The sequence below is a fragment of the Oncorhynchus gorbuscha genome, linkage group LG20 (genome assembly GCF_021184085.1).
Source record: "Oncorhynchus gorbuscha isolate QuinsamMale2020 ecotype Even-year linkage group LG20, OgorEven_v1.0, whole genome shotgun sequence".
In the NCBI taxonomy this organism is placed as follows: Eukaryota; Metazoa; Chordata; class Actinopteri; order Salmoniformes; family Salmonidae; genus Oncorhynchus; species Oncorhynchus gorbuscha.
This window is the reverse complement of record NC_060192.1, coordinates 45,449,436-45,581,935: the sequence shown is the minus strand read 5'-3', so window position 1 is coordinate 45,581,935 and position 132,500 is coordinate 45,449,436. Positions and strand designations below refer to the sequence as shown.

Below are 132,500 nucleotides of genomic sequence, written 5' to 3'. Positions count from 1 at the left end.
CCCAACCAAATCATGAGAAAACAAAAAGATAATTACTTGACACATTGGAAAGAATTAACCAAAAAATCAGCACTCTGCCCACAAAATGAGGTGGAAACTGAGCTGCACCTCCTAACCTCCTGCCAAATATGTATGACCATATTAGAGAGACATATTTTCCTCAGATTACACAGACCCACAAACAGTTTGATAACCTCCCATATCTACTGGGTGAAATACCACAGTGTGCCGTCACAGCAGCAAGATTTGTGACCTGTTGTCACAAGAAAAGGGCAACCAGTGAAGAACAAACACCATTGTAAATACAACCCATATTTATGTTTATTTATTTTCCCTTTTGTACTTTAACTATTTGCACATCATTACAACACTGTATACAGACATAATATAACATTTGAAATATCTTTATTCTTTTGGAACTTTTGTGAGTTTAATGTTTACTGTTCATATTTTTATACTTCTGTATATTATCTAAATGTTGCTTTGGCAATGTAAACATATGTTTCCCCTGACAATAAATGCTTTTACATGTTAAATTGAATTGGGGGGGGGGGGTGAAATTAGGAATAACACAAAGGTCCTATGTGGCTCAGTCAGTAGAGCATGGAGCTTATCCATCAAGGGTTGCGGGTTCAACTCCCGCTGGGGTTACCATTTGTAAAATGTATACACGCATGACTGTTAATCGCTTTGGATAAAAGCATCTGACACACACGGGTAGGGTTGGATAGTGGGCCCTCTTGGCCCAAAGACTATTTACCATTGAGGCCTTTCACCATTTTGAAGTAGTCAACTGGATCACAGAAATATTGCAGCTATTCAATACAACTTCAGGAATGACAGGGTGCTTCAAATAGGATGGACAGACACACGGGCGGATGGACAGACAGGCAGGCGGATGGACAGACAGGCAGGCGGATGGACAGACAGGCAGGCGGATGGACAGACACACGGGCGGATGGACAGACACACGGGCGGATGGACAGACACACGGGCGGATGGACAGACACACGGGCGGATGGACAGACAGGCAGGCGGATGGACAGACACACGGGCGGATGGACAGACACACGGGCGGATGGACAGACACACGGGCGGATGGACAGACACACGGGCGGATGGACAGACAGGCAGGCGGGCAAGCAGGTACCATTAGTATCGACTCTCTGTGGCCTGGCAGTAAGCTGTCTGACATGGTACCATTAGTATAGACTCTCTGTGGCCTGTCTGACATGGTAGCATTAGTATAGACTCTCTGTGGCCTGTCTGACATGGTACCATTAGTATAGACTCTCTGTGGCCTGTCTGACATGGTACCATTAGTATAGACTCTCTGTGGCCTGTCTGACATGGTACCATTAGTATAGACTCTCTGTGGCCTGGCTGACATGGTACCATTAGTATAGACTCTCTGTGGCCTGGCTGACATGGTACCATTAGTATAGACTCTCTGTGGCCTGTCTGACATGGTACCATTAGTATAGACTCTCTGTGGCCTGTCTGACATGGTACCATTAGTATAGACTCTCTGTGGCCTGGACTGACATGGTACCATTAGTATAGACTCTCTGTGGCCTGTCTGACATGGTACCATTAGTATAGACTCTCTGTGGCCTGTCTGACATGGTACCATTAGTTTAGACTCTCTGTGGCCTGGCAGTAAGCTGTCTGACATGGTACCATTAGTATAGACTCTCTGTGGCCTGCCTGACATGGTACATGGTACCATTAGTATAGCCTGGCAGTAAGCTGTGAAAGGTGGAGGAGTTACCTGTGAAAGGAACAAAGGCGTGTCTCATGCTGACGGAGAAGGCCACGGCCCCTTCAGGAGGAGGAGCTGGAGGTCTGATCAGCCTGGAACGGCCCCGACTGAGAAGGAAGAACATCATGAGCTTATTCTGTGGATTGTTTTAAGCACCCAGGCCTACAGTCGGGAGGCCTGGAATATGAGCAGCAGCAAATACCAAACAGGTGATTGTTGAGCTGCGGCTGTTAGTGAGCATACAAATACACTTGTGGGTAAACAGTTTGGCTAGGCCTACTGAAAAGAGGAGAATCTCATCTGTCCGTAGCTACCAAAGCTATTTCTCAACTCCCAAAATTTTGTAAACAGCACCATTTTAGCCTACAGCCGGAATGTCTTGTATTGAGCCTGAATGGACATATCATTGGGTGAGTCAATGAGTGGACATATCATTGGGTGAGTCAATGAGTGGACATATCATTGGGTGAGTCAGTGAGTGGACATATCATTGGGTGAGTCAATGAGTGGACATATCATTGGGTGAGTCAGTGAGTGGACATATCATTGGGTGAGTCAATGAGTGGACATATCATTGGGTGAGTCACATATCATTGGGTGAGTCAGTGAGTGGACATATCATTGGGTGAGTCAGTGAGTGGACATATCATTGGGTGAGTCAATGAGTGGACATATCATTGGGTGAGTCAGTGAGTGGACATATCATTGGGTGAGTCAGTGAGTGGACATATCATTGGGTGAGTCAGTGAGTGGACATATCATTGGGTGAGTCAGTGAGTGGACATATCATTGGGTGAGTCAATGAGTGGACATATCATTGGGTGAGTCAGTGAGTGGACATATCATTGGGTGAGTCAGTGAGTGGACACCCAAAAGTACTCGTTACATTTTGAATGCTTTGGACAGGAAAATGGGCCAATTTGCGCACTTGGTTATCCCTACTGCCTCTGATCTGTCAGACTCAATAAACAGAAATGCAGCTTTTGTAAATGATGTCTGAGTGTTGGAGTGTGTCCCTGGCAATCTGTAGTGATGTCTGAGTGTAAGAGTGTGCCCCCTGGCTATCCGTGATGATGTCTGAGTGTAGGAGTGTTCCCCATGGCTATCTGTAATGATGTCTGAGTGTTGGAGTGTGTCCCTGGCTATCTGTAATGATGTCTGAGTGTTGGAGTGTGTCCCTGGCTATCTGTAATGATGTCTGAGTGTTGGAGTGTTCCCCTGGCTATCTGTAATGATGTCTGAGTGTTGGAGTGTGTCCCTGGCTATCTGTAATGATGTCTGAGTGTTGGAGTGTGTCCCTGCTGTCTATCTGTAATAATGTCTGAGTGTTGGAGTGTGTCCCTGGCTATCTGTAATGATGTCTGAGTGTTGGAGTGTGTCCCTGGCTATCTGTAATGATGTCTGAGTGTTGGAGTGTGTCCAACGCTATCTGTAATGATGTCTGAGTGTTGGAGTGTGTCCCTGGCTATCTGTAATGATGTCTGAGAACATTCGTGTGTCCATTTGAGTGTGCCCTGGCTATCTGTAACGATGTCTGAGTGTTGGAGTGTACCCCTGGCTATCTGTACCTCTGTATTTTAAAACAAGAAAATGGTGCTGTCTGCTTTGCTTAATTTAAGGAATTTGAAATGATTTATATATTTGATAAATTACATTTACTTTTAATAGTTAAATATATTTAGAACCAAATACTTTCTGACTTTTCCTGAAGTAGTATTTTACTGGGTGACTTTTACTTGAGTAACTTTCTATGAAGATATCTTTACTTTTACTACAGTATGACTATTGGGTACTGGTTATTCCCACCCAGTCCGGCATCCATCTTGTCAAGGTTAGGATTAGTAGTTACAGATAGTTTAACAGTATAATAAATAAATAAATAGTTATTCCCACCCAGTCCGGCAGCCATCTTGTCAAGGTTAGTAGTTATAAATTGCTATTCCCACCCAGTCCGGCAGCCATCTTGTCAAGGTTAGTAGTTATAAATTGCTATTCCCACCCAGTCCGGCAGCCATCTTGTCAAGGTTAGTAGTTATAAATTGCTATTCCCACCAAGTCCGGCATCCATCTTGTCAAGGTTAGGATTAGTAGTTACAGATAGTTTAACAGTATAATAAATAGTTATTCCCACCCAGTCCGGCGGCCATCTTGTCAAGGGTTAGTAGTTATAAATTGCTATTCCCACCAAGTCCGGCGGCCATCTTGTCAAGGTTAGGATTAGTAGTTATAAATAGTTATTCCAACCCTGTCCGGCGTCCATCTTGTGAGGTTAGGTTATCCTCCCCACAGAGGCCATCTGGATCTCAAAGTCCTTGCAGCCATCTTGCCTGTGCACAGACACGTTAAATGATAGTTATAACATTACATATTCCACCAAGTCATCTCCAGATAGCTAGGTGGACCAGTCTTGTACATTCATCTCCAGATAGCTAGGTGGATTAGTAGTTTCATCAGATAGTTTGGACAGTATAATTCAACAGATAGATTACCTGTCCAGTGTGTGTGTGTTTACCTGTAGCAGTGTGTGTTACCTGTAGCAGTGTGTGTGTGTTTGTTACCTGTCTTGTCAGCAGGTGTAAGTGTATTTGTTACCTGTCCGGCAGTCTTGTCAAGTGTTTGTTACCTAAATTGCCTAGCAGTTCCTGTAGCAGTGTGTGTTTGTTACCTGTAGCAGTGTGTGTGTGTTACCTGTAGCAGTGTTGTCCTGTTAGCAGTGTTGTGGATTAGTAGTGTACAGATAGTTTAACAGTATAGTAAATAGTTATTCCCACCTGTAGCAGTCCGTGTGTGCTACCTGTAGCATCTTGTGTGCAAGCAGTGTAGCAGTGTTGAGTGTAGCAGTGTGTGACCTGTAGCAGCGTGTGTGTGTTTGATGTAAACAGTGTAATGTGTTTGTTACCTGTAGCAGTGTGTGTGTTTGTTAAGGTGTGTGTTTGGATGTTGCAGTGTGTCCCACCAAGTGTGTGTTTGTTACCTGTAGCAGTGTGTGTTTAACAGTTACCTGTAGCAGTTGTTACCATCAGTGTGTCAGCAGTGTGTAGGGTTACCTGTAGTGTGTGTTGTAACAGTAAATAGTTATTCCAGTGTGTGTGTTACCTGTAGCAGGTCCTGTAGCAGTGTAAATGTAGTGTTACCATAGCTGTGTGATACCTGTAGCAGCGTGGTGTGTCCTCCTGTGTGTTACCTGTAGCCACCTGTAGAGTGCCATAGCTGGTGTCTCAAAGTGTGTGTGTGTTACCTTCGTGTGTGTTACCTGTACAGTGTGTCTGGATGTTTGTGTTACCTGTAGCAGTGTGACCTGTGAGCTCACTGTGCAGTGTGCAGCAGTGTGTGTTACACGCAGTGTGTGTTACAGACACCTGTAGCAGTGTGTGATACCTGTTAGCAGTGTTACAGACAGTGTGTGTGTGTTACCTGTAATGATCAGTGTGTGTCTACATGTACATTGTAGTCAGTGTGTGTTTACCTGTAGCAGTGTGTGTTTACATCTCCAGATAGCTGTAGCAGTGTGGACCAGCAGTCATAGTCAGTACAGTGTGTGTGTTACCTGTCACCTCCAGATAGCTAGCAGTGGACCAGTCATAGTCAGTACATTCATCTCCAGATAGCTAGTGTGGACCAGTCAGTAGTCAGTACATTCAGTGTGTGTGTATTTTACCAGATAGCTAGGTGGACCAGTCAGTGTGTGTGTGTTACCTGTCAGGACATTCATCTCCAGATAGCAGTAGGTGTGTTACCTGTAGCATAGTGTGTTTGTACATGTCAGCTCCAGATAGCCTAGCAGTGTGACCTGTCAGTGTCAGTACATTACCTGTAGCATCCTGTAGCAGATAGCAGTGTGTGTTACCTGTAGGTGTGTTACCTGTAGCAGTGTGTGTTACCTGTAGCAGTGTGTTACCTGTCAGTGTGTTACCTGTAGCAGTGTGTTACCTGTAGCAGTGTGTTATCTCCAGATAGCAGTGTGTTTACCTGTAGCAGTGTGTGTTACCTGTAGCAGTGTGTTTGACCTGTCATAGTTCAACTCAGTGTGTGTTACATTCATCTGTGTTACCTGATAGCAGTGTGTGTTTACCTGTAGCAGTGTGTGTTACCTGTAGCAGTGTGTTACCTTAAGTGTCCTGATAGCAGGTGTGACCAGTCAGTGTGTCACCTGTAGCAGTTCATCAGTCCTGATAGCAGTGTGTGTGTTACCTGTCAGTGTGTCAGTACCTTCATCTCCAGATAGCTAGGTGGACCAGTCATAGTCAGTGTGTGTACATGTCATCTGTGTTACCAGATAGCAGTGTGTGTTACCAGTCATAGTGTACCTTTTAAAACAGTGTGTCATTACTGTACAGATGTAGATTACCTGTAGCAGTGTGTGTGTGTGTTACCTGTAGTGTGTTTTGTTAGTAGCAGTGTGTTTATTACCTGTAGCAGTGTGTTTTTACCTGTAGCAGTGTGTGTGTGTGTTACCTGTAGCAGTGTGTGTTACCTGTTTGTGTTACCTGTAGCAGTGTGTGTTTGTTACCTGTAGCAGTGTGTGTGTGTTGTGTTACCTGTAGCAGTGTGTTACCTGTGTGTTTGTTACCTGTAGCAGTGTGTTACCTGTGTGTTACCTGTAGCAGTGTGTGTGTGTGTTACCTGTAGCAGTGTGTGTTTGTTACCTGTAGCAGTGTGTGTTTGTTACCTGTAGCAGTGTGTGTGTGTTACCTGTAGCAGTGTGTGTTACCTGTAGCAGTGTGTGTTACCTGTAGCAGTGTGTGTGTGTTTGTTACCTGTAGCAGTGTGTGTTTTGTTACCTGTAGCAGTGTGTGTGTGTTTGTTACCTGTAGCAGTGTGTGTGTGTTACCTGTAGCAGTGTGTGTGTGTTACCTGTAGCAGTGTGTGTTGTTACCTGTAGCAGTGTGTGTTACCTGTAGCAGTGTGTGTTACCTGTAGCAGTGTGTGTTTCCTGTAGCAGTGTGTGTTACCTGTAGCAGTGTGTGTTGTGTTACCTGTAGCAGTGTGTGTGTGTGTGTTACCTGTAGCAGTGTGTTACCTGTGTTACCTGTAGCAGTGTGTGTGTGTACCTGTAGCAGTGTGTGTTACCTGTAGCAGTGTGTGTTACCTGTGCAGTGTACCTGTAGCAGTGTGTGAGTGTTACCTGTAGCAGTGTGTGTGTGTGTTTGTTACCTGTAGCAGTGTGTTTGTTACCTGTAGCAGTGTGTGTGTGTGTTACCTGTAGCAGTGTGTGTTTGTACCTGTAGCAGTGTGTTTTGTTACCTGTAGCAGTGTGTTTGTTTACCTGTGTGTTACCTGTAGCAGTGTGTACCTGTAGCAGTGTGTTACCTGTAGCAGTGTGTGTTACCTGTAGCAGTGTGTGTTACCTGTAGCAGTGTGTGTTACCTGTAGCAGTGTGTTACCTGTAGCAGTGTGTTTGTTACCTGTAGCAGTGTGTGTTACCTGTAGCAGTGTGTGTTACCTGTAGCAGTGTGTGTGTGTTACCTGTAGCAGTGTGTGTGTGTTACCTGTAGCAGTGTGTGTGTGTTACCTGTAGCAGTGTGTGTGTGTTACCTGTAGCAGTGTGTGTGTGTGTTACCTGTAGCAGTGTGTGTGTGTTACCTGTAGCAGTGTGTGTGTGTTACCTGTAGCAGTGTGTGTGTGTTACCTGTAGCAGTGTGTGTGTTAGCAGTGTGTTACCTGTAGCAGTGTGTTACCTGTAGCAGTGTGTGTTACCTGTAGCAGTGTGTGTTACCTGTAGCAGTGTGTTACCTGTAGCAGTGTGTTTGTTACCTGTAGCAGAGTGTGTTACCTGTAGCAGTGTGTTTGTTACCTGTAGCAGAGTGTGTTACCTGTAGCAGAGTGTGTTACCTGTAGCAGTGTGTTACCTGTAGCAGTGTGTGTCTGGGAGACAGGATGTATTCTATCCATAACCAGCAGGGGGTGATGTCGTTTCTCTCTCTGCAGGGGAAACACCACCGTTGTCAAGGCGTTGGTGATCCTCCTCCACTCCAGAATCACCCCCGGCAACGGGTGGAGGGAACTGAGCTTCTCCAGGATGTCCTGATGATGTCACCTTTTATTCACATATGATGTCACAGAGCAGGACCAATAACTTCACTGTCTGTCTGTCTGTCTGTCTGTCTGTCTGTCTGTCTGTCTGTCTGTCTGTCTGTCTGTCTGTCTGTCTGTCTGTCTGTCTGTCTGTCTGTCTGTCTGTCTGTCTGTCTGTCTGTCTGTCTGTCTGTCTGTCTGTCTGTCTGTCTGTCTGTCTGTCTGTCTGTCTGTGTTACCTTGGTGGTACTGAACGGTTTCCCCAACCCGGCGCGTCCTGTTCCTCTCCTGCTGTACCCCAGGGTCTTCTTACCCCTCCCCCCACTCAAATCACAGCTGGGAGGCAGGCGCAGCTCACGGAACAACACCTGACACACAGAGACACACACACAGTGTGTGTTTGTAGCAGTACCCAGAGACAGAAACACCCACACACAGAGACAGACACCCACACACAGAGACAGACACCCACACACAGAGACAGACACCCACACACAGAGACAGACACCCACACACACACACCCACACACAGAGACAGACACCCACACACACACACCCACACACAGAGACAGACACCCACACACACACACCCACACACAGAGACAGACACACACACACCCACAACAGAGTAGGAGGAACAGACAGACAAACAGACATGATGATGCAGAACCTTAGAACAATACTTCTCTCCCCTTGAGATGTTGTGGTAACCTTGGCGATACCCTGAACACCTAGTGTAGACCATGATGATACCCTGAACACCTAGTGTAGACCATGATGATACCCTGAACACCTAGTGTAGACCATGATGATACCCTGAACACCTAGTGTAGACCATGATGATACCCTGAACACCTAGTGTAGACCATGATGATACCCTGAACACCTAGTGTAGACCATGATGATACCCTGAACACCTAGTGTAGACCATGATGATACCCTGAACACCTAGTGTAGACCATGATGATACCCTGAACACCTAGTGTAGACCATGGTGATACCCTGAACACCTAGTGTAGACCATGGTGATACCCTGAACACCTAGTGTAGACCATGATGATACCCTGAACACCTAGTGTAGACCATGGTGATACCCTGAACACCTAGTTTAGACCTTGGTGATACCCTGAACACCTAGTTTAGACCTTGGTGATACCCTGAACACCTAGTCAAGACCATGATGATACCTGAACACCAAACCATGGTGATACCCTGAAATATCTGGTGGTCTGGAGGTAGATTTTGGGATACCCTGAACACCTACTGTAGACCTCCCTACCTGTGCCACATCCTCGGTGCTAGTCAGAGAGAAGTTGTGTCCAGCAAGGCTGTAGGCCTGTGTCTCCAGAGCTGACAGCTTGGCCTGCATCACCCTGTTTCTGCCAAAACCATTGATACCTCCCTAGCTGTAGACCATGAATCCCATGAACAGCTCTAGTGCAGCCCATGGCACACCTGGGACACCATCTCCACACTGGGAACACATCTACACCTAGTGTACACCAGATGACACCCTGACACCTAGTCAAAACCAGATGATACCCTGAACACCTAGTGTAGACCATGAGATGATGCCCTGAACACCTAGAGAGACCTTGGCGATACCCTGAACACCTAGTGAGACCATGATGATACCCTGAACACCTAGTGTAGACCATGATGATACCCTGAACACCTAGTGTAGACCATGAGATACCCTGAACACCTAGTGTAGACCATGAGATACCCTGAACACCTAGTGTAGACCATGATGATACCTGAACACCTAGTGTAGACCATGGTGATACCCTGAACACCTAGTGTAGACCATGGTGATACCCTGAACACCTAGTGTAGACCATGGAGATACCCTGAACACCTAGTTTAGACCTTGGAGACCCTGAACACCTAGTGTAGACCATGATGATAGAGACCTAGAGAACCATGAGATACCCTGAACACCTAGTGAGACCAGATGATACCCTGAACACCTAGTGAGAGACCATGAGATACCCTGAACACCTAGTAGAGATGACCATGTGATACCCTGAACACCTAGTGTAGACCATGAGATACCCTGAAACCCCTGAGAGACCATGGTGATACCCTGAACAGAGTGTAGACCATGAGAGACCCTGAACAGGGGAACACCTAGTTTAGAGGAGACCATGATGATACCCTGAACACCTAGAGGAGACCATGGAGATACCCTGAACACCTAGTGTAGACCATGGTGATACCCTGAACACCTAGTGTAGACCTTGAGAGACCCTGAACACCTAGTGTAGACCATGATGATACCCTGAACACAGAGAGAGATGAGAGAGAGAAGACCTAGAGCAGACCATGGTGATAGAACACCTAGTGAGACCAGAGAGAAGACAGAGACACCTAGTGTAGACCATGATGACACCCTGAGAGACCTAGAGTAGACCATGGTGATACCCTGAACACCTAGTGAGACCAGAGAGACAGAGACACCTAGTGTAGACCATGATGATAGAACACCTAGTGAGACCAGGAGAGAGAGAGAGAGAGAGAGATGGTGATACCCTGAACAGAGAGAGACCAAGAGAGAGAGAGAGATAAAGAGACCTTGAGAGAGAACACCTAGTGAGAGAGATACCCTGAATACCTAGTTTAGACCTTGGTGAGAGAACAGAGAGAGACCATGGTGATACCCTGAGACACCTAGTTTAGACCTTGAGAGAGAACACCTAGAGAGAGAAAGACCCTGAGACCTAGAGAGACCATGATGATAGTTAGAAAGAAATATCTGGTGGTCTGGAGGTGATTGGTGAGACCATGGTGATACCTGAACACTAGTGTAGACCATGGATACCCTGAACACCTAGTGTAGACCATGATGATACCTGAACACCTAGTGTAGACCAATGATACCCTGAACACCTGAACACCCTGAGTGGACCTCTGGAGGTGATTTTTTTAGACCTTGGTGATACCCTGAACCCTAGTGTAGACCCCCTGAGAGAGAGAGAGAGAAAGACAGAGAGAGAGAGAGTCCAGAGAGAGAAAGACTGAGTCTCCAGAGCTGAGAGAGGCCTGCATCAGAGAGCCTGTCACATTCCTCCCAGCTGAAGCCAATCCCATTCAGCTCCAGCAGCGCCAGGCACACCTGGGAACGCATCTCCACACTGCGGAACACATCTACATACACACAGATGACAGACACCCCAGAGAGAGAGGACAAGAGAGAGAGAGAGAGAGAGAGACAGAGAGAGAGAGAGAGAGAGAGACAGAGAGAGAGAGAGAGAGGAGACAGAGAGAGAGAGAGAGAGAGAGAGAGAGAGAGAGAGAGAGAGAGAGAGAGAGAGAGAGAGAGAGAGAGAGAGGGAGAGGAGAGAGAGAGAGAGAGAGAGAGAGAGAGAGAGAGAGAGAGAGAGAGAGAGAGAGAGAGAGAGAGAGAGAGAGAGAGAGAGAGACAGAGAGAGAGAGAGAGAGAAGACAGAGAGACAGAGAGACAGAGAGAGAGAGAGAGAGAGAGACAGAGAGAGAGAGAGAGAGAGAGAGAGACAGAGAGACAGAGAGATAGAGACAGAGAGATAGAGACAGAGAGAGAGAGAGAGAGAGAGAGAGAGAGAGAGAGACAGAGAGGAGACAGAGAGGAGACAGAGAGGAGACAAAGAGGAGACAGAGAGGAGACAGAGGGACAGAACAGAAACAGAATGATCAAAAACTGAGACATAAGGTAGAAGTCCAGCTGTCAGATGTGTTCCTTACCTATCAGTCCATCTTTCTCCAGCAGGGTAGTGAGGTGACCCATGGTGCTGTGTATTAGCACGCTGTCTATGGCTGCTCGTAGGCGAGGGGAGTGTGTGTGTCCATCCAGCAGCGGTAGTTCTGAGGGACAGTAGCAGGTGACCATGTTGGTTAGAGTTCTCTCCTCACTACCCGGGTCCAACAGCCAAGACGCCACCTAAACTCACACAGACACACACAGATACACAGATAGACAGACACACGCACACAGATAGACAGACACACAAAGACAGACGATAGACACAGATAGACACACACACAGTTAGATAAAACTCCACCTACACAGCTTGTATATAAATGTCTGTGTGTGTGTGTGTATCTGTACCTTCATGTCTTCACAGGGTCCTTCCAAGGAGATACCATAGCTCAGCACCAGTGTCTTGTATACCTGGATGATGTCATAAGTCATGACCACACCCCCTGCCCCGTCGGCCAATGACTTACTCAGACAGGCTCTCATCTGCTCCACCCTCTCTCCAACTGGCAAATCAGCAGCCAGCGGGGGCGGGGCCAGACTGGAGCTCATCTCTGTGGGACAGTAATTCCATGTTCATGACATGTCAGATTGAAAACACAACCTGTAGATGGTTTCAACTACCTCAGAACACCAGTACAGCTTCACGTGGCTTCAACTATCTCAGAACACCAGTACAGCTTCACATGGCTTCAACTACCTCACATGGCTTCAACTATCTCACATGGCTTCAACTACCTCAGATGCTGTCACAGTTACCAGCCCTTTCAAGCTTAACATCCTTATCATTTATCGCCGCTCCAGGTTCCAGGTTATAATAATAATAATAATATATGCCATCGGAGAGTTCATCATTCTCATGAGCTTGATGCCTTGATAAGCTCCTTTCCTGAGGACGGCTCACCTCTCACAGTTCTGGGCGACTTTAACCTCCCCACGTCTACCTTTGACTCATTCCTCTCTGCCTCCTTCTTTCCACTCCTCTCCTCTTTTGACCTCACCCTCTCACCTTCCCCCTACTCACAAGGCAGGCAATACGCTCGACCTCATCTTTACTAGATGCTGTTCTTCCACTAACCTCATTGCAACTCCTCCAAGTCTCCGACCACTACCTTGTATCCTTTTCCCTCTCGCTCTCATCCAACACCTCCCAAACTGCCCCTACTCGGATGGTATCGCGCCGTCCCAACCTTCGCTCTCTCCCCCCGCTACTCTCTCCTCTTCCATCCTATCATCTCTTCCCTCTGCTCAAACCTTCTCCAACCTATCTCCTGATTCTGCCTCCTCAACCCTCCTCTCCTCCCTCTCTGCATCCTTTGACTCTCTATGTCCCCTATCCTCCAGGCCGGCTCGGTCCTCCCCTCCCGCTCCGTGGCTCGATGACTCATTGCGAGCTCACAGAACAGGGCTCCGGGCAGCCGAGCGGAAATGGAGGAAAACTCGCCTCCTGCGGACCTGGCATCCTTTCACTCCCTCCTCTCTACATTTTCCTCCTCTGTCTCTGCTGCTAAAGCCACTTTCTACCACTCTAAATTCCAAGCATCTGCCTCTAACCCTAGGAAGCTCTTTGCCACCTTCTCCTCCCTCCTGAATCCTCCTCCCCCCCCCCCCTCCCTCTCTGCAGATGACTTCGTCAACCATTTTGAAAAGAAGGTCGACGACATCCGATCCTCGTTTGCTAAGTCAAAACGACACCGCTGGTTCTGCTCACACTGCCCTACCCTGTGCTCTGACCTCTTTCTCCCCTCTCTCTCCAGATGAAATCTCGCGTCTTGTGACGGCCGGCCGCCCAACAACCTGACCGCTTGACCCTATCCCCTCCTCTCTTCTCCAGACCATTTCCGGAGACCTTCTCCCTTACCTCACCTCGCTCATCAACTCATCCCTGACCGCTGGCTACGTCCCTTCCGTCTTCAAGAGAGCGAGAGTTGCACCCCTTCTGAAAAAACCTACACTCGATCCCTCCGATGTCAACAATTACAGACCAGTATCCCTTCTTTCTTTTCTCTCCAAAACTCTTGAATCTGTCTCCTCACCACGCGCTCTCACCACTGGTGTCCCCCAGGGCTCTGTTCTAGGCCCTCTCCTATTCTCGCTATACACCAAGTCACTTGGCTCTGTCATAACCTCACATGGTCTCTCCTATCATTGCTATGCAGACGACACACAATTAATCTTCTCCTTTCCCCCTTCTAATGACCAGGTGGCGAATCGCATCTCTGCATGTCTGGCAGACATATCAGTGTGGATGACGGATCACCACCTCAAGCTGAACCTCGGCAAGACGGAGCTGCTCTTCCTCCCGGGGAAGGACTGCCCGTTCCATGATCTCGCCATCACGGTTGACAACTCCATTGTGTCCTCCTCCCAGAGCGCCAAGAACCTTGGCGTGATCCTGGACAACACCCTGTCGTTCTCAACCAACATCAAGGCTGTGGCCCGTTCCTGTAGGTTCATGCTCTACAACATCCGCAGAGTACGAACCTGCCTCACACAGGAAGCGGAGCAGGTCCTAATCCAGGCACTTGTCATCTCCCGTCTGGATTACTGCAACTCGCTGTTGGCTGGGCTCCTGCCTGTGCCATTAATCCCCTTCAACTCATCCAGAACGCCGCAGCCCGTCTGGTGTTCAACCTTCCCAAGTTCTCTCACGTCACCCCGCTCCTCCGTTCTCTCCACTGGCTTCCAGTTGAAGCTCGCATCCGCTACAAGACCATGGTGCTTGCCTACGGAGCTGTGAGGGGAACGGCACCTCAGTACCTCCAGGCTCTGATCAGGCCCTACACCCAAACAAGGGCACTGCGTTCATCCACCTCTGGCCTGCTCGCCTCCCTACCACTGAGGAAGTACAGCTCCCGCTCAGCCCAGTCAAAACTGTTCGCTGCCCTGGCCCCCAATGGTGGAACAAACTCCCTCACGACGCCAGGACAGCGGAGTCAATCACCACCTTCCGGAGACACCTGAAACCCCACCTCTTTAAGGAATACCTAGGATAGGATAAGTAATCCCTCTCACCCCCCTTTAAGATTTAGATGCACTATTGTATAGTGACTGTTCCACTGGCTGTCATAAGGTGAATGCACCAATTTGTAAGTCCTCTGGATAAGAGCGTCTGCTAAATGACTTAAATGTAATGTAAATGTAACTACCTCACGGCTTCAACTACCTCAGATGGCTTCAACTACCTCACATGGCTTCAACTACCTCACATGGCTTCAACTACCTCAGATGGCTTCAACTACCTCACATGGTTTCAACTACCTCAGATGGTTTCAACTACCTCAGATGGTTTCAACTACCTCAGATGGCTTCAACTACCTCAGATGGCTTCAACTACCTCACATGGCTTCAACTATGACGGCCTAGGAACAGTGGGTTAACTGCCTGTTCAGGGGCAGAACGACAGATTTGTACCTTGTCAGCTCGGGGGTTTGAACTTGCAACCTTTCGGTTACTAGTCCAACGCTCTAACCACTAGGCTACCCTGCCACCCCCGAGCTGCTGCACCACCTACACCACCCGTTGTTACAGGAAGGCCATAAAGATCATCAAGGACATCAACCACCCGAACCACTGCCTGTTCACCCCGCTATCATCCAGAAGGCGAGGTCAGTACAGGTGCATCAAAGCTGGGACCGAGAGACTGAAAAACAGCTTCTATCTCAAGGCCATCAGACTGTTAAATAGCCACCACTAACATTGAGTGGCTGCTGCTGTCATTGACACTGACCCAACTCCAGCCATTTTAATAATGGGAATTGATGGGAAATGATGTAAATATATCACTAGCCACTTTAAACAATGCTACCTTATATAATGTTACTTACCCTACATTATTCATCTCATATACATATGTATATACTGTACACAACATCGCTGCATCCTTATGTAACACATGTATCCTTTAACTATGCCACTTTGTTTACTTTGTCTACATACTCATCTCATATGTATATACTGTACTCGATACCATCTACTGTATGCTGCTCTGTACCATCACTCATTCATATATCCTTATGTACATGTTCCTTATCCCCTTACACTGTGTATAAGACAGTAGTTTTGGAATTGTTAGTTAGATTACTTGTTGGTTATCACTGCATTGTCGGAACTAGAAGCACAAGCATTTCGCACACTCGCATTAACATCTGCTAACCATGTGTATGTGACAAATAAAATTTGATTTGATTTGATTTGTATGTGCATGCGTGTGTGTGTGTGTGTGTGTGTACCGGTACTCTGCTGCTGTAGTAGTGATATGTAGTAACAGTCTGTTCCTCCCCAGCAGACAGCCAGTCCTGTTAACACCACACCTCCTGAGGAACACCGGGAAGACCTACCACATCATAGAAACATGAATAACTAACTCAGTCATAGAAACAGCAATATCTCTCAATAAGCTTATGTAGTCGGGTGTGTGTGTCAGGCCTGGAATTACATGCACACCAACATCCTGTTATAGGTTTACATGCACACCAACATCCTGTTATAGCTTTACATGCACACCAACATCCTGTTATAGGTTTACATGCACACCAACATCCTGTTATAGCTTTACATGCACACCAACATCCTGTTATAGCTTTACATGCACACCAACATCCTGTTATAGCTTTACATGCACACTAACATCCTGTTATAGCTTTACATGCACACCAACATCCTGTTATAGGTTTACATGCACACCAACATCCTGTTGTAGCTTTACATGCACACCAACATCCTGTTATAGGTTTAAATGCACACCAACATCCTGTTATAACTTTACATGCACACCAACATCCTGTTATAGGTTTAAATGCACACCAACATCCTGTTATAGCTTTACATGCACACCAACATCCTGTTATAGCTTTACATGCACACCAACATACTGTTATAGCTTTACATGCACACCAACATCCTGTTATAGGTTTAAATGCACACCAACATCCTGTTACAGGTTTACATGCACACCAACATCCTGTTATAGCTTTACATGCACACCAACATCCTGTTACAGGTTTACATGCACACCAACATCCTGTAAGAGCGTCTGCTAAATGACTTAAATGTAAATGTAAATGTTATAGATTTACATGCACACCAACATCCTGTTATAGCTTTACATGCACACCAACATCCTGTTATAGCTTTACATGCACACCAACATCCTGTTATAGCTTTACATGCACACCAACATCCTGTTATAGCTTTAAATGCACACCAACATCCTGTTATAGCTTTACATGCACACCAACATCCTGTTATAGCTTTACATGCACACCAACATCCTGTTATAGCTTTACATGCACACCAACATCCTGTTATAGGATAAAATGCAATAGCATTTGAAAACAGTGGAAAGATTGGTCCTGTGCAAAATGTCATCAGTTTGACCGGTTTTAAGGAAATGAAAAGCTGAGAAAATTATGAAACACGTTTCTGATAAGACTTCAGTTTGTTTTGCGTGCATATTTTTCCTCATCAATCTACACACAATACCCCATAATGACAAACGCGTAAACAGGTTTTTAGAATTTTTTGTAAATGTATCAAATAAAAATAACCCAATGGTCACTCTGACAGAGCTCCAGAGTTCCTCTGTTGAGATGGGAGAACCTTCCAGAAGGACAACCATTTCTGCAGCACTCCACCAATCAGGCCTTTATGGTAGAGTGGCCAGAAGGAAGCCACTCCTCAGTAAAAGACATGACGGCCCGCTTGGAGTATGGCAAAAGGCACCTAAAGACTCAGAAAATGAGAAACAAGATTCTCTGGTCTGATGAAACCAAGATTGAACTCTTTGGCCTGACTGCCAAGCGTCATATCTGGAGGAAACCTTGCACCATCCCTACGGTGAAGCATGGTGTTGGCAGCATCCTACTGTGGGGATGTTTTTCAGCAGCAGGGACTGGGAGACTAGTCAGGATCAAGGGAAAGATGAACGGAGCAAAGTACAGAGAGATCCTTGATGAAAACCTGCTCAAGAACGCTCAGGACCTCAGACTGGGGCGAAGGTTCACCTTCCAACAGGACAACGACCCTAAGCACACAGCCAACAGGTGTGCCAAGCTTGTAGAGTTATATCCAAGAAGACTCGAGGCTGCCAAAGGTGCTTCGAAAAAGTACTGAGTAAAGGGTCTGAATACTTATGTAAATGTGATATTTCAGTTTTTTTTATTTTATACATTTTGGCCTGAATACTTATATAAATGTGATGTGTTTTTTAATATAAATTTGCAAACATTTAAAAAAAAAAACAGTTTTTGCTTTTTCATTATGGGGTATTATGTGTAGATTTATGAGGGGGAAAACGGTTTAATCAATTTTAGAATAAGGCTGCAACCTAAACCTAAATGTGGTAAAAGTGAAGGGGTCTGAATACTTTAGGAAGGCCCTGTATATGCCGCAACATGTGTGAGGTTATAGACCTATAGTCAGTGTCCCTGTTTTAGTTACTATTCCATTAGTCAGTGTCCCTGTTTTAGTTACTATTCCATTAGTCAGTGTCCCTGTTTTAGTTACTATTCCATTAGTCAGTGCCCTGTTTTAGTTACTATTCCATTAGTCAGTGTCCCTGTTTTAGTTACTATTCCATTAGTCAGTGTCCCTGTTTTAGTTACTATTCCATTAGTCAGTGTCCCTGTTTTAGTTACTATTCCATTAGCCAGTGTCCCTGTTTTAGTTACTATTCCATTAGTCAGTGTCCCTGTTTTAGTTACTATTCCATTAGTCAGTGTCCCTGTTTTAGTTACTATTCCATTAGTCAGTGTCCCTGTTTTAGTTACTATTCCATTAGCCAGTGTCCCTGTTTTAGTTACTATTCCATTAGTCAGTGTCCCTGTTTTAGTTACTATTCCATTAGTCAGTGTCCCTGTTTTAGTTACTATTCCATTAGTCAGTGTCCCTGTTTTAGTTACTATTCCATTAGTCAGTGTCCCTGTTTTAGTTACTATTCCATTAGCCAGTGTCCCTGTTTTAGTTACTATTCCATTAGTCAGTGTCCCTGTTTTAGTTACTATTCCATTAGTCAGTGTCCCTGTTTTAGTTACTATTCCATTAGTCAGTGTCCCTGTTTTAGTTACTATTCCATTAGTCAGTGTACCTGTTTTAGTTACTATTCCATTAGCCAGTGTCCCTGTTTTAGTTACTATTCCATTAGTCAGTGCCCCTGTTTTAGTTACTATTCCATTAGTCAGTGTCCCTGTTTTAGTTACTATTCCATTAGTCAGTGTCCCTGTTTTAGTTACTATTCCATTAGTCAGTGTCCCTGTTTTAGTTACTATTCCATTAGCCAGTGTCCCTGTTTTAGTTACTATTCCATTAGTCAGTGTCCCTGTTTTAGTTACTATTCCATTAGTCAGTGTCCCTGTTTTAGTTACTATTCCATTAGTCAGTGTCCCCATTTTAGTTACTATTCCATTAGTCAGTGTCCCTGTTTTAGATACTATTCCATTAGCCAGTGTCCCTGTTTTAGTTACTATTCCATTAGCCAGTGTCCCTGTTTTAGTTACTATTCCATTAGTCAGTGTCCCTGTTTTAGTTACTATTCCATTAGTCAGTGTCCCTGTTTAGTTACTATTCCATTAGTCAGTGTCCCCGTTTTAGTTACTATTCCATTAGTCAGTGTCCCTGTTTTAGTTACTATTCCATTAGTCAGTGTCCCTGTTTTAGTTACTATTCCATTAGTCAGTGTCCCTGTTTTAGTTACTATTCCATTAGTCAGTGTCCCTGTTTTAATTACTATTCCATTAGTCAGTGTCCCTGTTTTAGTTACTATTCCATTAGTCAGTGTCCCTGTTTTAGTTACTATTCCATTAGTCAGTGGCCCTGTTTTAGTTACTATTCCATTAGTCAGTGTCCCTGTTTTAGTTACTATTCCATTAGTCAGTGTCCCTGTTTTAGTTACTATTCCATTAGTCAGTGTCCCTGTTTTAGTTACTATTCCATTAGTCAGTGTCCCTGTTTTAGTTACTATTCCATTAGTCAGTGTCCCTGTTTTAGTTACTATTCCATTAGACAGTGTCCCTGTTTTAGTTACTATTCCACTTAACCCATATGAGGATACATGCTGCTTATTCATGGGTACAGGCATACTTGTCAGCTGGATATCAAAGGTGCATGTAAACAGCTTATCCCAAAAAGACCTGAGCTTCTATCCGGAATACTGTGTGCATGTAAACGTGGTCACTGACAGGAGTTAAGAAATAAATAGTACAAGAATGGAAAGCTGGGATTCTCCTATTGTCAATAGAATGGAAAGCTGGGATTCTCCTATTGTCAATAGAATGGAAAGCTGGGATTCTCCTATTGTCAATAGAATGGAAAGCTGGGATTCTCCTATTGTCAATAGAATGGAAAGCTGGGATTCTCCTATTGTCAATAGAATGGAAAGCTGGGATTCTCCTATTGTCAATAGAATGGAAAGCTGGGATTCTCCTATTTTCAATAGAATGGAAAGCTGGGATTCTCCTATTGTCAATAGAATGGAAAGCTGGGATTCTCCTATTTTCAATAGAATGGAAAGCTGGGATCCTCTTCTTTCAATAGAGGCCATTAAAGCTGTGTTTTTTCCACGGGGCATTTAGAATTGTTGGCAATGACTGGGCTTATCAGAACACGTTTCTCTCCAAGCATCAACCAGCTGTAGGAAGAGTTCATCACCAGCTGTTCATCACCAGCTGTAGGAAGAGTTCATCACCAGCTGTAGGGAGAGTTCATCACCAGCTGTAGGGAGAGTTCATCACCAGCTGTAGGGAGAGTTCATCACCAGCTGTAGGGAGAGTTCATCACCAGCTGTAGGGAGAGTTCATCACCAGCTGTAGGGAGAGTTCATCATCAGCTGTAGGGAGAGTTCATCACCAGCTGTAGGGAGAGTTCATCACCAGCTGTAGGAAGAGTTCATCACCAGCTGTAGGGAGAGTTCATCACCAGCTGTAGAGAGAGTTCATCACCAGCTGTAGGGAGAGTTCATCACCAGCTGTAGAGAGAGTTCATCACCAGCTGTAGGAAGAGTTCATCACCAGCTGTAGGAAGAGTTCATCACCAGCTGTAGGAAGAGTTCGTCACCAGCTGTAGGGAGAGCTCATCACCAGCTGTAGGAAGAGTTCATCACCAGCTGTAGGGAGAGTTCATCACCAGCTGTAGAGAGAGTTCATCACCAGCTGTAGGGAGAGTTCATCACCAGCTGTAGGGAGAGTTCATCACCAGATGTAGGGAGAGTTCATCACCAGCTGTAGGGAGAGTTCATCACCAGCTGTAGGGAGAGTTCATCACCAGCTGTAGGGAGAGTTCATCACCAGCTGTAGGGAGAGTTCATCACCAGCTGTAGAGAGAGTTCATCACCAGCTGTAGGAAGAGTTCATCACCAGCTGTAGGGAGAGTTCATCACCAGCTGTAGGGAGAGTTCATCACCAGCTGTAGGGAGAGTTCATCACCAGCTGTAGGGAGAGTTCATCACCAGCTGTAGGAGTTGCTCTCACTGATATCCCGCCAAACGAGGCTATTTGTGTGCAATAAATAAACAACCATAAAGAAACAACAAAATGCTCATCCAGAGGCGGCACTCCTAGTGGCCGGGGACTTTAAACTTACAAACTTACATCCAAACCATAGAAGAAAAAAACTCTAGAGACACATTCAAAGCTCTCCCCCGCCCTCCATTTGGCAAATCTGACCAGAATTCTATGCTCCTGATTCCTGATTACAAGCAAAAACTAAAGCAGAAAGTACCAGTGACTCTCAATCCAGAAGTGGTCAGATGGCGCAGATGCTACACTGCAGGACTGTTTTGCAGCACAGACTGGAATATGTTCCAGGATTCATCCAATGGCATTGAGGAATACACCACCTCAGTCACCGGCTTCATCAATAAGTGTATCGACGACGTCGTCCCCACAGTGACCGTACGTACATTTCCCAAACAGAAGCCATGGATTACAGGCAACATCTGCACCAGGCTTAAGGCTAGAGCTGCCGCTTTCAAGGAGAGGGACAGTAATCTGGAATCTTATGTGAAATCCTGCTACTCCTCAGACAGGAAAAGCTTCAATTCAGGTCTAAGACTGAATCCTACCGGCTCTGACGCTCGCTTGAAAACTATTACAGACTTAAAAGGGAAACCCAGCCGCGAGCTGCCCAGTGACGCGAGCCTACCAGACGAGATAAATAGCTATGCATCGTCACTTTACAAATGACCTCGACTAAGCTGTACCCCCCCTCATCGTACCCCCTGTATTTAGCCTTGTTACTGTTATGTACATTTCTTGTGTTACCGTTTGATCAAATAATTACTTTAAAAAAAAAATTTTACTTTCATTTATTTAGTAAATATTTAGTAAATATTTTCTTAACTCTATTTCTTGAACTGCGTTGTTGGTTAAGGGCTTGTAAGTATTTCACTGTATTCTGTTGTATTCGGCCTATGTGACAAATACAGTTTGATTTGATTTGACACAGCAAATGAACAACTTCAGAAAGGAATCTGGTTTGCTAGAAATAATAGTCTCCATAATCACTGGGGCACATTGGACGCAAGGCATTACAGCCACTCAATAGGGCCTCCGCAAGGAAATTGTAGCCCTGGTGTGATTGTGTCTATGCGTGCGTAGTTACCTCTCATCTGCCTCCCTCCAATCCCTCTGTCTCCTCCTTGTTCTTTCGTTTGACAGACAGGAACGAGGGAATACCTCTCCTTCCTCCTCCACTCCTCTATAAAGGTGTAGAACAGTGTTCTGTCGCTCGCCACGTCTATGATGGCCAGCCCACCGCTAGGGCTGCTGGGAGAGAGAGATGCATCCTGGGAGAGCTGGAGGGTGAAGCCCTCGTCAGTCAGAGATGAGGGGGGGGAGAGGACAGGAGGAGAGTCTTGCAACGTTTTGGGTTGAGGGGGAGGTTTGGTGTCTGTTTTGGGGGGAGGTTTGGTATCTATTTTGGGGGGCGGTTTAGGGTCTGTTTTGTGATCTGGTTTCAGGAACTGGGGACCAACAGAGACTGCTGGTTGATCAGGGAGGTGGGAGGAGTGAGCTGATTGGTGGATAGGTCGAGGGGTGGGGGTTGATTGGTTGAGAGGATGGGAAATATGAGTTGGTTGGTTGTGAGGTCTGGTGGTGAGAGGTGAATGGTGGATAGTCCTAGTGGTGTAAGGTGATTGGTTGATAGTCCTCATAATGTGAGGTGATTGGACAGAGGAGATGGTCAGTTTAACAGTTTCTTGAGTTGGGGGGATGAGGTCCCCATGAGCCCCACCTGATCTCCCCTCTTCGCTCTCTCCCAGTTGTCCCCCTGTCTCCCCCCATCTCACGTTGTTCTCTCCTGTCTCCCCTCGTCTCTCCCCCTCTTTCTCCCTCAGGGCTTGCCTCATCTCCCCCCATCTCACACTGGTCTCTCCTGTCTCTCGGTCCTCCTCAGTACGTACCAGTGCTGTCAGACCAGTCAAACTGTCCTTTGTCTCTCTGTCCTCCTCAGCACTTACCAGTGCTGTTAGATCAGTCAGACCAGTCAAACTGTCCTCTGTCTCTCTGTCCTCCTCAGCACGTACCAGTGCTGTTAGATCAGTCAGACCAGTCAAACTGTCCTCTGAGTCTTGGTTGTCAACAGCAGTGTGTATGAGTGTGTGAGCAGGTGGCAGCAGAGGGTGTTGGGAGGGCTGGTCAGACATACTAGGCCAACGATCAAAGATGTCCTGGAGTCCAGGGCTGCAGAGGAGGGAGGGTTCAGTCTCTCTCCTCTTCTCTCTCTCCTCCTCTCGCTCTCTCCCTCCATCTCTCCGTGATGCAGGTCTTTTCAACAGCCTGCTCTCACACACTGCAACACCTCTCACATCTCTCTCCTTCTCAACCCCTCCATCTCCTCCTTTTTCTCCCCTTTCCTCTCCCACTACATTTCTCATCCCCTCTCTCCTCTTCTCTCCCCGTCTCTCTGACCAGGAAGGTTCCACCTCTTCTCCACCAGTGTTCTGTGTCAGTCTGTCTGTCTGGTTATGGTTGTCTTTGGATTCATATAACAGACCACTGTGATTGTGTTGAGGTCGCTCCGTCAAACACTGGTCATGTGTGTATTTTCCCCGACCGTGATCGTCTGTCTGACCATTGCTGTGGTTGGGTTGAGGTCCTTGTTGCTCTGTTTCCCCATGGTCAGGTTGGGGTCTGTCGGTCTGACCGTAGTCTTGTTCGTGTTGAAGTCCCTCCGTGTGTCTCAGCAGGCTCCGCCTCTCTAGGAAGTGCTCTCCAACCAGCAGAGAGTCGCCCCACTCTGATAGGTTGAAGGACGACTCGCCCCATTGGACGGCCTCCTGTTCCTCTGCCTCCTGATTGGCTATGAGCCCGCTGCGTTGCCGCTGCTGGTTGGACAGGAGACTGGTCTCCATGACAACAGTCCCCTCCTTCTCTTCCTCTGATTGGTGAGAGTCGTGGCTAAACCCAGCCAATAAAGAGCTGTCGTACAGGCTGTCGAATAGGAAGCTGCTACTGCCGTTTAGACTGTTCTCATTGGTCACTGAGGAGCGATGTGCGTTAGGGGGTGGGAAGGGTTCATCATCGACATCATTATCGCCTGCCAAGATCTGTGGGAGGAAGAGTACACCACCATCATCCTTACCATCATCATCACCACCATCATCATCACCATCATCCAAACCATCATCATCATCATCATCATCACTACCATCATCACCACCACCACCATCATCCTTACCATCATCATCACTACCATCACCACCATCACTATCTTCTCCATCATCACCTCCACCATCCCCATCATCATCATCATTATAAACACTCCATCATCATAAACACCATCATCTCCATCATAAACACCATCTCCATCATAAACACCATCTCCATCATAAACATCTCCATCATAAACACCATCTCCATCATAAACACCATCATCATCATAAACACCATCTCCATCATAAACACCATCATCATCATAAACATCATCTCCATCATAAACACCATCATCATCATAAACACCATCTCCATCATAAACACCATCATCATCATAAACATCATCTCCATCATAAACACCATCATCATCATAAACACCATCATCATCATAAACACCATCTCCATCATAAACACCATCATCATCATAAACACCATCATCATCATAAACACCATCATTATAAACACCATCATCATTATAAACACCATCATCATCATAAACACCATCTCCATCATAAACACCATCATCATCATAAACACCATTTCCATCATAATCTCCATCATAAACACCATAATCATAAACACCATCTCCATCATAAACACCATCTCCATCATAAACACCATCTCCATCATAAACACCATCATCATAAACACCATCTCCATCATAAACACCATCATCATAAACACCATCATCATCATCTCCATCATAAACACCATCATCATCATAAACACCATCATCATCATAAACACCATCATCATAAACACCATCTCCATCATAAACACCATCTCCATCATAAACACCATCTCCATCATAAACATCATCATAAACACCATCATCATCATAAACACCATCATCATTATAAACACCATCTCCATCATAAACACCATCTCCATCATAAACACCATCTCCATCAAACACCATCTCCATCATAAACATCATCTCCATCATAAACACCATCTCCATCATAAACACCATCTCCATCATAAACACCATCTCCATCATAAACACCATCTCCATCCTAAACACCATCATCATCATAAACACCATCATCATCATAAACACCATCTCCATCATAAACACCATCTCCATCATAAACACCATCATCATAAACACCATCATCATGAACACCATCATCATCATAAACACCATCATCATCATAAACACCATCATCATCATAAACACCATCATCATCATAAACACCATCTCCATTATAAACATCATCTCCATCATGAACACCATCTCCATCATAAACACCATCTCCATCATAAACACCATCATCATCATAAACACCATCATCATAAACACCATTTCCATCACAATCTCCATCATAAACACCATAATCATAAACACCATCTCCATCATAAACACCATCATCATAAAACACCATCATCATCATAAACACCATCTCCATTATAAACATCATCTCCATCATGAACACCATCTCCATCATAAACACCATCATCATAAAACACCATCTCCATCATAAACACCATCATCATCATAAACACCATCATCATAAACACCATTTCCATCATAATCTCCATCATAAACACCATAATCATAAACACCATCTCCATCATAAACACCATCTCCATCATAAACACCATCATCATCATAAACACCATCATCATAAACACCATCTCCATCATAAACACCATCATCATAAACACCATCTCCATCATAAACACCATCATCATAAACACCATCATCATTATAAACACCATCATCATCATCATCATCTCCATCATAAACACCATCATCATCATAAACACCATCTCCATCATAAACACCATCATCATTATAAACACCATCATCATAAACACCATCTCCATCATAAACACCATCTCCATCATAAACACCATCTCCATCATAAACATCATCATAAACACCATCATCATCATAAACACCATCTCCATCATAAACACCATCTCCATCATAAACACCATCATCATCATCATCATCTCCATCATAAACACCATCATCATCATAAACACCATCTCCATCATAAACACCATCATCATTATAAACACCATCATCATAAACACCATCTCCATCATAAACACCATCTCCATCATAAACACCATCTCCATCATAAACACCATCTCCATCATAAACACCATCTCCATCATAAACATCATCATAAACACCATCATCATCATAAACACCATCATCATTATAAACACCATCTCCATCATAAACACCATCATCATCATAAACACCATCTCCATCATAAACACCATCATCATCAAACACCATCTCCATCATAAACATCATCTCCATCATAAACACCATCATCATTATAAACACCATCATCATCATAAACACCATCTCCATCATAAACACCATCTCCATCATAAACACCATCTCCATCATAAACACCATCTCCATCATAAACACCATCATCATCATAAACACCATCATCATCAAAAACACCATCTCCATCATAAACACCATCATCATCATAGACACCATCATCATAAACACCATTTCCATCATAATCTCCATCATAAACACCATCTCCATCATAAACACCATCATCATGAACACCATCATCATCATAAACACCATCATCATCATAAACACCATCATCATCATAAACACCATCATCATCATAAACACCATCTCCATTATAAACATCATCTCCATCATAAACACCATCTCCATCATAAACACCATCATCATAAAACACCATCTCCATCATAAACACCATCTCCATCATAAACACCATCATTAACACCATCTCCATCATAAACACCATCTCCACCATAAACACCATCTCCATCATAAACACCATCATCATAAACACCATCTCCACCATCTCCATCATAAACACCATCTCCATCATAAACACCATCTCCATCATAAACACCATCATGAACACCATCATCATCATAAACACCATCTCCATTATAAACATCATCTCCATCATAAACACCATCATCATCATAAACACCATCTCCATCATAAATACCATCTCCATCATAAATACCATCTCCATCATAAATACCATCTCCATCAGAAACACCATCATCATCATAAACACCATCATCATCATAAACACCATCATTATAAACACCATCATCATTATAAACACCATCTCCATCATAAACACCATCTCCATCATAAACACCATCTCCATCATAAACACCATCATCATCATCATAAACACCATCATCATCATAAATACCATCTTCATCATAAATACCATCTTCATCATAAACACCATCATCATCATCATAAACACCATCATCATCATCATCATCATCATCATCATCATAAATACCATCTTATAATATAATAATAATATATGCCATTTAGCAGACGCTTTTCATCATAAATACCATCTTCATCATGAACACCATCATCATCATCAACACCATCATCATCATCAACACCATCTCCATCATAAACACCATCATCATCATAAATACCATCATCATAAATACCATCATCATCATCATAAACACCATCATCACAAACACCATCTCCATCATAAACACCATCATCGTAAACACCATCTCCATCATAAACACCATCTCCATCATAAACACCATCTCCATCATAAACACCATCTCCATCATAAACACCATCTCCATCATAAATCACCATCTCCATCATAAACACCATCATCATCATAAACACCATCATCATCAAAAACACCATCTCCATCATAAACACCATCATCATCATCATAAACACCATCATCATAAACACCATTTCCATCATAATCTCCATCATAAACACCATCTCCATCATAAACACCATCTCCATCATAAACACCATCATCATGAACACCATCATCATCATAAACACCATCATCATCATCATAAACACCATCTCAATCATAAACACCATCTCCATCATAAACACCATCTCCATTATAAACATCATCTCCATCATGAACACCATCTCCATCATAAACACCATCTCCATCATAAACACCATCTCCATCATAAACACCATCATCATAAAACACCATCTCCATCATAAACACCATCTCCATCATAAACACCATCATTAACACCATCTCCATCATAAACACCATCTCCATCATAAACACCATCTCCATCATAAACACCATCTCCATCATAAACACCATCTCCATCATAAACACCATCTCCATCATAAACACCATCTCCACCATAAACACCATCTCCACCATAAACACCATCTCCATCATAAACACCATCATCAAACACCATCATCATAAACACCATCTCCACCATCTCCATCATAAACACCATCATCATAAACACCATCATCATAAACACCATCATCATCATAAACACCATCTCCATCATAAACACCATCTCCATCATAAACACCATCATGAACACCATCATCATCATAAACACCATCATCATCATAAACACCATCTCCATTATAAACATCATCTCCATCATAAACACCATCTCCATCATAAATACCATCTCCATCATAAATACCATCTCCATCATAAATACCATCTCCATCATAAATACCATCTCCATCATAAATACCATCTCCATCATAAACACCATCTCCATAATAAACACCATCATCAAACACCATCATCATAAACACCATCTCCACCATCTCCATCATAAACACCATCATCATAAACACCATCATCATAAACACCATCATCATCATAAACACCATCTCCATCATAAACACCATCTCCATCATAAACACCATCTCCATCATAAACACCATCATGAACACCATCATCATCATAAACACCATCTCCATTATAAACATCATCTCCATCATGAACACCATCTCCATCATAAACACCATCTCCATCATAAACACCATCATCATAAAACACCATCTCCATCATAAACACCATCTCCATCATAAACACCATCATTAACACCATCTCCATCATAAACACCATCTCCATCATAAACACCATCATCATAAACACCATCTCCATCATAAACACCATCTCCATCATAAACACCATCTCAACCATAAACACCATCTCCATCATAAACACCATCATCAAACACCATCATCATAAACACCATCTCCACCATCTCCATCATAAACACCATCATCATAAACACCATCATCATAAACACCATCATCATCATAAACACCATCTCCATCATAAACACCATCTCCATCATAAACACCATCATGAACACCATCATCATCATAAACACCATCTCCATTATAAACATCATCTCCATCATAAACACCATCTCCATCATAAATACCATCTCCATCATAAATACCATCTCCATAATAAATACCATCTCCATCATAAATACCATCTCCATCATAAATACCATCTCCATCATAAACATCATCTCCATCAGAAACACCATCATCATCATAAACACCATCATTATAAACACCATCATCATTATAAACACCATCTCCATCATAAACACCATCTCCATCATAAACACCATCATCATCATCATAAACACCATCATCATCATAAATACCATCTTCATCATAAACACCATCATCATCATCATAAACACCATCATCATCATCATAAACACCATCATCGTCATCATCATCATCATAAATACCATCTTATAATATAATAATAATATATGCCATTTAGCAGACGCTTTTCATCATGAATACCATCTTCATCATGAACACCATCATCATCATCAACAGCATCTCCATTATAAACATCATCATCATCATAAACACCATCATCATCATAAATACCATCATCATAAATACCATCATCATCATCATAAACACCATCATCACAAACACCATCTCCATCATAAACACCATCTCCATCATAAACACCATCATCATCATAAACACCATCTCCATCATAATCACCATCATCATCATAATCACCATCTCCATCATAAACACCATCTCCATTATAAACATCATCATCATAAACACCATCATCATCATCATCATCATAAACACCATCTCCATCATAAACACCATCATCATCATCATAAACACCATCTCCATCATAAACACCATTTCCATCATAATCTCCATCATAAACACCATCATCATCATAAACACCATCATTAACACCATCTCAATCATAAACACCATCTCCATCATAAACACCATCTCCATCATAAACACCATCTCCATCATAAACACCATCTCCATCATAAACACCATCTCCATCATAAACACCATCATCATCATCATCATCATAAACACCATCATCATCATAAACACCATCTTCATCATAAATACCATCTTCATCATAAACACCATCATCATCATTATAAACACCATCATCATCATAAACACCATCATCATCATAAACACCATCATCATCATCATAAACACCATCTCCATCATAAACACCATTTCCATCATAATCTCCATCATAAACACCATCATCATCATAAACACCATCATTAACACCATCTCAATCATAAACACCATCTCCATCATAAACACCATCTCCATCATAAACACCATCTCCATCATAAACACCATCTCCATCATAAACACCATCATCCATCATAAACACCATCATCATAAACATCTCATCATCCATCATAAACACCATCACCATAAACACCATCTCCATCATAAACACCATCTCCATCATCACATCATAAAACACCATCATGAACACCATCATCATCATAAACACCATCTCCATTATAAACATCATCTCCATCATAAACACCATCTCCATCATAAATACCATCTCCATCATAAATACCATCTCCATCATAAATACCATCTCCATCATAAATACCATCTCCATCATAAATACCATCTCCATCATAAATACCATCTCCATCATAAATACCATCTCCATCATAAACATCATCTCCATCAGAAACACCATCATCATCATAAACACCATCATTATAAACACCATCATCATTATAAACACCATCTCCATCATAAACACCATCTCCATCATAAACACCATCATCAAACACCATCACCATAAACACCATCTCCATCATAAACACCATCACCATAAACACCATCTCCATCATAAACACCATCTCCATCATAAACACCATCATGAACACCATCATCATCATAAACACCATCTCCATTATAAACATCATCTCCATCATAAACACCATCTCCATCATAAATACCATCTCCATCATAAATACCATCTCCATCATAAATACCATCTCCATCATAAATACCATCTCCATCAGAAACACCATCATCATCATAAACACCATCATTATAAACACCATCTCCATCATAAACACCATCATCATTATAAACACCATCTCCATCATAAACACCATCTCCATCATAAACACCATCTCCATCATAAACACCATCATCATCATCATAAACACCATCATCATCATAAATACCATCTTCATCATAAACACCATCATCATCATCATAAACACCATCATCATCATCATAAACACCATCATCATCATCATAAACACCATCATCATCATCATAAACACCATCATCATCATCATCATCATCATAAATACCATCTTATAATATAATAATAATATATGCCATTTAGCAGACGCTTTTCATCATGAATACCATCTTCATCATGAACACCATCATCATCATCAACAGCATCTCCATTATAAACATCATCATCATCATAAACACCATCATCATCATAAATACCATCATAATATAATAATAATATATGCCATTTAGCAGACGCTTTTATCCAAAGCGACTTACAGTCATGTGTGCATACATTCTACGTATGGGTGGTCCCGGGAATCGAACCCACTACGCTGGCGTTACAAAGCGCCATGCTCTACCAACTGAGCTACAGAAGGACCACCATAAATACCATCATCATCATCATAAACACCATCATCACAAACACCATCTCCATCATAAACACCATCTCCATCATAAACACCATCATCATCATAAACACCATCTCCATCATAATCACCATCATCATCATAATCACCATCTCCATCATAAACACCATCTCCATTATAAACATCATCATCATAAACACCATCATCATCATCATCATCATAAACACCATCTCCATCATAAACACCATCATCATCATCATAAACACCATCTCCATCATAAACACCATTTCCATCATAATCTCCATCATAAACACCATCATCATCATAAACACCATCATTAACACCATCTCAATCATAAACACCATCTCCATCATAAACACCATCTCCATCATAAACACCATCTCCATCATAAACACCATCTCCATCATAAACACCATCATCATCATCATCATAAACACCATCATCATCATAAACACCATCTTCATCATAAATACCATCTTCATCATAAACACCATCATCATCATTATAAACACCATCATCATCATAAACACCATCATCATCATAAACACCATCATCATCATCATAAACACCATCTCCATCATAAACACCATTTCCATCATAATCTCCATCATAATCTCCATCATAAACACCATCATTAACACCATCTCAATCATAAACACCCTCTCCATCATAAACACCATCTCCATCATAAACACCATCTCCATCATAAACACCATCTCCATCATAAATACCATCTCCATCATAAACACCATCTCCATCATAAACACCATCATCATAAACACCATCTCCATTATAAACACCATCTCCATCATAAACACCATCATCATAAACACCATCTCCATCATAAACACCATCATCAAACACCATCACCATAAACACCATCTCCATCATAAACACCATCATCATAAACACCATCATCATCATAAACACCATCATTATAAACACCATCATCATTATAAACACCATGTCCATCATTATAAACACCATCTCCATCATAAACACCATCTCCATCATAAATACCATCTTCATCATAAACACCATCTCCATCATTAACACCATCATCATCATAAACACCATCATCATCATCATAAACACCATCATCATCATAAATACCATCTCCATCATAAATACCATCTCCATCATAAACACCATCTCCATTATAAACACCATCTCCATCATAAACACCATCTCCATCATAAACACCATCTCCATTATAAACACCATCTCCATCATAAACACCATCTCCATCATAAACACCATCTCCATCATAAACACCATCATCATCATCATCAAAACACCATCTCCATTATAAACACCATCTCCATCATAAACACCATCATCATAAACACCATCTCCATTATAAACACCATCTCCATCATTAACACCATCATCATCATAAACACCATCTCCATCATAAACACCATCTCCATCATAAACACCATCATGAACACCATCATCATCATAAACACCATCATCATCATAAACACCATCATTATAAACACCATCATCATTATAAACACCATGTCCATCATTATAAACACCATCTCCATCATAAACACCATCTCCATCATAAACACCATCATCATAAACACCATCTCCATTATAAACATCATCATCATAAACACCATCATCATCATCATCATCATAAACACCATCTCCATCATAAACACCATCATCATCATCATAAACACCATCTCCATCATAAACACCATTTCCATCATAATCTCCATCATAAACACCATCATCATCATAAACACCATCATTAACACCATCTCAATCATAAACACCATCTCCATCATAAACACCATCTCCATCATAAACACCATCTCCATCATAAACACCATCTCCATCATAAACACCATCTCCATCATAAACACCATCATCATCATCATCATCATAAACACCATCATCATCATAAACACCATCTTCATCATAAATACCATCTTCATCATAAACACCATCATCATCATTATAAACACCATCATCATCATAAACACCATCATCATCATAAACACCATCATCATCATAAACACCATCATCATCATCATAAACACCATCTCCATCATAAACACCATTTCCATCATAATCTCCATCATAAACACCATCATCATCATAAACACCATCATTAACACCATCTCAATCATAAACACCATCTCCATCATAAACACCATCTCCATCATAAACACCATCTCCATCATAAACACCATCTCCATCATAAACACCATCTCCATCATAAATACCATCTCCATCATAAACACCATCTCCATCATAAACACCATCATCATAAACACCATCTCCATTATAAACACCATCTCCATCATAAACACCATCTCCATCATAAACACCATCATCAAACACCATCACCATAAACACCATCTCCATCATAAACACCATCACCATAAACACCATCTCCATCATAAACACCATCTCCATCATAAACACCATCATGAACACCATCATCATCATAAACACCATCTCCATTATAAACATCATCTCCATCATAAACACCATCTCCATCATAAATACCATCTCCATCATAAATACCATCTCCATCATAAATACCATCTCCATCATAAATACCATCTCCATCATAAATACCATCTCCATCATAAACATCATCTCCATCAGAAACACCATCATCATCATAAACACCATCATTATAAACACCATCATCATTATAAACACCATCTCCATCATAAACACCATCATCAAACACCATCACCATAAACACCATCTCCATCATAAACACCATCACCATAAACACCATCTCCATCATAAACACCATCTCCATCATAAACACCATCATGAACACCATCATCATCATAAACACCATCTCCATTATAAACATCATCTCCATCATAAACACCATCTCCATCATAAATACCATCTCCATCATAAATACCATCTCCATCATAAATACCATCTCCATCATAAATACCATCTCCATCATAAATACCATCTCCATCAGAAACACCATCATCATCATAAACACCATCATTATAAACACCATCATCATTATAAACACCATCATCATTATAAACACCATCTCCATCATAAACACCATCTCCATCATAAACACCATCTCCATCATAAACACCATCATCATCATCATAAACACCATCATCATCATAAATACCATCTTCATCATAAACACCATCATCATCATCATAAACACCATCATCATCATCATAAACACCATCATCATCATCATAAACACCATCATCATCATCATCATCATCATAAATACCATCTTATAATATAATAATAATATATGCCATTTAGCAGACGCTTTTCATCATGAATACCATCTTCATCATGAACACCATCATCATCATCAACAGCATCTCCATTATAAACATCATCATCATCATAAACACCATCATCATCATAAATACCATCATCATAAATACCATCATCATCATCATAAACACCATCATCACAAACACCATCTCCATCATAAACACCATCTCCATCATAAACACCATCATCATCATAAACACCATCTCCATCATAATCACCATCATCATCATAATCACCATCTCCATCATAAACACCATCTCCATTATAAACATCATCATCATAAACACCATCATCATCATCATCATCATAAACACCATCTCCATCATAAACACCATCATCATCATCATAAACACCATCTCCATCATAAACACCATTTCCATCATAATCTCCATCATAAACACCATCATCATCATAAACACCATCATTAACACCATCTCAATCATAAACACCATCTCCATCATAAACACCATCTCCATCATAAACACCATCTCCATCATAAACACCATCTCCATCATAAACACCATCATCATCATCATCATCATAAACACCATCATCATCATAAACACCATCTTCATCATAAATACCATCTTCATCATAAATACCATCTTCATCATAAACACCATCATCATCATTATAAACACCATCATCATCATAAACACCATCATCATCATAAACACCATCATCATCATCATAAACACCATCTCCATCATAAACACCATTTCCATCATAATCTCCATCATAAACACCATCATTAACACCATCTCAATCATAAACACCCTCTCCATCATAAACACCATCTCCATCATAAACACCATCTCCATCATAAACACCATCTCCATCATAAAACACCATCTCCATCATAAACACCATCTCCATCATAAACACCATCATCATAAACACCATCTCCATTATAAACACCATCTCCATCATAAACACCATCTCCATCATAAACACCATCATCAAACACCATCATCATAAACACCATCTCCATCATAAACACCATCATCATAAACACCATCATCATCATAAACACCATCATTATAAACACCATCATCATTATAAACACCATGTCCATCATTATAAACACCATCTCCATCATAAACACCATCTCCATCATAAACACCATCTCCATTATAAACACCATCTCCATCATAAACACCATCTCCATCATAAACACCATCTCCATCATAAACACCATCTCCATCATAAACACCATCCATCATAAACACCATCTCCATCATAAACACCATCTCCATTATAAACACCATCTCCATCATAAACACCATCATCATAAACACCATCTCCATTATAAACACCATCTCCATCATTAAACATCATCATCATAAACACCATCTCCATCATAAACACCATCTCATCATAAACACCATCATGAACACCATCATCATCATAAACACCATCATCATCATAAACACCATCATCATTATAAACACCATCATCATTATAAACACCATGTCCATCATTATAAACACCATCTCCATCATAAACACCATCTCCATCATAAACACCATCTCCATCATAAACACCATCTCCATCATAAACACCATCTCCATCATAAACACCATCTCCATCATAAATACCATCTCCATCATAAACACCATCATCATCATAAACATCATCTCCATCATAAACACCATCATCATTATAAACACCATCTCCATCATAAACACCATATCCATCATAAACACCATCTCCATCATAAACACCATCATCATCATCATCATCATCATAAACACCATCATCATCATAAATACCATCTTCATCATAAATACCATCTTCATCATAAACACCATCATCATCATCATAAACACCATCTCCATCATAAACACCATCATCATCATAATAAATACCATCTCCATTATAAACATCACCATCATCATCATAAATACCATCTCCATTATAAACATCACCATCATCATCATAAATACATCTCCATCATAAACACCATCATCATCATAAATACCATCTCCATTATAAACATCACCATCATCATAAACACCATCATCATCATAAACACCATCATCATAAACATCATCATAAATACCATCATCATAAACACCATCATCATCATAAATACCATCATCATAAACACCATCATCATCATAAACACCATCTCCATTATAAACATCATCATTATTATAAACACCATCTCCATCATAAACACCATCATCATAAATACCATCATCATAAACACCATCATCATCATAAATACCATCATCATAAACACCATCATCATAAACACCATCATCATAAACACCATCTCCATTATAAACATCATCATTATTATAAACACCATCTCCATCATAAACACCATCATCATAAATACCATCATCATAAACACCATCATCATCATCATAAACACCATCATCATCATCATAAACACCATCTCCATCATAAACACCATCATCATAAACACCATCATCATAAATACCATCATCAAAACACCATCTCCATCATAAACACCATCATCATCATAAACACCATCTCCATCATAAACACCATCTCCATCATAAATACCATCATCATAAACACCATCATCATCATCATCAAAACACCATCTCCATCATAAACACCATCATCATCATCATCATAAACACCATCACCATCCATCATCATAAACACCATCTCCATCATAAACACCATCTCCATTATAAACACCATCATCATTATAAACACCATCTCTATCATAAACACCATCTCCATCATAAACACCATCTCCATCATAAACACCATCTACATCCTAAACACCATCATCATCCTAAACACCATCATCATCATAAACACCATCTCCATCATAAACACCATCTCCATCATAAACACCATCATCATAAACACCATCATCATGAACACCATCATCATCATAAACACCATCATCATCATAAACACCATCTCCATTATAAACATCATCTCCATTATGAACACCATCTCCATCATAAACACCATCATCATAAAACACCATCTCCATCATAAACACCATCATCATCATAAACACCATCATCATCATAAACACCATCATCATAAACACCATCTCCATCATAAACACCATCATCATCATCATCATCATCTCCATCATAAACACCATCATCATCATAAACACCATCTCCATCATAAACACCATCATCATTATAAACACCATCATCATCATAAACACCATCTCCATCATAAACACCATCTCCATCATAAACACCATCTCCATCATAAACACCATCTCCATCATAAACACCACCTCCATCATAAACACCATCTCCATCATAAACATCATCATAAACACCATCATCATCATAAACACCATCTCCATCATAAACACCATCATCATCATAAACACCATCATCATCATAAACACCATCTCCATCATAAACACCATCTCCATCATAAACACCATCTCCATCATAATCACCATCTCCATCATAAATACCATCATCATAAACACCATCATCATCATCATCATAAACACCATCTCCATCATAAACACCATCATCATCATCATCATAAACACCTCCATCATCATAAACACCATCTCCATCATAAACACCATCTCCATTATAAACACCATCATCATTATAAACACCATCTCTATCATAAACACCATCTCCATCATAAACACCATCTCCATCATAAACACCATCTACATCCTAAACACCATCATCATCCTAAACACCATCATCATCATAAACACCATCTCCATCATAAACACCATCTCCATCATAAACACCATCATCATAAACACCATCATCATGAACACCATCATCATCATAAACACCATCTCCATTATAAACATCATCTCCATTATAAACATCATCTCCATTATGAACACCATTTCCATCATAATCTCCATCATAAACACCATAATCATAAACACCATCTCCATCATAAACACCATCATCATCATAAACACCATCATCATAAACACCATCTCCATCATAAACACCATCATCATCATCATCATCATCTCCATCATAAACACCATCATCATCAAAACACCATCTCCATCATAAACACCATCATCATTATAAACACCATCATCATCATAAACACCATCTCCATCATAAACACCATCTCCATCATAAACACCATCTCCATCATAAACATCTCCAAAAACACCAAACACCTCCATCATAAACACCATCTCCATCATAAACATCATCATCATCATCATCATAAACACCATCTCCATCATAAACACCATCATCATCATAAACACCATCATCATCATAAACACCATCTCCATCATAAACACCATCCTCATCAAACACCATCTCCATCATAAACACCATCTCCATCATAAACACCATCTCATAAACATCATAAAAACAATCATCATCATAAACACCATCATCATCAAAAACACCATCTCCATCATAAACACCATCATCATCATAGACACCATCATCATAAACACCATTTCCATCATAATATCCATCATAAACACCATCTCCATCATAAACACCATCTCCATCATAAACACCATCATCATGAACACCATCATCATCATAAACACCATCATCATCATAAACACCATCATCATCATAAACACCATCATGAACACCATCATCATCATAAACACCATCTCCATTATAAACATCATCTCCATCATGAACACCATCTCCATCATAAACACCATCTCCATCATAAACACCATCTCCATCATAAAACACCATCTCCATCATAAACACCATCTCCATCATAAACACCATCATTAACACCATCTCCATCATAAACACCATCTCCATCATAAACACCATCTCCATCATAAACACCATCATCATAAACACCATCTCCATCATAAACACCATCTCCACCATAAACACCATCTCCATCATAAACACCATCTCCACCATCTCCATCATAAACACCATCATGAACACCATCATCATCATAAACACCATCTCCATTATAAACATCATCTCCATCATAAACACCATCATCATCATAAACACCATCTCCATCATAAATACCATCTCCATCATAAATACCATCTCCATCATAAATACCATCTCCATCATAAATACCATCTCCATCATAAATACCATCTCCATCATAAATACCATCTCCATCATAAATACCATCTCCATCATAAACATCATCTCCATCAAAACACCATCATCATCATAAATACCATCTTCATCATAAAAATACCATCTTCATCATAAACACCATCATCATCATAAACACCATCATCATCATCATAAACACCATCATCATCATCATCATCATCATAAATACCATCTTATAATATAATAATAATATATGCCATTTATCAGAAACATCATAAACACCATCTCCATCATAAACACCATCATCATCATCTCCATCACCATCTCCATTATAAACATCATCATCATCATAAACACCATCATCATCATAAAAACACCATCATCATAAATACCATCATCATCATCATAAACACCATCATCACAAACACCATCTCCATCATAAACACCATCATCATAAACACCATCTCCATCATAAACACCATCTCCATCATAAACACCATCTCATCTCCATCATAAACACCATCTCCATCATAAACACCATCTCCATCATAAACACCATCATCATCATAAACACCATCATCATCAAAAACACCATCTCCATCATAAACACCATCATCATCATCATAAACACCATCATCATAAACACCATTTCCATCATAATCTCCATCATAAACACCATCTCCATCATAAACACCATCTCCATCATAAACACCATCATCATGAACACCATCATCATGAACACCATCATCATCATAAACACCATCATTATCATAAACACCATCATGAACACCATCATCATCATAAACACCATCTCCATTATAAACACCATCTCCATCATGAACACCATCTCCATCATAAACACCATCTCCATCATAAACACCATCATCATAAAACACCATCTCCATCATAAACACCATCATTAACACCATCTCCATCATAAACACCATCATCATAAAACACCATCTCCATCATAAACACCATCATCATAAACACCATCTCCATCATAAACACCATCTCCATCATAAACACCATCATCAAACACCATCATCATAAACACCATCTCCACCATCTCCATCATAAACACCATCATCATAAACACCATCATATCATAAACACCATCTCCATCATAAACACCATCTCCATCATAAACACCATCTCCATCATAAACACCATCTCATAAACATCATAAAAACACCATCTCCATCATAAATACCATCTCCATCATAAAATACCATCTCCATCATAAATACCATCTCCATCATAAATACCATCTCCATCATAAATACCATCTCCATCATAAATACCATCTCCATCATAAATACCATCTCCATCATAAACATCATCTCCATCAAAACACCATCATTCATAAACACCATCATCATTATAAACACCATCTCCATCATAAACACCATCTCCATCATAAACACCATCTCCATCATAAACACCATCATCATCATCATAAACACCATCATCATCATAAACACCATCTTCATCATAAATACCATCTTCATCATAAACACCATCATCATCATCATAAACACCATCATCATCATCATCAAATAAAAACACCATCACCATCTTATAATATAATAATAATAATATATGCCATTTAGCAGACGCTTTTCATCATAAATACCATCTTCATCATGAACACCATCATCATCATCAACACCATCTCCATTATAAACATCATCATCATCATAAACACCATCATCATCATAAATACCATCATCATAAATACCATCATCATCATCATAAACACCATCATCACAAACACCATCTCCATCATAAACACCATCATCGTAAACACCATCTCCATCATAAACACCATCTCCATCATAAACACCATCTCCATCATAAACACCATCTCCATCATAAACACCATCTCCATCATAAACACCATCATCATCATAAACACCATCATCATCAAAACACCATCTCCATCATAAACACCATCATCATCATCATAAACACCATCATCATAAACACCATTTCCATCATAATCTCCATCATAAACACCATCTCCATCATAAACACCATCTCCATCATAAACACCATCATCATGAACACCATCATCATCATAAACACCATCATTATCATAAACACCATCATCATCATAAACACCATCATCATCATAAACACCATCTCCATTATAAACATCATCTCCATCATAAACACCATCTCCATCATAAACACCATCTCCATCATAAACACCATCATCATAAAACACCATCATCATAAACACCATCATCCATCATAACACATCTCCATCATAAACACCATCATCATAAACACCATCTCCATCATAAACACCATCATCATAAACACCATCTCCATCATAAACACCATCTCCATCATAAACACCATCTCCACCACAAACACCATCTCCATCATAAACACCATCATCAAACATCATCATAAACACCATCTCCACCATCTCCATCATAAACACCATCATCATAAACACCATCATCATCATAAACACCATCTCCATCATAAACACCATCTCCATCATAAACACCATCTCCATCATAAACACCATCATGAACACCATCATCATCATAAACACCATCATCATCATAAACACCATCTCCATCATAAAATACCATCTCCATCATAAATACCATCTCCATCATAAATACCATCTCCATCATAAATACCATCTCCATCATAAATACCATCTCATCATAAATACCATCATCAAAATACCATCTCCATCATAAATACCATCTCTATCATAAACATCATCTCCATCATAAACACCATCATCATCATAAACACCATCATTATAAACACCATCATCATTATAAACACCATCTCCATCAAAACACCATCTCCATCATAAACACCATCTCCATCATAAACACCATCATCATCATCATAAACACCATCATCATCATAAATACCATCTTCATCATAAATACCATCTTCATCATAAACACCATCATCATCATCATAAACACCATCATCATCATCATCATCATAAATACCATCTTATAATATAATAATAATATATGCCATTTATCAGACACTCATCATAAATACCATCTTCATCATAAATACCATCTTCATCATAAACACCATCATCATCATCATAAACACATCATAAACATCATCAATCATCATCATCATCATCAAAATACCATCTTATAATATAATAATAATATATGCCATTTAGCAGACGCTTTTCATCATAAATACCATCTTCATCATGAACACCATCATCATCATCAACAGCATCTCCATTATAAACATCATCATCATCATAAACACCATCATCATCATAAAAATACCATCATCACCATAAATACCATCATCATCATCTCCATCATAAACACCATCATCATAAACACCATCTCCATCATAAACACCATCATCGTAAACACCATCTCCATCATAAACACCATCATCATCATAAACACCATCTCCATCATAATCACCATCATCATCATAATCACCATCATAAACACCATCTCCATTATAAACATCATCATCATAAACACCATCTCCATCATAAACACCATCTCAATCATAAACACCATCTCCATCATAAACACCATCTCCATCATAAACACCATCTCCATCATAAACACCATCATCATCATCATCATCATAAACACCATCATCATCATAAACACCATCATAAACACCATCTCCATTATAAACATCATCATTATAAACACCATCTCCATCATAAACACCATCTCCATCATAAACACCATCTCCATCATAAACACCATCATCATCATCATAAACACCATCATCATCATAAATACCATCTTCATCATAAATACCATCTTCATCATAAACACCATCATCATCATCATAAACACCATCATCATCATCATCATAAATACCATCTTATAATATAATAATAATATATGCCATTTAAACAGATCTCATCATAAATACCATCTTCATCATCTCCATCAACACCATCATCATCATCAACACCATCTCCATCATAAACATCATCATCATCATAAACACCATCATCATCATCATAAATACCATCATCATAAACACCATACCATCATCATCATCATAAACACCATCATCATAAACACCATCTCCATCATAAACACCATCATCCATCATAAACACCATCTCCATCATAAACACCATCTCCATCATAAACACCATCTCCATCATAAACACCATCTCCATCATAAACACCATCTCCATCATAAACACCATCATCATCATAAACACCATCATCATCATAAACACCATCATCATCATAAACACCATCATCATCAAAACACCATCATCATAAACACCATCTCCATCATAAAACACCATTTCCATCATAAACACCATCTCCATCATAAACACCATCTCCATCATAAACACCATCATCATCATAAACACCATCATCATCATAAACACCATCATCATCATCATCATAAACACCATCATCATCATAAACACCATCTCCATTATAAACATCATCTCCATCAAACACCATCTCCATCATAAACACCATCTCATCATCATAAACACCATCATCATCATAAACACCATCTCCATCATAAACACCATCATCACCATCTCATCATAAACACCATCTCCATCATAAACACCATCTCCATCATAAACACCATCATCATAAACACCATCTCCATCATAAACACCATCTCCATCATAAACACCATCTCCATCATAAACACCATCTCCATCATAAACACCATCATCATAAACACCATCATCAAAACACCATCTCCATCATAAACACCATCTCCATCCATCTCCATCATAAACACCATCATCATAAACACCATCATCATAAACACCATCATAAACACCATCTCCATCATAAACACCATCTCCATCATAAAACACCATCTCCATCATAAACATCATCATCATAAACACCATCATCATCATAAACACCATCTCCATCATCAATAAATCATAAATACCATCTCCATCATAAATACCATCTCCATCATAAATACCATCTCCATCAATACCATCTCCATCATAAATACCATCTCCATCATAAATACCATCTCCATCATAAATACCATCTCCATCATAAATACCATCTCTATCATAAACATCATCATCAAACACCATCATCATCATAAACATCATTATAAACACCATCATCATTATAAACACCATCTCCATCATAAACACCATCTCCATCATAAACACCATCTCCATCATAAACACCATCATCATCATCATAAACACCATCATCATCATAAATACCATCTTCATCATAAATACCATCTTCATCATAAACACCATCATCATCATCATAAACACCATCATCATCATCATCATCATCATAAATACCATCTTATAATATAATAATAATATATGCCATTTAGCAGACGCTTTTCATCATAAATACCATCTTCATCATGAACACCATCATCATCATCAACAGCATCTCCATTATAAACATCATCATCATCATAAACACCATCATCATCATAAATACCATCATCATAAATACCATCATCATCATCATAAACACCATCATCACAAACACCATCTCCATCATAAACACCATCATCATAAAACACCATCATCATAAATCATAAACCATCTCCATCATAAACACCATCATCATCATCAAACACCATCTCCATAAACACCATCTCCATAAACACCATCATCATATCATCAAAAACACCATCATCCATCCATCATAAATACATCATCATCATCATAAACAAACAAACCATCTCCATCATAAACACCATCATCATAAAACACCATCTCCATCATCATCATCAAAACACCATCTCCATCATAAAACACACCATCATCATAAACCATCATCATAAACATCATCATAAACACCATCATCATCATCTCATCATCATAAAAACACCATCATCATAAACACCATCTCCATCATCATCTCCATCTCCATCATAAACACCATCTCCATCATAAACACCATCATCATCATCATCATCATAAACATCATCATCATAAACACCATCATCATCATAAACACCATCTTCATCATAAACACCATCTTCATCATAAACACCATCATCATCATAAACACCATCATCATAAACACCATCATCATAAACACCATCATCATCATAAACACCATCATTAAAACACCATCACCAAAAACACCATCTCCATCATAAACACCATCTCCATCATAAACACCATCTCCATCATAAACACCATCATCATCATCATCATCATAAACACCATCATCATCATAAACACCATCTTCATCATAAATACCATCTTCATCATAAACACCATCATCATCATTATAAACACCATCATCATCATAAACACCATCATCATCATAAACACCATCTCCATCATAAACACCATCTCCATCATAAACACCATCTCCATCATAAACACCATCATGAACACCATCATCATCATAAACACCATCATCATCATAAACACCATCTCCATTATAAACATCATCTTCATCATAAACACCATCTTCATCATAAACACCATCTCCATCATAAATACCATCTCCATCATAAATACCATCTCCATCATAAATACCATCTCCATCATAAATACCATCTCCATCATAAATACCATCTCCATCATAAATACCATCTCCATCATAAATACCATCTCCATCATAAATACCATCTCCATCATAAACATCATCTCCATCAGAAACACCATCATCATCATAAACACCATCATTATAAACACCATCATCATTATAAACACCATCTCCATCATAAACACCATCTCCATCATAAACACCATTTCCATCATAATCTCCATCATAAACACCATCATCATCATAAACACCATCATTAACACCATCTCAATCATAAACACCATCTCCATCATAAACACCATCTCCATCATAAACACCATCTCCATCATAAATACCATCTCCATCATAAACACCATCTCCATCATAAACACCATCATCATAAACACCATCATCATAAACACCATCTCCATCATAAACACCATCATCATAAACACCATCTCCATCATAAACACCATCATCAAACACCATCACCATAAACACCATCTCCATCATAAACACCATCATCATCATAAACACCATCTCCATCATTAACACCATCATCATCATAAACACCATCTCCATCATAAACACCATCTCCATCATAAACACCATCATCATGAACACCATCATCATCATAAACACCATCATTATCATAAACACCATCATCATCATAAACACCATCATCATCATAAACACCATCTCCATTATAAACATCATCTCCATCATGAACACCATCTCCATCATAAACACCATCTCCATCATAAACACCATCATCATAAAACACCATCTCCATCATAAACACCATCATTAACACCATCTCCATCATAAACACCATCATCATAAACACCATCTCCATCATAAACACCATCTCCATCATAAACACCATCTCCACCATAAACACCATCTCCATCATAAACACCATCATCAAACACCATCATCATAAACACCATCTCCACCATCTCCATCATAAACACCATCATCATAAACACCATCATCATCATAAACACCATCTCCATCATAAACACCATCTCCATCATAAACACCATCTCCATCATAAACACCATCATGAACACCATCATCATCATAAACACCATCATCATCATAAACACCATCTCCATCATAAATACCATCTCCATCATAAATACCATCTCCATCATAACTACCATCTCCATCATAAATACCATCTCCATCATAAATACCATCTCCATCATAAATACCATCTCCATCATAAACATCATCTCCATCAGAAACACCATCATCATCATAAACACCATCATTATAAACACCATCATCATTATAAACACCATCTCCATCATAAACACCATCTCCATCATAAACACCATCTCCATCATAAACACCATCATCATCATCATAAACACCATCATCATCATAAATACCATCTTCATCATAAATACCATCTTCATCATAAACACCATCATCATCATCATAAACACCATCATCATCATCATCATAAATACCATCTTATAATATAATAATAATATATGCCATTTAGCAGACGCTTTTCATCATAAATACCATCTTCATCATGAACACCATCATCATCATCAACAGCATCTCCATTATAAACATCATCATCATCAACACCATCATCATCATAAATACCATCATCATAAATACCATCATCATCATCATAAACACCATCATCACAAACACCATCTCCATCATAAACACCATCATCGTAAACACCATCTCCATCATAAACACCATCATAAACACCATCTCCATTATAAACATCATCATCATAAACACCATCTCCATCATAAACACCATCATCATCATCATAAACACCATCTCCATCATAAACACCATTTCCACCATAAACACCATCATCATCATAAACACCATCATTAACACCATCTCAATCATAAACACCATCTCCATCATAAACACCATCTCCATCATAAACACCATCATCATCATCATCATCATAAACACCATCATCATCATAAACACCATCTTCATCATAAATACCATCTTCATCATAAACACCATCATCATCATTATAAACACCATCATCATCATAAACACCATCATCATCATAAACACCATCTCCATCATAAACACCATCTCCATCATAAACACCATCTCCATCATAAACACCATCATGAACACCATCATCATCATAAACACCATCATCATCATAAACACCATCTCCATTATAAACATCATCTTCATCATAAACACCATCTCCATCATAAATACCATCTCCATCATAAATACCATCTCCATCATAAATACCATCTCCATCATAAATACCATCTCCATCATAAATACCATCTCCATCATAAACATCATCTCCATCAGAAACACCATCATCATCATAAACACCATCATTATAAACACCATCATCATTATAAACACCATCTCCATCATAAACACCATTTCCATCATAATCTCCATCATAAACACCATCATCATCATAAACACCATCATTAACACCATCTCAATCATAAACACCATCTCCATCATAAACACCATCTCCATCATAAACACCATCTCCATCATAAATACCATCTCCATCATAAACACCATCTCCATCATAAACACCATCATCATAAACACCATCATCATAAACACCATCTCCATCATAAACACCATCATCATAAACACCATCTCCATCATAAACACCATCATCATAAACACCATCATCATAAACACCATCATCATCATAAACACCATCTCCATCATTAACACCATCATCATCATAAACACCATCTCCATCATAAACACCATCTCCATCATAAACACCATCATGAACACCATCATCATCATAAACACCATCATCATCATAAACACCATCATCATCATAAACACCATCATTATAAACACCATCATCATTATAAACACCATCTCCATCATAAACACCATCTCCATCATAAACACCATCTCCATTATAAACATCATCTCCATCATAAACACCATCTCCATCATAAACACCATCTCCATTATAAACATCATCTCCATCATAAACACCATCTCCATCATAAACACCATCTCCATCATAAACACCATCTCCATCATAAACACCATCTCCATCATAAACACCATCTCCATCATAAATACCATCTCCATCATAAACATCATCTCCATCATAAACACCATCATCATCATAAACATCATCTCCATCATAAACACCATCATCATTATAAACACCATCTCCATCATAAACACCATCTCCATCATAAACACCATATCCATCATAAACACCATCTCCATCATAAACACCATCATCATCATCATAAACACCATCATCATCATCATAAATACCATCTTCATCATAAATACCATCTTCATCATAAACACCATCATCATCATCATAAACACCATCTCCATCATAAACACCATCATCATCATCATAAATACCATCTCCATTATAAACATCACCATCATCATCATAAATACCATCTCCATTATAAACATCACCATCATCATCATAAATACCATCTCCATCATAAACACCATCATCATCATAAATACCATCTCCATTATAAACATCACCATCATCATAAACACCATCATCATCATAAACACCATCATCATAAACACCATCATCATCATAAACACCATCATCATCATAAATACCATCATCATAAACACCATCATCATCATAAATACCATCATCATAAACACCATCATCATAAACACCATCATCATCATAAACACCATCTCCATTATAAACATCATCATTATTATAAACACCATCTCCATCATAAACACCATCATCATAAATACCATCATCATAAACACCATCATCATCATCATAAACACCATCTCCATCATAAACACCATCATCATAAACACCATCATCATCATAAACACCATCATCATAAACACCATCATCATCATCATAAACACCATCTCCATCATAAACACCATCATCATAAACACCATCATCATAAACACCATCTCCATCATAAACACCATCATCATCATAAACACCATCTCCATCATAATCACCATCTCCATCATAAATACCATCATCATAAACACCATCATCATCATCATCATAAACACCATCTCCATCATAAACACCATCATCATCATCATCATAAACACCTCCATCATCATAAACACCATCTCCATCATAAACACCATCTCCATTATAAACACCATCATCATTATACACACCATCTCCATCATAAACACCATCATCATAAACACCATCTCCATCATAAACACCATCGTTATAAACACCATCTCCATCATAAACACCATCATCATCATAAACACCATCTCCATCATAAACACCATCATCATCATAAACACCATCTCCATCATAAACACCATCATCATAAACACCATCTCCATCATAAACACCATCATCATAAACACCATCTCCATCATAAACACCATCATCATCATAAACACCATCTCCATCATAAACACCATCATCATCATCATCATCATAAACACCTCCATCATCATAAACACCATCATCATCATAAACACCATCTCCATCATAAACACCATCATCATCATCATCATAAACACCATCTCCATCATAAACACCATTTCCATCATAAACACCATCATCATCATAAACACCATCATTAACACCATCTCAATCATAAACACCATCTCCATCATAAACACCATCTCCATCATAAACACCATCTCCATCATAAACACCATCTCCATCATAAACACCATCTCCATCATAAACACCATCATCATCATCATCATCATAAACACCATCATCATCATAAACACCATCTTCATCATAAATACCATCTTCATCATAAACACCATCATCATCATTATAAACACCATCATCATCATAAACACCATCATCATCATAAACACCATCATAAACACCATCTCCATCATAAACACCATTTCCATCATAATCTCCATCATAAACACCATCATCATCATAAACACCATCATTAACACCATCTCAATCATAAACACCATCTCCATCATAAACACCATCTCCATCATAAACACCATCTCCATCATAAATACCATCTCCATCATAAACACCATCTCCATCATAAAGACCATCATCATAAACACCATCATCATAAACACCATCTCCATCATAAACACCATCATCATAAACACCATCTCCATCATAAACACCATCATCAAACACCATCACCATAAACACCATCTCCATCATAAACACCATCATCATAAACACCATCATCATCATAAACACCATCTCCATCATTAACACCATCATCATCATAAACACCATCTCCATCATAAACACCATCTCCATCATAAACACCATCATGAACACCATCATCATCATAAACACCATCATCATCATAAACACCATCATCATCATAAACACCATCATTATAAACACCATCATCATTATAAACACCATCTCCATCATAAACACCATCTCCATCATAAACACCATCTCCATTATAAACATCATCTCCATCATAAACACCATCTCCATCATAAACACCATCTCCATTATAAACATCATCTCCATCATAAACACCATCTCCATCATAAACACCATCTCCATCATAAACACCATCTCCACCATAAACACCATCTCCATCATAAACACCATCTCCATCATAAACACCATCTCCATCATAAATACCATCTCCATCATAAACATCATCTCCATCATAAACACCATCATCATCATAAACATCATCTCCATCATAAACACCATCATCATTATAAACACCATCTCCATCATAAACACCATCTCCATCATAAACACCATATCCATCATAAACACCATCTCCATCATAAACATCATCTCCATCATAAACACCATCATCATCATCATAAACACCATCATCATCATCATAAATACCATCTTCATCATAAATACCATCTTCATCATAAACACCATCATCATCATCATAAACACCATCTCCATCATAAACACCATCATCATCATCATAAATACCATCTCCATTATAAACATCACCATCATCATCATAAATACCATCTCCATTATAAACATCACCATCATCATCATAAATACCATCTCCATCATAAACACCATCATCATCATAAATACCATCTCCATTATAAACATCACCATCATCATAAACACCATCATCATCATAAACACCATCATCATAAACACCATCATCATCATAAATACCATCATCATAAACACCATCATCATCATAAATACCATCATCATAAACACCATCATCATAAACACCATCATCATCATAAACACCATCTCCATTATAAACATCATCATTATTATAAACACCATCTCCATCATAAACACCATCATCATAAATACCATCATCATAAACACCATCATCATCATCATAAACACCATCTCAATCATAAACACCATCTCCATCATAAACACCATCTCCATCATAAACACCATCTCCATCATAAACACCATCTCCATCATAAATACCATCTCCATCATAAACATCATCTCCATCATAAACACCATCATCATCATAAACATCATCTCCATCATAAACACCATCATCATTATAAACACCATCTCCATCATAAACACCATCTCCATCATAAACACCATATCCATCATAAACACCATCTCCATCATAAACATCATCTCCATCATAAACACCATCATCATCATCATAAACACCATCATCATCATCATAAATACCATCTTCATCATAAATACCATCTTCATCATAAACACCATCATCATCATCATAAACACCATCTCCATCATAAACACCATCATCATCATCATAAATACCATCTCCATTATAAACATCACCATCATCATCATAAATACCATCTCCATTATAAACATCACCATCATCATCATAAATACCATCTCCATTATAAACATCACCATCATCATAAACACCATCATCATCATAAACACCATCATCATAAACACCATCATCATCATAAATACCATCATCATAAACACCATCATCATAAACACCATCATCATCATAAACACCATCTCCATTATAAACATCATCATTATTATAAACACCATCTCCATCATAAACACCATCATCATAAATACCATCATCATAAACACCATCATCATCATCATCATAAACACCATCTCCATCATAAATACCATCATCATAAACACCATCATCATCATAAACACCATCATCATCATAAACACCATCATCATAAATACCATCATCATAAACACCATCATCATCATCAACACCATCTCCATCATAAACACCATCATCATAAACACCATCATCATAAACACCATCTCCATCATAAACACCATCATCATCATAAACACCATCTCCATCATAATCACCATCTCCATCATAAATACCATCATCATAAACACCATCATCATCATCATCATAAACACCATCTCCATCATAAACACCATCATCATCATCATCATAAACACCTCCATCATCATAAACACCATCTCCATCATAAACATCATCTCCATCATAAACACCATCATCATCATAAACACCATCATTATAAACACCATCATCATTATAAACACCATCATCATTATAAACACCATCTCCATCATAAACACCATCATCATAAACACCATCTCCATCATAAACACCATCGTCATAAACACCATCTCCATCATAAACACCATCATCATAAACACCATCTCCATCATAAACACCATCATCATCATAAACACCATCTCCATCATAAACACCATCATCATAAACACCATGTCCATCATAAACACCATCATCATAAACACCATCTCCATCATAAACACCATCATCATCATAAACACCATCTCCATCATAAACACCATCATCATCATCATCATCATAAACACCTCCATCATCATAAACACCATCATCATCATAAACACCATCACCATTATAAACACCATCATCATCATCATAAACACCATCATCATCATCATAAACACCTCCATAATCATAAACACCATCTCCATCATAAACACCATCTCCATTATAAACACCATCTCCATTATAAACACGATCTCCATCATAAACACCATCATCATAAACACCATCTCCATCATAATCACCATCTCCATCATAATCACCATCATCAAACACCATCATCATAAACACCATCTCCATCATAAACACCATCATCATAAACACCATCATCATCATAAACACCATCTCCATCATTAACACCATCATCATCATAAACACCATCTCCATCATAAACACCATCATGAACACCATCATCATCATAAACACCATCTCCATTATAAAAATCATCTCCATCATAAACACCATCTCCATCATAAACACCATCATGAACACCATCATCATCATAAACACCATCTCCATTATAAAAATCATCTCCATCATAAACACCATCTCCATCATAAACATCATCTCCATCATAAACACCATCTCCATCATAAACATCATCTCCATCATAAACACCATCATCATCATAAACACCATCATTATAAACACCATCATCATAAACACCATCATCATAAACACCATCTCCATCATAAACACCATCATCATAAACACCATCATCATCATCATAAACACCATCATCATAAACACCATAATCATCATAAACACCATCATCATTATAAACACCATCTCCATCATAAACACCATCATCACTATAATCATCGTAAACACCATCATCATCATAAACACCATCATCATAAACACCATCATCATCATCATCACCACCATCATCACCACCACCATCATCATCACCACCATCATCATCATCATCAATGTGGTGGCTGTGGTTGAGTGAGTGTGTGTGTGTGTACCTGGTTGTCGAGGATCTGTTCCATCTGGCTGTCAGTCAGAGAGAAGTTGTACCTGGGCGCAGCGTCGTCATGGAAACCATAGGTATGGGGGTTGCCATGGATACTGTTGACTGTTGAGGGGTTCGGTGGGTTAACGTCGGTGGATTTCCCCTCTCCACCATTCTCCCTCCCTCTCTCCTCCTCTCCACCCTTCTCCCTCCTTCCTCTCTCCTCTCCACCTTTCTCCCTCCCTCTCTCCTCCTCTCCACCCTTCTCCCTCCTTCCTCTCTCATGCTGTGAGTTAGCACACTCTCTCTCCCTCCCCTCTCTCTGGTCTTGTAGTAGAATCATTCTCTCAGTCTGAGTGTCCAACTCCAAACTATCCCCAAACCTTCCCTCCTCCTCGTAGAGTTCAGGAGACCCACACCTATCCTGCTCTTCCACCCTCCGGCGTTTGACTACAAAAGAGAGAGAAAGAGCTGGGGTTTGGGCAGAGGAGAGGAAGAGGGGAGGAGGGACAGGGGAGAGGAGGCAGGGAGGAGGAGGGACAGGGGAGAAGAGGCAGGGAGGAGAGGGGACAGGGGAGAGGAGGCAGGGAGGAGGGGGGACAGGAAAGAGGAGGCAGGGAGGAGGAGGGACAGGGGAGAGGAGGCAGGGAGGAGGAGGGACAGGGGAGAGGAGGCAGGGAGGAGGGACAGTGGAGAAGAGGCAGGGAGGAGGGGGACAGGGGAGAGGAGGCAGGGAGGAGGGGGACAGGGGAGAGGAGGCAGGGAGGAGGGGGGACAGGGGAGAGGAGGCAGGGAGGAGGGGGGGGACAGGGGAGAGGAGGCAGGGAGGAGGGGGACAGGGGAGAGGAGGCAGGGAGGAGGGGGACAGGGGAGAGGAGGCAGGGAGGAGGAGGGACAGGGGAGAGGAGGCAGGGAGGAGGGGGGACAGGGACCTCTGGTGGTGCCTTGCTCTGGAGGAGAGGTGCAGTCTTTGGGGTAGAAACCGAGATCGGGGCAGGGACTGGTAGTGTTTTAGGAGGAAGTTTAAACAACATTCCTCTCCTCCTCTCCTCACTCTCTCTTTTCTCTACGCTCTTCTCCTCCCTTTCTCCCATCTTCTTCTCCTCCTCCTCCTCTCTCTTCTCCTCCCTTTCTCCCATCTTCTTCTCCTCCTCCCTCTTCTCCTCCTCCTCTCGCTTCTCCTCCTCTCTCTCTCCCCTCTTTTCATCCTCCCTCTTCTCCTCCTCCTCCTCTCTCTCTCCCCTCTCCTCCTCCTCTCTCTCTCCCCTCTTTTCATCCTCCCTCCTCTCCTCCCTCCTCTCCTCCTCCTCCCTCTTCTCCTCCTCCTCCCTCCTCTCTGAGTGTATAGAGCGCAGTACTTTCCTCAGAGCTGTGGACGGCTGTCTTCTACATGCCTGTGCAGGAGATCTCCCTGCCATGCCCAGTCCGTCCCTCTTTACTGTCCCCCCAGAAACACTGGTCAGAGGTTCCTCCACTCGGGAGGTGGGGGCTCTGAAACGGGGAGGGCGAGAGTGGAAGGGGTGGTTGGAGGGATTGAGAGGGGGGTGAGGGCTACTGACTAGTTCAGCTAAGTCCTGGGTGTTTATACCTCTCCTGTCACAGACAGGAAGGTTAGGGTCTTCCTCGCTTCCTCCCTCTTCCCTCTCTCCCACCTCCACTCCTCTCTCCTTTCTCTCTCCCACCCCTACTCCTCTCTCTTCCCTCTCTCCCACCTCTACTCCTCTCTCTTCCCTCTCTCCCACCTCCACTCCTCCTCTCTCCTTTCTCTCTCCCACCTCTACTCCTCTCTCTTCCCTCTCTCCCACCTCCACTCCTCTCTCTTCCCTCTCTCCCACCTCTACTCCTCTCTCTTCCCTCTCTCCCACCTCTACTCCTCTCTCTTCCCTCTCTCCCACCTCCACTCCCTCGTTCTTCTCTCTCCCTCTCTGCTCCTCCCCTGTCCTCTCTCCCTCGTTCTTCTCTCTCCCTCTCTGCTCCTTCCCTGTCCTCTCTCTCTCGTTCTTCTCTCTCCCTCTCTGCTCCTCCCCTGTCCTCTCTCCCTCGTTCTTCTCTCTCCCCTCTACCTCTTTCTGTTCAACCACGTTTCTCCCTCCGTCTTCCATCTCTTTCTTCTCATTTAACCTCATCTCTTTATCTCTCCAGGATTTGGACCGGTCCCGCTGTGTCTCAGGTGAGTCGTTGTCATGGTCGTTGTTAGGGCGTGTTTCCGTGGGCAGTGTCGCTGGGTCCCAGGTCACCCCCAATAGAGCGAGGTCTTGCTGGAGGAGGAGCCTGGCCTCAGACACGATTTCAATGGCTGCCTCGTGTTCTGTCAGAGCACGCCCCCCACTCACCCAGACACACCGTAAGCTCCGCCTCTCTGCTGCCTCCCCCTCGGTCTCATCCATCGCACGACGAGAACTGGAGAGGAAGAGATCATAATCATCATCACCACCACCACCAGCCCTTTACAACACACTCTCCTCCCTCCTCCTAACCTCTTAAAGGGGACAGCCTTGCGTAGGGCCTTCTCCACCTCAGTGACCTTTGCCCTGGCCAGCTGGGCCACCGTAGCGAGGCCCTGGTCGTAGAGTGTTCGTGCCCTTGTTGCGCTCAGCAGTGAGACCCTGACCAGGTCGACCAGTTCCCTCTGGACCCCAAAGCTCAGCCTGGTCTGGTACTGGGACAGGAGTAACTCCAAGCTGTGCCATCCCAGCCGCCGGCAGAACACCGTTACCATGCCTACGGGACAGGAAACCACACCGTTACTATGGTTACAGCATGGTCTGGGACATGCGGGGACAGAACTAACTAACAGAACACTGTTACCTAGGGGAGGAAAAATACTACTGTGTTACCTGGGCAGGGCTGTGTGTGTTTACCTGCATACGTGGAGGCAGACTGCTGTAGAGACTGTAGCTGTCCGCGGCTACAGTTGTACTTGGTTGCCACGGTACCCAGAGGAACCTCATTGACAAGGTCCTGAAGGACCAGAGTAGTGAAGAACCTGAAGATAAGAATTTGTTCTTATTTAAAAACATTTTTTTTTTTTTTAAACGTACCAGACCCATATGAATTGGGTGCGTAACCCATTAGGGTGTCCAACCACGGTGATCAGAATGACAGAAATCACATCTAGATTATGGTAATTCACATTAACAGAACAGTACATTATGGTAATTCACATTAACAGAACAGTACATTATGGTAATTCACATTAACAGAACAGTACAATATGGTAATTCACATTAACAGAACAGTACAATATGGTAATTCACATTAACAGAACAGTACATTATGGTAATTCACATTAACAGAACAGTACAATATGGTCATTCATATTAACACAACATTTAGATGATGGTCATTCAGAGTAACAGAACATTTACAATATGTAAATTCAATTTTAAAAAGCAATGAACGTTTATCTTAAAATGTTGATAAACTATTATTTCTTCACATTATAAGCACAGCAATGCACACAAGGTAGTAGGGCTATGACAAGGCAGTAGGGCTATAACAAGGCAGTAGGACTATGACAAGGCAGTAGGACTATAACAAGGCAGTAGGGCTATGACAAGGTAGTAGGGCTATGACAAGGCAGTAGGGCTATGACAAGGCAGTAGGGCTATAACAAGGCAGTAGGGCTATGACAAGGTAGTAGGGCTATGACAAGGCAGTAGGGCTATGACAAGGTAGTAGGGCTATGACAAGGCAGTAGGGCTATAACAAGGTAGTAGGGCTATGACAAGGCAGTAGGGCTATAACAAGGCAGTAGGGCTATGACAAGGCAGTAGGGCTATGACAAGGCAGTAGGGCTATGACAAGGCAGTAGGGCTATGACAAGGCAGTAGGGCTATAACAAGGTAGTAGGGCTATGACAAGGCAGTAGGGCTATAACAAGGCAGTAGGGCTATGACAAGGCAGTAGGGCTATGACAAGGCAGTAGGGCTATGACAAGGCAGTAGGGCTATGACAAGGTAGTAGGGCTATGACAAGGCAGTAGGGCTATAACAAGGCAGTAGGACTATGACAAGGCAGTAGGACTATAACAAGGCAGTAGGGTTATAACAAGGCAGTAGGGCTATAACAAGGCAGTAGGGCTATGACAAGGCAGTAGGGCTATGACAAGGCAGTAGGGCTATAACAAGGCAGTAGGGCTAGAACAAGGCAGTAGGGCTATGACAAGGCAGTAGGGCTAGAACAAGGTAGTAGGGCTATGACAAGGCATAGCCTTGGTACTAGGATGATCAACTACTAGGATTATCAACTAGTAGGATGATCAACTACTAGGATTATCAACTAGTAGGATGATCAACTACTAGGATTATCAACTACTCTGATGGGTTGGTATTATAACTAGGGTTATAGGCTACTGGTTTCAATGGTATATAGAAGTCTTTATTAATTAATAGGCTACTGGTTTCAATGGTATATAGAAGTCTTTATTAATTAATAGGCTACTGGTTTCAATGGTATATAGAAGTCTTTATTGATTAATAGGCTACTGGTTTCAGTGGTATATAGAAGTCTTTATTAATTAATAGGCTACTGGTTTCAGTGGTATATAGAATTCTTTATTGATTAATAGGCTACTGGTTTCAGTGGTATATCGAATTCTTTATTGATTAATAGGCTGCCTGTTTGGTCTGGTTCTGGCTACTTTGAAGCAAGGTGAGACAGGCTGAAGCAGCAGCTCTCACTACATCCGCTGGTATTAAACAACAATACATTTTCGCAATGGGATTTTATTGATCAACTTTTAATTCAAAAATGTTTTCTCTCCAAAAGCTATGGGAAACCTTGGTGTGTGTGTTACGCTGTACCGTTTGTGTATGGCCATCTGTCGTCTCTGTCTGTCTGTCTTGGCGATCAGTTTCCCGCTAACAGACCGAGCCAAGAAGCTCTCCTGAACACCAACCAGCTCTGCTACTCTCTTATTGGATGAGCCAAGCCCCTCCCACAGACACCAGAACTGGTACCAGTCTATTGTGGTCCACTCAGCAAACACAGGGGTTATCTGGAGGATACAAACAAAGGGGTTATCTGGAGGATACAAACACAGGAGTTATCTGGAGGATACAAACACAGGAGTTATCTGGAGGATACAAACACAGGAGTTATCTGGAGGATACAAACACAGTGGAGGATACAAACACAGGGGTTATCTGGAGGATACAAACACAGGGGTTATCTGGAGGATACAAACACAGGGGTTATCTGGAGGATACAAACACAGGGGTTATCTGGAGGATACAAACACAGGGGTTATCTGGAGGATACAAACACAGGGGTTATCTGGAGGATACAAACACAGGGGTTATCTGGAGGATACAAACACAGGGGTTATCTGGAGGATACAAACACAGGGGTTATCTGGAGGATACAAACACAGGGGTTATCTGGAGGATACAAACACAGGGGTTATCTGGAGGATACAAACACAGTGGAGGATACAAACACATGGGTTATCTGGAGGATACAAACACAGTGGAGGATAAAAACACAGGGGTTATCTGGAGGATACAAACACAGGAGTTATCTGGAGGATACAAACACAGGAGTTATCTGGAGGATACAAACACAGGGGTTATCTGGAGGATACAAACACAGTGGAGGATACAAACACAGGAGTTATCTGGAGGATACAAACACAGGGGTTATCTGGAGGATACAAACACAGGGGTTATCTGGAGGATACAAACACAGTGGAGGATACAAACACAGGAGTTATCTGGAGGATACAAACACAGGGGTTATCTGGAGGATACAAACACAGGGGTTATCTGGAGGATACAAACACAGGGGTTATCTGGAGGATACAAACACAGGGGTTATCTGGAGGATACAAACACAGTGGAGGATACAAACACAGGGGTTATCTGGAGGATACAAACACAGGGGTTATCTGGAGGATACAAACACAGGGGTTATCTGGAGGATACAAACACAGGGGTTATCTGGAGGATACAAACACAGGAGTTATCTGGAGGATACAAACACAGGAGTTATCTGGAGGATACAAACACAGGGGTTATCTGGAGGATACAAACACAGTGGAGGATACAAACACAGGGGTTATCTGGAGGATACAAACACAGGGGTTATCTGGAGGATACAAACACAGGGGTTATCTGGAGGATACAAACACAGGGGTTATCTGGAGGATACAAACACAGGGGTTATCTGGAGGATACAAACACAGTGGAGGATACAAACACAGGGGTTATCTGGAGGATACAAACACAGGGGTTATCTGGAGGATACAAACACAGGGGTTATCTGGAGGATACAAACACAGGGGTTATCTGGAGGATACAAACACAGGGGTTATCTGGAGGATGAGGGGTACCTGGTAGAGTGTGTGTAGGTCGTTGTCCAATACGAAGCTCTTCATGGCTCTCTGTAGATCTGAGAAGATGCCCAGTGCCTCGGGAGGTGAGAGAGAGGAGGAGAGGGTGGCAGAACCCAGGTGGGTGGGGCAGTACCTCTCTTGTCCTCCTGCCCCCCCTCTCATTACCCTCTCTTTGGATAGATATGAACTCATTCTCAATCAACCATTCCACGCATGCCTCTATCGCTCCCTCCCGCACTCCTCCTCCCGTCGCCCCTCCTGTGGTGTCAGAGCGGGCACCAGCAGCCAGCAGCGTACAGGAAGCATAAAGCCTCACATCCTGGGGAGAGCTGGCCACGCCCCCAACAATGATCTGACAGGAGACAGATAGATACTGTAGATGACAGATATAGGTAGATACTGTAGATGACAGGTAGATACTGTAGGTGACAGGTATAGACTGTAGGTGCCAGGTAGATACTGTAGGTGACAGGTATAGACTGTAGGTGACAGGTACAGGTACATACTGTAGGTGACAGGTAGATACTGTAGGTGACAGGTACAGGTATATACTGTAGGTGACAGGTAGATACTGTAGGTGACAGGTACAGGTATAGACTGTAGGTGACAGATAGATACTGTAGATGACAGGTAGATACTGTAGGTGACAGGTAGATACTGTAGGTGACAGGTATAGACTGTAGATGACAGATATAGGTAGATACTGTAGATGACAGGTACATACTGTAGATGACAGGTAGATACTGTAGGTGACAGGTACAGGTATAGACTGTAGATGACAGATATAGGTAGATACTGTAGATGACAGGTAGATACTATAGGTGACAGGTAGATACTATAGGTGACAGGTAGAGACTGTAGATGACAGATATAGGTAGATACTGTAGATGACAGGTATATACTGTAGGTGACAGGTATAGACTGTAGGTGACAGGTAGATACTGTAGGTGACAGGTACATACTGTAGATGACAGGTATATACTGTAGGTGACAGGTAGATACTGTAGGTGACAGGTACATACTGTAGGTGACAGGTATAGACTGTAGATGACAGGTATATACTGTAGGTGACAGGTACAGGTATATACTGTAGGTGACAGGTATATACTGTAGGTGACAGGTATATACTGTAGGTGACAGGTACATACTGTAGGTGACAGGTATATACTGTAGGTGACAGGTAGATACTGTAGGTGACAGGTAAGATACTGTAGATGACAGGTATAGACTGTAGGTGACAGGTACAGGTATATACTGTAGATGACAGGTATATACTGTAGATGACAGGTAGATACTGTAGGTGACAGGTACAGGTATAGACTGTAGGTGACAGGTAGATACTGTAGGTGACAGGTATATACTGTAGGTGACAGGTAGATACTGTAGGTGACAGGTAGATACTGTAGATGACAGGTAGATACTGTAGATGACAGGTACAGGTAGATACTGTAGGTGACAGGTACATGTAGATACTGTAGATGACAGGTATATACTGTAGGTGACAGGTACAGGTAGATACTGTAGGTGACAGGTAGATACTGTAGGTGACAGGTACAGACTGTAGGTGACAGGTACAGACTGTAGGTGACAGGTACAGACTGTAGGTGACAGGTACAGACTGTAGGTGACAGGTACAGACTGTAGGTGACAGATACAGACTGTAGGTGACAGGTAGACTGTAGGTGACAGGTATAAACTGTAGGTGACAGGTATATACTGTAGGTGACAGGTATAGACTGTAGGTGACAGGTATAGGTAGATACTGTAGGTGACAGGTATAGACTGTAGGTGACAGGTATAGACTGTAGGTGACAGGTATAGACTGTAGGTGACAGGTATAGACTGTAGGTGACAGGTATAGACTGTAGGTGACAGGTATAGACTGTAGATGACAGGTAGATACTGTAGGTAACAGGTATATACTGTAGGTGACAGGTATAGACTGTAGGTGACAGGTATAGACTGTAGGTGACAGGTATAGACTGTAGATGACAGGTAGATACTGTAGGTGACAGGTATAGACTGTAGGTGACAGGTATAGACTGTAGGTGACAGGTATATACTGTAGATGACAGGTATAGACTGTAGGTGACAGGTATAGACTGTAGGTGACAGGTATATACTGTAGGTGACAGGTAGATACTGTAGGTGACAGGTAGATACTGTAGGTGACAGGTACAGGTATAGACTGTAGGTGACAGGTAGATACTGTAGGTGACAGGTACAGGTATAGACTGTAGGTGACAGGTACATACTGTAGATGACAGGTATATACTGTAGGTGACAGGTACATACTGTAGGTGACAGGTACATACTGTAGGTGACAGGTATATACTGTAGGTGACAGGTACATACTGTAGGTGACAGGTATAGACTGTAGGTGACAGGTATAGACTGTAGGTGACAGGTACAGGTATAGACTGTAGGTGACAGGTATAGACTGTAGGTGACAGGTATAGACTGTAGGTGACAGGTATAGACTGTAGCTGACAGGTATATACTGTAGGTGACCGGTACATACTGTAGGTGACAGGTATAGACTGTAGGTGACAGGTATAGACTGTAGGTGACAGGTATAGACTGTAGGTGACAGGTATATACTGTAGGTGACAGGTACAGACTGTAGGTGACAGGTACAGGTATAGACTGTAAGTAACAGGTACAGGTATATACTGTAGGTGACAGGTACAGGTATATACTGTAGGTGACAGGTACAGGTATAGACTGTAAGTAACAGGTACAGGTATATACTGTAGGTGACAGGTACAGGTATAGACTGTCTATCCAAGTCTATGGTAATAAATGTACAAATAAAATCCATATTTCAGGGGTTAGAGGTCAGTACCTCCAGGATGGCTCGGAGCATGCTGGTGGTTAGGCCCTCCCCCTCCCTCTTCACCAGGCAGCTGCTGATTGGCTGCAGAGAGCCCTGGAGAAGACACACACCCTTTTGACGCTCCGCCTCCTTACACACCAACACACTCTCCCCTAGATGAGGTAAAGGGACGAGGGGGAATGGGGGTAGAGGGAGAGTCGGGGGCAGGGGGGAGAAAGGGGGTGAGGTACTAAACGATATCATAACCGCCATCGATAAAAGACAGTACTGTGCAGCCGTCTTCATCGACCTGGCCAAGGCTTTCGACTCTGTCAATCACCATATTCTTATCGGCAGACTCAGTAGCCTCGGTTTCTCAAATGCCTGCCTCGCCAGGTTCACCAATTACTTTGCAGACAGAGTTCAGTGTGTCAAATCGGAGGGCATGCTGTCCGGTCCTCTGGCAGTCTCTATGGGGGTGCCACAGGGTTCAATCCCCGGTCCGACTCTTTTCTCTGTATATATCAATGATGTTGCTCTTGCTGCGGGCGATTCCCTGATCCACCTCTACGCAGACGACACCATTCTATATACTTCCGGCCCGTCCTTGGACACTGTGCTATCTAACCTCCAAACAAGCTTCAATGCCATACAACACTCCTTCCGGGGCATCCAACTGCTCTTAAACGTTAGTAAAACCAAATGCATGCTTTTCAACCGATCGCTGCCTGCACCCGCATGCCCGACTAGCATCACCACCCTGGATGGTTCCGACCTTGAATATGTGGACATCTATAAGTACCTAGGTGTCTGGCTAGACTGTAAACTCTCCTTCCAGACTCATATCAAACATCTCCAATCGAAAATCAAATCAAGAGTCGGCTTTCTATTCCGCAACAAAGCCTCCTTCACTCACGCCGCCAAACTTACCCTAGTAAAACTGACTATCCTACCGATCCTCGACTTCGGCAATGTCATCTACAAAATTGCTTCCAATACTCTACTCAGCAAACTGGATGCAGCACCTTACACCACCCACCACTGCGACTTGTATGCTCTAGTCGGCTGGCCCTCACCATCTTCAAACATCAGCTATCTGAGCAGCTAACCGATCGCTGCAGCTGTACATAGTCTATCGGTAAATAGCCCACACATTTTCACCTATCTCATCCCCATACTGTTTTTATTTATTTACTTTTCTGCTCTTTTGCACACCAATATTTCTACCTGTACATGACCATCTGATCATTTATCACTCCAGTGTTAATCTGCAAAATTGTAATTATTCACCTACCTCCTCATGCCTTTTGCACAATATATATAGACTCTCTTTTTTTCTACTGTGTTATTGACTTGTTAACTGTTTACTCCATGTGTAACTCTGTGTTGTCTGTTCATACTGCTATGCTTTATCTTGGCCAGGTCGCAGTTGCAAATGAGAATTTGTTCTCAACTAGCCTACCTGGTTAAATAAAGGTGAAATAAAAAAAATATTTAAAAAAGGAAGGGGGGTGCGAGAGGGAGACAGGGGGGGAACAGGTCCAGACATTTTCAATTGTCTTCCTGTCCTCCTCAGACACAGAGATGCATTCAATTACTGGGATTAAAATGTTCATTAAAATCGATTTAATTCTGTGTCCTCACCCCTCTCCCCCATCCCTTTCCCCGTCCTCACCCGGAGTGTCGACTGACATTGAAAATACATTGAGATGAATTCGTCTCAGTGTATGGACGCTATTTCTCTAAAATGGTGATATGTGTTAGTGTCTGCTGTGCTAATAAAGAAAACAAGATGGATGCCAGTACGGTGTGAATTAGTTACAGAAAATATATACAAACTCATTAATACATACGAATATTCATCCTCCCAGCAGACAAGGGAGACGCTGTTACTGTACACGACTACACTGTCTATGAGACCGAAGTTCCCAGGCAACTGTTACTGTACACGACTACACTGTCTATGAGACCGAAGTTCCCAGGCAACTGTTACTGTACACGACTACACTGTCTATGAGACCGAAGTTCCCAGGCAACTGTTACTGTACACGACTACACTGTCTATGAGACCGAAGTTCCCAGGCAACTGATTGATCAGACATTCTACAAGAGACTCACTACAAACCCCACAAAACAACTGTTGGCTGTAATAAACAGACTGTCACCAAGGGCACGCATAATGGTGACATCACCAAAAGAGAACACAGGTTATTGGTGCGTAAAAACAGCTCCAAACTGGGAATCTGCCATCCCAAAAATAATGTTTCATTATCTAAATCCCCAGATGGACAGGATGATCCTCTTTGTAATATCAGACCAGGTTTGGCAGAAGGCAGGAAGATATTTGCTCAAATCAAATTGTATTGGTCACATACACATATTTAGCAGATGTTATTGTGGGTGTAGTGAAATGCTTGTGTTCCTAGCTCCAACAGTGCAGTAGTATCTAACAATTCACAACGATACACACAAATTTCAAAATAAAATAATGGAATTAAGAAATATATAAACATTAGGATGAGCCATGTCGGGGTAGCATTGACTAAAATACAGTAGAATAAATACTGTAGACATATGAAATGTGTAAAGCAGTATGTAAGAATTATTAAAGTGACCAGTGTTCCAGCATTAAGGTGACCAGTATTAAGGTGACCAGTGTTCCAGTATTAAGGTGACCAGTGTTCCAGTATTAAGGTGACCAGTGTTCCAGCATTAATGTGACCAGTGTTCCAGTATTAAGGTGACCAGTGTTCCAGTATTAAGGTGTCCAGTGTTCCAGTATTAAGGTGACCAGTGTTCCAGCATTAACGTGACCAGTGTTCCAGCATTAAGGTGACCAGTGTTCCAGTATTAAGGTGACCAGTGTTCCAGTATTAAGGTGACCAGTGTTCCAGTGTTAAGGTGACCAGTGTTCCAGTGTTCCAGTGTTAAGGTGACCAGTGTTCCAGTGTTAAGGTGATCAGTGTTCCAGTGTTAAGGTGACCAGTGTTCCAGTATTAAGGTGACCAGTGTTCCAGTGTTAATGTGACCAGTGTTCCAGTGTTAAGGTGACCAGTGTTCCAGTATTAATGTGACCAGTGTTCCAGTGTTAAGGTGACCAGTATTAAGGTGACCAGTGTTCCAGTGTTAAGGTGACCAGTATTAATGTGACCAGTGTTCCAGTATTAAGGTGACCAGTGTTCCAGTATTAAGGTGACCAGTGTTCCAGTATTAAGGTGACCAGTGTTCCAGTATTAAGGTGACCAGTGTTCCAGTATTAAGGTGACCAGTGTTCCAGTGTTAAGGTGACCAGTGTTCCAGTGTTAATGTGACCAGTGTTCCAGTGTTAAGGTGACCAGTGTTCCAGTGTTAATGTGACCAGTGTTCCAGTGTTAAGGTGACCAGTGTTCCAGTATTAATGTGACCAGTGTTCCAGTGTTAAGGTGACCAGTATTAAGATGACCAGTGTTCCAGTGTTAAGGTGACCAGTGTTCCAGTATTAAGGTGACCAGTGTTCCAGTATTAAGGTATTAAGGTGACCAGTGTTCCAGCATTAATGTGACCAGTGTTCCAGCATTAAGGTGACCAGTGTTCCAGCATTAAGGTGACCAGTGTTCCAGTGACCGGTGTTCCAGCATTAAGGTGACCAGTGTTCCAGCGTTAAGGTGACCAGTGTTCCAGCGTTAAGGTGACCAGTGTTCCAGCGTTAAGGTGACCAGTGTTCCAGCGTTAAGGTGACCAGTGTTCCAGCATTAAGGTGACCAGTGTTCCAGCGTTAAGGTGACCAGTGTTCCAGCGTTAAGGTGACCAGTGTTCCAGCGTTAAGGTGACCAGTGTTCCAGCGTTAAGGTGACCAGTGTTCCAGCATTAAGGTGACCAGTGTTCCAGCATTAAGGTGACCAGTGTTCCAGCATTAAGGTGACCAGTGTTCCAGTATTAAGGTGACCAGTGTTCCAGTATTAAGGTGACTAGTGTTCCAGTATTAAGGTGACCAGTGTTCCAGTATTAAGGTGACCAGTGTTCCAGTATTAAGGTGACCAGTGTTCCAGCATTAAGGTGACCAGTGTTCCAGCATTAAGGTGACCAGTGTTCCAGTATTAAGGTGACCAGTGTTCCAGCATTAAGGTGATCAGTGTTTCAGTATTAAGGTGACCAGTGTTCCAGCATTAATGTGACCAGTGTTCCAGCATTAAGGTGACCAGTGTTCCAGCATTAAGGTGACCAGTGTTCCAGTATTAAGATGACCAGTGTTCCAGTATTAAGGTGACCAGTGTTCCAGTATTAAGGTGACCAGTGTTCCAGTATTAAGGTGACCAGTGTTCCAGTATTAAGGTAATAAGGTGACCAGTGTTCCATCATTAATGTGACCAGTGTTCCAGCATTAAGGTGACCATTGTTAAGGTGACCAGTGTTCCAGCATTAATGTGACCAGTGTTCCAGCATTAAGGTGACCAGTGTTCCAGTGTTAAGGTGACCAGTGTTCCAGCATTAATGTGACCAGTGTTCCAGCATTAAGGTAAACCAGATTTCCAGTATTAAGATGACCAGTGTTCCAGTATTAAGGTGACCAGTGTTCCAGCATTAAGGTGACCAGTGTTCCAGCATTAAGGTGACCAGTGTTCCAGCATTAAGGTGACCAGTGTTCCAGCATTAAGGTGACCAGTGTTCCAGCATTAAGGTGACCAGTGTTCCAGCGTTAAGGTGACCAGTGTTCCAGTGTTAAGGTGACCAGTGTTCCAGCATTAAGGTGACCAGTGTTCCAGCATTAAGGTGACCAGTGTTCCAGCATTAAGGTGACCAGTGTTCCAGCATTAAGGTGACCAGTGTTCCAGTATTAAGGTGACCAGTGTTCCAGTATTAAGGTGACCAGTGTTCTAGTATTAAGGTGACCAGTGTTCCAGTATTAAGGTGACCAGTGTTCCAGTATTAAGGTGACCAGTGTTCCAGCATTAAGGTGACCAGTGTTCCAGCATTAAGGTGACCAGTGTTCCAGCATTAAGGTGACCAGTGTTCCAGTATTAAGGTGACCAGTGTTCCAGTATTAAGGTGACCAGTGTTCCAGTATTAAGGTGACCAGTGTTCCAGTATTAAGGTGACCAGTGTTCCAGTATTAAGGTGACCACTGTTCCAGTATTAAGGTGACCAGTGTTCCAGCATTAAGGTGACCAGTGTTCCAGTATTAAGGTGACCAGTGTTCCAGTATTAAGGTAACCACTGTTCCAGTATTAAGGTGACCAGTGTTCCAGCATTAAGGTGACCAGTGTTAAGGTGACCAGTGTTCCAGCATTAAGGTGACCAGTGTTCCAGTATTAAGGTGACCAGTGTTCCAGCATTAAGGTGACCAGTGTTCCAGCATTAAGGTGACCAGTGTTCCAGCATTAAGGTGACCAGTGTTCCAGCATTAAGGTGACCAGTGTTCCAGCATTAAGGTTGACCAGTGGTCCAGCATTAAGGTTGACCAGTGGTCCAGCATTAAGGTGACCAGTGTTCCAGGATTAAGGTGACCAGTGTTCCAGTATTAAGGTGACCAGTATTCCCGTATTAAGGTGACCAGTGTTAAGGTGACCAGTGTTCCAGTATTAAGGTGACCAGTATTCCCGTATTAAGGTGACCAGTGTTAAGGTGACCAGTGTTCCAGTATTAAGGTGACCAGTGTTCCAGTATTAAGGTGACCAGTGTTCCAGCATTAAGGTGACCAGTGTTCCAGCATTAAGGTGACCAGTTTTCCAGCATTAAGGTGACCAGTGTTCCAGTATTAAGGTGACCAGTGTTCCAGTATTAAGGTGACCAGTGTTCCAGTATTAATTAATTGCGATAATTGAGAATTTCAATAAGCATTTCTCTACGGCTGGCCATGCCATTCCACCTGGCTATATCTATCCTGCCCTGCCTTTCTAAGGTCTTCGAAAGCAAAGTTAACAAACAGATCACCGACCATTTCAAATCCCCCAAATACCTTCTCCGTTAGGCAATCTGGTTTCAGAGCTGGTCATGGGTGCACCTCAGCCACGCTCAAGGTCCTAAACGATATCATAACCGCCATCGATAAGAGACAATACTGTGCAGCTGTATTCATCAACCTGGCTAAGGCTTCGACTCTGTCAATCACCACATTCTTATCGGCAGACTCAATAGCCTTGGTTTCTCAAATGCCTGCCTCGCCTGGTTCACCAACTACTTGTCTGACAGAGTTCAGTGTGTCAAATCGGAGGGCCTGTTGTCCGGACCTCTGGCAGTCTCTATGGGGGTGCCACAGGGTTCAATTCTCAGACCGACTCTCTTCTCTGTATACATCAATGATGTTGCTCTTGCTGCTGGTGATTGTCTGATCCACCTCTACGCAGACGACACCATTCTGTATACCTCTGGCCCTTCTTTGGACACTGTGTTAACTAACCACAAGATGAGCTTCAATGCCATACAACTCTCCTTCCGTGGCCTCAAACTGCTCTTAAATACAAGCAAAACTAAATGCATGCTCTTCAACCGATCGCTGCCCACACCTACCCACCCGTCCAGCATCACTACTCTGGACGGTTCTGACTTAGAGTATGTGGACAACTACAAATACCTAGGTGTCTGGTTAGACTGTAAACTCTCCTTCCAGACTCACATTAAGCATCTCCAATCCAAAATCAAATCTAGAATTGGCTTCTTATTCCGCAACAAAGCATTCTTCACTCATGCCTCCAAACATACCCTTGTAAAACTGACCATCCTACCAATCCACGACTTTGTGCGATGTCATTTACAAAATAGCCCCCAACCCCAACACACTACTCAACAAATTGGATGCAGTCTATCACAGTGCCATCTATACTACCCACCACTGTGTCCATATTCGTCGCTAAACACACTGGCACTGCGACCTGTACGCACTTGTTGGCTGGCCCTCGCTACACACTCATTACACTTTATTCCATGTGTGGAAGGAATGCTGGGTATTCACTCCAGCAGTTGTTGTTGAGGAAAACTCGTTCAAGGAATCAGACAGAATTCATCATGAATAAGGAATATGTTCATTTACAAATTACACCGTTTTTTTATATACACTGCTCAAAAAAATAAAGGGAACACTAAAATAACACATCCTCGATCTGAATGAATGAAACATTCTTATGAAATACTTTTTTCTTTACATAGTTGAATGTGCTGACAACAAAATCACACAAATCCTAGAGTGTGGAGTCACACTCAAAATTACGACTGTCCTGTCCTGGGCTCTACGACTGTCCTGTCATGGGCTCTACGACTGTCCTGTCCTGGGCTCCCCTCCTCCCCCTCAGTGTCGTCTCCCCTCCTCCCCCTCAGTGTCGACTCCCCTCCTCCCCCTCAGTGTCGACTCCCCTCCTCCCCCTCAGTGTCGACTCCTCTCCTCCCCTCAGTGTCGACTCCTCTCCTCACCCTCAGTGTCGACTCCTCTCCTCCCCCTCAGTGTCGTCTCCCATCCTCCCCCTCCTCAGTGTTGTCTCCCATCCTCCCCTCCTGACCCTCAGTGTCGTCTCCCATCCTCCCCATCAGTGTCGACTCCCGTCCTCCCCCTCAGTGTCGACTCCCATCCTCCCCCTCAGTGTCGACTCCCGTCCTCACCCTCAGTGTCGTCTCCCCCTCCTCCCCTCAGTGTCGTCTCCCATCCTCCCTCCTGACCCTCAGTGTCGTCTCCCATCCTTCCAATGGGGACCCCCAGTGTCCTCCCCCTCCTCCCCCTCAGTGTCGTCTCCCATCCTCCCAAGTGTCGACTCCCCTCCTCCCCTCAGTGTCGACTCCCGTCCTCCCCCTCCGTGTCGACTCCCGTCCTCCCCCTCCGTGTCGACTCCCGTCCTCCCCTCCGTGTCGACTCCCGTCCTCCCCCTCCGTGTCGACTCCCCTCCTCCCCCTCCGTGTCGACTCCCCTCCTCCCCCTCCGTGTCGACTCCCCTCCTCCCCCTCCGTGTCGACTCCCCTCCTCCCCCTCCGTGTCGACTCCCCTCCTCCCCCTCAGTGTCGACTCCCATCCTCACCCTCCTCACCCTCAGTGTCGACTCCCCTCCTCCCCCTCAGTGTCGACTCCCCTCCTCCCCTCAGTGTCGACTCCCTCCTCCCCCCCTCAGTGTCGACTCCCTCCTCCCCCTCAGTGTCGACTCCCCTCCTCCCCCTCAGTGTCGACTCCCCTCCCCCCCTCAGTGTCGACTCCACTCCTCCCCTCAGTGTCGACTCCCCTCCTCCCCCTCAGTGTCGTCTCCCATCCTCCCCCTCCTCCCCTCAGTGTCGACTCCCCTCCTCCCCCTCAGTGTCGACTCCCTCCTCCCCCTCCTCCCCCTCAGTGTCGACTCCCCCTCCCCAGTGTCGACTCCCTCCTCCCCCTCAGTGTCGACTCCCATCCTCCCCCTCCTCCCCCTCAGTGTCGACTCCCCTCCTCCCCCTCAGTGTCGACTCCCCTCCTCCCCCTCCTGACCCTCAGTGTCGTCTCCCATCCTCCCCCCTCCCCCCTCAGTGTCGACTCCCATCCTCCTCCCCCTCAGTGTCGACTCCCCTCCTCCCCCTCAGTGTCGACTCCCCTCCTCCCCCTCAGTGTCGACTCCCCTCCTCCCCCTCAGTGTCGACTCCCCTCCTCCCCCTCAGTGTCGACTCCCCTCCTCCCCCTCAGTGTCGTCTCCCCTCCTCCCCCTCAGTGTCGTCTCCCATCCTCCCCCTCCTCCCCCTCAGTGTCGACTCCCCTCCTCCCCCTGTGTCGACTCCCCTCCTCCCCCTCAGTGTCGACTCCCATTCTCCCCCTCCTGACCCTCAGTGTCGACTCCCATCCTCCCCCTCCTCCCCCTCAGTGTCGACTCCCATCCTCCCCCTCCTCCCCCTCAGTGTCGACTCCCATCCTCCCCCTCCGGACCCTCAGTGTCGACTCCCATCCTCCCCCTCCTCACCCTCAGTGTCGTCTCCCATCCTCCCCCTCCTCACCCTGTGTCGACTCCCATCCTCCCCTTCAGTGTCGACTCCCATCCTCCCCCTCCTCACCCTCAGTGTCGACTCCCATCCTCCCCCTCCTGACCCTCAGTGTCGACTCCCATCCTCCCCCTCCTCACCCTCAGTGTTGACTCCCATCCTCCCCCTCCTCACCCTCAGTGTCGACTCCCATCCTCCCCTCCTCACCCTCAGTGTCGACTCCCATCCTCCCCCTCCTCACCCTCAGTGTCGACTCCCCCTCAGTGTCGTGTCCCATCCTCCCCCTCAGTGTCAACTCCCATCCTCACCCTCAGTGTCGTCTCCCATCCTCCCCCTCCTCACCCTCAGTGTCGACTCCCATCCTCACCCTCAGTGTCGTCTCCCATCCTCCCCCTCCTCACCCTCAGTGTCGTCTCCCATCCTCCCCCTCCTCACCCTCAGTGTCGACTCCCATCCTCCCGGCGCGTCCGGCCATCTGTCTGTAGGTCAGGGGGTCGAGCAGACGGCCATTAAAGGTCGGAGTTCGTATGATAACCCTACGTGCAGGCAGGTTGACCCCCGATGACAAGGTTGAGGTCGCCGCCAACACTCTGACCACGCCCCCTCGGAATGCTCCCTCCAACACGTCTCGCTCATCAAACGTCAAACCTGCAGAGAGGAGTGTTAACATTAACATTAAAATGGTGTGTTTTGTCTGAGGTCTGTCTGTCTGCTGTCTGTCTGTCTGTGTGCTGTCTGTCTGTCTGTGTGCTGTCTGTGTGCTGTCTGTCTGTCTGTGTGAAGTCTGTCTGTCTGTGTGAAGTCTGTCTGTCTGTGTGCTGTCTGTCTGTCTGTGTGCTGTCTGTGTGCTGTCTGTCTGTCTGTGTGAAGTCTGTCTGTCTGTGTGAAGTCTGTCTGTCTGTCTGCTGTCTGTCTGTGTGCTGTCTGTCTGTCTGTCTGTGTGCTGTCTGTGTGCTGTCTGTGTGCTGTCTGTGTGCTGTCTGTGTGCTGTCTGTCTGTCTGTGTGCTGTCTGTCTGTCTGTGTGCTGTCTGTCTGTCTGTGTGAAGTCTGTCTGTCTGTGTGAAGTCTGTCTGTCTGTGTGAAGTCTGTCTGTCTGTGTGCTGTCTGTCTGTCTGTGTGCTGTCTGTCTGTGTGCTGTCTGTCTGTGTGCTGTCTGTCTGTGTGCTGTCTGTCTGTGTGCTGTCTGTCTGTGTGCTGTCTGTCTGTGTGCTGTCTGTCTGTGTGCTGTCTGTCTGTGTGCTGTCTGTCTGTGTGCTGTCTGTCTGTGTGAGGTCTGTCTGTGTGCTGTCTGTCTGTGTGCTGTCTGTCTGTGTGCTGTCTGTCTGTGTGCTGTCTGTCTGTGTGCTGTCTGTCTGTCTGTGTGTGTGCTGTCTGTCTGTGTGCTGTCTGTCTGTGTGCTGTCTGTCTGTGTGCTGTCTGTCTGTGTGCTGTCTGTCTGTGTGCTGTCTGTCTGTGTGCTGTCTGTCTGTGTGCTGTCTGTCTGTGTGCTGTCTGTCTGTGTGCTGTCTGTCTGTGTGCTGTCTGTCTGTCTGTGTGCTGTCTGTCTGTGTGAGGTCTGTCTGTGTGTACCAGCGTGGTGGAAGGCCACCCCCCAGGGCACGGTGCGTTGCAGGACTGGGTCTAAACCAGCCGGGGTGCGTCTGAGCTGGGCTAACACATCCACCACTCCCCCCTGGTCCAATGCCACAGCCTGGAGCGCTGAGCCACTGACCACTTGACCACCTGAGACGAGATAAATACATCTGTATCACATATAGTCCATAACTGAGCAGCCAATGGTCTTCTCTAAAACTCGCTAGACATTTCTATAATATGTATATCTGATAATAATACTGAAGCAATGAAACAGGACTCAGATTCTTTAGAAGGGTGTGTGTATATCCAGTACCAGTCAAAAGTCTGGACACACCTCATTCAAGGGTTTTACTCTATTTTCTACATTGTAGAATAATAGTGAAGACATCAAAACTATGAAATAACACATATGGAATCATGTAGTAACCAAAAAAAGTGTTAACCTCTGGCGTCTAACAAATCAAAATATATTTTATGTTTGAGATTCTTCAAAGTATCCACCCTTTGTCTTGATGACAGCTTTGAACACTCGTCTTGGCATATGTGTGTGTATGTGTGTTTGTACTTGTGAGGACCAGAAGTACAAGAATAGCAAACAAACTAAAATTCACAGCAGTGAGGAGATTTTCCTCACTTATAAAATGTCATTTTTAGGGGTTACAATTAGGATTATGGTTAGGGAAAATAGGATTTTGAATGGGAATCAATTGTTGGTCCCCAAAAAGTCCTGACAAGTATACTAATACCACACCGTGTGTGTGTGTGTGTGTGTGTGTGTGTGTGTGTGTGTGTGTGTGTGTGTGTGTGTGTGTGTGTGTGTGTGTGTGTGTGTGTGTGTGTGTGTGTGTGTGTGTGTGTGTGTGTGTGTGTGTGTGTGTGTGTGTGTGTGTGTGTGTGTGTGTGTGTGTGTGTGTGTGTGTGTGTGTGTGTGTGTGTGTGTGTGTGTGTACCTGTGTGTCTGAGGTTGTAGAACGCTCTAGCAATACTGTCAGACAGTTTCTCGCACCAGCTCTTGGAAGGACAGAACAGGAGGACAGAGTGACCCTCACTCACTGTCTCATAACATAGAGACAGTATGTGGTCCTCATCTCCCTACACGTACACGTACACGTACACACACACACACACACACACACACACACACACACACACACACACACACACACACACACACACACACACACACACACACACACACACACACACCATAATTAAAGGTCATCACACCGTGTCGATAATTCCTCTGATGTTATGTGGAGCACAAATGCTGATGCTCCAGATACTCAATTAGTCTAAAGGAGGTCAGTTTTATTGCTTCTTTAAGCAGGACAACAGTTTCCAGATGTGCTAACATAATTGCAAATGGGTTATCTTATGATCAATTAGCGTTTTTAAAATGATCAACTTTACATTAGCGAACACAACGTGCCATTGGAACACAGGAGTGATGGTTGCTGATAATGGGCCTCTGTACTCCTATGTAGATATTCCATTAGAAATCAGACGTTTCCAGCTACCATAGTCATTTACAACATTAACTATGTCTACATTGTATTACTGATCAATTTGATGTTATTTTAATGGACATAAAAATGTGCTTTTCTTTCAAAAACAAGAACATTTCTAAGTGACCCCAAACTTTTGTCTATATATAAAACGGTAATGTATAAATGAAATAAATAAACATCCTCTTTATCGAAGTTGAACTTAGGAATAAAGACCAGAACAGAACAGTAACTTGTTGTAGTTACTACAGTAGCAGCTCCTACCTTGACCGTGGTCAGGGGCTGGAAGGTTCGGACCAGAGAGAGGCTGGAGTCCTAGATGACAACAGTAACTTGTTGTAGTTACTACAGTAGCAGCTCCTACCTTGACCGTGGTCAGGGGCTGGAAGGTTCGGACCAGAGAGAGGCTGGAGTCGTAGATGCTGTTCCCCACCTTGAGCCTCTGCTTCAGCGGGACGGGTCTGTAGTCAGTCTGGTAAAGCTCCGCATCCAGCCACCCAGCCAGCAGGGACAGGTTTGGGAGGGTGGCACTCATACCCACGATTTGGATCCCTTCTGATAAGGAGCTAGAGACAGAGAGAGAGAGAGAGAGAGATAGAGATAGAGATAGAGATAGAGATAGAGATAGAGATAGAGAGAGAGACAGAGAGACAGAGAGACAGAGAGACAGAGAGACAGAGAGACAGAGAGACAGAGAGACAGAGAGACAGAGAGACAGAGAGACAGAGAGAGAGAGAGAGAGAGAGAGAGAGAGAGAGAGAGAGAGAGAGAGAGAGAGAGAGAGAGAGAGATAGAGAGATAGAGAGATAGAGAGATAGAGAGATAGAGAGATAGAGAGATAGAGAGATAGAGAGATAGAGAGATAGAGAGATAGAGAGATAGAGAGAGAGAGAGAGAGAGATAGAGAGATAGAGAGATAGAGAGATAGAGAGAGAGAGAAAGAAAGAAAGAAAGAAAGAAAGAAAGAAAGAAAGAAAGAAAGAAAGAAAGAAAGAAAGAAAGAAAGAAAGAAAGAAAGAAAGAAAGAAAGAAAGAAAGAGAGAGAGAGAGAGAGAGAGAGAGATAGAGACAACATACTGAGCAAATGTCACCCTGCACACCCTAATTGACAAACAAACAAACCAAAACAAAGGCAAAGTCTTCTCATGCTTTGGCATGAGGGTCTGCTATACAAACTGATGGAAAGTGGTGTTGGGGGCACACACAAAACATACAACATTATAAAATCCATGTACACAAACACAAAGTGTGCAGTTAAAATTGGCAAAAAACACACACATTTCTTCACACAGGGCCGTGGGGTGAGACAGGGATGCAGGATAAGCCCTACCCTCTTCAACATATATATCAACGAATTGGTGAAGGCACGAGAACAGTTCACAGCACCTGGCCTCACCCTACTAGAATCTGAAGTTTAATTTCTACTGTTTGCTGATGATCTGGTGCTTCTGTCCCCAACCAAAGCAGCACCTAGATATTCTGCACAGATTCTGCCAGACCTGGGCCCTGACAGTAAATCTCAGTAAGATAAAAAATAATAGTGTTGCAAAAAAAGCTCCAGTCTCCAGGACCACAAATACAAATTCCATCTAGACACCGTTGCCCCCGAGCACACAAAAACTATACATAGTTTGGCCTAAAAAAAAGCTGTGAACGATCTGAGAGACAAGAGACTTCTATGCCATCAAAAGGAACATGAAATTCGACATACCAATTAGGATCTGGCTAAAAGTACTTGACTCAGTTATAGAACCCATTGCCCTTTATGGTTGTGAGGTCTTGGGTCCGCTCACCAACCAAGAATTCAAAAAATGTGACAAACACCAAATTGAAACTCTGCAAAAATATAATCGGTGTACAATGTAAAACACCAATCTGCAGAGCAGATTTAGGCCGATACCCACTAATTATCAAAATCCAGAAAAGAGCTGTTAAATTTTACAAAAAAACAGCGCAAACTAGAATGCTATTTGTCCCTAAACAGAGAGAGGACACAGTGACAGAATACCTGATCACTGCGACTGACCCAAACTTAAGGAAAGCTTTGACTATGTACAGACTCAGTGAGCATAGCCTTGCTATTGAGAAAGGCCTCCATAGGCAGACCTGGCTCTCAAGAGAAGACAGGCTATGTGTACACTGCCCACAAAATGAGGTGGAAACTGAGTTGCACTTCCTAACCTCCTGCCAAAGGTATGACCATATTAGAGACATATATTTCCCTTGTGACACAGACCCACAAATAATTGCCTACCACTGTTGTGTCATTGGCAAACTTAAGGATGGTGTTGGAGTCGTGCCTGGCCGTGCAGTCATGAGTGAACAGGGGCTACAGGAGGGGACTGAGCACGCACCCCTGAGGGGCACCTGTGTTGAGGATCAGCGTGGCGGATGTGTTGTTACCGACCCTTACCAACTGGGGGGCGGCCCAACAGGAAGTCCAGGATCCAGGTGCAGAGGGAGGTGTTTAGGTCCGTTCATTGTTTGAAAACTGAACATTTTACTACATACAATGGACATGTCTTACCTTGCTTCAAAGTAGCCAAAATCAGACCAAACAGGCAGACAATTATTATATAAAGACTTCTATATACAATTGAAACCAGTAGCCTATTATTTAATAAAGAGTTCTATATACCACTGAAAACAGTAGCCTATTATTTAAAAAAGACTTCTATATACCACTGAAAACAGTAGCCTATTTCTCTTCTGTTCTATTGGTTTTCATACCAACTTTCTTTCAATTGTCCAGATGCCAAAGGTACAATACCAGTCATAGTACCAACCCATCATAGTAGTTGATAATCTTAGTAGTTGATAATCCTAGTTATATTACCAACCCATCATAGTAGTTGATAATCTTAGTAGTTGATAATCTTAGTAGTTGATATTCCTAGTCATATTGAGTGTGAGTGAGTTTTCATAGAGAGAACAGAGGGACTTCTTCCACCTCACAGAACTTGAGAACTGAACAATATTCATGTTCTGGAGAATGTAAAACAGTCAGTGAAGTGGCCCACGACGAACTGGTCCGTTTGGTACAATTTGGTGACCTCATGACAGACAATACAACCACATTACCATAACCCTGCTTATACAAGAGTCTGTTTAGGCTTGTGAGGCTTGCATCTAATTGTTGTATAAAATGAATGAGTAAAGATGAAACTATTTGTGAAATGATGTAATGTGATTATAACCTGTTTAATGAAGGAAACTCCAATTCCCTTTGGAGTTTAACTAAATCATAGGCCCGCCCCCTGAGCACAGACATTGATCTGGCGTCGTGGGACAGCCCCTTTCTACTGTTACGAATATAACCCCCACCGTGGGAATTTATCTTCAGACCATGCTTACCTCAATTACGAGAGGGCTAAGGTTTGAGTAGAGACCAGCTTACCTCAATAACCACGAGAGGGCTAAGGTTTGAGCCCATTGCTGAATTCTTAACCATACCACGTGGTTAACTCAGACTATCAAACCTACAGAAAAAGGACAAACCTTTGATGCTAATTACTAGTCTGCGGCTAGGAATTCGGTATCATTGAACGCGAAGACCGACAACCACCGAAACATCTATTCTGAAACAACATTGCTGGATGTTACTCTGAACTATCCATTCTAACCACAGCAGAGAGAGAGATAGGGCAGACAAACTTTCCAACAGAGATCAGGACGACACACTGAGCGTAAATATATATATTGATTGCAATTGTTCCCGAATGAGTGAGCGTTCATGTGCAAAGGATTAGCATTTCCATTGTTATAATTATCAACCTTGTAGTGTCTCATCTCAGTCGACCCCCACATCCCTTTTGTACATCAAGCCGCTATGCCGGTTATTAGGGCACTAGGGCACATCCTCCATCATTTCCTTGTAACTATATCTACTGTTTGTTTGTGCATTTCTGTGATTTAGTTAGTTAGTAAATAAACGATTTAAGATGGATGACTCATAGTGAAGACTGGGTTCATGCAGATAACCAACAATTTACGGCGTTTGGAATGAGACTAACGTGAGGTCAAGAATAATTCATCATTATTAGAAGACTAATTCATCAGATATTAAAACATCTGAAGAGTTATATTAGGAAAATTATAACTTTGTAATCTGAATATTTTCCTTGGTGCCCCGACTTCCTAGTTAATTACATCTTCCTGATTAGTTAATCACATGATAATAATTACAGAAAAATGCCAAAGACACGACATTTTCTAACAGAGATATTCCTCTGACACATAAGGACCTGCTCTCATCAGGTGTGCTGTTTAGTATGGTGTTTTCCCAAGAATTGCTTTTTGGCAAATGTTTAAAAATGACTTTTTATTGGCTGCTTCATTACAGGTGTTGCAAATTCTGTTAAAATGAATAACCATAAACTAAATGTTCTGTTTAGATGAATTACCCTAACCTAAATGTTGTGGTGAATTACCCTAATCTATATGTTGTGGTGAATTACCCTAATCTATATGTTGTGGTGAATATGAATTACCCTAATCTATATGTTGTGGTGAATTACCCTAACCTAAATGTTGTGGTGAATTACCCTAATCTATATGTTGTGGTGAATTACCCTAACCTAAATGTTGTGGTGAATTACCCTAATCTATATGTTGTGGTGAATATGAATTACCCTAATCTATATGTTGTGGTGAATTACCCTAACCTAAATGTTGTGGTGAATTACCCTAATCTAAATGTTGTGGTGAATTACCCAAATCTATATGTTATGGTGAATATGAATTACCCTAATCTATATGTTGTGGTGAATATGAATTACCCTAATCTATATGTTGTGGTGAATTACCCTAATCTATATGTTGTGGTGAATTACCCTAATCTATATGTTGTGGTGAATTACCCTAATCTAAATGTTGTGGTGAATTACCCTAATCTAAATGTTGTGGTGAATTACCCTAATCTATATGTTGTGGTGAATTACCCTAATCTATATGTTGTGGTGAATATGAATTACCATAATCTAAATGTTGTGGTGAATTACCCTAATCTATATGTTGTGGTGAATTACCCTAATCTATATGTTGTGGTGAATTACCCTAATCTATATGTTGTGGTGAATATGAATTACCCTAATCTAAATGTTGTGGTGAATTACCCTAATCTATATGTTGTGGTGAATTACCCTAATCTATATGTTGTGGTGAATATGAATTACCCTAATCTATATGTTGTGGTGAATTACCCTAATCTATATGTTGTGGTGAATATGAATTACCCTAATCTATATGTTGTGGTGAATTACCCTAATCTAAATGTTGTGGTGAATTACCCTAATCTAAATGTTGTGGTGAATTACCCTAACCTAAATGTTGTGGTGAATTACCCTAATCTAAATGTTGTGGTGAATTACCCTAATCTAAATGTTGTGGTGAATTACCGTAATCTAAATGTTGTGGTGAATTACCCTAATCTAAATGTTGTGGTGAATATGAATTACCCTAATCTATATGTTGTGGTGAATTACCCTAATCTATATGTTGTGGTGAATTACCCTAAACTATATGTTGTGGTGAATATGAATTACCCTAATCTATATGTTGTGGTGAATTACCCTAATCTATATGTTGTGGTGAATTACCCTAATCTATATGTTGTGGTGAATATGAATTACCCTAATCTAAATGTTGTGGTGAATTACCCTAATCTATATGTTGTGGTGAATTACCCTAATCTATATGTTGTGGTGAATATGAATTACCCTAATCTATATGTTGTGGCGAATTACCCTAATCTATATGTTGTGGTGAATTACCCTAATCTATATGTTGTGGTGAATTACCCTAATCTATATGTTGTGGTGAATTACCCTAATCTATATGTTGTGGTGAATTACCCTAATCTATATGTTGTGGTGAATTACCCTAATCTATATGTTGTGGTGAATTACCCTAATCTATATGTTGTGGTGAATTACCCTAACCTAAATGTTGTGGTGAATATGAATTACCCTAATCTAAATGTTGTGGTGAATATGAATTACCCTAATCTATATGTTGTGGTGAATTACCCTAACCTAAATGTTGTGGTGAATATGAATTACCCTAATCTAAATGTTGTGGTGAATATGAATTACCCTAATCTAAATGTTGTGGTGAATATGAATTACCCTAATCTAAATGTTGTGGTGAATTACCCTAATCTAAATGTTGTGGTGAATTACCCTAATCTAAATGTTGTGGTGAATTACCCTAACCTAAATGTTGTGGTGAATTACCCTAATCTAAATGTTGTAGTGAATTACCCTAATCTAAATGTTGTGGTGAATTACCCTAATCTAAATGTTGTGGTGAATTACCCTAATCTATATGTTGTGGTGAATTACCCTAATCTAAATGTTGTGGTGAATTACCCTAATCTATATGTTGTGGTGAATATGAATTACCCTAATCTATATGTTGTGGTGAATTACCCTAATCTATATGTTGTGGTGAATTACCCTAATCTATATGTTGTGGTGAATTACCCTAATCTATATGTTGTGGTGAATTACCCTAATCTAAATGTTGTGGTGAATTACCCTAATCTAAATGTTGTGGTGAATTACCCTAATCTAAATGTTGTGGTGAATTACCCTAATCTATATGTTGTGGTGAATTACCCTAATCTATATGTTGTGGTGAATTACCCTAATCTATATGTTGTGGTGAATTACCCTAATCTAAATGTTGTGGTGAATTACCCTAATCTAAATGTGCTACTTCTGGTTTCACCGTAACATGTTGGAATGTATATTCAAACCGTTCAACATGTTCTCTGCAAACTGAAGCCTTGTTGAACACACTTACAGAGATGCCCCCCCCCCCCCCAGACATACCTGTTGTTGGTGTTGTGTTTGAGGGCGATGTATCAGACCCCCCCAGACATACCTGTTGTTGGTGTTGTGTTTGAGGGCGATGTATCAGACCCCCCCAGACATACCTGTTGTTGGTGTTGTGTTTGAGGGTGAAGTATCAGACCCCCCCCAGACATACCTGTTGTTGGTGTTGTGTTTGAGGGCGATGTATCAGACCCCCCCAGACATACCTGTTGTTGGTGTTGTGTTTGAGGGCGATGTATCAGACCCCCAGACATACCTGTTGTTGGTGTTGTGTTTGAGGGCGATGTATCAGACCCCCCCTACATACCTGTTGTTGGTGTTGTGTTTGAGGGTGAAGTATCAGACCCCCCCAGACATACCTGTTGTTGGTGTTGTGTTTGAGGGTGAAGTATCAGACCCCCCCAGACATACCTGTTGTTGGTGTTGTGTTTGAGGGTGAAGTATCAGACCCCCAGACATACCTGTTGTTGGTGTTGTGTTTGAGGGTGATGTATCAGACCCCCCTCCAGACATACCTGTTGTTGGTGTTGTGTTTGAGGGTGAAGTATCAGACCCCCCAGACATACCTGTTGTTGGTGTTGTGTTTGAGGGTGATGTATCAGACCCCCCTCCAGACATACCTGTTGTTGGTGTTGTGTTTGAGGGTGAAGTATCAGACCCCCTCAGACATACCTGTTGTTGGTGTTGTGTTTGAGGGTGAAGTATCAGACCCCCAGACATACCTGTTGTTGGTGTTGTGTTTGAGGGTGATGTATCAGACCCCCTCCAGACATACCTGTTGTTGGTGTTGTGTTTGAGGGTGATGTATCAGACCCCCCTCCAGACATACCTGTTGTTGGTGTTGTGTTTGAGGGTGAAGTATCAGACCCCCAGACATACCTGTTGTTGGTGTTGTGTTTGAGGGTGAAGTATCAGACCCCCCAGACATACCTGTTGTTGGTGTTGTGTTTGAGGGTGATGTATCAGACTACCCCACCTACAGACATACCTGTTGTTGGTGTTGTGTTTGAGGGTGATGTATCAGACCCCCTCCAGACATACCTGTTGTTGGTGTTGTGTTTGAGGGTGATGTATCAGACCCCCTCCAGACATACCTGTTGTTGGTGTTGTGTTTGAGGGCGATGTATCGTATCTTGGTGAGCAGTAGTTCCAGCAGGTATCCTCTACCAGAGTCTCCTACCATGTGAAGCTCATCCACAACCACCACACCTACACACAGCGGATTAGATTATTACACTACCACACCTACACACAGCGGATTAGATTATTACACTACCACACCTACACACAGCGGATTAGATTATTACACTACCACACACAGCGGATTAGATTATTACACTACCACACCTACACACAGCGGATTAGATTATTACACTACCACACACAGCGGATTAGATTATTACACTACCACACCTACACACAGCGGATTAGATTATTACACTACCACACCTACACACAGCGGATTAGATTATTACACTACCACACACAGCGGATTAGATTATTACACTACCACACACAGCGGATTAGATTATTACACTACCACACATACACACAGTGGATTAGATTATTACACTACCACACCTACACACAGCGGATTAGATTATTACACTACCACACCTACACACAGCGGATTAGATTATTACACTACCACACACAGCGGATTAGATTATTACACTACCACACACAGCGGATTAGATTATTACACTACCACACCTACACACAGTGGATTAGATTATTACACTACCACACCTACACACAGCAGATTAGATTATTACACTACCACACATACACACAGTGGATTAGTTTATTACACTACCACACACAGCAGATTAGATTATTACACTACCACACCTACACACAGCAGATTAGATTATTACACTACCACACCTACACACAGCAGATTAGATTATTACACTACCACACATACACACAGTGGATTAGATTATTACACTACCACACCTACACACAGCAGATTAGATTATTACACTACCACACCTACACACAGCAGATTAGATTATTACACTACCACACAGAGCAGATTAGATTATTACACTACCACACAGAGCAGATTAGATTATTACACTACCACACCTACACACATCAGATTAGATTATTACACTACCACACCTAGACACAGCAGATTAGATTAATACACTATAACAGCGGATTAGATTATTATACTACCACACCTACACACATCAGATTAGATTATTACACTACCACACCTACACACAGTGGATTAGATTATTACACTACCACACACAGCGGATTAGATTATTACACTACCACACCTACACACAGCAGATTAGATTATCACACTACAGTAGCAACATACTGTACATGTTTCAACATCAACACCTACCCAGTAGGTCCATGGAATCCTCCTCTATGAGTCTGTTGAGGAGGGAGTTGGCCTTCTCTATAGTACACACTGCTACGTCCAGACTACTGAAACCTCCTGGAGCAGCCCGGCCTCCCATGTAGCCCTCCACACACACCCCCGCTTCGGAGAACACACTCTGGACAGGACACACACACTGTCTCTGAGGACACACTCTGGACAGGACACACTGAGAACACACTCTGGACAGGACACACTCTGGACAGGACACACTCTGGACAGGACACACTCTGGACAGGACACACTCTGGACAGGACACACTCTGGACAGGACACACTCTGGACAGGACACACTCTGGACAGGACACACTCTGGACAGGACACACTCTGGACAGGACACACTCTGGACAGGACACACTCTGGAGAGGACACACTGAGGACACACTCTGGACAGGACACACTCTGGACAGGACACACTCTGGACAGGACACACTCTGGACAGGACACACTCTGGACAGGACACACTCTGGACAGGACACACTCTGGACAGGACACACTCTGGACAGGACACACTCTGGACAGGACACACTCTGGACAGGACACACTCTGGACAGGACACACTCTGGACAGGACACACTCTGGACAGGACACACTCTGGACAGGACACACTCTGGACAGGACACACTCTGGACAGGACACACTCTGGACAGGACACACTCTGGACAGGACACACTCTGGACAGGACACACTCTGGACAGGACACACTCTGGACAGGACACACTCTGGACAGGACACACTCTGGACAGGACACACTCTGGACAGGACACACTCTGGACAGGACACACTCTGGACAGGACACACTCTGGACAGGACACACTCTGGACAGGACACACTCTGGACAGGACACACTCTGGACAGGACACACTCTGGACAGGACACACTCTGGACAGGACACACTCTGGACAGGACACACTCTGGACAGGACACACTCTGGATAGGACACACTCTGGATAGGACACACTCTGGATAGGACACACTCTGGATAGGACACACTCTGGACAGGACACACTGAGAACACACACCGTCTAAAGGGAAGGGGTGAAAATACTTCCCGATTGTATGTCATGTTTTTATATAGTTTAGAAAATGTATTCAAAACGAAATACAGAAATATCTCATTTACATAAGTATTCACACTCCTGAGTCAATACATGTTAGAATCACCTGTGGCAGTGATTACAGCTGTGAGTCTTTCTGGGTAAGTCTCTAAGAGCTGTGAGTCTTTCTGGGTAAGTCTCTAAGAGATTTGCACACCTGGATTATACAATATTTGCACATTCTTCACTCAAAAATACTTCAAGCTCTGAAAAGGGTATTACTAAACAGCCATTTTCAAGTCTTGTCATAGATTTTCAAACCAATTTAAGTCAAAACTGTAACTAGGCAACTCAGGAACATTCAATGTCATCTTGTGTTTTAGGTTATTGTCCTGCTGAAAAGTTCATTTGACAAGCATACCCATAACATATAGCAGCCACCACCATGTTGAAAATATGAAGAGTGGTACTCAGTGAAGTTGTTAATGACACGTTGTGTTAAAACACTATGTGTTTTAATAAATCAACTTTACGTACCGAACTGGTCTGATGCTTTAAGCACGCCGTTTGATTAAATAATTAACACACACAAATAACTCAAGAGGGAGCCAGAGATCAAGATAACCAGAACCTGTTCCTGACCCTCCTGCTGCAGCAGCTGGCCTTTGCAGATTCTGGCTTTGTGCTCCTGATGTAGTTGGTAACAGGCTACACCAAGGGTCGGAAACCTTTTCCATTTGGAGTGACAATTTATCTTACCATTTCTACCGATATCAAATAAAATGTTATTTGTCACATGCGCCGAATACAACTGGTATAGAAGACCTTACAGTAAAATGCTGAATACAACAGGTGTAGTAGTCCTTACAGTGAAATGCTTACTTACAAGCCCTTAACCAACAATGCTTTAAGAAGTAAAAAAAAAAAGTGCAGTAAATAAATAGAAAATAAACAAAGTATTCAACAGCAGCAGTCAAATAACAAAAGCGAGGCTCTATACAGGGTATTACGGTACAGAGTCAATGTGGAGACTATATACAGGGGGTACCGGTACAGAGTTAATGTGGAGGCTATATACAGGGCATTACGGTAGAGTCAATGTGGAGGCTCTATACAGGGTATTACGGTACAGAGTCAATGTGGAGGCTATATACAGGGTATTACGGTACAGAGTCAATGTGGAGGCTATATACAGGTGGTACCGGTACAGAGTCAATGTGGAGGCTATATACGGGGTATTACGGTACAGAGTCAATGTGGAGGCTTTATACAGGGTATTACAGTACAGAGTCAATGTGGAGGCTATATACAGGGGGTACCGGTACAGAGTCAATGTGGAGGCTACATACAGGGTATTACGGTACAGAGTCAATGTGGAGGCTATATACAGGGTATTACAGTACAGAGTCAATGTGGAGGCTATATACAGGGGGTACCGGTACAGAGTCAATGTGGAGGCTACATACAGGGTATTACGGTACAGAGTCAATGTGGAGGCTATATACAGGGTATTACGGTATAGAGTCAATGTGGAGGCTATATACAGGGGGTACCGGTACAGAGTCAATGTGGAGGCTATATACAGGGTATTACGGTACAGATTCAATGTGGAGGCTATATACAGGGGGTACCGGGTACAGGGTCAATGTGGAGGCTATATACAGGGGGTACCGGGTACAGGGTCAATGTGGAGGCTATATACAGGGGGTACCGGGTACAGGGTCAATGTGGAGGCTATATACAGGGTGTTACGGTACAGAGTCAATGTGGAGGCTATATACAGGGTATTACGGTACAGAGTCAATGTGGAGGCTATATACAGGGTATTACGGTACAGAGTAAATGTGGAGGCTATATACAGGGTATTACGGTACAGAGTCAATGTGGAGGCTATATACAGGGTGTTACGGTACAGAGTCAATGTGGAGGCTATATACAGGGTGTTACGGTACAGAGTCAATGTGGAGGCTATATACAGGGGTACCGGGTACAGGGTCAATGTGGAGGCTATATACAGGGGGTACCGGGTACAGAGTCAATGTGGAGGCTATATACAGGGGGTACCGGGTACAGAGTCAATGTGGAGGCTATATACAGGGTATTACGGTACAGAGTCAATGTGGAGGCTATATACAGGGTATTACGGTACAGAGTCAATGTGGAGGCTATATACAGGGTATTACGGTACAGAGTCAATGTGGAGGCTATATACAGGGTATTACGGTACAGAGTCAATGTGGAGGCTATATACAGGGTATTACGGTACAGAGATATATGTGCCAATCATGATGTTCATATGCACATTTTCCTGGAACAGTTTAATTGAATATATAATAGCCTTTGTATCTCAAAATCAGTCTGTGGTTAATCTACGTTCTATCTAAATTATACAAATCTAACTTATATTGCCAACTATGTAGAGATAGCCGACATAAAGCCAACAAATAAATACATTGCAGCCTGCAGGTAGAAAATATGCTGATAAAATAAAATATCCTATAAATGACATGGCCTGTTTGCAACAAACTGTAAACATTGCATCAACTATCAACTAGGCAGGCCCAAAAATCGCACTAGCAAACTTGCAACATTGTAAAAAATATTCTGGACCCTCAGTTTCCCAAGCCAGTGAGCTTGGGACAGACACAGCTGCAGGCTATTTGTGCAAAAGGGATAAGATGTAATCAGGTATTCTACGATGTTTCCACTGGATCAGAACATTACATTTGTTCCTTTCATGCTGAGTGGTTATCGAAAGGGAGAGAGCTGGAAATATTGTTCAGATACTTTGATGAACTTCTCAATTGATCCTAAAAACACACTTTGTTTATCAGAAATACTATCAGACATCCCCTCTTACAGCTCTTAGAGACTGACCCAGAAAGACTCCCAGCTCTTAGAGACTGACCCAGAAAGACTCCCAGCTCTTTGAGACTGATCCAGAAAGACTCCCAGCTCTCAGAGACTGACCCAGAAAGACTCCCAGCTCTTAGAGACTGACCCAGAAAGACTCCCAGCTCTTAGAGACTGACCCAGAAAGACTCCCAGCTCTTAGAGACTGACCCAGAAAGACTCCCAGCTCTTAGAGACTGACCCAGAAAGACTCCCAGCTCTTAGAGACTGACCCAGAAAGACTCCCAGCTCTTAGAGACTGACCCAGAAAGACTCCCAGCTCTTAGAGACTGACCCAGAAAGACTCCCAGCTCTTAGAGACTGACCCAGAAAGACTCACAGCTCTTAGAGACTGACCCAGAAAGACTCACAGCTCTTAGAGACTGACCCAGAAAGACTCACAGCTCTTAGAGACTGACCCAGAAAGACTCACAGCTCTTAGAGACTGACCCAGAAAGACTCACAGCTCTTAGAGACTGACCCAGAAAGACTCACAGCTCTTAGAGACTGACCCAGAAAGACTCACAGCTCTTAGAGACTGACCCAGAAAGACTCACAGCTCTTAGAGACTGACCCAGAAAGACTCACAGCTCTTAGAGACTGACCCAGAAAGACTCACAGCTCTTAGAGACTGACCCAGAAAGACTCACAGCTCTTAGAGACTGACCCAGAAAGACTCACAGCTCTTAGAGACTGACCCAGAAAGACTCACAGCTCTTAGAGACTGACCCAGAAAGACTCACAGCTCTTAGAGACTGACCCAGAAAGACTCACAGCTCTTAGAGACTGACCCAGAAAGACTCACAGCTCTTAGAGACAGACCCAGAAAGACTCACAGCTCTTAGAGACAGACCCAGAAAGACTCACCGCTCTTAGAGACAGACCCAGAAAGACTCACCGCTCTTAGAGACTGACCCAGAAAGACTCACCGCTCTTAGAGACTGACCCAGAAAGACTCACAGCTCTTAGAGACTGACCCAGAAAGACTCACAGCTCTTAGAGACAGACCCAGAAAGACTCACAGCTCTTAGAGACTGACCCAGAAAGACTCACCGCTCTTAGAGACTGACCCAGAAAGACTCACCGCTCTTAGAGACTGACCCAGAAAGACTCACCGCTCTTAGAGACTGACCCAGAAAGACTCACAGCTCTTAGAGACTGACCCAGAAAGACTCACAGCTCTTAGAGACTGACCCAGAAAGACTCACAGCTCTTAGAGACTGACCCAGAAAGACTCACAGCTCTTAGAGACTGACCCAGCAAGACTCACAGCTCTTAGAGACTGACCCAGAAAGACTCACAGCTCTTAGAGACTGACCCAGAAAGACTCACAGCTCTTAGAGACTGACCCAGAAAGACTCACAGCTGTAATCACTGGCAACGGTGATTCTAACAAACATGTATTGACTCAGAGAGCTGAATACTCATGCAACGACTATATTTTTGTTGTTTAATTTATGTGTAGATTGTTGACAAAAGAAATGACAATTTCACTTTAATCTCACTTTGTAAGACAATAACATGTGAGGTAATCCAAGGGGTCTGAATACTTTCTGCAAGGCCCTGTACAAATACACAGAGCATTTCAGCCTCTCCTTCCCTCTATCCCTCTCTAACTTCCACTGTACCTGTAGGTAGGTCATCTTCTCCTTGGCCAGGGATACGAAGGGCAGAATAAACAGAGCTTTCCTCCTGGTCTCCAGGACTCTCTTCAGCATTAACAGCTCTGCCACCAGGGTCTTCCCTGCACTGGTTGGGGCTGGGATTAGAGGTCAGGGGTTAACGGTCAGGGTTCTGGGGCGGGGTAGATTGGTAGGGTCAAGGGGTCAGGATTCTGGGGCGGGGTAGATTAGTAGGGTCAAGGGGTCAGGGTACCTGAGTAGACCAGGTTGTGTCCTTGCAGCACGCGTCCCAGACTGAGACACTGAGCCTGCCAGGGGAACATGGAGGAGACACCATGACGACGGTAGCGTTCAAGGACCGCAGCAGGCAGCCCCCAGCTGGACAACAACAACCTGTCACACTGCTCGTCTGGACGCATAAACCCCCTGATAGACCTGGGGAAACACACACGTTACACACCACACACGTTACACACCACACACGTTACACACCACACACGTTACACACCACACACGTTACACACCACACACGTTACACACCACACCACACACGTTACACACCACACACGTTACACCTCACACCACACACGTTACACACCACACACACCACACACGTTACACACCACACACGTTACACACCACACACGTTACACACCACACCACACACGTTACACACCACACACGTTACACACCACACACGTTACACACCACACACGTTACACACCACACCACACACGTTACACACCACACACGTTACACACCACACCACACACGTTACACACCACACACCACACACGTTACACGTTACACACCACACACGTTACACACAACACACACTACACACCCTTTCATCCCGTACCTGTAGTGTTGAGTGTGCTGGCCTCCAGCCCAGTAGGGGGTGTGAGAACAGAGGCTGACATGTTGTTCCTCAGAGACTGCTGTAGCGCTGCGCTCTCCCTCACCCGTACAAGGTGGGAGGGTCTGAACAGGATGAAGTCATCAGACACGTCCAATGGGGAGTCAGCATTCTGGCAGGAACCATTTCCTCTTCCTGTGGGTGTGGTCTCAGAGCTCCTCCCCCTAGCCCTGCGCTTCCTACTGTCAACGACAGCATTCAAATGATATAAACATTTATTGGCACGGCTGTTAAAGGTACAACCACGTCAAAAAAGTTAGAACAAGATCAAATAAATGTTTTTTGTTTGTATATTAATCTACTGGGAAAAACACACCCTCTGGAGCTGCAGTTCTTCTGAGGGGGTGTGGCGTCCGTAGGTCTGTGTGGAAGCCTCCCAGCATGCTCTCTGTCCTCTGAGTCTTCACTGAACAGCAGGCAGTGAGCCAGGTCCTTACAGTCCGCTGTCTGAACCAGCCCTGGATTCTCACACACACCTGATCCCAGTCCAACCCTAGCCCCGACCTCTGGTCCTGGTGTCAGGCTGTGGGAGGTCTGGGCTGGAGCTGCTGAGGCGTGGGATACCCCTCTCTGGATTAAAGATACCCCCATCTCTACCCCATGTGTTAATTTCATCCCTCCAGGATCCAGAGCTTCCAGAACCTGCAGCATCTCCTCTCCAGGGTCTAAGGAGGAGTCTCCTACCACACACACCTGTCCTGCAGCCACATTCCGGGCCGTGTGTGTGTTGTCTCGCGGCGTGTGTATATGAGTGTTTTGCAGGCGACTGGAGCGTCGTGGGGTGAGTGGCTGCTCAGGGTCGGGGACACTGCAGAGAGAAACACTGAGTTAAAACATTAAAACATAAAGTCATATCATAATATAGTAATGATCACAGGGTTATAACATCTAGTCATGTTATAATATAGTAATGATCACAGGGTTATAACATCTAGTCATGTTATAATATAGTAATGATCACAGGGTTATAACATCTAGTCATGTTATAATAGAGTAATGATCACAGGGTTATAACATCTAGTCATGTTATAATATAATCATTAACACAGGGTTATAACATCTAGTCATGTTATAATATAGTAATGATCACAGGGTTATAACATCTAGTCATGTTATAATAGAGTAATGATCACAGGGTTATAACATCTAGTCATGTTATAATATAATCATTAACACAGGGTTATAACATCTAGTCATGTTATAATGTTATAATATAGTAATGATCACAGGGTTATAACAGGACTGTGTGCTCCCGATGCCCATGGCCGATGTGACTTCCAAGCGTGTTAACCCTTGCTAGGCTGCCGTCAGATGGCACCCCGATCCACGTCCTCAGACCGCATGCAGACCAGCTGGCTGGAGTGTTTACAGACATATTCAATCTCTCCCTATCCCAGTCCGCTGTCCCCACATGTTTCAAGATGTCCACCATTGTTCCTGTACCCAAGAAAGCAAAGCTAACTGAACTGAATGACTACCGGCCCATAGAACTCACTTCTGTCATCATGAAGTGCTTTGGGAGACTAGTCAAGAATCATATCAACTCTACCTGCCACCTTAGACCCACTTCAGTTTGCTTACCGCCCCAATAGATCCACAGACAACACAATCGCCATCAGACTACACACTTCCCCCTGGACAAAAGCCAGACCTATGTAAGAATGCTGATCATTGACTACCGTTCTGCGTTCAACACCATTATCCCCTCAAAGCTCATCACTAAGTTCAGGAGCCAGGGACTGAACACCTCCCTCTGCAACTGGATCTAAATTGCTTTGGTATGAGTTAGAAATGTCGGTGTCTGTAATTTTCGGTTTCTGTACAGCACTTTGAGATATCAGCTGATGTAAAAGGGGCTTTATAAATACATTTGATTTGATCATCAAGGACCTCATCCACATGAGCCACAGCCTGTTCACCCATCTAGAAGATCATCAAGGACCTCATCTACACGAGCCACAGCCTGTTCACCCATCTAGAAGATCATCAAGGACCTCATCTACACGAGCCACAGCCTGTTCACCCATCTAGAAGATCATCAAGGACCTCATCTACACGAGCCACAGCCTGTTCACCCATCTAGAAGATCATCAAGGACCTCATCTACATGAGCCACAGCCTGTTCACCCATCTAGAAGATCATCAAGGACCTCATCTACACGAGCCACAGCCTGTTCACCCATCTAGAAGATCATCAAGGACCTCATCTACACGAGCCACAGCCTGTTCACCCATCTAGAAGATCATCAAGGACCTCATCTACACGAGCCACAGCCTGTTCACCCATCTACCATCTAGAATGCAGAGACAGTAGGGATGGGACGATACCAGTATTGAGATACTCATTACTATCGTGGCAAGGTAACAAAACACGAAGCGAATTTACCTTTTAGGAAAACAACCCTAATTTTGGAAACAAACATAATTATGCGGTCATCCAGAGTTATGTATTTTCCAAGCTATAGCACACACTATTTTACATACAGCAGGTTTTTAAAGGTCCAAATAGTTTGGTGTGCTCAGTGTTTAAAAAATATTCCAATACTGGTATTGTCCCGGCCCTAGGAGACAGTACATGTGCATCTAAGCTGGAACCGAGCGACTGATAAACCACTTCGATCTCTAGGCCATCGGTCTGTTAAACAGTCCCCACTAGCCGGCCTCCGCCCAGTACCCTGCCCTGAACTTAGTCACTAGCTGGCTACCACCCAGGACTCTACCCTGTGCCTTATAGACTGCTGCCCTATGTACATAGACATGGAACACTGGTCACTTTAATAATGTTTACATACTGTTTTACCCACTTCATATGTATATACTGTATTCTAGTAATGGTTCCTATATAACTACTGCTGTACTCACCTTTTCAAATCAAATGTATTTATATAGCCCTTCTTACATCAGCTGATATCTCAAAGTGCTGTACAGAAACCCAGCCTAAAACCCCAAACAGCAAGCAATGCAGGTGTAGAAACACTGTGGTTCGGAAAAACTCCCTAGAAAGGCCAGAACCTAGGAAGAAACCTAGAGATGAACCAGGCTATGTGGGGTGGCCAGTCCTCTTCTGGCTGTGCCGGGTGGAGATTATAACAGACCATTGATCATTCTGATATTGCTTGTTCTGATATTTCTTCATTTCTTTCTTTTTAATTTTTGGATTGCACTGTTGGAGCTAGAAACACAAGCATTTCATTGCACCTGCGATAACATCTGTAAATATATATGTACGCGACCAATAAACGTGTTGACGGTAGTGCTGCTTTGATTGACCGAAAATAACAAGCTACACTCTTGAAAAGCATTTTCATTCAAATAGGGCTATTTTTTCTTATTCTAATAAGTAACTAGCAAGTAATCAAATACGAACGTCCGTAGCAGTGCCCATCCCTAATAATATTAAAACCTCTTAAATGTTATAATATAGTAAATAACCGAGTTTCGAAATCTAGTCCAGTACATTCTGTGAACGAGTCAACTGCTGTTCCACAGTGGGACACAGGTGTGTTAACATGACAGGTTAACTCAGTGTTGTGTGGAGAAGAAAAACACCTGTTTTTCTTGATGACCTGATGTCGTCCCATGTAACATTTCCTCTTGGCCGGGGGGGCGGCGGAGCTCATCCTGTCGTCCTAACTGTGCGTCTCCTAACCGGAGTCCTGTCCGGCTGGACTGGCTGACCGACCCCGGTAGAGAGCAGGGCTCAGCGACCCTCCATATCCGACCTCCCTGTTTACTGGGCTGGCTGGAGCAAACAGGCACTACGACAGAGTATCATGGTGAAATAAAAAACATTCATTAGTATACTTCTAACAACCGTTAGCTAACGTTAAAGTAGCTACGTTAGCTTTACGTTAGTTGTTGTCACGTTTTGCTACAAAATTCAACGTTTTAGCCAGATAACGTTAACAACATTAGCATACAACACTTCTGAATGTATCACAGAGTAAGCTACGTTTGTTTCTGCAAATAATGTCAACAAATAAAAGAAAGGGGACAACAATAAATATTTTGTAGGAAGATGGAAACATACGTGAAGAATCGAAAATACCGCCAGTGTTTCACAAAAAAAAGTCCGACGGTGTACAACAACTTCCGTTCGTTGACAGTCGGAAACATGGACTTTCACTTGGGAAATCTAAATTATCCTCAAACCATCCACATTTACAGCAACACTTTAATTCATATTTTAAATAGGAGTTTATGAAACTGTTCTGAGCTTTCTGACCTTTAAAGAATTGACATGTTCAGAGGGGTATCATACAAAGGCATTACCAGCAACACTAAAAACGTACTTCCGGGTCAAGGAATTGTCCAAATAGAGGTCGTAATCATAGAAAGGTGTCGCAAAACTGTATTTATTCATGATTTATAAAAAAAATAATAGGCTGAACATTAACATTGATTTATATGTGTTCATAGTTAAGTGGCATTTGTATTAAAATGTGGGTTTTAAAACATGTTCCAAGGTCAAATAAATGCTGCCAATACAATACACTGTATATGATATACATAGAGAAGACTATTCTAGAAGCTGAAGTAAAAGTGTGGTTGGGATTACTCACCACGGTCTGTATAATTTATACCTTGTATTATTTCAAGCAAGGGGGACTGAGGTATAAATACCCAGCAACACGTTCTACTCCCACCTACTCCAATTCACTGCAATGCAATACAATGTATGGCCTATAAATAACATATTGGCTTATAGAGAAAACACTATTCTATTTGCAGATGTAAAAGTTGGTTTGGGAATAGTCAGTGGGGTCTGTAGAATCTATATGTGGTGTTATTTCATGGGGGACTGAGGTATAAATACCCAGCAACACGTTCTACTCCACCCACTCCATAGCCCCAAATGCATTACAAAGTACAATCATGTGGCTATATATTACCCCACATATGCATTTCCTTCCAACAATTTTCTTAAACACACCTTGGTTGCAATCAATCAAAAGGTTTGCCTCTTGGACATGGGTGTTGGATTGATTCATGGATCACAGAGGCCATTTGTATTTATTATGGATCCCCACTCTGCCTGGGGTTCATCAAAATTAAGGCAGTTATATATAAAAAAAATTTAAACATTACAAGACATTTTCCTACAGATTTCACAACACATTAAGTGTGTGCTCTCAGGCCACTGCTCTACTACCACATATCTACAACACATTAAGTGTGTTCCCTCAGACCACTACTCTACAACCACATATCTACAACACATTAAGTGTGTTCCCTCAGACCACTACTCTACTACCACATATCTACAACACATTAAGTGTGTTCCCTCAGACCACTACTCTACTACCACATATCTACAACACATTAAGTGTGTTCCCTAGATCCCTCAGATCACTACTCTACAACACATTAAGTGTGTTCCCTAGATCCCTCAGATCACTACTCTACAACACATTAAGTGTGTTCCCTAGATCCCTCAGATCTAACCAGAAACCTTATGAGAGCCAATAGTATGGGCAATCCAATATTCTTTGGAGACATATAATTGGACGCATCTGGGTTGATTCCTAGCTGTCTTATCTTGTTGGAAGATGTATGAGAGGACACTGCATGCGATAGGCATACTGAGCAATGGGACTAAAATTGATCCAAACAATTCACTCTGACTCTTCTTTTTAAAACGACTACATACGACCCACTAGGTGTGGCTTGTCGGGTCAGGTTCTGGACCATTTCTACCCATTGGTAACGACTACATACGACCACTAGGTGTGGCTTGTCGGGTCAGGTTCTGGACCATTTCTACCCATTGGTAACGACTACATACGATCCACTAGGTGTGGCTTGTCGGGTCAGGTTCTGGACCATTTCTACCCATTGGTAACGACTACATACGACCACTAGGTGTGGCTTGTCGGGTCAGGTTCTGGACCATTTCTACCCATTGGTAACGACTACATACGACCCACTAGGTGTGGCTTGTCGGGTCAGGTTCTGGACCATTTCTACCCATTGGTAACGACTACATACGATCCACTAGGTGTGGCTTGTCGGGTCAGGTTCTGGACCATTTTTATCCACATTGGTAACTGGTTTTCAATTGATTCCCTTGGATCTCTATTCCCCTCAACAGAGGTTGCTGGTGGATGATAAGAAGTATCAAAAACATGTACTTCAAAGGTTTACCCCAAGTTTTGTTTTTAATTGTAAAGGATGTGGTCAGGTGACAAATGTTTGCAGACAGGAGACGTATGATATTGAAGAATCTGTGAATGGAAAATGTTGTAACTGTGGTAGGGATCATACTCTGGACTTCCTTGAGTGCCCTGTTAGGGTGTAGGAGGTCGAGATGTCACGGATCAGGGCCACGCAGCAGATCTCCTATGTGGATGTGACGAAGAGAGTCGAAGGGGCAAGAGGCAACAGGATATGGCAGTGGATGCATAGCAACCAGTGGCTGGTGTTTTAAATCAATCGGGTGATCTGGATACACTCATTGTGAAGAAGGGGGATTTTGTGGCATTTAGAACCACAGTGATTAATTGTACAGCACAACTGTCTAAGAAGTCCAAAAAGCTGGATATCATAACTTCAAGACTCCCTGCCAGGAGGATTCAGAGCCTGTGTTGGGAACTGATTAGAACGAGTTTTTTTTACAGAAAAGCAGGTAGATTTTTTTTTTGTTAATTTGTTTTTGTTAGTATTAGTTTGTATAATATTTTATATACTGTATTTTTACCCAAATGTTTTCATTTAAAAAAAAAAAAAACATTTTTATCTACCCGCACAGTAGGTGGCGGAAGGCACATTTAATTGTTGCGAACGCCATTCTACCAAAGAAGAAGAATTATAACCGGATTTCGACGCATGCGTTGGAGCGACGGTATCAAACCGGACGTCGCTGTTTGAAAGATTGGCGGTCGGACACGGTGCTTCTCACATGCCTGCTATGAATTTGAGTAAATTAACAAAAATCTAGTAGATATTGTACATGTTTTATATACGAAGGCTATAGCTGTCGAGAGAGGCAAGAAAGCAGATCAACCAAGCACACTTAATCGTAGGTTTGCTAGCTACCGGTAACTAGTTAGCTGCTAGTTATACACATTTAGATAAGTTACGTATTTCTGGAGAAGCAGTCCGCTAATGTCAGTGAGAAGGGCTCTGGTGGACTGTGTTGTGTTGTCTCTTCAGGACTCGTGTGTGTTATACCCCTGTTGCAGAGGATGCTTCTCCAGGATGCAACAGACGGACACGGCCAGGTAAGAGACACACTGGTTATCGAAAAGCCCTTGGCTTAATTATCCAACTACTGGCTCTGTGGGAAATACAATCCCGAAGCTGTGTTTTGACGTTTGGAAACGTCAATTATCATCGCTATGATCACTTGCGAAACGGTGCAGGGGATGTTTAGGAAGGGGAATGCAGAAGGAGAGGAAAGTGTGCAACATTAAAAAGGGCACTGACAACAACAACAAAAGGAATGTCCAGTAATTTCAGGCATGGGATCTATAAAGACTTTGTCGTTATTTATGGAATTCAACACTTGTTACACCGATGTGGAAGAGTAAAGCATTACTGACACTGGAAGGCTGCTGTCTGACTCCATGTCGACCTACCGTCTCCTGCTGTTGGGCCCTTGATCAAGACACTCAACCCCTCACAATGTGGAACTGCACTGTTAGTCACATGTTATCAACATGTGGTCAACCCTCCATCTGGAGAGCTCCTGGCTGTGCAGGCTTTTCATCCAACTCTGAAACACACAGGTCTGCTTATCAAGGTCCTGTTGAGCAGCTGATGTTTAGGCTGCAAGGTGGTTAGACCAGTGCTGGAATAAAAGGATGTCCTTGAGGATGGTTGGCCACCCAGTAACTAACCTGGAGGATGGCTTCCACCCAGTAACTAACCTGGAGGATGATTGGCCACCCAGTACCTAACCTGGAGGATGGCTGCCACCCAGTAACTAACCTGGAGGATGATTGGCCACCCAGTACCTAACCTGGAGGATGATTGGCCACCCAGTAACTAACCTGGAGGATGGCTGCCACCCAGTAACTAACCTGGAGGATGATTGGCCACCCAGTAACTAACCTGGAGGATGGCTGCCACCCAGTAACTAACCTGGAGGATGGCTGCCACCCAGTAACTAACCTGGAGGATGGTTGGCCACCCAGTAACTAACCTGGAGGATGGTTGGCCACCCAGTAACTAACCTGGAGGATGGTTGGCCACCCAGTAACTAACCTGGAGGATGGTTGGCCACCCAGTAACTAACCTGGAGGATGATTGGCCACCCAGTAACTAACCTGGAGGAAGATTGGCCACCCAGTAACTAACCTGGAGGATGATTGGCCACCCAGTAACTATCCTGGAGGATGATTGGCCACCCAGTAACTATCCTGGAGGAAGATTGGCCACCCAGTAACTATCCTGGAGGAAGATTGGCCACCCAGTAACTATCCTGGAGGAAGATTGGCCACCCAGTAACTATCCTGGAGGACGATTGGCCACCCAGTAACTATCCTGGAGGAAGATTGGCCACCCAGTAACTATCCTGGAGGAAGATTGGCCACCCAGTAACTAACCTGGAGGAAGATTGGCCACCCAGTAACTAACCTGGAGGATGATTGGCACTGTAACTATCCTGGAGGATGATTGGCCACCCAGTAACTATCCTGGAAGCCTCCCAGACACAGGGAGGGGGTTGGGCACCTCCCAGACACAGGGAGGGGGGGGGGGGGTGGGCGCCTCCCAGACACAGGGAGCCTCCCAGACACAGGGAGGGGGGTATGAGGTGTGTTTAACCACATGTTGGTGCTGTCTGTCAGACTGTAGTGTTGTTCTCCTCTTGATGGCACTGCTCCAGGTCTTGCTACAGTTGTCTGGAACCACACCTGGTCTACAGGTACCGCCTGGCTCTAAGGGTCACCAGAGACAACACCATATTTGGGGTGACTGTGTTCGGGAGCTGTCTCAACCCCCTCTTTGGAGCCCCTGCCACCGACCTTCACAGGTAACACACTCCTGCCCTATCCACCCACCTTCACAGGTAACACACTCCTGCCCCATCCACCCACCTTCACAGGTAACACACTCCTGCCCCATCCACCCACCTTCACAGATAACACACCCCTTCCCTATCCACCCACCTTCACAGGTACAGCCTTATTGGTGGACTGGTGTTCTGTCTGGTGGTCCCGCCTATCCTTTCTTTGGATTGGTGGATACATCTCATTGTAATAGTTTTTTGAATATTCGATGAGGGTCGCTGACATCAACCGCCTGTTTTCAATGTAGAGATTCTACAGTGCATTCGGAAAGTATTCAGACTCCTTGACTTTTTCTACATTTTGTTAGGTTACAGCCTTATTCTAAAATTGATTACATTGTTTTTTCCACTCTACACATAATGACAAAGCAAAAACTGTTTTTTAGACATTTTTGCAAATGTGTGTGTGTGTGTGTGTGTGTGTGTGTATATATATATATATATATATATATATATAAGTAGTGATTACAGCCTCAAGTCTTCTTGGGTATGACGCTACAAGCTTGGCACACCTGTATTTGGGGAGTTTCTCCCATTCTTCTCTGCAGATCCTCTCAAACTCTGTCAGGTTGGATGGGGAGCATTGCTGCACAGCTATTTTGAGGTCTCTCCAGAGATGTTCGATTGGGTTCAAGTCCAGGCTCTGGCTGGGCCACTCAAGGACATTCAGAGACTTGTCCCGAAGCCACTCCTGCATTGTCTTGGCTGTGTGCTTAGGGTTGTTGTCCTGTTGGAAGGTGAACCTTCGCCCCAATCTGAGAACCTGCTCCAGATCGCTCAGGACTTCATCAAGAATCTCGCTGTACTTTGCTCCGTTCATCTATGCCTCGATTCTGACTAGTCTCCCAGTCCCTGAAAAACATCCCCACAGCGTGATGCTGCCACCACCATGCTTCACCGTAGGGATGGTGCCAGGTTTCCTCCAGACATGATGCTGCCACCACCATGCTTCACCGTAGGGATGGTGCCAGGTTTCCTCCAGACGTGACATTCAGGCCAAAGGGTTCAACCGTGGTTTCATCAGACCAGAGAATCTTGTTCCTCATGGTCTGAGAGTCCTTTAGGTGCCTTTTGGCAAACTCCAAGGGGGCTGTGATGTTCCTTTTACTGAGGAGTGGTTTCCGTCTGGCCAGTCTACCATAAAAGGCTCTCCCATCTCCACAGAGCAACTCTGGAGCTCTGTCAGAGTGACCATCAGGTTCTTGGTCACCTCCCTCACCAAGGCCCTTCTCCCCCGACCGCTCAGTTTTGCTGGGCAGTCAGCTCTAGGGAGAGTCTTGGTGGATCCCAAAAATTTTCCACTTTAGATTGGAGGTCACTGTTCTTGGGGACCTTCAATATTTTGGTACCCTTCCCCAGATCTGTGCCTCGAAACAATCCTGTCTCGGAATTCCTTCGACCTCGTGGCTTGGTTTTTGTTCTGACATACACTGTCAACTGTGGGACCTTATATAGACAGGTGTGTGCCTTTCCAAATCATGTCCAGTCAATTGAATTTACCACAGGTGGACCCCAATAAAGTTGTAGAAACATCTCAAGGACGATCAATGGAAACAAGATGCATCTGAGCTCAATTTCATAGTCTCATAGTAAAGGGTCTGAATACTTATGTAAATAAGGTATTTCTGTTTATTTTTAGTACATTTGTAAACATTTTTAAAAAACTGTTTTTGCTGTGTCATTATGGGGTATTGTGTGTAGATTAAGTGGAAAAAGAGAATAAGGCTGTAACTTAACAAAATGTTGAAATGGGGAAGGGGTCTGAATACTTTCCAAATGCACAATACTTTTTTTCCAGGAACTCTGCAATATTTTTAAGACATGAGCTTGCGGATCTTAGTTCCTGTGTATTCCACGGGGTTACGGTGAACTTAGTTCCTGTGTAGTCCACAGGGTTACGGTGAACTTAGATCCTGTGAACTTAGATCCTGTGAACTTAGATCCTGTGAACTTAGTTCCTGTGAGTCAGTTCCTGTGTAGTCCACGGGGTTACGGTGAACTTAGTTCCTGTGTAGTCCACGTTCCCTGTGTAGTCCACGGGGTTACGGTGAACTTAGTTCCTGTGTAGTCCACGGGGTTACGGTGAACTTAGTTCCTGTGTAGTCCACGGGGTTACGGTGAACTTAGTTCCTGTGTAGTCCACGGGGTTACGGTGTGTTGAATGAAAAGATTGTGTTTGTATGAGAATGGCAACATGGATAAACAAAGTGGTTTTGTGTGTCCAGGCTGGTGGAGGAGTCTTCCGGTCCAGTGGGAAGTGAAGGTCAGAGGTCAGGGTGTCGAAGCAGGCTGCTGGTTAAGGCCGTAGAGGACTGCTTCATTGGAAGACATTTTGTTTTTGGGATCAAGGTACAACCTTAATTAATCGTTCTGGTTTATAATTTCAACCGCTTCATGAGAAAGAAAACCACTTGTCTGTTATTACATATCAACTATTACAGAATGATGCCAGTGTTTCCCAAGTAGTATGATTGGAAGTTGTCATTCCATCCAGCTATGTTGTGATGTCTCTGGTGCAGATATCTGGCCCCCACCCCTACAGGAGAGAGGCAGGCCAGTTCATCGCCAGTCAGATCTCTCTGCCCATGGCCTCTGTTCCAGGCTGCTCTGTAGTCAGTTACTACAGAACCCTCCTACAGCAAGCTGCTCTCTGCGCTGACTGGACAACTGATCCTAGACCAGCTCCCCAGCCCAGCGCTGACACCAGTACAGCTCCTCTCCTGCGTCACCCTTCTCCTCTCCACAGCTTCGACTCTACACTGCCCTCCTGTGGCCGATCCATGTCACTGCAGTGCACCTTAGCCCTCACCCCAACCCCGACCAACATACACAAGGCACCCTGGCAACAGTCTCCGGGGGTGATCACGTCGTCTGCAGAACAGGAGGAAGATGAGGGGGGGGGAGAGGATAAAGGACTGAGTCATGGGGAGGGGGACACATTAGGATCAGTAGTCAGGGGGAGGGGGACACAGTAGGAACAGTAGTCAGGGGGAGGGGGACACAGTAGGATCAGTAGTCAGGGGGAGGATGGACACAGTAGGAACAGTAGTCAGGGGGAGGGGGACACAGTAGGAACAGTAGTCAGGGGGAGGGGGGACACAGTAGGAACAGTAGTCAGGGGGAGGGGGGACACAGTAGGAACAGTAGTCAGGGGGAGGGGGGACACAGTAGGAACAGTAGTCAGGGGGAGGGGGGACACAGTAGGAACAGCTACTGGGATGTTCTGTCCTCTTTCTGTGAAGGTTCTGACTCCCCTGTTCACCCCCCTGCCTCTTTCACGTGGACCGCTCCAACACAGTCTGGATATATACGGACTGCGCCGTCCAGCTTCAGGAAGAGGGGTGTTTCAGACACGGAGGAGGAGTACAGGTCAGTGTGTGAACAAACCTGTCGATCTGACTTTGTGGCCTGGGAAGACCTGCCCTTCTCTGAGTGTCTGGGGGAGTTTGTCTGTGATCCTGCAGACACACAGACACCAACTGACCATCGTGCCCAGACCAGCCCTGTGGGGAGAAACGTATTCACTACTCTGACAGACACAGAGTCGAGCCCCACATCACACAGAAGTCTACTGGACATTACTAATGTTGGACAGCATGGAGGTCTCAGCCCTCGGTCACCCGGACACACAGCTGACCTGGGGCAGTATAACTGTTCAGCAGACCACCGACACACACACACCCCGCACCGACACACAGCTGACCTGGGGGAGTATAACTGTTCAGCAGACCTCTTCCACTGCTCTCAGACCGGCACGGACTCACACACACCCAGCATCAACACACACACACCCAGCACAGACACACACACACCCAGCACAGACACACACACACCCAGCACAGACACACACACACCCAGCACGGACACGCACACACCCAGCACGGACTTGCACACACCCAGCATCAACACACACACACCCAGCACAGACACACACACACCCAGCATCGACACACACACATCCCGCACGGACTCACACACACCCAGCATCAATACACACACACCCAGCATCAATACACACACACCCAGCATCAACTCACACACACCCAGCACCGACACACACACACCCAGCATCGACACACACACACCCAGCATGGACTCACACTCACCCTGCACCGACTCACACACACCCAGCATCGACACACACACACCCAGCATCGACACACACACACCCAGCATCGACACACACACACCCCGCACCGACACACACATGGACACACCTTCAGAGTGTTGTGACTGTGTCCCTTTGTCCCAGTCCACCCCCATCATCAGGAAAACTGCTCCACCACATACACTGCAGGTCAGAGCCCGGCGACACACACCCAGCAACACCCACACACACACACCTAAAGGACTCACACACACCAAGAGACCCAGAGATAATATACTAGCTCTGCAGTGTCAGAGGTTCATGAGAAGAGCTCTGAAGAGAACACCTGGAGGGAGAAGGACCGGTAGTATGAGACTGTGTGATGACGACAGTGAGATGGTGATCTCTCCCACTCAAAGACCCTGGTGCTCCAGAAGGACAGACAAACAGCATGCTGGGGGAGAGAGAGAGAACAGAGGGAGAACCACAGGGAGAGAGAGAGAGAACAGAGGGAGAACCACAGGGGGAGAGAGAGAGAACAGGAGATCTACACATATTCACCAGACACTGAGAGAGGGTCAGACAGAGGGTTTAGCCAACCAGCAGCTCGAAGACAGCAGGTCTGTTAGCCCTTCCCTCCACGAGGAGAATAAAGCGTGTGATTGGTCCAGAGACCTGTTTACTGACTCTTTCTGAGGGCTCTTTCCTCCCCCTTCTCCATGACGTGTGTCCCGGTTCACTCCTCGTCAAGGATGTAAAATAATTGGATCGACTTATGAAATATGCAACGTGACTATAATAAAATGGAGGAACAATGTCGTGAATTTCAAATGTCTAGTATAAAGCATTTTAGTTTTTTTTTTAATTTCTAAAGCATTGTACCTTAACCAAAGGACAGTGTCCTTGTCTACATTTCAAGTGGCCAATGGCTGTGAGAAGTTCTGTTCACACGAAGACAATAAAATCAAATCTTGTAGAATTGTATCGAAGAGGAAGAGTGAGGCCCAACTCGACTGAAAAATTGTCATGTGGTGTTTTTTTGTTGTCATTTCGCCCACCAAGCAAGGAGTTTTTGTAGGGAGGTCGAATTTCGTCAACATAAAAAATGTATGGCTTATTTGATGTTTATTTGATCTAATAGAAGTTTTAAAGCTGAAGTTACGAGTGTACTGATGTAAGTAGGACATGTAGCATCCCAGAAACTTCTAGAAAAAACACTTTATAACACAGAGTTATCTCCAGATGGCATATTCATGGCATGAGGCTAGTATCATACTTTCGGAAAGTATTCAGACCCCTTGACTTTTTCCACATTTTGTTATGTTACAGCTTTATTCTAAAATTGATTACATTTTCGCCCAATCATTTGTGATGGAATTGTTATACTTGAGCTTTTCTAATAACTAATTTCTGTGTTCTGATTGAAGGAATCCTCACTTGTCAGTCTGCAATTTGGCAGTACGCCCAGAACCTTGTTTTGAGAACAAAAGATATTTTACTTTTAAGGTCTCAGCTTAGAGAGAAGAAGCCTTGTGCGGTATTGGTGTGTCACATGCTGTGAACCAGTGTTGGTCGATCACATAAATGAAACAAAACGATAATGATGAATTAATTATGCCAAATCATGCAAATATAACTTGTCTGTGTATAGCCGTCTGTAAGACAACTGTTGGGACTGCCCCAGCAGAGCTCCTGATTGACATGTGTACTATGGGTCATTGAGTTGGTTAGAACCTCTCCAGGGCGCTGACAATAAACAGTGATTCATTTAAGATTGACTTCGAGTGTCCCTGTGTAAAATCATTTCCAAGACGCAATCTACACACAATACCCCATAATGACAAAACAAAAACAGATTTTTATAAATTTTAGCAATTGTATTAAAAATAATAACATGATACCTTAATAAAAAAACAGCATTAAGACCCTTTACTATGAGACTATGAAATTGAGCTCAGGTGCATCCTATTTCCATTGATCGTCCTGGGGATGTTTCTACAAATTGATTGGAATCCACCTGTGGTAAATTAAATTGATTGGACATGATTTGGAAAGGCACACACCTGTATATATCAGGTCCCACAGTTGACAGTGTATGTCAGAGCAAAAATCAAGCCGTGAGGTTGAAGGAATTGTCCGTAGAGCGTCGAGGCACAGATCTGGGCAAGGGTACCAAAAAATGGCTGCAGCATTGAAGGTCCCCAAGAACACAGTGGTCACCATCATTGTTAAATGGAAGAAGTTTGGAACCACCAAGACTCTTCCTAGAGGTGGCCGCCCGGTCAAACTGAGCAATCGGGGGAAAAGGGTCTTGGTCAGGGAGCTGACCAAGAACCCGATGGTCACCCTGACAGAGCTCCAGAGTTCCTCTGTGGAGATGGGAGAACCTTCCAGAAGGACAACCATCTCTGCAGCACTCAAGCTTTTATGGTAGATTAGCCAAACGGATGCCATTCCTCAGTAAAAGGAACATGACAGCCTGCTTGGAGTTTGCCAAAAGACACCTAAAGGACTCCCAGACCATGAGAAACAAGATTCTCTGGTCTGATGAAACCACGGTTGAACCCTTTGGCCTGAATGTCACGTCTGGAGGAAACCTGGCACCATCCCTACGGTGAAGCATGGTGGTGGCAGCATCATGTCTGGAGGAGACCTGGCACCATCCCTACGGTGAAGCATGGTGGTGGCAGCATCACGCTGTGGGGATGTTTTTCAGGGACTGGGAGACTAGTCAGAATCAAGGCATAGATGAACGGAGCAAAGTACAGCGAGATCCTTGATGAAATCCTGCTCCAGAACGCTCAGACTGGGGCGAAGGTTCACCTTCCAACAGGACAATGACTCTAAGCACACAGCCAAGACAATGCAGGAGTGGCTTCGTTGACAAGTCTCTGAATGTCTTTAAGTCGCCCAGCCAGAGCCTGGACTTGAACCTGATCGACATCTCTGGAGAGACCTGAAAATAGCTATGCAGCGACGCTCCCCGTTCAACCTGACAGTTTCAGAGGATCTGCAAAGAATAATGGGAGAAACTCCCCAAATACAGGTGTGTCAAGCTTGTAGCATCATACCCAAGAAGACTCGAGGCTGTAATCGCTGCCAAAGGTGCTTAACTACTTATGGACAGGTAGGACGGTAGTGTCCCAGCTGGCCAACATCCAGTGAAATTGCAGAGCGCGAAATTCAAACTACAGAATTATAAATATTTAACTTTCATAAAATCACAAGTGTAATACATCAAAATAAAGCATAACTTCTTGTTAATCCAGCCGCAGTGTCAGATTTCAAAAAGGCTTTATGGCGAAAGCAGACCATGTGATTATCTGAGGACAGCACCCCGAATACAAACACATGAAAAACATATTTCAACCAGGCAGGTGGGCCACGAAAGTCAGAAAAAGCAATATAAAAATGCCTTACCTTTGATGATATTATTCTGTTGGCACTCCAAAAGGTCCCAGTTACATCACAAATGGTCATTTTGTTCGATAATATCCTTCTTTATATTCATAAAAACTAAGTTTAGCTGGCGCACTTCAGTCAATAATCCACCCAGTTTCCCTCCATCAAAATGCATACAAAATGAGTCCCAAACATTACTAATAAACTTGTCCAAACAAGTCAAACAACGTTTATAATAAAACCTTAGGTCCCCTAATATGTAAATAAACGATAGCATTTAAGACGGAGAATCGTTATTGTCTTTACCGGAGAAAAATACCACAGAACACCCTCTCTTCCACGCGCTTGGAAACACTACAGCCAAAATGGGAGCCACCTAGAAAATCTACAATTTCTGGGTCATTTTTCAAAAAAACAGCATGAAACTATTTTCTAAAGACTGTTAACATTTATTTTATTTTATTTATCCGTTATTTTACCAGGTAAGTTGACTGAGAACACGTTTTAATTTGCAGCAACGACCTGGGGAATAGTTACAGGGGAGAGGAGGGGGATGAATGAGCCAATTATAAACATCTAGTGGAAACCCTAGGGACTGCAATCTGGGAGGACTTGGCCTTATAATAAAAGTGATAGCCATTGAAAATTGTGGTAGGCTGAATTTTTTTGGGGGGGGGTTGTCCTCGGGGTTTCGCCTACCATATCAGTTCTGTTATACTCACATACATACATATTTTAACAGTTTTTGAAAACGTTAAAGTGGTTTCTATCCAGATCTACCAATTATATGCATATCCTAGCTTCTGGGCCCGAGTAACAGGCAGTTTATTTTGGGCAAGCTTTTCATCCGGACGTGAAAATACTGCCCCCTACCCAAGAGAGGTTAAACTGATTAAAGGGTCTGAATACTTAAGTAAATGTCATATTTCAGTTTTTTTTTATTTTTAATACATTTGCAAAAATGTCTAACCCTGTTTTTTCCTTCATTATGGAGCATTGTGTGTAGATTGAGGGGAGATACCCCATATTATTTAATCAATTTTGGAATAAGGCTGTAACCTAACAAAATTTGGAAAAAATCAAGGACTCTGAATACTTTCCGAATGCATAGGTCTGATATGATATGTCAGATAGGTCTGATATGATATGTCAGATAGGTCTGATATGATATGTCAGATAGGTCTGATATGATATGTCAGATAGGTCTGATATGATATGGCAGATAGGTCAGATAGGTCTGATATGATATGTCAGGTCTGATATGTCAGATAGGTCTGATATGATATGTCAGATAGGTCTGATATGATATGTCAGATGGGTCTGATATGATATGTCAGATAGGTCTGATATGATATGGCAGATGGGTCTGATATGATATGTCAGATGGGTCTGATATGATATGGCAGATGGGTCTGATATGTCAGATGGGTCTGATATGATATGTCAGATAGGTCTGATATGATATGTCAGATGGGTCTGATATGATATGTCAGATGGGTCATATGATATGTCAGATGGGTCTGATATGATATGTCAGATGGGTCTGATATGTCAGATGGGTCTGATATGATATGTCAGATGGGTCTGATATGTCAGATATGTCAGATGGGTCTGATATGATATGTCAGATGGGTCTGATATGTCAGGTCTGATATGATATGTCAGATAGGTCTGATATGATATGTCAGATAGGTCTGATATGATATGTCAGATAGGTCTGATATGTCAGATATGTCAGATGGGTCTGATATGTCAGATAGGTCTGATATGATATGTCAGATGGGTCTGATATGTCAGATAGGTCTGATATGATATGTCAGATGGGTCTGATATGATATGTCAGATGGGTCTGATATGATATGTCAGATGGGTCTGATATGTCAGATGGGTCTGATATGATATGTCAGATGGGTCTGATATGTCAGATAGGTCTGATATGATATGTCAGATAGGTCTGATATGATATGTACAGTATAAGACCTGTGACGTTTAATGTTTTTATTTTATTTTAATATATTTGTATTTTTCTTAAACCTGTGTGCTTGGTTATGTTCTTTAATAAATATGCATTTTGAATGTAGATTTTCAACTTCCATATATATATATTTTGGGGGTATGCATGTACACTACATGAACAAAAGTATTTGGGCATCTGCTCGTTGAACATCTCATTGCAGAATTATGGGCATTAATATGGAGTTGGTTTCCCCATTGCTGCTATAACAGCCTCCACTCTTCTGGGAAGGCTTTCCACTAGATGTAGGAACATTGCTGCTATAACAGCCTCTACTCTTCTGGAAAGGCTTTCCACTAGATGATGGAACATTGCTGCTATAACAGCCTCCACTCTTCTGGGAAGGCTTTCCACTAGATGTTGGAACATTGCTGCTATAACAGCCTCCACTCTTCAGGGAAGGCTTTCCACTAGATGTTGAAACATTGCTGCTATAACAGCCTCCACTCTTCTGGGAAGGCTTTCCACTAGATGTAGGAACATTGCTGCTATAACAGCCTCCACTCTTCTGGGAAGGCCCACTTTCTGGGAAGGTTTGAATATGGAGTTGGTCCTTTGCTGCTGTAACAGCCTCCACTCTTCTGGGAAGTCATTACTAAAGCTGCTGTGAAACCCTCTGGGAAGGCTTTCCACTAGATGTAGGAACATTGCTGCTGTAACAGTCTCCACTCTTCTGGGAAGGCTTTCCACTAGATGTTGGAACATTGCTGCTATAACAGCCTCCACTCTTCTGGGAAGGCTTTCCACTAGATGATGGAACATTGCTGCTATAACAGCCTCCACTCTTCTGGGAAGGCTTTAATATGGAGTTGGTCCCCCCTTTGCTGCTGTAACAGAGATTACTGAGTAGTTTGGTTCATCAGGCTGACCTCCAGTCTTCATGGAGATTACTGAGTAGTTTGGTTCATCAGGCTGACCTCCAGTCTTCATGGAGGAGATTACTGAGTAGTTTGGTTCATCAGGCTGACCTCCAGTCTTCATGGTTCATCAGGCTGACCTCCAGTCTTCATGGAGATTACTGAGTAGTTTGGTTCATCAGGCTGACCTCCAGTCTTCATGGTTCATCAGGCTGACCCCCAGTCTTCATGGAGGAGATTACTGAGTAGTTTGGTTCATCAGGCTGACCTCCAGTCTTCATGGAGGAGATTACTGAGTAGTTTGGTTCATCAGGCTGACCCCCAGTCTTCATGGTTCATCAGGTTGACCTCCAGTCTTCATGGAGATTACTGAGTAGTTTGGTTCATCAGGCTGACCTCCAGTCTTCATGGAGGAGATTACTGAGTAGTTTGGTTCATCAGGCTGACCCCCAGTCTTCATGGTTCATCAGGTTGACCTCCAGTCTTCATGGAGGAGATTACTGAGTAGTTTGGTTCATCAGGCTGACCTCCAGTCTTCATGGAGGAGATTACTGAGTAGTTTGGTTCATCAGGCTGACCTCCAGTCTTCATGGAGGAGATTACTGAGTCTACAGTTTAGTTCATCAGGCTGACCCCCAGTCTTCATGGTTCATCAGGTTGACCATCCAGTCTTCATGGAGGAGATTACTGAGTAGTTTGGTTCATCAGGCTGACCTCCAGTCTTCATGGAGGAGATTACTGAGTAGTTTGGTTCATCAGGCTGACCCCAGTCTTCAGTCTTCATGGTTCATCAGGTTGACCTCCAGTCTTCATGGAGGAGATTACTGAGTAGTTTGGTTCATCAGGCTGACCTCCAGTCTTCATGGAGGAGATTACTGAGTAGTTTGGTTCATCAGGCTGACCTCCAGTCTTCATGGAGGAGATTACTGAGTAGTTTGGTTCATCAGGCTGACCCCCAGTCTTCATGGTTCATCAGGTTGACCTCCAGTCTTCATGGAGGAGATTACTGAGTAGTTTGGTTCATCAGGCTGACCTCCAGTCTTCATGGTTCATCAGGCTGACCTCCAGTCTTCATGGTTCATCAGGCTGATCTCCAGTCTTCATGGTTCATCAGGCTGACCTCCAGTCTACATGGTTCATCAGGCTGACCCCAGTCTTCATGGCTCATCAGGCTGACCTCCAGTCTACATGGTTCATCAGGCTGACCCCCAGTCTTCATGGCTCATCAGGCTGACCTCCAGTCTACATGGTTCATCAGGCTGACCCCCAGTCTTCATGGCTCATCAGGCTGACCTCCAGTCTTCATGGTTCATCAGGCTGACCTTCAGTCTACATGGTTCATCAGGCTGACCTCCAGTCTTCATGGTTCATCATAATCCATTGAAGGGTTTAGGTTAACTGTCTGGTAGGTATGAGCATTTGTAGATGAAAGTGCATAATTGGCGTACATTAATATTGTAAATAGACAAGATAGAGTTTCTTAAACAAAGGTGCAGTCTTGCAAATTTATTTTGTATGATGAGTAATTTGTGTAGGTAGGGGGCATATGGCCAGACAATATTACAGTAAATGAAATACATGTAAATGAAGCTCTAGTATAGATAGGAAGCAAGCCTGATGAACCAAACCACTCATCTGTCTGATGATACCAACAGGTTTTATCACTTTAATGCAGACAAATTGAATAGGATCTTTCCAGGATAACTTTTCATCATTTGATTTGATTTGATTTCAATTAGATCTCAGAGGAATCTAGTGGATTCTGTCTCCTTAATTTTTGGGGTATAATATTTCTTATTCTTACTAGTGAATATACATTTAAAGATGATTTGTTTTTCTGGAAACATTTAGAAAATGTATCCATGCTTGAGTTGGCTTCATTAATTAGTGAATCAAAATTGTGTGCTAAAATCAAATTGGTATCATCAGCAAAGATAATGGGAAGTATGGTATAAGACACAGCAGCAAGGTCATTGATATAGATTAGGAATACATAAGGTCCAACAATCGAACCCTGTGCAGGCCAGTCAAGTTCTTCCACACTGATCTCGACAAACCATTTCTGTATGGACCTCACTTTGTGCACGTGGGCATTGTTATGCTGAAACAGGAAAGGGCCTAAGCCAAACTGTTGCCACAAAGTTGGAAGCACAGAATCGTCTAGAATGTCATTGTATGCTGTAGCGTTAAGATTTCCCTTCACTGGAACTAAGGGGCCCGAACCATGAGAAACAGCCCCAGCCCATTATTCCTCCTCCACCAAACTTTACAGTTTGCATTTGGGCAGGTGGCCTCCTGGTATCAGCCAACCCCAAATTTGTCCGTTGGACTGCCAGATGGTGAAGCGTGATTCATCACTCCAGAGAACGTGTTTCCACTTCTCTAGAGTCCAATGGCGGTGGGTGTAACAGTATTGCTTCCGTCCCTCTCCTCACCCCAGGGAACCTCTGCACACATCAACAACTGCCTCCTACGAAGAATCGTTACCCACCGCTCCACAAAAGCCGTGGTCCTTGACCACAACTACTGCAAGGTCTCAGAGCAAGTGACGTCACCGATTGAAACTGCATTAGCCGCACCCCGCTAACTAGCTAGCCGGTTACACTGGCAACAATTTAACTGAGCGTTCGTAAATTCGTCAGTTAACGTTATACTGCGCTTTGGAAATCGGAAGTCGATAGCCAGAGTGCATTTACGAACGCAACCTATTGACTTGATTATTCACGTCATTCTCAGCTTAGCTATGTGATATCGTCGTTGTGCGTTCTTAATGGACACTTAATGAAGTCGTAAGATGTCTAGCTAGTAATGTGTAACAAGCTACCAAGAAGTTGCGTAGCAACAGCATCCACTTCCGGTAGACAGGCGAAGCGCTAGTACGTTCAACTGAAAGGTTACCGTTCAGTTACTATAAATTAATTTTAGTATGAATTATACCGTATATTAGTATGGGTATTAGTACACAGCTAAAGTTTGGACTGTAATATTGTAATATATATTCTGACAAGTACCATGATGCTGTTCGCCAGTCTCGCGAGATATGAGTGCCGCTGTCTCGCCCCTGTGTTACAGCTGCGGAAACCCCGATCGCTCGTTCTTTCCCATCATGGCACCGAAGGCGAAGAAGGAAGGTCTGTGAATCCCTACATTGTTTTTGCGTAAATTCACTTAATATGAAGAGCTACACATGATGTTTATACATGTGTATATGTTCTTTACGATCGTTGAAAGTCACAGACGACTTGTAGTTATTTTTTATCTGTGTCCAAATGTCGTGAAATGTAGGAAGTGGCAAACCGACCATGTTTCCATCCAATGTGGCTCTGCTAGTCGGTTCGCTGAAACATTCGTAGTTATTTCATTCCGCCTATTAATGACCATTTCTCAAATTCATAAGTTTGAGCTTACGTGAGTGATTGCAGTCCGTATGTGGTGTATGTAATTTTTATTCGTCACGTTGTTTAGTTGACAGCATGGCCTGTAGTAACGCCGCGATCACGTTTTAGTAACCATTCATTTCCATTACGTTGGTGTGTTCTGCGTTGTACCTACTTTGAACTTATTGAAGGTATGCGTCAAATTGTAAGGAATGCTAGCCGACGTTTTTTTGTTTTGTTTACAGTATTTAATCGCTTTTTGTTCAATTGTAAAAAAAAAATTACATTTAAAAAGCCAAATATGAAACAAAATGCCCCCTTATTCCACCAACACAAAACAGCAGGCTACATGGGAGAACATCTGTCAGAACCTTTATCTAACATATCATACTGAAACACTTCCCTCTCCAACCCATGAACACTCACCCGGTATTCATTTCAATTATTAACAAAAAAAACTAAACGACTTTCACATCGATGCTAGGAAATAAATGATGAATTGCTATGGTGATGACTCTTAACATCAGTAAAGGGTGGTTGCCCGTTACACTCACATTAAAACAACGTTGGGCGTAGGAGAAGGCCAGGTTTGAGAAAGGTACAAGTATTCTGGTAATATATTCGTCTTGACCCGCCAAATAAGAGAAGTTGGTAAGTCCTGCCATGTATCACATTGACCCCCAACCTTTTTGAGAAGTGTACTATATAGTTCAGATGATGTCTTACTTTGAGAAGGAGTTTGCAATCCCAGATATGTCTGCAGGTATTTGGAGTAGACTGGACAAGTAAAGGCTAATTGGTTGTTTACTGCAATGCCCTGCTAATTATTTTTGATATATGGATGGGTCAGATGTTCAACAGTGTTCTGATTTTAGGATGTTAAACCAATCTGCTTTAGTTTATAAACCCTCTCTAACGCATCTCCTGTAGCTGTTTACTTAACCAAGTTGGAACATTCTCTCTCCTGTGTAGCTGTCCCTGCCAAGACTGAGGCCAAGGTGAAGGCACTGAAGGCCAAGAAGGCTGTTCTGAAAGGAGTCCACAGCCAGAGGAAGAAGAAGATTAGAACCTCCCCAACCTTCCGCCGCCCCAAAACCCTGCGCCTCCGCAGACAACCCAAGTACCCCCGCAAGAGTGCCCCGCGCAGAAACAAGTAAGTCATACAAACTCGTAAGAATGCCAGTAGAATGACGTTGGTACAGTACCGACATGCACAAGCCGTACATCTGTTTTGAAGATTCTTGTATTTTATTACAACCTTCATTGTAAAAATGGCTTTGAATGAGATTTTATGGTTTAGTCCAGATTAGTTTCTCTGCTCTGGGTGCAAATGATGGTAACAGCGATCAAAGTATGATATCCCATGATTCCATCCTTACAAACCACTGATGCACCTTAGAGCAACATACCGGTCTTTTTTTAAATGGGGTTCAGTCGCAGCGTTAGGTGCACGCTGAACGTGATCTCCCCCGTCCCTCTCCCTCCCCAGGTTGGACCACTATGCCATCATTAAGTTCCCTCTGACGACAGAGTCGGCAATGAAGAAGATCGAGGACAACAACACCCTCGTCTTCATCGTAGACGTCAAGGCCAACAAGCATCAGATCAAACACGCCGTCAAGAAGCTCTACGACATCGACGTGGCCAAGGTCAACACGCTCATCAGGTATGACACGACCCCTACACCTCTAATCCTAACTACACGACCCCTACACCTCTAATCCTAACTACACGACCCCTAGACCTCTAATCCTAACTACACGACCCCTACACCTCTAATCCTAACTACACGACCCCTACACCTCTAATCCTAACTACACGACCCCTACACCTCTAATCCTAACTACACGACCCCTACACCTCTAATCCTAACTACACGACCCCTACACCTCTAATCCTAACTACACGACCCCTACACCTCTAATCCTAACTACACGACCCCTAGACCTCTAATCCTAACTACACGACCCCTAGACCTCTAATCCTAACTACACGACCCCTACACCTCTAATCCTAACTACACGACCCCTACACCTCTAATCCTAACTACACGACCCCTAGACCTCTAATCCTAACTACACGACCCCTAGACCTCTAATCCTAACTACACGACCCCTACACCTCTAATCCTAACTACACGACCCCTACACCTCTAATCCTAACTACACGACCCCTACACCTCTAATCCTAACTACACGACCCCTAGACCTCTAATCCTAACTACACGACCCCTACACCTCTAATCCTAACTACACGACCCCTACACCTCTAATCCTAACTACACGACCCCTAGACCTCTAATCCTAACTACACACCCCTAGACCTCTAATCCTAACTACACGACCCCTACACCTCTAATCCTAACTACACGACCCCTAGACCTCTAATCCTAACTACACGACCCCTACACCTCTAATCCTAACTACACGACCCCTACACCTCTAATCCTAACTACACGACCCCTACACCTCTAATCCTAACTACACGACCCCTACACCTCTAATCCTAACTACCTGACGACCCCTACACCTCTAATCCTAACTACACTGACCCCTACACCTCTAATCCTAACTACTGACCCCTAGACCTCTAATCCTAACTACACGACCCCTAGACCTCTAATCCTAACTACACGACCCCTACACCTCTAATCCTAACTACACGACCCCTACACCTCTAATCCTAACTACACGACCCCTACACCTCTAATCCTAACTACAGACCCCTACACCTCTAATCCTAACTACACGACCCCTACACCTCTAATCCTAACTACACGACCCCTACACCTCTAATCCTAACTACACGACCCCTACACCTCTAATCCTAACTACACGACCCCTACACCTCTAATCCTAACTACACGACCCCTACACCTCTAATCCTAACTACACGACCCCTACACCTCTAATCCTAACTACACGACCCCTACACCTCTAATCCTAACTACAGACCCCTACACCTCTAATCCTAACTACACGACCCCTACACCTCTAATCCTAACTACACGACCCCTACACCTCTAATCCTAACTACTAGACGCTTTGATCAGGTACATACAAATATAATCCTGATATTATTGAACTAACCCTGATTAGTCCATTACTAGCCTGAAGGTACTAACATCTAACTATTAGTCACTGGGTACTATCCTGGCTGCTGGTCTGACCTGGTCACCTATTACATTAGAAGGTCTGGTCTTAGTTAATGGTTACAGTCTATTACATTAGGTCTTAGTTAATGGTTACAGTCTATTACAGTAGAAGGTCTTAATGGTTACTGTCTATTACAGTAGAATGTCTTAATGGTTACTGTCTATTACAGTAGAATGTCTTAATGGTTACAGTCTATTACATTAGGTCTTAGTTAATGGTTACAGTCTATTACAGTAGAAGGTCTTAATGGTTACTGTCTATTACAGTAGAATGTCTTAATGGTTACTGTCTATTACAGTAGAATGTCTTAATGGTTACTGTCTATTACAGTAGAATGTCTTAATGGTTACAGTCTATTACATTAGGTCTTAGTTAATGGTTACTGTCTATTACAGTAGAATGTCTTAATGGTTACTGTCTATTACAGTAGAATGTCTTAATGGTTACTGTCTATTACAGTAGAATGTCTTAATGGTTACTGTCTATTACAGTAGAATGTCTTAATGGTTACTGTCTATTACAGTAGAATGTCTTAATGGTTACAGTCTATTACATTAGGTCTTAATGGTTACAGTCTATTACAGTAGAATGTCTTAATGGTTACTGTCTATTACAGTAGAATGTCTTAATGGTTACTGTCTATTACAGTAGAATGTCTTAATGGTTACTGTCTATTACAGTAGAATGTCTTAATGGTTACAGTCTATTACATTAGGTCTTAGTTAATGGTTACTGTCTATTACAGTAGAATGTCTTAATGTTACTGTCTATTACAGTAGAATGTCTTAATGGTTACTGTCTATTACAGTAGAATGTCTTAATGGTTACAGTCTATTACATTAGGTCTTAGTTAATGGTTACAGTCTATTACAGTAGAAGGTCTTAATGGTTACAGTCTATTACAGTAGAAGGTCTTAATGGTTACTGTCTATTACAGTAGAATGTCTTAATGCTTACTGTCTATTACAGTAGAATGTCTTAATGGTTACTGTCTATTACAGTAGAATGTCTTAATGGTTACTGTCTATTACAGTAGAATGTCTTAATGGTTACTGTCTATTACAGTAGAATGTCTTAATGGTTACTGTCTATTACAGTAGAATGTCTTAATGGTTACTGTCTATTACAGTAGAAGGTCTTAATGGTTACAGTCTATTACAGTAGAAGGTCTTAATGGTTACAGTCTATTACAGTAGGTCTTAATGGTTACAGTCTATTACAGTAGAAGGTCTTAATGGTTACAGTCTATTACAGTAGAAGGTCTTAATGGTTACAGTGTTTTCCCCACTGACTCCTGCATGATGTCATAATAATATCCTCATCTCTTTGTCCTCCCCTCCACTCTCTCCTCCCTCATCTCCTTCACCCCCTCTCCTCCACTCTCTCCACCCCCTCTCCTCCACTCTCTCCCCCAGGCCTGACGGTGAGAAGAAGGCATACGTGCGCCTGGCTCCAGATTACGATGCGTTGGATGTCGCCAACAAGGTGAGCTCTAGAGTGTAGCGCCATTGTGACAAACGTCTCTGCATCGCAATAGTCTACAACACTCCTCTCATGAGGACTGGCGCATGTTCACTGTCAGCCAATAGCGTTGGAGATGAGGTGGGGTGTCCAATCTGACTGCAGTAGAGGCTCTGGGCAGATGATGCATGATATAATTTCTGATGAATAATGACAGACTCAAAGGAACCACTGATGCCAGAGACCACCTGCTCTGTGGCGCTTTATAAACGCCCTATGACTACCTTATAACAGTCCTACGATGCCTGTCTAAAACCTGTCATGTCTTTTTGTGTTTCAGATTGGCATCATCTAAATGGCTGCCGAGGAGATGTACAGAGGAATAAATGTTTATAAAAACGCTACGGTCTCGTCTGTTATTGGTTGGTTCTCGCTGACAGTCACACCCACACTCAGAGTTACTCCTCCTCACCAAACATGGTTATTTTGTTTAGAGGTTCATGTGGAATGAAAGGGAGGTTTGATGTACTCTGGTATTTAAATGTCACGTGACGCCACTATTTAAATACCTTTTATTTATTTAACTGTCGGTTAAGAACAAATTCTTATTTACAATGACGGCCAAACCCGGACGACGCTGGGCCAATTGTGAGTCGCCCTATGGGACTCTCAATCACAGCCGGATTCGAACCAGGGACTGTAGTGATGCTTCTTGCACTGCCTTAGACCACTGCGCCACTCGGGCCCCAATGATGCTGCTGTTAATCATGCCTCTTCACCTGGACTGCTTTTCCCACAGTCTTGATGGACTTCCCACATATGCACTTGTTTGCTGCTTTTCCTTCACTCTGTGATCCAACACCTCCCATAATATTGACTTGGTCTTTTACCAAGTAGGGCTGTCTTCTGTATACCGCCCCTACCTTGTCACAACACATCTGATTGGCTCAAATGCATTATTAAGAAGGAAAGAAATTCCACAAATTAACGTTTAACAAGGCACACCTGCTAATTGAAATGCATTCTGGGTTACTACCTCATGAAGCTGTTTGAAAGAATGCCAAGATAAATGGTGGGTTCATATATCATAACGCCATCAGTTGTTACCAAGGTAGGGGTGGTAGACAGAAGACGGCTCATATTTTGGCAAGAACAGCTCAAATAAGCAAGAGAAACGACAGTCCATTACTTTAAGACGTGAAAGGTCAGTCAACGCGGAACATTTTAAGAACTTTAAGGTTCTTCAAGTGCAATCGCAAAAAAACATTCTGTGATGAAGCTGGCTCATGAGGAGCATCACAGGAATGGAAGACCCAGAGTTTCCTCTGTTACAAGGTAGGGGTGGTATACAGAAGAGACCTCTGCTGCAGAGAAATCCATTAGTTAACCACCTCAAATTCCAGCCCAAATAGATGCTTCAGTGTTCAAGTAACGGACACATCTTAACGTCAACTGTTCAGAGGAGACTGAAAGCAGTCTTTAGTGGTCAAATTGCTGGAAAGACACGACTACTAAAGGTCACCACTAAGACTTCCTTGGGCCAAGAAGCACGAGCGATGGCCATTACTGGTAGAAATCTGTCTGGTCTGATGAGTCTGCTATTTTTGGTTCCAACTGTCTGTGAACAGATGATCTCCATGTGTGGTTCCCACCGTGAAGCATGGAGGAGGTGTTATGGTGTGGGGGTGCTTTGCTGGTGACACAGATTGTGATTTATTTACAATTCAAGGCCCTCAACCAGCATTCTGCAGCAATACGCCATCCCATCTGGTTATTTGACCAAGAAGGAGAGTGATGAGGTGCTGTGTCAGATCCTTTATTTAACTAAGCAAGTCGGTTAAAAACAAGTTCTTATTTACAATGACGGCCTCCTGCGGGGACGGGGGTTTAAAAATAAGTATAGGACCAACGTGTCACAAGGACACTGCACCACTACATAAAGAGAGACTTAAGATAACATAACACTGATGGCCAAATGATAAAGAACATTAGCCACTCGAGAGCACCCTTACCTGCCGATCTATAAATTGTGTCTCCGTAATCTAGCATGGGTAGGATGGTCATTGAAATCAGGGTTAGTTTGGCACCTGTGGTGGAAGGGGAGTGATTACGGTGGAGGAAACAGTATTGATTTAGCCTAAGCCTGCAGCTTTGAGATGAGCTGGCCTCCACAATCACCCGACCTCAACCCAATTGAGATGGTTTGGGATGAGTTATATCGCAGAGTGAAGGAAAAGCAGCCAACAAGTGTTCAGCATACACTGGAACTCCTTCAAGACAATTGAATAATATATAATAATAATATGCCATTTAGCAGACGCTTTTATCCAAAGCGACTTACAGTCATGTGTGCATACATTCTACGTATGGGTGATCCCGGGAATCGAACCCACTACCCTGGCATTACAAGCGCCATGCTCTACCAACTGAGCTACAGAAAAAGCATTCCAGGTGAAGCTGGTTGAGAGAATGCCAAGAGTGTGCAAAGCTGTCATCAAGGCAGCAAAGATTGTAAAATAATTTTTTGCTTACATCATATCATGTGTTATTTCATTGTTTTGTCTTCACTTTTTTACAATGTAGAACATAGTTAAACTTTTGACCGGTACTGTATGTGTTTATACTGTTGTATTTAAGTTTATATGATATATAGTGTTGATCCTATATATTTTTATTTAAGTGTATATGATATATATTGTTGATCCTATATATTTTTATTTAAGTGTATATGGTCTATTGTGTTGTTCCTATATAATGTCACATTTAAGAGTTATCCTGGTGGCCAGTCTGTCCCAAACCTGTTGTTCAGGAAGTAATTAAAGAGGCCTGGGAGTCAGTCTGTCCCAAACCTGTTGTTCAGGAAGTAATTAAAGAGGCCTAATGATGACTTCTAGAAACCTACTGTTGTCATGGAGAGGCTGTGAGACATAATCACTTCTAGAAACCTGCTGATAGAAGAGGCTGTGAGACATAATGACTTCTAGAAACCTGCTGATAGAAGAGGCTGTGAGACATAATGACTTCTAGAAACCTGCTGATGGAAGAGGCTGTGAGACATAATGACTTCTAGAAACCTGCTGATGGAAGAGGCTGTGAGACATAATGACTTCTAGAAACCTGCTGATAGAAGAGGCTGTGAGACATAATGACTTCTAGAAACCTGCTGATAGAAGAGGCTGTGAGACATAATGACTTCTAGAAACCTGCTGATAGAAGAGGCTGTGAGACATAATGACTTCTAGAAACCTGCTGATAGAAGAGGCTGTGAGACATAATGACTTCTAGAAACCTGCTGATGGAAGAGGCTGTGAGACATAATGACTTCTAGAAACCTGCTGATAGAAGAGGCTGTGAGACATAATGACTTCTAGAAACCTGCTGATAGAAGAGGCTGTGAGACATAATGACTTCTAGAAACCTGCTGATGGAAGAGGCTGTGAGACATAATGACTTCTAGAAACCTGCTGATGGAAGAGGCTGTGAGACATAATGACTTCTAGAAACCTGCTGATAGAAGAGGCTGTGAGACATAATGACTTCTAGAAACCTGCTGATGGAAGAGGCTGTGAGACATAATGACTTCTAGAAACCTGCTGATAGAAGAGGCTGTGAGACATAATGACTTCTAGAAACCTGCTGATGGAAGAGGCTGTGAGACATAATGACTTCTAGAAACCTGCTGATGGAAGAGGCTGTGAGACATAATGACTTCTAGAAACCTGCTGATGGAAGAGGCTGTGAGACATAATGACTTCTAGAAACCTGCTGATGGAAGAGGCTGTGAGACATAATGACTTCTAGAAACCTGCTGATGGAAGAGGCTGTGAGACATAATGACTTCTAGAAACCTGCTGATGGAAGAGGCTGTGAGACATAATGACTTCTAGAAACCTGCTGATGGAAGAGGCTGTGAGACATAATGACTTCTAGAAACCTGCTGATGGAAGAGGCTGTGAGACATAATGACTTCTAGAAACCTGCTGATGGAAGAGGCTGTGAGACATAATGACTTCTAGAAACCTGCTGATGGAAGAGGCTGTGAGACATAATGACTTCTAGAAACCTGCTGATGGAAGAGGCTGTGAGACATAATGACTTCTAGAAACCTGCTGATGGAAGAGGCTGTGAGACATAATGACTTCTAGAAACCTGCTGATGGAAGAGGCTGTGAGACATAATGACTTCTAGAAACCTGCTGATGGAAGAGGCTGTGAGACATAATGACTTCTAGAAACCTGCTGATGGAAGAGGCCGTGAGACATAATGACTTCTAGAAACCTGCTGATGGAAGAGGCTGTGAGACATAATGACTTCTAGAAACCTGCTGATGGAAGAGGCCCAGACAACCTGAATGTCAGGATGGAATAGAAGGATGAATGAATGAGAAACAAAGGAACTGCAGCTGATTCTGAGCTCACTATTGTATCGCTTAGAACTGTCAGAGGACTCATTGAGGGGATTTATAAGCCTATTATTAGTAATAATATTATTAATATAAACAATCATAAAAACCCTACAAATAACAAAAAACAGCAACTTATCATTAGAGAACATAGAATTTGACCCAGTATTATAGGGGTGGTACTGACCCACTACTATAGGGGTAGTACTGACCCACTACTATAGGGGTAGTACTGACCCAGTATTATAGGGGTGGTACTGACCCAGTATTATAGGGGTGGTACTGACCCAGTATTATAGGGGTGGTACTGACCCAGTATTATAGGGGTGGTACTGACCCAGTATTATAGGGGTGGTACTGACCCAGTATTATAGGGGTGGTACTGACCCAGTATTATAGGGGTGGTACTGACCCAGTATTATAGGGGTGGTACTGACCCAGTATTATAGGGGTGGTACTGACCCAGTATTATAGGGGTGGTACTGACCCACTACTATAGGGGTAGTACTGGCCCAGTACTATAGGGGTAGTACTGACCCAGTATTATAGGGGTAGTACTGACCCAGTATTATAGGGGTGGTACTGACCCAGTATTATAGGGGTGGTACTGACCCAGTATTATAGGGGTGGTACTGACCCAGTACTATAGGGTTAGTACTGACCCAGTACTATAGGGGTGGTACTGACCCAGTATTATAGGGGTAGTACTGACCCAGTACTATAGGGGTAGTACTGACCCAGTATTATAGGGGTGGTACTGACCCAGTACTATAGGGGTGGTACTGACCCAGTATTATAGGGGTAGTACTGACCCAGTATTATAGGGGTGGTACTGACCCAGTACTATAGGGGTGGTACTGACCCAGTACTATAGGGAGTACTATAGGGGTGGTACTGACCCAGTACTATAGGGAGTATTGTAGGGGTGGTACTGACCCAGTACTATAGGGAGTACTATAGGGGTGGTACTGACCCAGTACTATAGGGAGTACTATAGGGGTGGTACTGACCCAGTACTATAGGGAGTACTATAGGGGTGGTACTGACCCAGTACTATAGGGGTGGTACTGACCCAGTACTATAGGGGTGGTGCTGACCCAGTAATATAGGGGTAGTACTTTAGGGGTGTTATTACATACAGCCGGGAAGAACTCAAATCAAATGTATTTATATAGCCCTTCGTACATCAGCTGATATCTCAAAGTGCTGTACAGAAACCCAGCCTAAAACTCCAAACAGCAAGCAATGCAGGTGTAGAAGCACGGTGACTAGGAAAAACTCCCTAGAAAGGCCAAAACCTAGGAAGAAACCTAGAGAGGAACCAGGCTATGAGGGGTGGCCAGTCCTCTTCTGGCTGTGCCGGGTGGAGATTATAACAGAACATGGCCAAGATGTTCAAATGTTCATAAATGACCAGCATGGTCCAATAATAATAAGGCAGAACAGTTGAAACTGGAGCAGCAGCACGGCCAGGTGTACTGGGGACAGCAAGGAGTCATCATGCCAGGTAGTCCTGAGGCATGGTCCTAGGGCTCAGGTCCTCCGAGAGAAAGAAAGATAGAAAGAGAGAATTAGAGAACGCACACTTAAATTCACACAGGACACCGAATAGGACAGGAGAAGTACTCCAGATATAACAAACTGACCCTAGCCCCCCGACACATAAACTACTGCAGCATAAATACTGGAGGCTGAGACAGAACTATTGGTTATACAAACGACGTCAACTTACCAACATTACGACCAGGAATACGTCTTTCCCGAAGCGGAGCCTTTGTTCGGACCTCCACCCTGGACATGGGATCTTATCCCAGAGGCCGACCCAAAACAACACAGTCGCCGCAGGAGAGGCAGACGGAGCGGCCTACTGGTCAGAGTCAGAAGGAGAGCACACCGTCCACCGCTCCCGAGCATATTACTCGTACAAGCATTTCACTCTACTCGCGTTAACGTCTGCTAACCATGTGTATGTGACCAATAAAATTTGACCTGATTTCTATGTCATCCTGGACCCGTCCATGTCATCAGAACCCATTATTACACATCCTGGACCCGTCCATGTCATCAGAACCCATTATTACACATCCTGGACCCATACATCATTGTGTGTATTTGTCATTGTTTGTGTGTGTGTCATTGCGTGTGTGTATGTGTGTCAACGTGTGTGTGTAGTACTGACCCAGTGTCATAGTGTGTGTGTCATAGCCTGTGTGTGTGTGTGTGTGTGTGTGTGTGTGTGTGTGTGTGTGTGTGTGTGTGTGTGTGTGTGTGTGTGTGTGTGTGTGTGTGTGTGTGTGTGTGTGTGTGTGTGTGTGTGTCGTAGTGTGTGTGTCATAGCCTGTGTGTGTGTATCATAGTGTGTGTGTGTGTGTCGTAGTGTGTGTGTGTGTGTGTGTCCTAGTGTGTGTGTGTCCTAGTGTGTGTGTGTCCTAGTGTGTGTGTGTGTGTGTGTGTGTGTGTGTGTCGTAGTGTGTGTGTCATAGCCTGTGTGTGTATCATAGTGTGTGTGTGTGTGTGTGTGTGTGTGTCGTAGTGTGTGTGTGTGTGTGTCCTAGTGTGTGTGTGTGTGTGTGTCCTAGTGTGTGTGTGTGTGTGTGTGTGTCCTAGTGTGTGTGTGTCATAGAGGGTGTGTGTGTCATACCGTGTGTTTGTCGTATGTGTGTGCCATTCATTGTGTGTGTGTCGTTGTGTGTGTGTGTGTGTGTGTGTGTGTGTGTGTGTGTGTGTGTGTGTGTGTGTGTGTGTGTGTGTGTGTGTGTGTGTGTGTGTGTGTGTGTGTGTGTGTGTGTGTGTGTGTGTGTGTGTGTGTGTGTGTGTCAGCGTAGTCAGAGCATGAAATCTGTCCTCATCATGGAACCAGTGGTGCGTTATGGGAACTATGGCTTGACAGTCCTGTCACTCCGGTGTGTGTCTGTATGTGTGTGTATGTGTCATGGTGTCTTATGTGTGTATGTGTCATGGTGTCTGTGTGTGTGTATGTGTCATGGTGTCTGTATGTGTGTATGTGTCATGGTGTCTGTGTGTGTGTATGTGTCATGGTGTCTGTATGTGTGTATGTGTCATGGTGTCTGTATGTGTGTGAATCCCCACCCTCCAGTGATCAGGGACCTACTTTCCTCTGCCAGCTGAGCACACTGCATCAGCCGCTGGGCTGAGATTTGCCTCACACCCCGTTAGATACTGAGGCCGAGCTCCCTGCCATCCAGGACCTCGAAGACCGTTCACTCTGCTCCCGTCCAGCAAATGATACCTAAGCATTAAGACTGTTAAATAGTTAATTTTGATGTTAATTCATGTTTACCTGGACAATCTGCACTGACCCTACGCACATTCACTAGACTTTACAGTGCATGCAGGTAGCCTAGTGGTTAGAGCAGTGGACTAATAACTGAAAGTTTGCTGGATCGAATCCCCGAGCTGATAAGGTACAGACCATGCATTCGGAAAGTATTCAGACCCCTTGACTTTTTCTACATTTAGTTGACCTTACAGACCTATTCAAAAATGGTCCTTCTGTAGCTCAGTTGGTAGAGCATGGCGCTAATGACAAAACAAAAACGTGGGTTCGATCCCCGGGACCAATGTATGTATGCACACATGACTGTAAGTCGCTTTGGATAAAAGCGTCTGCTAGATGGCATATATTATTATTTATTATTATTATTATATTATTATTATAAATTATTGTTTTCCCTCATCAACCTTCACACAATATCCCATAATGACAAAACAAAAAACGTTTTTTAGAATTCTTTGGCAAATGTATTAAAAATAATAAACTGAAATCACATTTACATAAATATTCAGACCCGTTGCTATGATACTGTACATTGAGCTCAGGTGCATCCTTGCTTCCATTTGACTGCTACATTGTTTTGAGGGGACCAGGAATCACTAACGAGAGTGAGAAGAGGCTACTGCCTCAGCCTGCTACATTGTTTTGAGGGGACCAGGAATCACTAACGAGAGTGAGAAGAGGCTACTGCCTCAGCCTGCTACATTGTTTTGAGGGGACCAGGAATCACTAACGAGAGTGAGAAGAGGCTACTGCCTCAGCCTGCTACATTGTTTTGAGGGGACCAGGAATCACTAACGAGAGTGAGAAGAGGCTACTGCCTCAGCCTGCTACATTGTTTTGAGGGGACCAGGAATCACTAATGAGAGTGAGAAGAGGCTACTGCCTCAGCCTGCTACATTGTAAATGAATAACCACTGCAGTTGGGATTCAACTATATAAAAACCTTTATTGATTCATTTGTTCTTTTCCATTCATCTGCCAGCGACATTGTATTAACATCTGAACAACAGTCATCTACAAGAGTTTATCAACAAGATTTTCTTAACACGTTGGTAAATTGTCTTTATTGTGTTTCGTCTGTATTATAAATAATTAAAGAGTTCATGAGGACAGAATCTCCTTTCAGAGGGCGGGGCCGGGGAGAGAGAACGGGGCGGGTCTAACGCTACGGGCTCCCAGTCTGATTGGATAAGCGCCATGTGGGCGGATGTAGAGGTGACGTGACCTACAGAAGGGATTATTTTGTTTATGTCGCCTAATCTGCTCTGTCTGCTGTCGACGACGACAACACGGTGGAAGACTTTGGGAAGTACTAGCTACTAATGTTTTACCTACCGACGGCTGGCCATAGTGTAGTCGCCGGGGCGCAGAGAACCCGTGTGTGTGTGTTGCGCAGGCTGCGGATTGTTTGTGAGTGGAGTGAGGGCGAGGATGAGGAGGGTGATGATGCTAGCAGGATGATGAAGAAGCAGTGTCGTGGTGGATGACAACAAGCTGAGAGAGACAGACCAGATGGGGGCGGACGCCAGTAAAGCCAGCAAGGTGAAATAGCAGGACTCTTCCTCTCTCTCAGGTAGTGGGCGACAGGTATACCGCTGGGGGGGGGGGGGGACCATGACTGCATCAGCATCAGTGAGAGTAGTTGGGGTTTAATTTATGGATTAAACATAAGACACCAGCTCATATAGTTAGCTACTCATACTGTTTCACTCTCAGTGCATGAGATCAGGGCACATATCCACAAAGCATCACACAGTAGAGTGCTGATCTAGGATCTGTCCATGTAATCTTATAATATTATCCTATGTTACATTATTGCAATATGTAGTATATTAACTAGGGGTGTTATTTAGGGTGGCAGGTAGCCTAGTAGTTAGAGAATTGGACGAGTAACTGAAAGGTTGCTAGATCGAATCCCCGAGCTGACAAGGTAAAGATCTGTCCTTCTGCCCCTGAACAGGCAGTTAACCCACTGTTCCCAGGCCGTCATTGAAAATAAGAATTTGTTCTTAACTGATTTGCCTAGTAAAATAAGGTAAACATTTTATATTTTTTTAAAGGTTGCTTGCCTAGTTAAATAACGGTAAAATAAAAAAAGACCAAATTCAGATGTAGCCTTCCCAGTAATAGTGTGATAATAACTACAGTGCAGTATGTGACCTGGTCGTGTTGTCCTGAATGGATGATGGCTACAGATGATAATACTCACATCATGAATGAACAAACAACTGTAATGTTGGGACGTTTTAACGGCAGATAGAACGCTTAGCCTACATTAATCTGCTGTGCTCTCTCCTATCGATCTATCTATGTGTATGTATGTATGTATGTATGTATGTATGTATGTATGTATGTATGTATGTATGTATGTATGTATGTATGTATGTATGTATGTATGTATGTATGTATGTATGTATGTATGTATGTGTGTATATATATATATGTGTGTATATGTATGTATGTATGTATGTATGTATGTATGTATGTATGTATGTATGTATGTATGTATGTGTGTATATATATATATATGTATGTATGTATGTATGTATGTATGTATGTATGTATGTATGTATGTATGTATGTATGTATGTATGTATGTATGTATGTATATATATGTGTATATGTATGTATGTATGTATATATATGTGTATATGTATGTATATGTATATATATGTGTATGTATATATATGTGTATATGTATGTATGTATGTATATATATATGTGTGTATATGTATGTATGTATGTATGTATGTATGTATGTATGTATGTATGTATGTATGTATGTATGTATGTATGTATGTATGTATGTATGTATGTATGTATATATATGTGTATATGTATGTATATGTATATATATGTATGTGTGTATGTATATATATGTGTGTATGTATGTATGTATGTATGTATGTATGTATGTATGTATGTATGTATGTATGTATGTATGTATGTATGTATGTATGTATGTATGTATGTATGTATGTATGTATGTATGTATGTATGTATACACACTACCGTTCAAAAATTTCACTTAGAAATGTCTTTTTTTTAAACGAAAAGCACATTTTTTGTCCATTAAAATAACATCAATTTGGTCAGAAATACAGTGTAGACATTGTTAATGTTGTAAATGACTATTTTAGCTGGAAACGTCTGATTTTTAATGGAATATCTACATAGACGTACAGAGGCCATTATCAGCAACCATCACTCCTGTGTTCCAATGGAACGTTATGTTATCAAATATAAAGTTTATCATTTTAAAAGGCGAATTGATCATTAGAAAACCCTTTTGCAATTATGTTAGCACATCTGGAAACTGTTGTCCTGATTAAAGAAGCAATAAAACTGGCCTTCTTTAGACTAATTGAGTATCTGAAGCATCGGCGGGTTCGATTACAGGTTCGAAGAACACCGACACTGAACAGAGGAACTCTGCCTAGAAGGTCAGCATCCCGGAGTCACCTCTTCACTGTTGACGTTGAGACTGGTGTTTTGCGGGTACTATTTAATGAACATATTATTTATATTTTCAGGGTTTTCAAACAGCTCTTACAATAAATGGCATATTCATAATTTCTGCCTGTTTTGGTGGGATGGAGTTTTGTCTGGTGATATCAAATTAGTTAATAAACCAATAATTGTAATTTATTTTTATTTAACTTGGCAAGTAAGTTAAGAACAAATTCTTATTTACAATGACTGCCTACCTCGGCCAAACCCTAACCCGCATGACGCTCGGCCAATTGTTTGCCGCCCTAAGGGACTCCCAATCACGGCCGGTTGTGATACAGACTGGAATTGAACCAGGGTCTGTAGTGATGCCTCTAGCACTGAGATGCAGTGCCTTAGGCTGCTGTGCCACTCGGGAGCCCAATAAGAAATTTCTCTGCCAATAACAGGTACTTTTCGTTTTTAGATTACTTCCAGACAGTCCTGGCAAAATTATTGCTTGAGAAATTATTCTTCAAAGGCAAAACTGCTCCAGCTCCTTCAAGTTGGATCGGTTCCGCTAGTTTACAGCAATCTTTAAGTCATACCAGATTCTCAATTGGAGTGAGGTCTTGGCTTTGACTAGGCCATTCCAATACATTTAAATGTTTCCTCTCTTGTACGGCTTAAAGTGGTCCTATGTATAGATATTCCAATCAAACAGCAAGCAATGCAGGTGTAGAAGCACTGTGGTTAGGGAAAACTCCCTAGAAAGGCCAAAACCTAGGAAGAAACCCAGAGAGGAACCAGGCTATGAGGGGTGGCCAGTCCTCTTCTGGCTGTGCTGGGTGGAGATTATAACAGAACATGGCCAAGATGTTCAAATGTTCATAAATGACCAGCAGGGTCATGTAGGCTGCAATTTGGGCTGTTGTTTTGAAGTGGCCATAAATCACTCATCGATTTAGCAGAGGGATATGCGTTGTTGAAACTACCACAACTCAAAAAACCTGTGGAAACTGGAGATAGTTACCCATCACTGGTTGGAAGACAGAACATTTTGGAATGTTGCATTTTGAAACGGGGGTCACCAAAACAGAAAGAGAAACGCCAACAACAACAAACAGTTCTACCCCCCAACCGTTTCCCCCTGTTCTATTGATTTCAGCGTGATATTGATGGGATTAACAAACAATTACAGTTACCACGTTGTCAACCCACTTGAATCAAAATGCATGCAACACTTCAAAATGCAGCTAGCTGTCTTCTACCAGTTGTTCTCTAACCTGTGGAGTACACATTGTTCCCAGATTCTGTGTGGTTTTTGAGCTGTGTTAGTTTTAGCAGGACGTGCAACCTCATCTCCCCTCACTGGTGTAATGAGTGATTGGCGTTTCTCTTTCTGTTTTGGTGACCCCCGTTTCAAAATGCAACATTCCAAAATTTGGGCTGAAGCTAAGCAGGGTTGGTCCTGGTCAGCAGCATTCCACCCTGCATATCACTACTGGCTTTCTTCTGAAGCTAAGTAGGGTTGGTCCTGGTCAGCAGCATACCACCCTGCATACCACTGCTGGCTTGCTTCTGAAGCTAAGCAGGGTTGGTCCTGGTCAGCAGCATACCACCCTGCATACCACTGCTGGCTTTCTTCTGAAGCTTAGCAGGGTTGGTCCTGGTCAGCAGCATACCACCCTGCTTACCACTGCTGGCTTGCTTCTGAAGCTAAGCAGGGTTGGTCCTGGTCAGCAGCATACCACCCTGCTTACCACTGCTGGCTTGCTTCTGAAGCTAAG

At 42.9% G+C, this 132,500-nt stretch overlaps 6 protein-coding genes and 1 non-coding gene across 8 annotated transcripts in view; 4 read left to right on the top strand and 3 right to left on the bottom strand.

The window, feature by feature from the left end:
- The window catches only part of LOC124006930 (DNA polymerase theta-like), a 43,689-nt gene extending 27,854 nt beyond the window's left edge, over positions 1–15,835 (bottom strand). The window contains exons 1-9 of the mRNA XM_046317118.1: positions 15,743–15,835; positions 11,862–12,064; positions 11,498–11,693; positions 10,810–10,924; positions 9,057–9,156; positions 8,017–8,145; positions 7,576–7,786; positions 4,007–4,058; positions 1,772–1,869 (exon numbers count right to left, since the gene is read on the bottom strand). Of these exons, the coding sequence (XP_046173074.1) occupies positions 1,772–1,869; positions 4,007–4,058; positions 7,576–7,786; positions 8,017–8,145; positions 9,057–9,156; positions 10,810–10,924; positions 11,498–11,693; positions 11,862–12,062 (1,102 nt within the window). The 5' untranslated portion in view covers positions 12,063–12,064; positions 15,743–15,835. The remainder of the gene's footprint in view (positions 1–1,771; positions 1,870–4,006; positions 4,059–7,575; positions 7,787–8,016; positions 8,146–9,056; positions 9,157–10,809; positions 10,925–11,497; positions 11,694–11,861; positions 12,065–15,742) is intronic.
- A 6,197-nt stretch (positions 15,836–22,032) lies between these two features.
- Positions 22,033–55,964, bottom strand: LOC124006929. The gene is made up of 2 exons (XM_046317117.1): positions 55,404–55,964; positions 22,033–24,054 (listed from the first exon to the last, which is right to left on the bottom strand). The coding sequence occupies exons 1-2, from the start codon at positions 55,731–55,733 to the stop codon at positions 22,033–22,035; spliced, it is 2,352 nt and encodes a 783-aa protein (XP_046173073.1). The 5' UTR covers positions 55,734–55,964.
- An 812-nt stretch (positions 55,965–56,776) lies between these two features.
- LOC124006928 (DNA polymerase theta-like) lies at positions 56,777–92,293 on the bottom strand. The gene is made up of 26 exons (XM_046317116.1): positions 92,162–92,293; positions 91,556–91,737; positions 91,309–91,439; positions 85,714–85,870; positions 84,446–84,560; positions 76,880–77,081; positions 75,961–76,102; positions 75,005–75,157; positions 73,870–74,082; positions 64,570–64,712; positions 61,890–62,076; positions 61,637–61,651; positions 61,463–61,477; positions 61,341–61,355; positions 61,237–61,251; positions 61,089–61,103; positions 60,993–61,007; positions 60,897–60,911; positions 60,757–60,771; positions 60,653–60,667; positions 60,505–60,563; positions 60,196–60,389; positions 58,252–58,376; positions 57,868–58,111; positions 57,454–57,790; positions 56,777–56,881 (listed from the first exon to the last, which is right to left on the bottom strand). Exons 2-26 carry the CDS (start codon positions 91,719–91,721, stop codon positions 56,777–56,779), a joined length of 2,808 nt encoding a protein of 935 aa, XP_046173072.1. The 5' UTR covers positions 91,722–91,737; positions 92,162–92,293.
- Positions 92,294–99,072: 6,779 nt separating this feature from the next.
- ddias (DNA damage-induced apoptosis suppressor) lies at positions 99,073–104,203 on the top strand. The gene is made up of 4 exons (XM_046317115.1): positions 99,073–99,438; positions 101,031–101,192; positions 103,454–103,577; positions 103,748–104,203. The coding sequence occupies exons 1-4, from the start codon at positions 99,323–99,325 to the stop codon at positions 104,201–104,203; spliced, it is 858 nt and encodes a 285-aa protein (XP_046173071.1). The 5' UTR covers positions 99,073–99,322.
- Positions 104,204–114,660: 10,457 nt separating this feature from the next.
- Positions 114,661–119,983, top strand: LOC124007335 (60S ribosomal protein L23a). Its single transcript, XM_046317823.1, has 5 exons — positions 114,661–114,719; positions 115,938–116,118; positions 116,455–116,631; positions 119,536–119,605; positions 119,922–119,983. Exons 1-5 carry the CDS (start codon positions 114,695–114,697, stop codon positions 119,934–119,936), a joined length of 468 nt encoding a protein of 155 aa, XP_046173779.1. The 5' UTR covers positions 114,661–114,694; the 3' UTR covers positions 119,937–119,983.
- Positions 119,757–119,821, top strand: LOC124007574. Its single transcript, XR_006833955.1, has one exon. It is a non-coding gene; the product is annotated as a small nucleolar RNA SNORD42 (small nucleolar RNA).
- Positions 119,984–128,485: 8,502 nt separating the features above from the next.
- Positions 128,486–132,500, top strand: part of rskrb (ribosomal protein S6 kinase related b) — a 55,619-nt gene continuing 51,604 nt past the window's right edge. Inside the window, exon 1 of one of the 2 annotated variants that reach the window (XM_046317684.1) lies at positions 128,486–128,854. Coding sequence is in view for 1 of the 2 variants with exons in the window: in XM_046317683.1 (XP_046173639.1) it covers positions 128,794–128,823 (30 nt within the window). In the remaining variant the exon portion in view is untranslated. The remainder of the gene's footprint in view (positions 128,855–132,500) is intronic. The other variant, XM_046317683.1, reaches the window with a different exon arrangement.

What these genes read in the sequence shown, in the direction of transcription:
- LOC124006929 (XM_046317117.1), bottom strand. Translation starts at nt 55,733, where the DNA reads ATGATTCTACTACAAGACCAGAGAGAGGGGAGGGAGAGAGAGTGTGCT. An exon ending in AACAGATCCTCGACAACCAG is followed by an intron (nt 24,055 to 55,403) that starts GTACACACACAC and finishes TTCCTCCCACAG; the next exon opens with ATCTTGGCAGGCGATAATGA.
- LOC124006928 (XM_046317116.1), bottom strand. Translation starts at nt 91,721, where the DNA reads ATGCGTCCAGACGAGCAGTGTGACAGGTTGTTGTTGTCCAGCTGGGGG. An exon ending in ACACAACCTGGTCTACTCAG is followed by an intron (nt 91,440 to 91,555) that starts GTACCCTGACCC and finishes CTCTAATCCCAG; the next exon opens with CCCCAACCAGTGCAGGGAAG. An exon ending in AGCCCCTGACCACGGTCAAG is followed by an intron (nt 76,103 to 76,879) that starts GTAGGAGCTGCT and finishes GTGTACGTGTAG; the next exon opens with GGAGATGAGGACCACATACT.
- ddias (XM_046317115.1), top strand. Translation starts at nt 99,323, where the DNA reads ATGTCAGTGAGAAGGGCTCTGGTGGACTGTGTTGTGTTGTCTCTTCAG. An exon ending in CAACAGACGGACACGGCCAG is followed by an intron (nt 99,439 to 101,030) that starts GTAAGAGACACA and finishes GTTCTCCTCTTG; the next exon opens with ATGGCACTGCTCCAGGTCTT. An exon ending in CCTGCCACCGACCTTCACAG is followed by an intron (nt 101,193 to 103,453) that starts GTAACACACTCC and finishes TTGTGTGTCCAG; the next exon opens with GCTGGTGGAGGAGTCTTCCG.
- LOC124007335 (XM_046317823.1), top strand. Translation starts at nt 114,695, where the DNA reads ATGGCACCGAAGGCGAAGAAGGAAG. An exon ending in ACCGAAGGCGAAGAAGGAAG is followed by an intron (nt 114,720 to 115,937) that starts GTCTGTGAATCC and finishes TCTCCTGTGTAG; the next exon opens with CTGTCCCTGCCAAGACTGAG. An exon ending in AGTGCCCCGCGCAGAAACAA is followed by an intron (nt 116,119 to 116,454) that starts GTAAGTCATACA and finishes CTCCCTCCCCAG; the next exon opens with GTTGGACCACTATGCCATCA.